Source organism: Hyla sarda, chromosome 10 (genome assembly GCF_029499605.1).
Source record: "Hyla sarda isolate aHylSar1 chromosome 10, aHylSar1.hap1, whole genome shotgun sequence".
Classification (NCBI taxonomy): Eukaryota; Metazoa; Chordata; class Amphibia; order Anura; family Hylidae; genus Hyla; species Hyla sarda.
The window spans coordinates 130,865,953-131,010,131 of record NC_079198.1 but is presented as its reverse complement, the minus strand read 5'-3'; the positions used below and the strand labels follow the sequence as shown (position 1 = coordinate 131,010,131).

Genomic DNA, 144,179 nt, shown 5'->3' with positions numbered 1-144,179 from the left:
ATTTTGGAGGGTTTCGTTTTCACACTGTACAATTTACGGTAAAAAGGACAATTGTTCTTTATTTTGTGGGTCAATACGATTAAAATGATACCCATGGCTGGATACTTTTATATTTCTGTACCGCTTAAAAAAAAATCTAAAACTATTTGTACAAAATCAGTAATCTTAAATCGCCCTATTTTGACCACCTATAACTTTTTAATTTTTCTGTATATAGAGCGGTATGAGGGCTCATTTTTTGCAACATCATCTGTACTTTTTATCAATACCCCATGTGCATAAATAAAACTTTTATATAATTTTTTTGCAAATAAAATGTGACAAAAAAGCATAATTTTTGGACTTTTTTTTTATTTTTATATTTACGCCGTTCACCGTTCAGGATCATTAACATTATATTTTGATAGTTCGGACATTTACGCACATGGCGATACCAAATATGTTTATTTTAAAAAAATTACGCTTTTTGGGGGTAATACGGTTAAAACTGACAATTTTCATTTTTATTGGGGGAGGGGATTTTCCCTTTTTTTTACTTTTAATTTTTTCGTTTTTCAACTTTTTTTTTAACACTTTTTATGTCCCCATAGGGGACTATCTATAGGAATCATTTGATTGCTGATACTGTTCAGTGCTATGCATAGAGCATAGCACTGATCAGTATTATCGGTGATTTTCTGCTCTGGTCTGCTCGATCTCAGACCAGAGCAGGAGATGCCGGGAGACAGACAGAAGCAGGTGAGGGGATGTCCGTCCGCCATTACAGATGATCGGATCGCCGTGGCAGCGCTGCGGGCAATCCGATCATCTATTTTAACATGCGCATTGCTGCAGATGTCGTGTCTCTGGCTGCTGATAGCAGCTGGAACCTGCCCTGTATGATGCGAGCACCGCACCGATGCTCGCGGTCATACACAGGACGTAAATGTACATCCTGGTCCGCGAAATACAGCCAAAATTTGTTAGAACAAGAAATAGAACAGGGGGATACAAAGATATATGTGTACCATAAATGTCTTAATGCTGATGAAATGCCCCCAACCCCCAATAATGTTTTAAGTCAGCCACCACCCTATAATGGCAAACCAGGGTGGATATGTTTTTATTGTGGTGCCAAGAATGCCCCCTGGCGAGATACGTGTTACAGTTGTGGTGCCCATAGGCCACACCAAGTTTCTGCCCCTAGTAATGACCTGAAAACACCTGCCTCTTCTGTATTCGGAACTGGCAGCCATCTTGGTATACCTGGAAGCATGGGTACTCCCACTTCCACCCCTGGAAGCCATCTTGGTTCACCCAATACTCCTAATTCCCCTACTTCCAGCCCCACCCCTGGCAGTCATCTTGCTATACCCAGAAGGCCTACTCCCATGTATCCTGTGCTTAATGCTGATGGTTCCTATCATCTTTCTGTACATCCATCCTCCCTCATTCTGTTAATGGGGGGAGGAGAAGGAGCAATTCTCAGAGGACAAGTGTAGCTACCAGAGGGATAGAACCAGCCCAAATGCAGCCACCCCTAGTGGGCGGCTACGCTTCCACTCCGGGGGTTGCCCTCATAGCAGGTGCTCAAGCACCCGTGACCCGTCCCAAGCAGCAGGTAGACCTGTTACATGCGGTCGTTTCTGCATGTCACCCTTTAATCCAGCCTTTCCGAGTCCCCTATCAGAAATACCTTTTGTACCCAAAGGCGGCTTGATGGACATGCATGGGGCAAGGCCCCTCCTGATTCCCTTACTATGTATGTTACTTTTTAACCCATCCCAAACAGCTTCCCTTGTATCTCAACTCCCTGACCCAGACAAACAACCAATACCCATTTACCATAGGATCAGGGAAATTCAACAATCTTACTCTGCTTCATTTAAGGATCTACAGAGCCTATGTCAGATTAAGGCTGGTGATGCTTACTGGCCAATTATGGAACCGCATATCCAGGAAGGACACTACCCTGAGGAAACTACCTACCAGTTAGGCACCTTCTTCTGTGAGCACCTATTAAAATGGGCCCAAGACAGATTAGCAGATCAAGCAACTAGTGTCCACGATATTAGCCAGGACATAGGTGAATCTGTTGAAAAATACTATGCCCGACTCAAGCAACTCTTTCATGATCTTGGATTTGACTCATCCAACAAATCACATTCACAGATGTTATCCTCTGCTTTTGTTAATGGCCTAAAGGACCTGGTAAAGAAGGGCCTTGTTCTATCATGCCCAGAATATGGAGCTCTGACCAGTGGCGGATCCAGGGGGGGGGGCAACGGGGCAATTGCCCCCCCGAGATTGCTATCCCCCGCCCCCTAGAATGGTGGAGCCGAAGCTGTAAGCTTCCGCTCCACCATTCACTAACCTAGGCAGTCACGCTTTGAGTACACAGCGTGTGAGCTGCGGGGACGCGATCCTCTGCAGGCCGGCGCGATGACGTCACATCATCGCGCCCGGAAATCCCGTCCCCGCGGCCAGCATACAGTAAGTAAGAAGAGTATGCTCAGGGCCCAGGGGATTTGGGATTTGGAATATGTGCCACTGTTAAGGGCACTGTATCAGAGGGGGATTTAAAAACTAAGGGGGGGGAGAGAAAGGGAAATTTTTAATGTGAGGTGCTGCAGGGCAAAGCACTTGGGGCACTATATGTTAAGAGCACATGACAGGGGGGGGGGGGGCCCTGTGCTGTGCCCCTCACATATAATGCCCCCTGTGCTGTGCCCCACACATATAATGCCCCCTGTGCTGTGCCCCCCACACATATAATTTATATGTGTGGGCACAGCACAGGGGGCATTATATGTGAGGGGCACAGCACAGGGGGCATTATATGTGTGGGGCACAGCACAGGGGGCATTATGTGTGGGGCACAGCACAGGGGGCATTATATCACATAATGCCCCCTGTGCTGTGCCCCACACATAATGCCCCCTGTGCTGTGCCCCACACATATAATGCCCCCTGTGCTGTGCCCCACACATATAATACCCCCTGTGCTGTGCCCCACACATAATGTCCCCTGTGCTGTTCCCCTCACATATAATGCCCGTGCTGTGCCCCACACATATAATGCCCCTTGTTCTGTGCCCATCACATATAATGTCCCCTGTGCTGTGCCCCACACATATAATGCCCCCTGTGCTGTGCCCCTCACAAATAATGCCCCCATCATGCGCCCCTCATATATAATGCCCCCATCCTGTGCCCCTCATATATAATGCGCCATCATGCGCCCCTCACATATAATGCCCCCTGTCCTGTGCCCCTCACATATAATGCTTCTGTCATGTGCCCCAAACATAGAATGCCCCCTGTGCTGTGCCCCTCACATATAATGCCCCCTGACTGGACAGCACAGGGGGCATTATATGTGAGGGGCGCATGATGAGGGCATTATATGTGAGGGGCAAAGAACGGGGGCATTATATGTGAAGGGCACAGCACGGGGCATTATATGGGAGGGGTGCATGATGGAGGCATTATATGTGAGGGGCAAAGAACGGGGGCATTATATGTGAAGGGCACAGCACAGGGGGCATTATATGTGTGGGGCATATGACAGGAGCATTATATGTGAGGGGCACAGCATGGGGGGCATTATATGTGAGGGGCACAGCACAGGGGGCATTATATGTGAGGGGAACAGCACAGGGGACATTATATGTGAGGGGCACAGCACGGGGGGCATTATATGTGAGGGGCACAGCACAGGGGGCATTATATGTGAGGGACGCATGATGGGGGCATTATATGTGAGGGGCAAAGAACAGGGAATTATATGTGAAGGGCACAGCACAGGGGGCAATATATGTTAGGTGCACAGGACATTATTATGTGGGGGGAACAGGACGGGTCATAATTATTACATGTAGGGGCACAAGATGGGGCATTATTACTATATGTCAAGGCACAGAGTGTTCTGCATTTCAGAAGTATATTGTAGATTATGAGGAATTTCTGGGGTGGTACGTTTTTTATGGGCCACAATACATTTGGGTATTTTATTCAGAGGGTGCACTGCACAGCAAGTTATATTCAGAGAGTGCAGTGTGTGGTATTATTAAATTTAGAGGATACAGTGTGTGGTAGTATTATATTCAGAGAGTGCAGTGTGTGGTAGTATTATATACAGAGGGTACAGTGTGTGGTAGTATTCTATTCAGAGAGTGCAGTGTGTGGTAGTATTAAATTTAGAGGGCACAGTGTGTGGTAGTATATTCAGAGAGTGCAGTGTGTGGTAGTATTATATTCAGAGAGTGCAGTGTTTGTTAGTATTAAATTTAGAGGGCACAGTGTGTGGTAGTGTTATATTCAGAGGGCACAGTGTGTGGTAGTATTATATTTAGATGGTGCAGTGTGTGGTAGTATTATATTCAGAGGGTACGGTGTGTGATAGTATTATATTCAGAGGGTACGGTGTGTGGCGGTATTATATTCAGAGGGTGCAGTGTGTTGTATATTCAGGAGGTACAGTGTGTCAGAATTATATTCAGAAGGTATTTGCCAGTATTATATTCGAAGAATACAGTGTTTGGCAGTATTATAATATTTATTGTTTTTATATAGAGGATCAGAATCCGCTGACATAGTGAGGAGACGTCTGGGCATCAAGTTCTGCAGAGAGAGCATTTAGTTGAAACAAGTCCCGGTGGTATGTACATCTGAATTAGATAAGGAAAGACTATAGAGAAGACGTCACCTGTAGTCACTGATGTCATTCTGTATCCTCCTGTGTGTGTCCCATCAGAGCTGTAGTCACTGAAGAAGTTCTGCAGTAATGATGGGTGAAACAACAACTCCCAGCATCCCCTTACCACTACTTAGGTCATACTGGAAGCTGTAGTTTTAAATGGTAAAAACTTCTTTAGCACTTTCCCATTCTGTGGCAATTGGTATATTTGATAATTATTCTGACATGTGAACATGGCCTAAGAGTCTTAAACAAGGTTAGGACTGTATGATACATTTAATAATATTGTAAGTTCCGTAAGCAACACCTTGTTTTCTGTCCGCCAACACAAAATACTCTATTAGTGCCCCTCCCGAGACATGACTCTGGATCCGCCCCTGGTTCTGACACTTGATACCCTACTCTTAGTGGCAAAAGGCTTAGAATCTAGCCAAGCTCTCACCAAGAAACCTACCCATCTTATGATGACTGGGGATCTCCCACCAACAGGGACCGGTATGCGGCTAACACTAACCATTCAGAATCCAGTCCCCAGTGTGCAAGGACTTATGTTCTTGGTTGGTGGTTTGAAGGGACTAACCAAAGTCACCAGAAAAGGTTTGAAATTAAGGATATATATATATATAGCTCAGGGGAATGGAGAGACCCTAATGTACCCCTAATCTATTCTATAGAACAACATGTCCAATCCTACAAGAAAATGGTAGCTATAGCAACTCCCACCTTCTTAGACACCATGGCCATGGAAACAGGATATTCAGATGTTAACCTCTGGCTTGAGTGGATGAGGTATACAGCAGGGAAGAGTAATAGAACTAACTGTTATGTTTGTGGAAGAGCTAGGCCTCATCTAGGTACAATCCCATTATATATCCCAGAGCAAGCAGAGGAATGCTTCCTGTAATATAGAAGAAATATCCTATAACCACCAAAACCCCTAAACCAGGAGAAGGTATTGTCATTTACCTTGGGAACTATACTTGCTATTCCATCCCAGGTAACCAAGGCAGATTCATGGGAAACTTTACTGATGGTTAGGCCTCTTTCACACTATGAAATAGTTCCGTTTAGGAACTTCCGTCACAAGTTCCGTCACTATATCGGGGAAAACCTTCCGTTACAAAACCCCTGTGGCCGTGACTAAATCGCATTGCAGCCTATGGGGTTGTGTAACTGCCCGTTTGGACCCGTATATGCCCGTAATTCATTACGGATGTGATACAGTCAGTGGCGTTGTGACCAGGGTGCGGGGGGGGGGGAGGTTGAACGCATCGGGTGACACCAGGCTGATGATGGGGTGACACCACTCTGCCAGCCCCCCCCATCCTCAGTTAGCGCTGACAGCACCCCCCCCCGGTCCTCAGTTAGTGCTGACAACACCCCCCTGCTCCTCAGTTAGCGCTGACAGCACCCACCACCCCGACCCCCCCCTGGTCCTCAATTAGCGCTGACAGCACCCCCCCCCTCGTAGCTCCGGCACACGGGACATCAGCGGGCGGAGCTAGATGGACGGCGCTAACATGACGCGCCGTCCGCACTGATCAGGCCCACACTAGTGAGCCCGGGGACAGTTGGAGCAGCCAAGCCAGCCAGCAACCAGTCTGCACCAGTCAGCCAGGTACAGAGAAAAAGGGGTGCTGTGGGAATTCTGGGGAGGGGGGGGTTGTTGCTAGTGGATTATGAGGCTGCACCCCATCATCCACCAGCACCCACCAGCAGTAGCATCACCATCATCCAGCAGGGGGGGTGCTGGTAAATTATGGGGGTGCTATTTCTGGGGGGGGGGGGGGTGTTGCTGGTCACGGTGGATGATGGGGGTGCTATTTCTGGGGGGAGGTGTTGCTGGTGGATGATGAGGCTGCACCCCATCATCCACCAGCACCCCCCCCCAGCAGTAGCATCCCCATCATGCACCAGCAGCCGCCCCCCCAGAAGTAGCACTCCTATCATCAACCAGCACCCCCCCCAGCAGTAGCACCCCCCAGCAGTAACACCCCCATCATCCACTAGCACCCTCCCCCAGCAGTAGCACCCCCATAATCCAGCAGCTAATTCTATTACAATAGGGGGAATGGGGGGGTGTTGGTGGATGATCGGGTGCTACTGCTGGGGGTGTTGCCAGGGCCCCCCCGCCCCCCCATTCCCCCTACCCCCCTGTTCTGTGGTAATAGCATCAGCTGGTGGATGATGGGGGTGCTACTGCTGGGGGCACGGTGTGTGAGGTTTATATTCATAGAGTGTAGTGTATACTAGGGCTGCACGATATGGGAAAAATGTGCGATTGCGATTATGGGCCTAAATATTGTGATTTCAATATGTGATGCAATGTAATAAATAAATAGTGAAATCCCCTTATTTCATGTCCAATCTCCTCAATTTTACAACTATTCACCCATTTTACGTCCACCGCCCATTTCACATCTCACCATTTAATTTCTATCTCCCCCCCCCTCACATTCCCCCCTCTTGTCACATTCTGCCCCTCCCCCTCTTGTCATATTCCCCCCACTTGTCACATTCTGCCCCTCCCCCTCTTGTCATATTCCCCATATTCTGCTCCCCCTTGTTACATATTCCCCCTCCCCCCTTGTTACATATTCCCCCTCCCCCTTGTCACATATTCCTCCTCCCCCTTGTAACATTCTGCCCCCCCCCTTGTTACATATTCCCCCCCTTGTTACATATCCCCCCCCCTTGTTACATATTCCCCCCCCTTGTTACATATCCCCCCCTTGTTACATATCCCCCCTTGTCACATTCTGCTCCCCCTGTCACATATTCCCCCCTCTTGTCACATTCTGCCCCCCCTTGTCACATTCTGCCCCCCCGTCACAATCTGCCCCCTGTCACATTCCCCCTTTCCCCCCCTTTAACATACAGCCCCCTCCCCCCTTTAATATTCTGCCCCCTCCACCCCTTGTCCCATATTCCTGTCACATTCCTCCTCCCCGGCAGCACACACGCTAGGTTTGTGTATGTTAGCAGACCTTTGAGGACTTTTACCTTTCAGCCAATCACTGGCTTGACATGTGACACCGCTGCGGCCAGTGATTGGCTGAAGGTAAAGGTCCTACAGCTTGTATAGAGACACCAGGACCTGTACAGACGCAGGGATCGGGAAGAGGTGAGCATAATGTTTTTATTATTTTTTTATCCCTGCGCCCTTTACTTAGATCAGTGTTTTTCTACCAGGGTGCCTCCAGCTGTTGTGAAACTACAACTCCCAGCATGCCCGGAATGCTTTTGGCTGTCGGGGCATGCTGGGAGTTGTAGTTTCATAACAGCTGGAGGCACCCTGGTTGGGAAACACCGTCTTTTAATATTTAAATTTGTTTTTATCTGCCCAGGCCGGCCCGTGCTGCAGCCACACACGGGATCCACCCGGGCAGATAATTGCAAATTTTCCCGGGGGCCATATCGATATATGGCAAAAAAGCAAAAATCGCGATTTGATTGTTTTTACGATATATCGTGCAGCCCTAGTGTATACTAGTTTATTATATTTAGAGGATACAGTGTCTGGCAGGTTTATAATAATAATAATTATTTTCATATAGAGGATCAGAATGCGCTGACATAGTGAGGAGCCGTCTGGGCGTCACGTTCTGCAGAGAGAACACTTAGCTGGACCCGGTGGTATGTTCCATCTGAATTAGATAAGAAAACACTATAGAGAAGACGTCACCTGTAGTTACTAATATCATTGTGTATTCTCCTTACTATAGAGAAGACGTTACCTGTAGTCACTGATATCGTTGTGTATTCTCCTCACTATAGAGAAGACGTCACCTGTAGTTACTGATATCATTGTGTATTCTCCTTACTATAGAGAATACGTCACCCGTAATCACTGATATCATTGTGTATTCTCCTCACTATAGAGAAGACGTCACCTGTAGTCACTGATATTGTTGTGTATTCTCCTCATTATAGAGAAGACGTCACCTGTAATCACTGATATCATTGTGTATTCTCCTCACTATAGAGAAGACGTCACCTGTAATCACTGATATCATTGTGTATTCTCCTGATTATAGAGAAGACGTCACCTGTAATGAGTGATATCATTGTGTATTCTCCTCACTATAGAGAAGACGTCACCTGTAGTCACTGATATCATTCTGTATTCTCCTCACTATAGAGAAGACGTCACCTGTAGTCACTGATATCATTCTGTATTCTCCTCACTATAGAGAAGACATCACCTGTAGTCACTGATATCATTCTGTATTCTCCTCACTATAGAGAAGACCTCACCTGTAGTCACTGATCTCATTCTGTATTCTCCTCACTATAGAAAAGATGTCACCTGTAATCACTGATATCATCGTGTATTCTACTCACTATAGAGAAGACTTCACCTGTAATCACTGATATCATTGTGTATTCTCCTCACTATAGAGAAGACTTCACCTGTAGTCACTGATATCATTGTGTATTCTCCTCACTATAGAGAAGACGTCACCTGTAATCACTGATATCACTATGTATTCTCCTCACTATAGAGAAGACGTCACCTGTATTCACTGATATCATTGTGTATTCTCCTCACTATAGAGAAGACCTCACCTATAGTCACTGATCTCATTCTGTATTCTCCTCACTATAGAGAAGACGTCCCCTGTAATCACTGATATCATCGTGTATTCTCCTCACTATAGAGAAGACTTCACCTGTAGTCACTGATATCATTGTGTATTCTCCTCACTATAGAGAAGACGTCACCTGTAATCACTGATATCATTATGTATTCTCCTCACTATAGAGAAGACGTCACCTGTAGTTACTGATATCATTGTGTATTCTCCTCACTATAGAGAAGACGTCTCCTGTAATCACTGATATCATTATGTATTCTCCTCACTATAGAGAAGTCGTCACCTGTAGTCACTGATATCATTCTCTATTCTCCTCACTATAGAGAAAACGTCACCTGTAGTTACTGATATCATTGTGTATTCTCCTCACTATAGAGAAGACGTCACCTGTAATCACTGATATCATTATGTATTCTCCTCACTATAGAGAAGACGTCACCTGTAGTTACTGATATCATTGTGTATTCTCCTCACTATAGAGAAGACGTCACCTGTAATCACTGATATAATTATGTATTCTCCTCACTATAGAGAAGTCGTCACCTGTAGTCACTGATATCATTCTGTATTCTCCTCACTATAGAGAAAACGTCACCTGTAGTCACTGATATCATTGTGTATTCTCCTCACTATAGAGAAGACCTCACCTGTAGTCACTGATCTCATTCTGTATTCTCCTCACTATAGAAAAGATGTCACCTGTAGTCACTGATATCATTGTGTATTCTCCTCACTATAGAGAAGATGTCACCTGTAATCACTGATATAATTGTGTATTCTCCTCACTATAGAGAAGACTTAACCTGTAATCACTGATATCATTATGTATTCTCTTCATTATAGAGAAGACTTCCCCTGTAATCACTGATATCATTGTATATTCTCCTCACTATAGAGAAGACGTCACCTGTAATCACTGATATCATCGTGTATTCTCCTCACTATAGAGAAGACTTCATCTGTAGTCACCACTGCTTAAAGGGGTACTCAGCTGCAAAACATTTTCTTTTGAATCAACTGGTGCCAGAAAGTTAAACAGGTTTGTAAATTGCTTACTTGAAGGATTCAGATTTTAACTTCCTGGCACCAGTTGATTCAAAAGAAAATAATTTCCAGTGGAGTACCTATTTAAGTAATTCTGGGAGTTGTAATTTTAAATGGTGAAAACCTCTTTACCGCTTTTCCATTCTGTGGCAATTGGTATATTTAATTATTATACTGAAATTTTTCACAATGCACTACACCAGCGGCATCCGTGTCACGATTCGGCTGGCTGGAGGTGGATCCTCTGTGCCAGAGAGGGATTGGCGTGGACCGTGTTGGTGGACCGGTTCTAAGTTGCTACAGAGCCCGCCGCAAAGCGGGATGGTCTTGCAGCGGCGGTAGCAACCAGGTCGTATCCACCAGCAACGGCTCAACCTCTCTGACTGCTGAAGATAGGCGCGGTACAAGGGAGAAGACAAGAGCAAGGTCGGACGTAGCAGAAAGTCAGGGCAGGCAGCAAGGATCGTAGTCAGGGGCAACGGCAGGAGGTCTGGAACACAGGCTAGGAACACACAAGGAAACGCTTTCACTGGCACAATGGCAACAAGATCCGGCGAGGGAGTGCAGGGGAAGTGAGGTATAAGTAGGGAGTGCACAGGTGAACACACTGATTAAGCCTGCTGCGCCAATCAGTGGCGCAGTGGCCCTTTAAATTGCAGAGACCCGGCGCGCGCGCGCCCTAAGGAGCGGGGCCGCGTGCGCCGGGACAAGACAGACGGGGAACGAGTTAGGTACTGGAGCCGGGATGCGCATCGCGAGCGGGCGCCTCCCGCATCGCGAATCGCATCCCGGCTGAGAGGGATATTGCAGCGCACCCGGTCAGCAGGTCTGACCGGGGCGCTGCAAATGCGAGGATGCTGCGAGCGCTCCGGGGAGGAGCGGGGACCCGGAGCACTCGGCGTAACAGTACCCCCCCCCCCTTGGGCCTCCCCCCTTCTTGGAGCCTGAGAACCTGAGGATAAAACTTTTGTCTAGAATGTTGTCCTCAGGTTCCCAGGATCTCTCTTCTGGGCCACAGCCTTCCCAATCCACCCCAAAAAAATTTTTCTTTCTCACATTCTTGGAGGCCAGAATCTCCTTCACGGAGAAGACGTCAGAAGAACCGGAAACAGGAGTGGGGGAAACAAGTTTGGGAGAGAAGCGGTTAATGACGAGTGGTTTAAGGAGAGAGACATGGAAGGCATTGGGAATACGAAGAGAAGGAGGAAGAAGGAGTTTGTAAGAGACAGGGTTAATCTGGCACAAGACTTTGAAAGGGCCAAGATAGCATGGTCCCAGTTTGTAACTGGGGACACGAAAGCGGACATATTTAGCGGAGAGCCATACCTTGTTCTCCGGGAGCAAAAATGGGGGGAGTTCTTCTTTTCTTATCGGCAAATCTTTTCATCCGGGATGAAGCCTGTAAAAGAGAATTTTGGGTCTCTTTCCATATGGTGGAAAGATCACGAGTCACTTCATCCACAGCGGGCAAACCAGAGGACAAGGGAGTAGGGAGGGGGGGAAGAGGGTGACGGCCGTACACCACGAAAAATGGGGATTTAGCAGAAGATTCGGAGACTCTGAAGTTGTATGAGAATTCGGCCCATGGTAGAAGATCTGCCCAGTCATCCTGGCGGAGGAAACAAAATGCCGTAAATAGTCACCCAGGACCTGATTAATTCTTTCTACTTGGCCATTGGATTGGGGATGATAAGAAGAAGAGAAGTTTAATTTGATCTTGAGCTGTTTACAGAGGGCCCTCCAGAATTTAGACACGAATTGGACGCCTCTATCCGAGACGATATGCGTGGGCAAACCGTGAAGGCGAAAAATGTGTACAAAAAATTGCTTTGCCAACTGAGGCGCTGAAGGAAGACCAGGAAGAGGAATAATATGTGCCATCTTGGAAAATCGATCAACGACAACCCAAACAACTGTGTTGCCACGGGATGAGGGTAAGTCCGTTATAAAGTCCATACCAATCTGTGACCAAGGCTGTTCGGGGACAGGCAGAGGATGAAGGAGGCCAGCAGGCTTCTGGCGAGGAGTCTTATCCCGGGCACAGACAGTACAGGCCCGCACAAAATCAACAACATCAGTCTCCAGAGTCGGCCACCAATAAAAACGAGAGATGAGTTGCAAGGATTTTTTGATGCCCGCATGGCCTGCGAGGTGGGAGGAGTGTCCCCATTTGAGAATCCCGAGACGCTGGCGTGGAGAAACGAAGGTCTTCCCTGGAGTAGTTTGCCTGATGGAGGCTGGAGAAGTGGAGATCAGACAGTCAGGAGGAATGATGTGTTGCGGAGAGACCTCTACTTCAGAGGCATCAGAAGAACGAGAGAGGGCATCGGCCCTAATGTTCTTGTCAGCAGGGCGAAAATGAATTTCAAAGTCAAAACGGGCAAAGAATAACGACCACCTGGCCTGGCGAGGGTTCAGTCGTTGGGCAGACTGGAGATAGGAGAGATTCTTGTGATCAGTGTATATGATAACTGGAAATTTTGATCCCTCCTGCAGGTGCCTCCATTCCTCAAGCGCCAATTTAATGGCCAGTACTTCTCGATCCCCGATGGAGTAATTTCTCTCCGCCGGAGAGAAGGTCCTAGAAAAAAAACCACAAGTCACAGCATGCCCGGAAGAATTTTTTTGTAGAAGGACAGCTCCAGCTCCCACTGAGGAGGCATCTACCTCCAATAGGAAGGGTTTAGCTGGGTCAGGTCTGGAGAGCACGGGAGCAGAAGAAAAGGCAGACTTGAGATGTTTAAATGCATCTTCCGCTTGGGGAGACCAGGACTTAGGATTGGCATTTTTCTTGGTTAAAGCCACGATAGGAGCCACAATAGTGGAAAAGTGTGGAATAAACTGTCTGTAATAATTGGCGAACCCCAAAAAACGTTGGATAGCACGGAGTCCGGAGGGGCGTGGCCAATCTAAGACGGCAGAGAGTTTATCTGGGTCCATTTGTAGTCCCTGGCCAGAGACCAAGTATCCTAGGAAAGGAAGAGATTGACATTTAAAGAGACATTTCTCCATTTTGGCATAAAGTTGATTGTCCCGAAGTCTCTGAAGAACCATGCGGACATGCTGGCGGTGTTCTTCTAAGTTGGCAGAAAAAATCAGAATATTGTCCAGATAAACCACAACACAGGAATATAGGAGATCACGAAAAATGTCATTAACAAAGTCTTGGAAGACGGCAGGGGCGTTGCATAGGCCAAAGGGCATGACCAGATACTCAAAGTGTCCATCTCTGGTGTTAAATGCAGTCTTCCATTCGTCCCCCTCCCTGATGCGGATGAGATTATAAGCACCTCTTTAGTCCAGTTTGGTAAAGATGTGGGCACCTTGTAAGCGATCAAAGAGTTCTGAGATAAGAGGTAGGGGGTAGCGTTTTTTTACCGTGATTTTATTAAGTCCGCGGTAATCAATGCAAGGACGTAGGGAGCCATCTTTTTTGGACACAAAAAAAAATCCAGCTCCGGCAGGGGAGGAGGACTTGCGGATAAACCCCTTTTTTAAATTCTCCTGGATTTACTCCGACATGGCAAGAGTCTCGGGAGCAGACAGAGGATAGATTCTGCCCCGGGGTGGAGTAGTACCCGGGAGGAGGTCAATAGGACAGTCATAAGGCCTGTGAGGAGGTAAAGTCTCAGCTTGCTTTTTGCAAAAAACGTCAGCATAGTCTATATAAGCCTTAGGAAGACCGGATACAGGGGGAACCACAGGGTCACGGCAAGGAGTACTGGGAACCGGTTTAAGACAGTCCTTGTGACAAGAAGTACCCCAGTTCTTGATTTCTCCTGTGGACCAATCAAGGGTTGGGGAATGGCGTTGAAGCCACGGTAATCCAAGAAGAATTTCAGAATTGCAGTTGGAGAGGACCAAAAATTAAATTTTTTCGTGATGAGGTCCGATGCACATTAGGAGAGGTTCCGTGCGGTAATGCACGGTACAGTCCAATCTTTCGTTGTTAACAGAATTGATGTAGAGGGGTCTTTCGAGACTGGTCACTGGGATGTTGAACCTGTTGATGAGAGAGGCCAAAATTAAATTTCCTGCAGATCCGGAATCCAAGAAGGCCATAGCAGAGAAGGAGAAGGTAGAGGAAGATATCCGCACAGGCACAGTAAGGCGTGGAGAAGCAGAGTTGACATCAAGAACTGTCTCACCTTTGTGCGGAGTCAGCATACGTCTTTCTAGGCGGGGAGGACGGATAGGACAATCTTTCAAGAAGTGTTCGGTACCGGCACAGTACAGGCATAGATTCTCCATGCGGCGTCGTGTCCTCTCTTGAGGTGTCAAGCGAGACCGGTCAACTTGCATAGCCTCCACGGCGGGAGGCACAGGAACGGATTGCAGAGGACCAGAGGAGAGAGGAGCCGAGGAGAGAAACCGCCTCGTGCGAACAAAGTCCATATCCTGGCGGAGCTCCTGACGCCTTTCGGAAAAATGCATGTCAATGCGGGTGGCAAGATGAATAAGTTCATGCAGGTTAGCAGGAATTTCTCGTGCGGCCAGCACATCTTTAATGTTGCTGGATAGGCCTTTTTTAAAGGTCGCGCAGAGGGCCTCATTATTCCAGGATAATTCTGAGGCAAGAGTACGGAATTGGATGGCGTACTCGCCAACAGAAGAATTACCCTGGACCAGGTTCAGCAGGGCAGTCTCAGCAGAAGAGGCTCGGGCAGGTTCCTCAAAGACACTTCGGATCTCCGTGAAGAAGGAGTGTACAGAGGCAGTGACAGGGTCATTGCGGTCCCAGAGCGGTGTGGCCCATGACAGAGCTTTCCCAGACCGAAGGCTGACTACGAAAGCCACCTTAGACCTTTCAGTTGGAAACTGGTCCGACATCATCTCCAAGTGCAGGGAACATTGCGAAAGAAAACCACGGCAAAACTTAGAGTCCCCATCAAATTTATTCGGCAAGGATAATCGTAGGCCGGAAGCGGCCACTCGCTGCAGAGGAGGTGCAGGAGCTGGCGGAGGAGATGGTTGCTGGAGCTGAGGCAATAGCTGCTGTAGCATCACGGTCAGTTGAGACAGCTGGTGGCCTTGTTGCGACTGCTGGGCGACCACCGTGGTGAGGTCGGCGACAACTGGCAGTGGGACTTCAGCGGGATCCATGGCCGGATCTACTGTCACGATTCGGCTGGCTGGAGGTGGATCCTCTGTGCCAGAGAGGGATTGGCGTGGACCGTGTTGGTGGACCGGTTCTAAGTTGCTACTGGTATTCACCAGAGCCCGCAGCAAAGCGGGATGGTCTTGCAGCGGCGGTAGCAACCAGGTCGTATCCACCAGCAACGGCTCAACCTCTCTGACTGCTGAAGATAGGCGCGGTACAAGGGAGAAGACAAGAGCAAGGTCGGACGTAGCAGAAGTTCAGGGCAGGCAGCAAGGATCGTAGTCAGGGGCAACGGCAGGAGGTCTGGAACACAGGCTAGGAACACACAAGGAAACGCTTTCACTGGCACAATGGCAACAAGATCCGGCGAGGGAGTGCAGGGGAAGTGAGGTATAAGTAGGGAGTGCACAGGTGAACACACTGATTAAGCCTGCTGCGCCAATCAGTGGCGCAGTGGCCCTTTAAATTGCAGAGACCCGGCGCGCGCGCGCGCGGCCTAAGGAGCGGGGCCCCGCGCGCCGGGACAAGACAGACGGGGAACGAGTCAGGTACGGGAGCCGGGATGCGCATCGTGAGCGGGCGCCTCCCGCATCGCGAATCGCATCCCGGCTGAGAGGGATATTGCAGCGCACCCGGTCAGCAGGTCTGACCGGGGCGCTGCAAATGCGAGGATGCTGCGAGCGCTCCGGGGAGGAGCGGGGACCCGGAGCGCTCGGCGTAACAATCCGTCACAACAGGCTAAAAACTTTATTATGTGGAGAGGGGAGGTAGGTATGGGGTGACACCATTTTATTCCGCACCGGGTGACACCAACCCTAGCAATGCCACTGAATACAGTGACGGGACATCGTGGCGGAAAAATTACTGCATGCAGTAATTTTTCCGCCACAATATCCCATCACTGTATCTTGTCCGTATTGAATTATGGGCATATACGGGTGCAAACGGGCAGTTACAAAACCCCATAGGCTGCAATGCAATTTAGTCACGGCCGTCAGGGGTTTTGTAACTGCAGGTTTTCCCCGATATAGTGACTGAACTTGTGACGGAAGTTCCTAAACGGAACTATTTCATAGTGTGAAAGAGGCCTTACTGTTCCTCATATCGAGTTATGGATAAAGAAAAACTACAATGTCAAGTCCAGTCTCTATGTGATATTTACTGGTTGTGTGGAGATATGAAGCTTAGAACCCGGTTAGAAGGAAACTGGACTGGAGAATGCACATTGGCTAAAGTCATTATGCCTGTGCATATCTTTAACCATGAACCAATAGCAGAACAAGAAACTCACCATTGGAACAGGCGAGCCTGACCCCCTAAAGGGAGCCTTGACCCCCATGTGTATATTGATGCCATTGGAGTCCTAAGGGATGTCCCAGATGAGTTTAAGGCTAGAGACCAAGTAAAAGCAGGATTTGAATCTTTCCTACTACCCATAGTCACCATAAATAAGAATGTAGACTGGATTAATTATATCTATAACAATCAACAAAGATGTGTAAACTTTTTAATAGAAGCCTTCAAAGGACATGCTGAAGAGCTTAGCGCTACATCTACTATGACGTTTCAAAATAGGATGGCCTTAGATATGATCTTAGTCGAGAAAGGAGGGGTATGTAAAATGTTTGGGGATACCGGTTGTACATACATGCCAGATAACGGTAAGGTAACCATAGCCATAAAAAAGTTAGAAAGCCTTTCATTGGAACTTAAAAGGAATTCTGGAGTGTCAGACTCCTGGGACCAATATTTTAATGGAATGGGGGGTTGGCAAAAGATGTTGATTTAATTAGGAATAAAAATTCTAACAATTCTTATCATCCTTGTATTTATCATCTGTTGTGTGCTGCCATGCCTGAAGAAGATGTGTAAAAAAGCCATGGACAATGCTACTCCTATGATGAAAAACCTTGACTATGAAGAATACCATGATGGACCATATACCCCATTACAGAAATTCCCCAAAACAGAATCATTGTATATGTAAAGAACACCATCTGTATATCTATGTACAAAGTCTGTGGCAAGGGGGGTCATGGAATAGTCATGACTCATCTAACATACAGCAAGAAGAAAAAGAGTTGGAGAAGTACATAGGACAGATAAGATAGGACTACATGTTAGGGAAGGAATGTATTGCCATTTTAAGGAGAGAAATTGTAATGGATTTAATATATATCATATATATATATATATATATATATATATATATATATATATATATATATATTAATTGGTATGAAATATCATATTTTACATCTGCTTAGTTCTTTTTCTCAAAATTAGCTGACCTGACAGAAATCATCTTCACCCACACTATCAAGAGTAAACTGTTTGCAAAGAGATAAGGGTCATGTCAAACTGACATTTTGGATATTTGAGAAGAGGAACAGAGTTAAAGGGGTACTCCGGTGCTTAGACATCTTATCCCCTATCCAAAGGATAGGGGATAAGATGCCTGACCGCGGGAGTCCCGCTGCTGGGGACCCCTGTGATCTTGCACATGGCACCCCGTTTGTAATCAGTCCCCGGAGCGTGTTCGCTCCGGGTCTGATTATGGGCGATCACAGGGCGGGCGGCATGTGACGTCACGCCGGCGCCCCCATGTGATGTCACGCTCTGCACCTCAATGCAAGCCTATGGGAGGAGGCGTGACAGCTATCTCGCCCCCTCCCATAGGCTTGCATTGAGGGGCGGAGCGTGACATCACACGCCGCCCGCCCTGTGATCGCCCATAATCAGACCCGGAGCGAACACGCTCCGGGGACTGAATACAAACGGGGTGCCGCGTGCAAGATCACGGGGGTCCCCAGCGGCGGGACTCCCGCGGTCAGGCATCTTATCCCCTATCCTTTGGATAAGGGATAAGATGTCTAAGCACCGGAGTACCCCTTTAATAATTGCTTAGCGCTCAGAAGTAAAACAAGTCAAACGTGTGCATGACAAAACTATGTACACGCAGACTAACACACATATCACTAATCATTAATCGATAGCATGGCTGGTAATTTTTGTTAATTCTGAAGTCTTTGTAAACCCCTGTGAAAAGTTGTAATAAAGGAAGGAAGAATTTCTGTACTGAACTACGTGTCAGTGTGATATTCACTTTGATGCATGCATCAAATAATAATTGTTTTGGAAGGGAACAGATATTCACTAGGTTCTGAAAGAGAGATCTACTTCATCCTTTCCTTGTGGTAACAGAATGGTGGGTATTTAGAGTTAGTCTATAACTATAAACATTGTAATAAAACTGTAAAAAGGAATTAAATAAATAAATAAAAGTATAGAAGCATACATACCTGGCCTGAAAGCTTTCGCCAAATTCGCAATGGGAAATATTAAGAAATCCTCTTCAAAGACCATATCAGGTTTATCTGAAAAATAATGTTCCAGAAATTGTCTGGAATCAAATCCATGTACATGATAGAGCTTATGTGTAGATGAAGCCATCGTGTAATCTTCTATCACGGACAGGTGACTGTCTATACAGAGCTACAGGTCTTTATATAATAACCAGGTATCAATATTGCAGATTACATTAGTAAGAATCATTTATCACATCATTTGTTATTGTCATCACGAGTCATGGAAACTTGTGATAGAGATTCTCATGGAGCATTAATGATCTTTAGAAAAACAAATCTTAACACATGATTTTAGGACAGACATACAGTGTGTTAGTGTTTAACTCCTTCCTTTTATTACATTTTTACCCCTCTCACTTTCTAACACTCATAACATTTTTTATCCATCTCTAAACAATGATTTGAGGGTTTATATTGAAAAAATTGAAACAAAATTGTGCAATATTGTGGTGTGATCATTTTTTTAAATTTCACTGTACAGGAAAAATCACGTTATTCTTTGGAATTTGTATACTTATTGTTTTGTTTTAGTACTATCTAAGTATCCAGCATTGTCTGAGGAAATATATGTATATATATATATATATATATATATATATATATATATATATATATAATCCCTGCTTCATCAGACAGATAATCTCTTCAGGAGACTGGGAGAGCTTGGAGAGTATTTTAAGTCATGCACTGTGTACTGCCTGCTACCCAGATTAACCAGGCTGCTATAGAGAATATTTGTCTTCAGGAAACTGGGAAAGCTTGGTGGCATGCAGTGCAGAATGCAGGGCTCACTATACTTCCTCACCTTTACCAGGCATCTGAAGAAAATATCTGCCATATTCAGAAGACTGGGAAAGCTGGGCACACTTTGTGGTACTCAGTATGCGTGCCAACGAGCTTTCCGAGTCTTCTGTTCTCTACCTCTCTCTTTTTGTGAGGGTTTATAAAAATTGTAAAATAATAAAATTGCAAGAAACTATAAAATTCATCACACGCCACTTGCTAAAAAATGGGGAAAGAATCGCATACCTAGGAGGTTGGATACTTCACTGGTACCGAAACCGCTGTATAATCGGTGTCAAAAGGAATTTTCAGCAGCGCTGGAGGTACTTGTTTTCAAGACCATGCCGCAAAAAACAACCCGGGGAGGCGATCCAAAACGAGGCCATGACCGGTCGTGACCGTATCATCACAATGAATGGACTCAAATCGAGGCTATGACTGGCCGTGAACTTGTTGGCCTAGTTACTGTGGCAACATACTGACGTCATTTCTAGAGGAGATCCCAATGCGATCGAGATAACTCCTCATAGGGAGTATGGTAAGTGATTTTTCGTGTTTTTACAAGGATACGTCCACGGTCCTAGGAATTTTTATTTAATTTAATGGGTAGATGAAAATTCTTAAATTACTTAATAATAAAAAATGAAAAATTGAGCATTCTCTATGCTAATAGAGAAATGGACCGATAGTATGTATTTTTTCTGTATTTTTACATATTTTTAAATAGTATTGGCTTCAAGTAATGTTGCTACAGTAGTTGATATTGATACAGTGTAAAAGGAGAGTAATATTAATAATGACCACCAAGGAATTTATATGATGTTACCTTGATGCTGTTGGGGATAATGTTATAAAATTGTTTCAACCACCTCATTGAGGCCTCTAGGCGAGATGGTACAAAGCTTGTACATCCAATACACTTCTTTTTTCTTTAGTAAATCAAAGCGGTTGGTAACTTCCTCAGGAATATGGTCTATAGGAGTGACCCTATAGATATTGCTCTGATCCGGATGCATCCGTGTGCAGTGTTTGGAGACTCCATGTAGAAGGAATTTATTTCTAATATTTTGTCCATGTTTATTCAATCTGTTCCTTAGTGGTTGGATGGTCCTGCCAACATACTGCAGCCCACAACCACATTCCAACAGGTAAATCACATATGAGGACTGGCAGGATAATCTATGTTTGAGTAAAAACTTTTCTCCTGTACTGTTGGACAAAAAAATCAAGTTTTCTATTATGTATTTCCTTACAGCATAGGCAGTGCTTCATATTACAGCTGTAGAAACCAGGCGGTAGTTTATTTTTCTTCTGTGTGTATTTGTTTTGTTTTATTACGCTAGATGCTAAAATATTTTTCAAAGAGGGAGCTCTGCGATAAGTGACAGGTGGTTTGATAGGCAAGATCGATTTCAAGGCAGAGTCACTCTGCAGGATATGCCAATGCTTGTTAAGTATGATTTTGATGTCATTTGCAGATCTAGAGAAAGTTGTAATAGAATTTAATTTCAGTTTTTTATCTTTCTCTTTGATTGGTGCAGTTTTCAGGCAATCACTTTGTTTTAGATTATTTGTCCTGATGTACGCATCCTTGATGATGGCCTCAGGATACTTCTTCTCTTTCAAACGATCAGAGAGAATTTTTGCTTGACTATAAAAGGTACTGCCCGAGGTTCAATTCTTCCTTACGCGTTTGTATTGCCCATAAGGCACATTTTAAGCCATGGTTTGTGATGGGCACTGTTATACTCTAAATAACTGTTAACATCCATTGATTTGAAATAAGTGGATGTAACAAAATTTGTTCCATTGTGTCCAATGCATAAATCCAGGAAGGTGATTTCTTTTTCACTGTGTTCAAGCGTAAACTGAACTCCCCACTGGTTAGAATTCAATTATTTTAGAAAGTTATTAATAAATACATCAGACCCTCTCCACATATGTATAGCAGTGTGTGTATTACTGAATCATGATGACTATGCAAAAATGTGCCTTTACATGCTTGATGATGCTACTACATACCACATCTTGAGTTCTAATACTATGGCCAGGTACCATAAAGAATTAAAAACTATTCTTACATAAGCTAAAGAGTTTTTTTTTTACCTTCGCACTCCCGTATTGCAACCTTTTATGGACTACCTAAGGTTCACAAGGGGATGTTCCCCCTTAAAGTGTTGACCTATTGTGTCCAGGGTAGATAACCTCACACAGAATGTCAGCATTTATCTGGATTTAATCCTCCGTCAATTTGTCCTTGGGTTACCATCTTATAGCCGGGACACAACAGACTTGCTGTTAAAATTAGAGGATATCACATTGGATGATGAACATTGGCTGTGCGCCATTGACGTTGAAGCCCTATACAGTTCAAACCACACCCAGCGGGTTTGGCAACCATTAATTTCTATCTAAAAAGTAGGAGTGTCCATTTGGTCCCCCATAATACATTAATTATGTCAGTACTTAAATTCATCTTAATGCACAATTTTTTTTGTCTTTAACAACAGGATCTACCACCAGTTCAGGGGCATGGCAATGGGGTCCCCAGTGGACCCCACCTATGCCAATTTACTTCTGGGCTGGTGGAAGGAGACTATTGCCTTCAGCGACCACCACCTCCAATACTATGATCACATAGTGTTTTGGGGGTAGATACATAGACAAAGTCATTATTATCTGGTCTGGTACATCCCAACTCTTTCAAGAATTTGTAATAACGTAACAATAACAATATAGGCCTCAAATTTACTCATGAGATTAATAAAAACACTTTGAACTTCTTGGATGTTGTTCTAGAAAGAAATAATCACTAATGTATTAATACGAAAGTATTTAGAAAACTAACTGCAGGTAATAATCTGTTAAGATGGGAGAGTCACCACCCGACACCTCTAAAAAGAGGCATTCCCAAGGGACAGTATTACCGCATTCAAATAAATTGCTCCTCCGATCGAGCATTTGAAGCAGAAGCCCAAAAAATGACAACTATGTTCAAATAGAGGGGCTATCCGGACAAAATTCTAAGACAAGCTTATCAAAGTGCAAAACAAAAGGACATAGTTCAACTCCTACACCCCAGGGATCATGATCCAGTCAATACAACACCTTCATGGATCATCACCACCTTCGATGCGGCCACTAATGACAAATGATTCATTATTAACCAATACTGGCCCATTTTTAAATCTGACCCACTAGTGGGCCAATTTGTTGAAGACAGGACAGTCATCACCTATAGAAGAGCAAAAAATCTAAATGATCTTCTAGTTCACAGTCATTTCACACCTCCAAAAAAATATCTACCTGGCTGGATCATAACATTAAAGGGACATTTAGGTGTGGTGGTTGTATGTGATTTCATAAAAGTGTCAAAAACCTTCAAAAGATATACAGACAATCACAAATTTAGGAATTTCAATTATGTGAATTGTAAGACTGCAGGAGTAATCTACTTGCCCACATGCCCTTGCCCTAAAGGATATGTGGGGAAATACTCATAGAGAACTAAGATGTTGTGTCTTAGAACATGTAGGAGACATTAAGAACAGTGGGGATAAAACCCTATCCAATCACATGCACCTCCACCACTCGGACTTCCCCCTGAACATCTCCTTCCAGGCCATAGATACTTTCAAAATGAACATTAGAGAGGGCAATACTGATCAACAGCTCCTCCAATTGGAGGCGAGGTGGATATATATTGACTAAAAACTGTCACCCCCTTTGGTCTTAATGATTCTTTATAATTTACATCAGTTATTTAAATTTCAATCACGATCTTTTTCCTCCCCCACTGCTCTTTATGTCAAGTTGCTTATTTATCAATCTTTCATGCCATTATCTATATGTTCAATATCAGGAGGGGCTTGTCCCAACCCCATTTCTATCTTTTAATTTTTCATCTTCGTTGGCCTGGGTTTCTAGTTGTCTAACTTATACTTGACCCCGTAACTTCTTCATCCATCCATTCATATCTAATTCATTCAGTATCAGATATATTTATTTTGTATTTTATCTGTAAATATATTCTCTTTTCAATAGTTATCTCTGTTTTGTGTTTTTTTTCTTCTTTTTCATCACATTTATCTTATCATTAATGGCAGATCTGTGCTGTAGACCAATTTGTCTGTTCATGCGGCCCTTTTTCATAGTATTTTGTGATTGCATCCTAGTTCCGACATAGGTCTGCGTCACCGGTTCAGTCATTAACTCCAGCGCAGCATATAGCAATCTACTATAGGTGGAACACAGCTTGTGTTCCACTGTTACTCTAGCAACTCCAGCGCTGCGCAACCTCAGCGCAGCATAGCGTATCCCCGAGGTGGAATGCAGCTTGCGTTCCACCGTACTGGAAGTGACGCAGAAATGTGCTCCACTGGACCGGAAGTGATGCTGATGTACGTTCCACTGGACAGGAAGCACGGCACATTGACGTGCCGCATCAGGCTATCTAAGCGCTTGACACATGGCATCAACTCAGCATCGTCTCTGGGCTTAACTGCGACCACCATCCTACCTTCCTCTGATACACCTGGCACCAGGTCAGTATATGTATTGCCATGCGGTTATAACTTATGATGGCTTTACTAAGTACTCGGACGGCTATACATTAATGGATATCTCTATCTCAATGCTTCTCACAAGCTCTATCTTGCTTTCCTGCTGGTGCCATATATATCTTCAGCACTTCTCAGTACCAGGTCAGTTAGCCCCAGTTCACTTTCTCCTCAGTGGCTCTTTATTTTGCAATTGTTTTTATTGACATCGATTTATAGAAGGGTCTTATATTATTTTATTGTATTACAGTCCACAACACTACTTTTGCTATCAGTAGGATACATTATTGGCCTAGGTTGTATCTTTTGCTAGCCCTTCCATTTTTGGTAAGTGGCATTTGGAATTATATGTGCTGATACATCTTTTCAGTTTCAGGTTTTGGGGTCAGTTATGAATATCAATTTATATTTTATCCTCCTTGCCTATTCATCTATAACTATGGTCTATATCAGAGGCCTTCAACTCTCTGTCTTATAGGAACAGAGGAATACATTGGGTTACCACGTGCATAACAACTTGCTGAGATTGGTAAGCTGTTTCTTCCTGTCATGCTCCATCATGTGCAATATTATATTGCTATTTTCTTAGTGACATTAGTATTTATTTGTTTCTTTTACAGTCAGCATCAACCCCCTACAGAAGTTCAACTAGGGTCAATTTTACATAAGGCCATGCTCATTGCGTTATGTAATCAGCATTTTATATGTGAACCCATATGTGTAACCCATGCTATGTCATCCATCTTGTGACCTACCTATGTGACTCAGTGATCTATTCTGACATGACATTTACTTTGACTGTAGCCTATATCTAACTCTATACATTAGACTGGTTGACACCTACTAACCCAGTGTACTAACACTTTACAGTAACCAAGTGTACTAACGCTGCATCAATATCATAGCATTTTTGTTTATTCATGCTTTTATCCCATTGTGGTTTCCTATTACTCCCTGATGAGCCCTTGCAGCCTATGGGCAAAGCACATTGGCAAGAGAGGTTCACCACTTCACTGTATGTATATATATATATATATATATATATATATATATATATATATATAGATAGATAAATATATATGTGTATTGTATATAATTCCCCATCCCTATTCCACACTTAGGTCTTAGGAGTCCCCCTATGTGAGCCAGGGTGTTTAGCATAGGTACTCACCTGTATCCTTCTCCCAATCCCAACACTTTCTTGAGGTACACTATAAATTTTGTGTAATTTTATCATTTTTTTTATCAAGTAAAAGTTATGTTTTACTACATCAAGAGCCTAATTGGTGATTTTCTACTTAGATTTACATTTATATTTATTCACCAAGGGACACTCCATAAAGCTGGTCTTGGGATCCAGACATCATTTACCTAAGTGTTGTGTCACTTGTACCGTGCTCTGTATGTAGTATTTCTGTTTGGTATTCTGACCTGTGTTAATCCATGTTTTGGAGTTTGGCTTTTGAAGTTTTCTCTGGAGTCTGTTCAGACTCATCCATTTCTCAGACCAGTGTTCCGTGTATTATAGTTCTGTTTCCTTCTAGGCCAGTATCCTGATGACACGGTGGAGTGTGCCTGCTGGCTAGAAGTATATTTGGAGTTAGTATTGTTTTCCCTCTATGTTTGGAGTGGGGAGTCTAGTTTGTTCTCTGTTCAGTGTCCAGTGTGAACAGTGTTTTATGTTTCCTGATCTGTTTAGTGTTTTAGATTCAGTTCATCTGTTCATCCCCTTCATCTCCTTTTTTCTGCTGTATGCTTATTCCATATCTAGCTTTGTTCATTTATTCATATATGCCATTTATTTTGATTCCTTTTTTTGAACTGTATGTTTGTATGTTATATCCTGCCCTATTTGTAAAGTTATATCCTGTCTGGTTTATCTGGTTAGGATGGCCTCAACCGTGGTGGTGTTCCCTAACGTACAATACAGTTATCTCTGTAAGTTTATTTGTAATTTCTTACTGTATTGTTGATTAGGGAATAACCCCTTGATTGAAGCCCCCCTATAAGGCAGGATCAGAGGGTTGGACAGCATTACTTTCAGAGATTTAGGTTGGTGATTTGTTGTCATTTCAATATTTCATTTTAACGTGCTGCTGGAGTTCGCCGGGATCCCCATCAGCGGGACCCCCGCAATCAGACATCTTATCCCCTATTCTTTGGATAGGGGATAAGATATCTAGCAGTGGAGTACTCCTTTAATGGTGTCAACTTTGTATTTCATTCTGGTGGTTTTGATGGCAAGAACAACATAGCCTGCAGGGGGAGCAATTCTTGCAATCAAAAACACCAGAAACCCAAAACCAAAAACACCAGAGATCCAATTGTGAGTCAATGTGATCCATCAGGATCAGTTAGGTTCTATTGGGCTATGAATTAGTCATACTGATCATAGCTGCGTTGTAGGGTCATGATGATGATTCCGTGAACAGAGGCTAACATACAGGGCTGTTATGCAAGTTTAATGGGGATACAATTAGTCACAATATTCTGCTACCATCTGACTCCTTGTGACTTTTGTCAATATAAAGGTATAATCACAAGATGCAGGAACTGTGTGTTTGCCTACGATCAGATGAGAAAAATCAACAAAACAATATAATTTATCAGCCGCCTGCAGTAGTATGTATATTTTCTTGAACCTGTGTTTGTATGTTGATGTTAGTGTTTTTTCTAAGATGTGTAACAGGGACTCATCCAGGACTATCATGCCGCCTTATAATGTGTGGCCTCTCTATTTGACTATATGTATAGCCAAATATTTATATAGCTGTGACCTCCCCCAGTAATGTTCACATCAGTTACTTAAAAGTATGCAAAATTAAATGAAATAGAAAAATTATAAACCTTAGTTGAGCTAAGATTTTCAATGGGAAATAACAATAAATCCTCTCCAAGGTCATTTCAGCTTTATTTGACCAATATGGTTCCAGATGTTGTATAGCATTAAAGGGGGTATTCAACTGCTAAACATCATATTCCCTATCCAAAGGATAGGGAATAAGTTGTTAGATCACGGGGGGCTCGCCGGTGGGACCCCCGCAACATCTGGGCTGGCAGCGGCGGCATTCAGAACACAGAAGCTGCAAGTCACACCATGCCCCCTCGATTCATGTCTATGAGAAGGGGCTTTACGGCTAGGACATAACCGTCAAGCCTCCTCCATAGACATGAATGGAGGTGGCGTAGTGGCTGTGATCACCAGTCATCCGGCACAGAGCGGAGTTCGCTCCATGCACCAGATGACTGGTGTACCATAGTGGAGATCGCAGGGGTGTCCCAGCGGCGAGCCCCCCACAATCTAACATATTAATTCCTATCCTTTGGATAGAGGATAAGATGTTTGGCAGCAGAGTACCCCTTTAAAGCCCTGCACATGACAGATCTTATAGGTGATGGAAGCCATAATCCAATATGGTTATCTGTAACTCATGACTGGTGACTTGTTTTTTGGTGACTGGGGTCTTTTTATACATATTTACCAGGATGTAATGCACAAAGAATGTCAATACTATGACATGTCTGGGAACACATCTTATTATATGTAGACATGGAGAAAAAATTATTAAAAAATTAACAAATATGTTTTATAAAGAAAAATAAACTGAGAAACCGCTTAGACCAGAAAGAAAGTAAGAAGGGGAAGATAAGATGAAGGACTCCAAGAGGATGTAGAAACTTAGTATAATTTGCTTATATTTAAATCTAACACTGTAACTGTCACATACGTGCCTGTCTCGGGTTCCCACAGTTCTGTTTTCTTCTGTGTACAAAGCAGGCATAGTTCATTACCCTGACAATGCCCCCGCAGCTGTGACAAACCCATCAGAGGGTGGGGAGCCTGGTACAATAGAATTGGTCCCGATGTCCATGACTCTCTAAGAGTATGGATATCTATCTCTGAGGATAAGTCCATGCACATTTCTTTTTGGAGCACAGTTTTTCAGCGCAATCGCACCAGATCACCCTCTGGAGGGTTAGTGTCAGCAAATCTGCCTAATGCACAGCCGGTCAAATGACATGCCTGATGTCTTCATGTGCAAAGTCCTATCTTGGAATGACTCATAGTTTGAGTGGATTGAAAGTTTGAGATGTTCCTTTTTTTTTGTTGTAACAAGTGTCAGTATCATGGTCTCTGCCTTCCTCATTGGAGGTGGGTTCTCTGCCCATCTCTTATGCATGGTTGATTGTTTATTTGTAGATATGAGGTCACTCTTGGGAGGTTAAATAAACCCCCTCTTCGCCTTTTTTTAACCATAGCCCACATGCCTCTTAACAAAGCCACAGTAGTGGTGAAACATTGAGGGAGATTGTGTCTTCTTGGTTTTAAATTGCTGTGTAGTTGGTCTCAAAAACTATGATATGGGACAGGAAAACTTTTTGCCCTACATGAAACTTGCATTGGTCTCCAGCAAATTACGCTACTATATACATATACTGATGTGAACATTTTTAGTCTTGTGTGTCTATTCCTATTTTCAATAAAGATTCAAATTCTTGTATTAGTTGTTAGTGGCTGGGAAATAAAGTGACTACTTCGATGATTTCAAAGTTTTTTTCAAATATAAAGGCATAATCACAAGAAGCAGGGACTGTGTGTTTTCTTATAAATAAATAAGAGAATAATAATAATAATAATAAAACAATTTTACTTCAGCCACAAGCAGTAATGAATTATAGTGTGAATAGTCACTTGTACCTGTCATCTGTATGTTAATGCTAGTATTTTTTCTTTGATTTGTAACATGGACTCATTAGTGTTGAGCGGCATAGGCCATATTCGAATTTGCGAATATTCGCGAATATATGGACGAATATTCGTCATATATTCGTGAATATTCGCATATTCGTAATATATGTATGCGTATGCGAAAATTTACATATGCGGAAATTAGCATATAAAAAATTTGCATAAACCAAAATTTGCATATGCGCAAATTAGCGTATGCTAATCTTCGCATATGCGAAAATTCGCACACCAGTCTCACACAGTAGTATTAGAGCCTTCTTTACACCACATAAGCTGGAAGCAGAGAGGGATGATCACTGTGATGTGTACTGTGAAGAAAAAAAAAAAAAAAAAACAATATTCGTAAATACGAATATATAGCGCTATATTCGCAAATATTCGCGAATTCGCGAATATGCGATATTTGTGAATAAAATTCGCACTGCGAATATTCGCGAGCAACACTAGGACTCATTCAGTACTGCCATGTTCTATTATAATATTGGTGTGTTAATATGTTTCCGACAGACCTTTGGTTCCCAATAGCCATGTATGACCTCCTTTTGTGAATGTCTTATAGCCCTATACGACCACCTGTCATTAGTTACCTCCATTATGCCTATTGGACATGCTTGGTCTCCTTTCTTGACAACTCATGGTAAAGCACAGTTTCCTCTCATGACGTCTTATGAATATTAGCTAAAAGCTTGAAGCTTGTCATAGTGCATTGGGGCCCCAATCTGGAGATCACAGGGAATCTCCCCTTCTCTTACACGAGATCTAACACTTACCACCATAAAACAGTATGGTAATAATATTAAGTCACTGTGTGGTGAGGTACAATTCTTGAAATGGGATGCCAAGGGGTACTCTTGGGAACCACTAAGTTAATTTATTGTTGTGTTGATAGTGTAGTTTACACCAATTCAGGTAAAAATGTGTGCAGGTGGGTATTGTACACGGCAAATTTTTCACAGTATGGAATGGGGAGGGAAGGGGGGGGGGGGCAGAGTGCCTGGGCTGCTTTTTAGTCCCAGTCCGGTCCTCATTCATGGTTACTGGACATCAATCAAGGCTTGTATAATTGATAGGACATGAAAGTGATAAAGATCTCACCATGATAAAGAAAACAAACAGGTTTAGTATATGTCACTTTATTACAGTTTTACTATAAAGCAAACACGGAACAAAGCAACGCATCAGATCCAAAGTCTTCAGGCTCTTATGATGCCAAAATGATGAAGCGAGGTCTCTGTGCTATTATAACTCCACAGTAAGGTCTCCTAACCAAAGGGGCTCCCAATGAATTTATAACATATAACCTACAGCTTTTTTTTTTTTTTTTTTTTAAGAATAAAGATTCTTGGCAATATTTATTGAAAAAAAGAATGTCCCCTGGGATTGTGATACACAACATCTTTTAATATTAAAGGGTAGAGATGAGCGAACCAAACCTGTAGAACACAACAACTAAATAAATCGCCCCACGAGAAAGGGATTGTACAGTACAACCATACAGCAAGTGTGCCCATAAGGCACTTATTCCCTCATAACCCCTTCTCTCATAAAACATAACTTTTAATTGCACTTTTAAAACAGAGGAGAGATTAAAAACAACATCAATTCTCCACTGATATTGTAGTCCTCTATCCTCTCCAATATTTATATTGTGGACAACTGTTCTTACTGATAAGAACTAGTTATATTTATATTGGAGAGAGATATTCAGTGCTGAACCAGCACTGATTAGAGTCTCAGTTATGTCAGTGTGGAGGCAGTAGCACCTACAGTATGCACTGCTTCTCACTTAAATCCTCATGTAACAGTGGACAATAGTGCAAATTAAAATAAAGATGCTGCTAACACCCTACATGTTTCGCCACTATGCGTGGCTTTCTCAAGGATGACATGTAGAAAACGTTTAGCAGTCATCATTTTTGGATCTTAAAAAATCTGTGCAGTGTGTTTTTAAACAAAATGTTATTAACCACCAGAAAGCATCTATTTACCCATAGTTATACATTTTGGCTGCGTCCACACATGTCCTGTCTGCTGCTGCATTTCCTAAAATAAAGAAGAACTTTATGCATCATGTAATCCGGTGGTGAGTGCCTCCTGTATCTGCCTTACATAGTTATACATTTTGATCTAACTTGGAATTTAACTTTGCCTTATAAACAGCTATTAAGCGCTTAGATTAATTCCTTGGTGACCTAACAGTATTAGGCAGGACTTTTAGTTTACTCGCTTGGCCTGAACCAAGCTTCTTGCCAAAGTTAGGTAAACTGGCCAGGTCAAAATTTTGGAAAGTATACTCCTTTCTTTTAAAGAGGTATTTCCATCTGACAGTATCCCTGATCTGCAGCATAGGAAATAACAAACTGATCGGTGAAGGCCCAACTGCTCAGACCCAGTTATCCCAAGAATAGGGACAAAATTGTCCCTTGAATAAACTGTACACACCCCATGTGCATCTACAATCATTTGCTATACGATCACAAAAGCTTACAGAGTGCTAAACCAAGCAATGTGCGTCTGGCCCCCAATGGAAGAAATGGAACACTGGCCGAGCACATGTGATGCACACAATTAATTCTGGGGACAATCTTGTCACTGTTTTCAGGATCAGTAATCAGACCTTCACTGATCAGCTTGTTATCCCCATACTCTAAGTAGGGGATATTTTATTCATATAGGAATACCTCTGTAAAGACAGGACAATTATATTAACATATACATATATCAAGCGCTGGACACAAACGAATAAATTAACAAGATTTGCAAAAAATATTCTGGGTAAATAAAGTCATAGAGGAAGCTACGTTATAATTATTCTATCCTGATGTATAGCTTTACATATGAACTCTGGACATACAGACTTAACTTGTAAAATTTACTCAGACTTATTTCTCTTTGTGAGCTGCTACAAATATGACACCCTTATGGTCAATGAGGTCACTCACACCCGTGACCTTCTTACTCACAAGGGTATCAATAACAAATCCTTCTCCAACTAGAGCTCTCCTGACAAAATCCTCATCATATGAGAGTACATGAATCTTGTCTTTCCCCACTGTGAAATATGTTGTCTCTAAATCCCCAAATAATATAAGGTGTCCTCCAGGTTTCAGTAACCCAGAGAACTTCCTCAGATATCTTATGTAATCATCTTTATCTTTGCTGATAACATCTACAGGGAATCTCCCCTTCTCCTGCATAAGATCTAACACTTTACACCATAAAACTGTATGGTAATAATATTAAGTCACTATGTAGTGAGGTACAATTCTTGAAATTTGGATGTCAAGGGGTACTATTCGGAACAATGAGTTAAGTCATTGATGTGTTGATAGTGTAGTTTACATACTTAATTGTAACAGATGTGACCAAGTCAGGTAAAAATGTGTGCAGGTAGGTATTGCACGCTGATAAGTTTTTACAGTATGGAAGAGGGGGATGGGGGGTGCTAGAGTGCCTGGGCTGCTTTTTAGTCACAGTCTGGTCCTCAATCAAGGCTTGTAATATTTATGGGACATGAAAGTGATAAAGATCTCACCATGGTAAAGAAAACAAACAGTTAAGTGTAGTATATGTCACTTTATTACAGTATTACTATAAAGCAAACACGGAACAAAACAAAGCAACAGATCTAAAGTCTTCAGGCTCTTATGATGCCAAAATGATGAAACAAGGTCTCTGTGCTATTATAACTCCACAGTAAGGTCTCCCAACCAACTCTCGACATGTGAACTCTGGACATACAGACTTAACTTTAAAATGTACTCAGTCTTATTTCTCCTTGTCAATGAGGGGACTCACACCTGTTGTCTTCTTACTCACAAAGATATCAATAACAAAACCTTCTGCAACTAGAGCTTTCCTGACAAAATCCTCATTATATGAGAGTACATGAAGCTTGTCTTTCCCGACTGTGAAATATGTTGTATCTAAATCCCCAATTAACATGAGGTGCCCTCCAGGTTTCAGCAACCCTGAGAACTTTCTCAGATATCTGATGTAGTCATCTTTAATTTGGCAGCTAACATCTAGGAGCCAAGCACTGATGATACAATCGGCTGGTGGTAAGACTATTGGATCCCTTATATTTTCTTTCTCAAGGTCACATTTGGTCACATGTTGAGCGGCTTCTCTCACTGTTTCTTCTTTGTCCTGTAACTGGGCACTGAAATACATGGAAAAAATTTAAGAAAGTGATTGTTCAACATTTCACCTGAAGAGGGAAGAAGGAAAACTGAGACCTGGATTACTGGTAATGTGATGTGATGTCTGGTTATTATGAGTAGTAGGGGATAAACTTTATCCAAAGTAGATAAAATTGCACACAGATTGAGCTAAAATGGTCAGAGATAGTTAAAACATTGTTTTATCATACAGTTTGACTGGACAAGCCTCTGTCAATAGGAAACAGATACACAAATAGTAGAAATAACTATTTCAAAGCAAAAATGTGAAAACGTGAAAGACACTAGGAAATATTTTGACTAGGAAAGATAGCAAGTGAATGGATGAGCTGGTGCAAGCTGAGGTCAGGCTCTGGTCCAGAGCCCTACTTCATATACCAAACAGATATGCAGCAGCACTCCAGATATAGCGATCAAATGGTGGCTTTTATTCATTCACGTAAGACATAAGATTAATGTCGCGGTTCTCAATATACACAAACTTATGGAGACCAACATTGAGGAGAGGTCACGAGAGGTGAACGAAACATCGCTACCCTTTGGTGATTGAATAAAAGCCACCATTTGATTATTATATCTGGAGTGCTGCTGCATATCTGTTTAGTATATGAAGTGAGGCTCTGGACCGGAGCCTGACCTCAGCTTGCTCATCCATTCACTTGTTTTGTGCTACTCCACCTCCTTGGAATTTATTGTTGATCAGAAGAGCTTGCCCCATTTCTTTAGGATCATCATGGAACTTAAGAAATGAGGACCTACAGGCTTTAACTCCAAGTGTTTTTTCCTACACCAACCAGGATGCGGATCTTATTCAACAAAACATGGGATGCGATCAATCTTTTCTACATGTTCCTTCCACTATTGATTTACTATTGAGGACTGCGCATACAACCTCATGATAATGCCTATTACCATCAGAGTAACGTACCCATTATCATGAAATGTTAAATAAATACTCTCTAGATATGATTTTTCTCAATTTGTAATTCCTGCACAAAGACATTACTTCTACTGCAGCTAGAGTGACTGAACTAGAGGACTCTTTACGTAAAGCCTTACCTAAGGTAGATTGCCAACAACTACTAGATTAACAAAAGTCCTTTTAGAAGAAACTTCAGAGTGACCAAGAAGATGCAAAATGGCTAAAGTGGGCCAAAGATCAAAATTATTACTCATCTGGAAATGTATATAATTGGGACTTAAAGTTGGCTAACTCAAGGCCAGTAGGACCAGAAAAGCAGGGGATAATGCCACCATTTGGAACAAGAAACGTGAAAACACAGTGACTACTTCAACTGCAGCGGATCCTTCTTTAGGACTTATAAAGAATCATTAAGACCAAAGGGGGTGACAGTTTTTAGTCAATATATATCCACCTCACCTCCAATTGGAGGAGTTGTTGAGCAGTATTGCCCTCTCTAATGTTAATTTTGAAAGTATCTATGGCCTGGAAGGAGATGTTCAGGGGGAAGTCCGAGTGGTGGAGGTGCATGTGATTGGATAGGGTTTTATCCCTTCTGTTCTTAATGTCTCCTACATGTTCTAAGACACAGCATCTTAGTTCTCTATGAGTATTTCCCCACATATCCTTTAGGGCAAGGGCATGTGGGCAAGTAGATTACTCCTGCAGTTTTACAATTCACATAATTGAAATTCCTAAATTTGTGATTGTCTGTATATCTTTTGAATGTTTTTGACACTTTTATTAAATCACATGCCTTACAACCACCACACCTAAATGTCCCTTTAATGTCATTTTTACATACCGTAGGGTGGCGGCAGAAGCTGAATGTGGAGGGTCACTGACTGACCGTCCAGGGACGGAATGGCGGCACGTGCCCACCCGTGCCCGCCCGCTGCAGCCTCCTGACCGCCCGCACCAGCAGGTTTTGGGTGGGGTCCCACGGGATCCCAATCCCAATACAGGGCTCTACTGTGTATCATACCTTTGCCATTGCTTACATTGTGTGAGCTCCCGACAGGAGAAAGTGGGTGTTCCCCAGCAGGCAAGACGTTACTGAAGCCTGTGAGAGCTATGCCTCCCCATGCCTCGCACACACTTCCTAAGTTTGGTCTCCTGCCAGGCTGAGAGAAGACTAAACTAACTGTTTGACTTGTGGCAGAGAACAGAACACAGCTACCTAGAGGCCATTTTTTCAATCACATTAAAAAAATATAAAGTTTGAGAATTTTAACAACAAGTAAATACCAATGTGTCTTATAATTACATATAGAATAATATATTAAAAGTTTAGTTTTGTGACAGGTATTCTTTAAAGGTCCTTACTCTAGCCTGCCATGTTTTCACGGTGTGGCTATAATAAGGTAGAGTGGCTCTCCCGTTCCTGGGTTCCTGCTGTAACTACCCGAAGGGGAGAAACCTCCTCTCTAGGTAGTTAAACCCTTCACATGATGGTCAAATCATGATCACAGCATTTGGAGAGTACTGCTTACCTGCAGCAGTGGCCCTTCGATCCCCAGCTCCTGAGACTTGTTTCCATGGCAGCCGGGGGTCTTGTGAAGGCCCCAGGATTTCTATAGGTATCCAGCCATGCTGTGCAGCATGGCCAGGTACAATGCCTGTCAGCATAAAGCTGACGGGCTAAAGACACTGCACTAGAGAACTAGTGCTGGGTATCACACAAGCTGTCAGTCACCTTTTGAGTCTAGTGAAAAAAAAAATGTACATAAGTAATAACTAAATCCCCACCACAAAAAATTTTAAATATATTTCCCCTTTATATCCCTTTGTTATACATAAATCCTAAAAAAAAATATGTATGACATTGCTAAATCTGCAATGATCCAAACAATAAAATAATTTTATTACTTATCCATTAAATGAAACGCTTCTTAATCCGCCTCCCAACAAAAAAGAAAAAAAAAATTTAAAAGTCATGTTTTCCAACCAATAAATCTGCTAGGTTTTTTTTGTAAAAAATTAGCCCCAACATAGCATCGTCAAGTTATGGATCTTGTAAAGTGGCAACACTTTCTTTTACGGAATGTAGTAAAAAAAAACTATATAAATTTGGTATCACTGTTATCATACTGACCCACAGAATAAAGCTACAATGTTATTCTCACTGTACAGGGGATGGTGTCAATTTAAGATGCAAGAAAGAGCTTATATCTTTGTCGATGAAAAAAGAAAAAAAAGTTATGGCACTTGTGAGCCAACAATAGAAAAAAGGAAAAAAAAAATCCTTGGGCATTGAATGGGTACGCTGCCCCTAGACAACTTATCCCCTATTCAATGAATAGGGGATAAAATCTCTGATGACAGGGGTCCCGCTGCAGCGCCCCAGACATCCAGTGCACGGAGCAAAGTTCGTTCCGTGCTTGATGAGTCATGATATAGGGGCCGGAGTATTGTGACATCCCCCCCCCCCCCGTGATGTCATACCCCACCCCCTCAATGCAAGTCTATGGGAGGTGGTGTGGCAGCCATCACACCTCCTCCCATAGGCTTGCATTGAGGGGACGGAGTGTGACATCGTGAGGGAGCGGAGCCATGACATCACAATACTCCAGCCCCTGACATCAGGCACAGAGTGAACTTTGCTCCGTGCAGCTGATGACTGGGGGCAGAGTACCCCTTTAAGTCCAAAAGCATGCCAGGGGAAGAGGTTAATGCTTTAAATAAATATATAACAAATCTCGACTGACTCATAAATAATTCATGTTAATAACATCTTATTATGTCAATAACGCTTACATCTTATTATCATGTTTTGTAATATGATTCCTGGTTATTATATAAAGACCTGTAGCTCCGGTGTAGATACAGTCACCTGTCTGTGATAGAAGATTACACGATGGATTCCGGCTCCCGTAAGATCTATCATGTTCATGGATTTGATTCCAAACTATTCCTGGAACATTACTATTCAGATAAACCTAAAAAGGTCTTTAAGGAGGATTTCTTGAAATTTACTATTGAAAATCTCTCCAAAGCTTTCGTTACAAGTATGTATGTTTCCAATTTTTTAGAGTTTTATTATCTTACCTCTAACAATATTTCCACCACATACCCACACACCATTCTGCTGCCCCTAAAGAGAGGAGAAATTCAAATTAGTTGATATTAACCCTTTGACTACACAGCCAATTTTAGCCTTGAGGACACAGGACATTTTCATTTTTGCACTTTTGTTTTTTTTCCCATCCACAGAGCTATACAAGGCTTTTTTTTGCGCGCGACCAATTGTACTTTGTAGGGACGCTTTTCACTTTACCAGAAAAAAGTGACATGTTATCTTTATTCTGTGGCTCAATACAGTTGAAACAACACCCATCTTTGAATGCTTTTCTATTATTGTACTGTAGTTTTAATTGATATATATACCGTATTTTTTGCCCTATAGGACGCACCGGCATATAAGACACACCCAATTTTAAAGGTGCAAAATCTAGAAAAAAAAGATTCTGAACCCAACAGTGATCTTCAACCTGCGGACCTCCAGATGTTGCTAAACTACAACCCCCAGCATGCCCGGACAGCCGTTGGCTGTCCGGACATGCTGGGAGTTGTAGTTTTGCAACATCTGGAGGTCCGCAGGTTGAAAACCACTGGTATAGGAGGTAATACTCACATGTCCCCGCCGCTCCGGACCCGTCACCGCTGCCCTGGATGTCGCTCCATCGCTATCACCGCGTCCCCGTTGTGTCCCCGTCGCTCCGGACGTCTTCTTCGCCGGGATCCATGCTCTCCGTCGCCGTCATCACGGCGCCGTCATCATGCGTGCACGACAACGTGATGACGTCGAAGGAGAGCACCGGCCATGCAGGGGATTGCGGCACAGAGCAGACACCAAGGAGGCAGGTAAGGTCCCTCCCGATGCAGCCGGGTTAGTGTCACTTTCCTCAGTGTTCCACTCACAGAAATATTGTTTTATTTTTGATAATCTTTTTTGATACTCAGGACTGATCTTTTTTGATATTGTTTTCTTTTTCCCCCTCCTTTGAGTGAAGGATGTCAGTTAACCTCGTGTTCTTTAGTGTGAGCTCCACGTCTCTTTTTGTATTAGTGTCACTTTCCCTTCAGACGCGGCGGTCAGCTTTGATCTGAAGGGTTAATACAGGGCATCACCGCGATCGGTGATGTCCTGTATTAGCAGCGGGTCCCGGCCGTTGATGGCCGCAGGGACCGCCGCAATAGGTGTGTATTCGCAGCTTAAGACGCACCAACTTTCCCCCCCAGTTTTGGGGAAGAAAAAGTGCGTCTTATACGGTGAAAAAAATACGGTTTATATATATATATATATATATATATATATATATATATACACACTTTGCTTTTTATTATATCTTTTTTTTCTGGGATGTGATTTGACAGAAAATCAGCAATTTTGGAATTTAGTTTTTTTTTATGCTTACGCTATTCACTGTACAAGATCATTAACAAAATATTTTAATACATCAGACATTTCCGCATGCGACAATATCATATATGTTTATTTATTGATTTTATTTTTATTTTTTTTCTTGTAAAATAAGAAAAGCAGGGAATTACATTTTTTTTTATAGGGGAAAGCCTTTATTAAAAAAAAATGTAAAACTTTTTTTTTAAACCTTTTTAGTCCCTATAAGGGACTATTTATAGAAATCTTTAGATTACTAATACTCAGTAGGCAGTGTTATCTACAATCTACTTTTCTGGTCTGCTAGAAGGCAGACCAGAGAAGAGGATTGCCGCAGAAAGCTGGGAGCTTGTAAGTGGAGCCATATTTACTGATTACTCGAGTATATGCAAAAAAAGGAAACAGAAAAGAGAGCGCACTAATGTACCATGATTCTGTATGTATAGGAGATACACAGGGGAACAGAGACTGGTGCGCTCACCTGGGGGTGTTGTGTTACAGACACAACACCGTTGAGGGCTTGTTTCCCAGATCCCTGGGAGGTAGTGGTGGAAGAGCTGCTGGGCACCCGTTCATCTCGGGAACTGGTCCTGGACGTCTGGTATAAGGAAAAGGATAGTGGAATCCCGGTTCCACAAAGAAGCGGTGCTTGGTAGCGCTCGTTTCCAACGAGAGGTGAAAAATTGTAATCCACGAACTCGGATATGGCATAAAGAAAAGAGTCTTTATTCGCACATGCAATAACAAAAGGGATAACGCGTTTCGAGGGGCGGAGACCCCCTCTTCGTCAGATCCAATCATATGTTGGGATAGGTTCCCGTCCCATTTATACAGAATAAAGCCAGCGAAAAAATACACACTGGCGAATCAAATTGCGCTGCACAATATACATCCTATTTAAATGTACATATCAATAATCAATAATATATATACACATTAAAAAGATTAAAAGAATTCCCGCTGGAAAAAGAGGAAGGGGAGAAAAGTTCAGAGAAAAAAACTATAATGATAGTATGCTCACTCATAGATCCCAGGTTGAGGGTTCGGGTGGCTCCCTTGTTTGGGCCGCCAATGGTTGTAATAAAGTTCAGTGGTCCAGTGCCGTGATTCCTGGTGAGATGAAAAAACGCATAGCAGAGGAGGAACTGGCCACACAGGAGATGGGAGACCGTTCTCCCGGCCGAGAATTGCTCCAGGTAGATGTCAGATCACCGCATCGGCGGAGCTCCACGAGACACACTGCACCTGACCTTCTCCGGGTTAGAAGGCACGGAGGATGGGGGGAATCGCAGGCTTGAAAGCAGTGGCTCGGCTCCACGGAGTAGTGAGTGGGTTAACTGTGTCTTACTACCGCATCCATTGCGAAATGCAGTGCACATCCTTAAAAGGTATTTTTGAGTAATATAACCATACTGGTGAATTTATTTAGATATTAGTCTTCTACTAGCTCTTCTTGGGCCCTGAGGTATTCATTATTTGTGATGATTCACACACCTGGATATTAGGTTTTACTGGACATATTCAAATTGATTCAATGTATAAGTTCTACTGCCTCATTAAGACCATACGGTTGAAGTGATTCCAACCTATATATCCAGAACATTTCCCTCTTTGCCAGGGCTTCTGAACGATTGGTGATATGGTTGGGAATGTGATCAATTGGAATAATGGAGAATGAATTTGCAACACCTTTGTGTTTTAAAGTGATGTGCCGTGACAGGCTGTGTTTCATATAGCCCTTCTTGATGTTACTTCTATGTTGGTTGGTCCTTAAATGCAGTTTCTGTGACGTGCGACCAACATATTGTAACCCGCAGCAGCAGTTGATTAAGTAGATCACATATTGGGACTGACAGGTAAGATGGAATTGTATGTTGAATTTTTCTCCTGTATGGTGACTTGAAAAAGAGGTATTGGGGTTGGTTATTGTTTTACAGCACAGGCATCTTTTGGTGTTGCATCTGAATGCCCCTTTCTTTTGGCTCGTTTCCATAGATGTTGTTGCTTTTTTCTTTTGTTTCTTTAGACGGCTTGGAGCCAACATATTTTTTAGGGAGGGGGCCCTTCTAAAGGTCATTGAAGGTTGTACAGGTAAAATATCCTTGAGGTACGGATCGCATCTCAAAAGGCCCCAATGTTTTTTTAGGATGTTCCTAATTTTCGAATGGCCGGTTGAATAGGTGGTAATAAAGTTACCGGCGAATTTCTTAGTATTAGAGATCTTTACTAGACCAGTCTGTCTATTAATGGTTTCATTCTTTTGTTCATCCTTAGTTTCCACTTTCATTTTTTTTAGCCATCTGTGATGAAGCTAAACAGTCAACCTGGGTGAGTAGCAAAGTTTTGTGGTATGCATTCTCTACCAAGGATTTAGGATATCCTTTCACTTTGAAACGTTTTTTTTAGGGTTTTGGATTGTGTAATGAAAGTTCTTGTCTCCGTGCAATTTTTCCTGATTCGTCGGAATTGGCCATATGGAATATTCAGTTTCCATTTATTGTAATGGCCGCATAGGAATGGAACATAACTGTTTGAATCTACTGACTTGAAATGAGTAGAAGTGATGATTTGGTTGTTAGTATGTGAGATTTGGAGGTCTAGGAATTCAATGGTCATGCTTGAAATATTCGGGGTCAAAGTATGGCCCCAGTTGTTTTCATTAATTTCTTTAATTAATGTTTCCAGTTCTTGTGGGGAACCTCTCCATAGTAAGAACAAATCATCTATATATCTTTTATAGATGACTGTGTTGTTCTGGAATAAGGGGTTCCTTCTGAGGAAAATGTCTTCAAATTGGCCCATAAAGAGATTGGCATACGACGGGGCGACCCTAGTCCCCATGGCCGTTGCTTTTATTTGGTGGAAGGTCGCCCCGTCGTATGTGAAAAAATTATTCTTTAGAATGGTTTCTAGACACTTCATAAGAAATGAGGTCTGTTCCGGTGGCATAATGGGATCATTTTCTAAGTAGAAAGCCGTACATGCTAAGCCCAGATCAGGTTTTATATTGGAGTACAATGCTGATACGTCCATAGTAACCAGCAGCATGCCTTCCTCCCATGTGACATCTTTGAGGGTAGTAATTAATTCGTCCGAGTTTTTTAAATAGCTCGGTATTTTTTGAACATAGGGTTGGAGTATCAGATCAAGATACTGTGAGATGTTACTGGTTATGCTGTCTATGTCATATGATGGGTCTTCCGGGTGGGTGGGTGTATCTGATCTTTATGAATTTTAGGCAGATGGTAATAAAATGACATTTTTGGGTTGGGTATCCATAGAAAGAGTTTTTCTTTTTTCGTGAGTATTTTTTGTTGTAAGCCCTTCTCTAGGAGGGTGGATATTTGGATTTTTAGTTCTGGTAAAGGATCGTTCGCTACTCGTTGGTAGTAGGAGGTGTCTCCTAGTATTTTCCAGGCTTCAATGTTATAGTCATTGTAGTTCTGAATAACGACTCCGCCACCTTTGTCCGCAGGGCGGACCACAATGTCCGTATTGTCCTGTAGGGTTTTTAATGATGTTTGTTCATTTTTTGAGAGGTATCCCTCTTTAGAATAGGAGGGAAATTTATCAGGGAGAGATTTAAATTCCTCTGCTACGGAATCGTGGAATGCCCTTAGTAGATGTCCCTGGCTGTTTGTTGGGTAAAATTTTTACTTGCTTCTGACTGTGGGATGGATCCCCAAAATTCCGGTTGTATATGATTCAGCGATTTTTTTTGGTGTTATTGGGTAGTATGAAATGACGCTGTAAGGTAAGTTTCCTAGTAAACCTATGCAAGTCAAGAAACAAGTCGAATTTTTTGGGATGATATTTAGGGCAAAAAGAGAGACCTTTTTGTAACAAGGATAATTCACCCTCATTAAGGGTGTGATCAGATAAGTTGAAAATTTTAATAGTTTGATCCTTTGTGGCAGTGGAAGTTTTGGAATCCTTTAGGAATTCCGTTTTAGTTTTTCGTTGTTGTTTGTGTTTACCCCCTCTTGTGCCACGTCTAATTTTCTTTTTTTGGCTTTCCCTGGGGTGAAATAATCCATTATTGTTCTCGTTTTGTTGTTGCCTTCCTCTAAAAAATGGTTCTGAGGTCCCTTGATGTGACTAGGATTTCCTACCTCGGGATGAGGGGATGATTGATTCTGAACCTGATTCCTCCCCCTTGTAGTTTTAGCCGTATCATCTGAGAGATTAATTAAATCAGATAGCAAGGGGGTATCGATGTCATTAGAAGTGGGTTGATGAATCTATGCTGTTATTGTGAACGTATGTAGTGATTCTCTGATTGTTTTCAAAAACGGTACCAGGGCTTCTTGTCCAGCTTTAGAGTTATCCACCATTACTTGTTTTAATACTATTGGAGAGGATGCTGGGCTGGTCTCGTGGACTGTCATTATCGACAAATTCAGTGAGTTGTCTTTCAAAGGTGAAGGAGAAAGTTGGAGGATTGGTGTGATATCTTCTATGTTGAAGATGGGGTCCTCCTTAAGTTTTTCTTTTAGACATGAAATTGACTGTCTAATATTATTCATATGTTCCGCCGCTCGGTGGGGATCTTGTTTGGGTGTATCCGAGATAGGTACTATGTCATCCATATCGATTGGGAGTAATGGATTTTTTCCCAATACAACAACATTAGTAGGTTTTTGTATGATAGTACTTGATTCCTTCCGGAGTGGAGTGTTGGTAGTTTTTTTCCTCTGTGAGCGCCTGTGGTGGGTGTTTTGGGAAGGGTAACATTTTTCTTTTCACTGGTATTGCTCTTCTTCCTTTGAGGGATGGTCGAATAGGGTTGAAAGTAGTGAGAATTATCCTCTCTTCATTCTTTTTGTTTAGTCATATAGGTGGAATTCCGTCATACTGGTCCTCTGTTGGTATTGTAAGGTTGAGGATGTTTCTGAGGTCCCCAGGTCTTATTGGAATTATAGTTGTGGTATGGTTTATTCATTTTCCTGGGAGTTCTTAATCCGTTGTTCCTTGGTGTGATTCCAGATCCGTATTTTGAGGTTTGATTGGGAGATAGAGGTGTTGAATCCTCATTCTCCAAGGATTGTTTATTGATATTTTTGCTTCTTGTCCATGTTCTATAGATGTTCCTAGTTTTGTCCATACGATCTCTTTTTAGTTTACTGGCTTTTTTGATTATTAATTCTTGTTGAGTTTTTGATATGGGAGTGGATATTTTATTGTTCAAAATTTTGTATGCATTTTGCATGCATAATGAATACAAAATTTTGAACAATAAAATATCCACTCGCATATCAAAAACTCAACAAGAATTAATAATCAAAAAAGCCAGTAAACTAAAAAGAGATCATATGGACAAAACTAGGAACATCTATGGAACATGGACAAGAAACAAAAATATCAATAAACAATCCTTGGAGAATGAGGATTAAACACCTCTATCTCCCAATCAAACCTCAAAATACGGATCTGGAATCACACCAAGGAACAACGGATTAAGAACTCCCAGGAAAATGAATAAACCATACCACAACTATAATTCCAATAATCCTTAATGAGGGTGAATTATCCTTGTTACAAAAAGGTCTCTCTTTTTGCCCTAAATATCATCCAAAAAAATTCGACTTGTTTCTTGACTTGCATAGGTTTACTAGGAAACTTACCTTACAGCGTCATTTCATACTACCCAATAACACCAAAAAAATAGCTGAATCAGATACAACCGGAATTTTGGGGATCCATCCCACAGTCAGAAGCAAGTCAAAATTTTACCCAACAAACAGCCAGGGACATCTACTAAGGGCATTCCACGATTCCGTAGCAGAGGAATTTAAATCTCTCCCTGATAAATTTCCCTCCTATTCTAAAGAGGGATACCTCTCAAAAAATGAACAAACATCATTAAAAACCCTACAGGACAATACGGACATTGTGGTCCGCCCTGCGGACAAAGGTGGCGGAGTCGTTATTCAGAACTACAATGACTATAACATTGAAGCCTGGAAAATACTAGGAGACACCTCCTACTACCAACGAGTAGGGAACGATCCTTTACCAGAACTAAAAATCCAAATATCCACCCTCCTAGAGGAGGGCTTACAACAAAAAATACTCACGAAAAAAGAAAAACTCTTTCTATGGATACCCAACCCAAAAATGGCATTTTATTACCATCTGCCTAAAATTCATAAAGATCAGATACACCCACCCGGAAGACCCATCATATCGGGCATAGACAGCATAACCAGTAACATCTCACAGTATCTTGATCTGATACTCCAACCCTATGTTCAAAAATTACCGAGCTATTTAAAAAACTCGGACAAATTAATTACTACCCTCAAAGATGTCACATGGGAGGAAGGCATGCTGCTGGTTACTATCGTATCAGCATTATACTCCAATATAAAACATGATCTGGGCTTAGCATGTACGGCTTTCTACTTAGAAATTGATCCCATTATGCCACCGGAACAGACCTCATTTCTTATGAAGTGTCTAGAAACCATTCTAAAGAATATTTTTTTCACATACGACGGGGCGACCTTCCACCAAATAAAAGGAACGGCCATGGGGACTAGGGTCGCCCCGTCGTATGCCAATCTCTTTATGGGCCAATTTGAAGACATTTTCCTCAGAAGGAACCCCTTATTCCAGAACAACACAGTCATCTATAAAAGATATATAGATGATTTGTTCTTACTATGGAGAGGTTCCCCACAAGAACTGGAAACATTAATTAAAGAAATTAATGAAAACAACTGGGGCATTACTTTGACCCCGAATATTTCAAGCATGACCATTGAATTCCTAGACCTCCAAATCTCACATACTAACAACCAAATCATCACTTCTACTCATTTCAAGTCAGTAGATTCAAACAGTTATGTTCCATTCCTAAGCGGCCTTTACAATAAATGGAAACTTAATATTCCATATGGCCAATTCCGACGAATCAGGAAAAAGACAAGAACTTTCATTACACAATCCAAAACCCTAAAAAAAAGTTTCAAAGTGAAAGGATATCCTAAATCCTTGGTAGAGAATGCATACCACAAAACTCTGCTACTCACCCAGGATGACTGTTTAGCTTCATCACAGATGGCTAAAAAAATGAAAGTGGAAACTAAGGATGAACAAAAGAATGAAACCATTAATAGACAGACTGGTCTAGTAAAGATCTCTAATACTAAGAAATACGCCGGTAACTTTATTACCACCTATTCAACCGGCCATTCGAAAATTAGGAACATCCTAAAAAAACATTGGGGCCTTTTGAGATGCGATCCGTACCTCAAGGATATTTTACCTGTACAACCTTCAATGACCTTTAGAAGGGCCCCCTCCCTAAAAAATATGTTGGCTCCAAGCCGTCTAAAGAAACAAAAGAAAAAAGCAACAACAACTATGGAAACGAGCCAAAAGAAAGGGGCATTCAGATGCAACACCAAAAGATGCCTGTGCTGTAAAACAATAACCAACCCCAATACCTCTTTTTCAAGTCACCATACAGGAGAAAAATTCAACATACAATTCCATCTTACCTGTCAGTCCCAATATGTGATCTACTTAATCAACTGCTGCTGCGGGTTACAATATGTTGGTCGCACGTCACAGAAACTGCATTTAAGGACCAACCAACATAGAAGTAACATCAAGAAGGGCTATATGAAACACAGCCTGTCACGGCACATCACTTTAAAACACAAAGGTGTTGCAAATTCATTCTCCATTATTCCAATTGATCACATTCCCAACCATATCACCAATCGTTCAGAAGCCCTGGCAAAGAGGGAAATGTTCTGGATATATAGGTTGGAATCACTTCAACCGTATGGTCTTAATGAGGCAGTAGAACTTATACATTGAATCAATTTGAATATGTCCAGTAAAACCTAACATCCAGGTGTGTGAATCATCACAAATAATGAATACCTCAGGGCCCAAGAAGAGCTAGTAGAAGACTAATATCTAAATAAATTCACCAGTATGGTTATATTACTCAAAAATACCTTTTAAGGATGTGCACTGCATTTCGCAATGGATGCGGTAGTAAGACACAGTTAACCCACTCACTACTCCGTGGAGCCGAGCCACTGCTTTCGAGCCTGCGATTCCCCCCATCCTCCGTGCCTTCTAACCCGGAGAAGGTCAGGTGCAGTGTGTCTCGTGGAGCTCCGCCGATGCGGTGATCCGACATCTACCCGGAGCAATTCTCGGCCGGGAGAACGGGTCTCCCATCTCCTGTGTGGCCAGTTCCTCCTCTGCTATGTGTTTTTTCATCTCACCAGGAATCACGGCACTGGACCACTGAACTTTATTACAACCATTGGCGGCCCAAACAAGGGAGCCCCCCGAACCCTCAACCTGGGATCTATGAGTGAGCATACTATCATTATAGTTTTTTTCTCTGAACTTTTCTCCCCTTCCTCTTTTTCCAGCGGGAATTCTTTTAATCTTTTTAATGTGTATATATATTATTGATTATTGATATGTACATTTAAATAGGATGTATATTGTGCAGCGCAATTTGATTCGCCAGTGTGTATTTTTTCGCGGACTTCATTCTGTATAAATGGGACGGGAACGTATCCCAACATATGATTGGATCTGACGAAGAGGGGGTCTCTGCCCCTCGAAACGCGTTATCCCTTTTGTTATTGCATGTGCAAATAAAGACTCTTTTCTTTATGCCATACCCGAGTTCATGGATTACAATTTTTCACCTCTCGCTGGAAATGAGCGCTACCAAGCACCGCTTCTTTGTGGAACTGGGATTCCACTATCCTTTTCCATATTTACTGATTGGAAGACTGCGATTTCACCACAGGTGGTCCAATCAGTCTCTGTTTAGCCCCCTCATACTTTAGATGCCATGATCAGTGTTGTTCAGGCTTCCGAAGGGTTAATGTCTGATTGCTGATGTCTGCCATTACCGGCGGGGCTATGAAATGAGCGCAGCTGCTGAGCTCACTGCATAGATCATGAACACCGCAGGGCATAAATGTATGCCGAGGCAGCGAAATTGTACATTTATGTTCTGCATCCTCTAGGGATTAAAAAATTGTTAATAACTAAATTAAAAATCCCAAACTGATCACAAAATGCTTAGATTTAAACTCCTTGGGGATGCAGATCATTTTCTTCTTTGTATTTTCAATTTCTCCTTCTCATTTTTAAAAAAGCCAAAACCTTGTCATTTGTACATCTAAAATTGTGGGACCAATTATATGTTGTAGTGATTTCTTTCATTTTACCATAAAATCTATCGCCAAAACCCCAACTTTTTTTTTTTTTTTTTTACAAAAAGGCAATGTTATCATTTTTGGAAGTTTGCTTTTTCTGCAGAGCACTTTATGGTGAAACTGACATGTGCACTGTCTGTGGATCAGTCCAATTATAACAATGTAGTGTTTGCTTCAGTTTACGTATAAAAAAAAAAAAAAAATGTAAAAAAGAACATGTTTTTTTTGAAAAATTAAAAAATGGGAGTGAACTTTCATTAAAGGAGGGGGCTTTTCAATATATATTTTTGAAAAAATCCTTTTTTATTTTAACTTTTTGCTACTTTTTAAGTCCTTGTGGGGGACTTCTAAAACAAAGCAAAAAACCCTTTAACCTTTTAACTGTAGGTGTTTTGTGCCAGGTTTATTAAGAAAAAGGAGAAGTTCTGTGGCTCGTTAAGTAAAATTCAGTGTTCACCATGAGGTTATTATGGTTCGGACAAGTATAAGACTAGTATCACCAAATCTAACACCCAAAGAACATTTCTAAATTATCGATGCTTCCCTTCTTATTTTATATGTTTTGTCGGAAATTATGTATAGATATAGATGTTTATCAGATAAGATGTTTTAATTTATTTATTTTTTTCAGGTTGTTTAGACGAGATGTCATCATTGACCTCAGCCTTGTTTCCCTGGTTTCCAAAGGACTAGCTGCCATGAAAGGAAAGAGGTAAAATGTTTGTCCATGTTTAAGTGGCTATCCATTTTCATTGTCACTAGTACTACTATATAAAACACATGAAGCCGGTCTAATAAAAATACAGATAAAGCATCTACCTACCTTATTTTCTGTCTATTTAACTTATCTGGCAGGTAGGGGGAACAAACTCATTCTGCTGCTTTAACTGTGATTGGCTGAGCGGCAGTATGACACTGGGCCCGATGTCACGTCGGGGTCCAGAAACATGCTTTCTCTCAGAAAGAGGATTGGAGCAGGACACAGAGGCACCATAGGAGTGCTGGAGGTAAGGACAGGTTTATTTTTTAGATACTGTAGTATGGGAATTCTTCTGAAAAAAAAAATCCTTCCCGTCAGATTAGTAATGTAATGAATATTTGTGGAAGGACACACTATAAATATATATAACACATCCAGGAAGGTTCCAGACAATTACACTTTTTCACATTTTAGTATTTTGCGGCCCTCTACTAAAATAAAAAGAAAATTTCAACTTCCCCCATCATTCTGCCCTTGATACCCCAATGATGACAAAATAAAAACAGAATATTTTCTAATTTATTGAAAAGAAAAAACATATGTGACATAAGTATCATACCCTTTTTTATCTAAGTACTAAGATGAACACTAGAGATGAACGTGCCGAATCCGGTAAACCCAGATTTTTCTTGAACTTTTCAGCAAACACTAGAGATTTTATCAGTTAAGCTCGCATGAGCTGGTAAATAGTGTGAAAAACCTGAAAGCATGTTTTTTTGTCGGACGGAAGAAGCAGAGTGGGCAGGGGACGGTGTGATGACGCAGGGAAATCAGTTGATCACATAATAACCCAGGTCTTCCACATAAACATTTATTACTCATTGTGCTTTCTCCTCTGCCACCCAAAAAATGTGTTTAAGTTACACGTTATTCGTTCTGATACATTTGAAATTTGTTACCCAAATACCTTCAGTACTCATTGTGCTGTCTCCTCTGCCATGTAAAAAGGTTCAAAGCGTTAAAACTTAGATTTGACAAGTAGGTTAGGGAAAATATACCCAAAAAGGATAAAAGTAACAACAAAAAAACATGTCTGGAAAAGGAGTAGGTGGACAGGGTAGAGGGCAGAAGACCCCTGCCATGTTCTCTGCCAGCAAGATTGCTTGTGGCAGTGCTAGTACAGGTAGCGGCAACAGCAGCCAGGTGTCACGTGGCAGTAGTGGTATCTGTGTCAGCTATGCCAAGTTCTCACTGCCTATGACAGGTTATGTAATATGATAATGAGCCACCGGTCATTGGATTGCTTGGCGTCTACATTTACATAGGGAAGTAGAAAGGTACGACAAGGCCAGGAAATTGTAGTGACACTTTCACTGTGGCACTGATCAGGCTCAACTGCTGACACCCCCTATCTATCCTCCTCGACGGACATCTTGCACCCCACAATGAAGAGCATAGCTTATTCCCCTCCTCCTTCCCCACCCTCCTTTCATCGCTGCAAAATCAAGTGCTACCATGCTGTTACATCTGCTGCGCCTGGGCAAGAAAATGACACGTCAGTGACATGCCACTGCACAGGGGCCCGGATGGATCTGGATCAGGTTTTTGTTAAGAATATCTCTGTACTTTGTTTCATTAAGCTTTACATCAAGCATGACCAGTCCTCGTTTGCTAATCACTGAAAAACACACTCTGAGCATGATGCTGCCTCCACCATGCTTCACTGTAAGGATAGTGTAGGACAGATGATTAGCAATGTCTGGATTTCTGTAGACATGAAGCTTAGCATTGAGGCCAAAAAGTTCAGTCTCGTTTTCATCAAAACAGAGAAAGTCATTTTCATAGTCTGAGAGTTCTTTAGGTGCTTTTGGTAAACGCCAGGCAGCAGGTTCTAGATCTTTCGGCAATTAAATAACACTCAAAACATTTGTATAACTACCTAAGAGCTCTAAAGTCCTGCATAATACTGCAAGGGTCCCCTAGGAATGTATACAAGTACACTTAAAGTGGTTTCAAGGCTAAGTTTCAAGATTATGGCGACATGTAGTACCGCATGGTAGCCAACAGCTTGTTTAAAAACACATTGCACTAGAAGATTCTGTGTGCATTTAAACACTGAAATGGGTGGTGTATGTGTGGGCCTGGCAGATAGTAGTTGCAGCAATGGTGATTGTAGACTGATGGTAGTTGTAGCCAGCGGACAGCAGGCAGTGAAAGACTGGTGGTTGTTGTATCCAGCAGACAGCAGTCAGTAATGGACTTTGGCAACAGTAGTATCCAGCGATATGCAGGCAGTGCTAGACTGGTGGGAGTAGTAGTAGACAGCGGACAGCAGACAGTAGTGGACTGATGGGAGTTGTAGTTGCCTGCGGAAAGGACAGAAGGCAGTGGTGTACTGGTGGGAGATGTAGTATGTAGCGGTAGTGTTGAGTGCGAATATTCAAAATTTGAATTTTTACCGTGAATATCGCGATATTGCGAATATTTAGAATATAGCGCTAGCTTGTGGTCCAAAGAATGCTCCAATATTATTTACTGTGTGAGTTTGTGTGGAGAGCGAATATTTTGTACATGCGAATATGCATATATTCGCAAATATCAGCACTTTCAGAGGACACTGATCCCTCCCTTCTTTTAGCTTGTGGGTCAATAAGAAGGATGCAAATATAGTTGTCAGACATTAGCAACATACCTAGCAACCAATAGAAAAGTTACCCACCCTTTCACTATATAAGATTCTTGCCAACAGCATTTCTTTGCAGTTTCATGTGGTTGTTAGAGGAGATTGAACACTGTCTGTGCTGCGCTTTTTTTAAAAGCAAATAAAATTATATACTGAATTGATAGTTAGTGTAGGGTAGGTAAGTTTAGCCGATCGAGGTTCTATTGTAGGGTATAGTGTTAGTTAATGGAAAGATATTATCGCGCATGCACACTATACGAATTTCATTACAATTTTGCATGAGAAAAAAGTGAACGGACATAGCGAATATGCAAATTTCACGAAAATAGGACGAATATTCGTCCATATATTCACAAAATATTTTGAATTCGAATATGGCCCATGACACTCATCGCTATGCAGCGGACAGCAGGGGTTGAATAGTCCTGTCCAATTAGTAGCTTCTGGCACAGAAGATTTAACTCCTTCATGACCCAGCAAATTTTCATCTCTGGCTCACATTTTTTCCTCCTTATATTCTAAGACCCATAACTTTTTTATTTTTTGACTGAAAAAGTTGTGTAAGGGTTTATTTTCTGTGTGACAAGTTGGACTTTCCATTGATATACTTTTTTTTTTTTTTATCATACAATGTATTACAAAGCCAGAAAAAAATTATATGCATGGCAAAATTGAAAAAATATATGGAATTGCACACTTTTGTAGGGCAATAATTTTTTCGGAGTTCATACGGTAAATCTGACATTCTATCTGACATTCTATCTATGATTCCAATGATACAAGGGTTAAAAAAAAAAATTCTTGAAAAAGAAAAAAACTTTGTTCATTATTATGTTCTCACCCCTATAATAACTTTTTTAATTTCTCACTTAAAGATATATATATTATTTATTGTATTGACAGTATTGATGTTACTGTAGTATGATTTTATGCTATTTTAATGTATCTTTTAGCCTTGCTTGATTCTGTGTATGTGAGACAATCCCCACGCCCACTAGGGGGCGGAGCCTAGTGGCTTTTTGGCACCCTTGTTTCACATTTAAACCTGCTCTGTTTAACCATGGCCATACACTGCCTGTACATCTGATGAAGAGGGTCTAAACCTTTGCAACGCGTTATGTTTTGGCTAAATAAATTGAACCTTTTATCACAAGAAGTTGCCTGAGTGGTGGATTGCGCTACAGAACCTGGTACCTTTCTTGCCTAACACCTGCACTTGCATCTTATTTAAAAAATGGGAAAAGGGGGGTGATTATAATTTTTACTTGGGGAGAGATTTTTTATATTTAAAAAAATGTTTTACTTTTTTTACACACACTTTTTGGCCCCCCTTGGGGCCTATCATAAGCCATCAACAGATGGCTTACATAGCTCAGTGTAATGCTATTGCATTACATTGATCTATGATATCTGTGCTCGACTGCTAAGGGCTGCCAAAGGGAGCCCTAAGCAATAACAGAGCCAGGGAAGAAGCCGAGGACATGGTAAGACCTCGGGCTTCCCTAGCAACCCAGGGAATGTCTAGTGGTCCCATAGCGGGGGGGGGGGGGGGGGCGGGCTATGGGACCACTAGACACCAAGGAATAGCGGTATTTAAACAGTTAAATGACGGACATCGGTGCGATCTCCGATGTCCGTCATTACCGGCAGATGTCAGCTGCTGATAGCAGTGAACATCTTCCAGTCATGACGCGGACCTGACCTGCGGGTCCCCGTCATGTCCGCCCACCCGACCCATGACATACATGTATGTCATGGGTCGGGAAGGGGTTAAATTCCTCACTGATCCATGCCTGATTAATTTTAACAAATGTGAGTTTTTTCTTGTTGCTGGCAGACAATCTTGTTCGCTTAGGGGTGACGCTGCTGCCTACCGCGCTGATCACTTGAGGGGAAACAAGACAGAACATCCATGGCAAACTGATGGTCTAATCTGATGACTCAGAAGTCCATGGGGTCTGGTCTCATGGTGTCTGTCAGAGTAAGGGCACAGCTTAAGTATACATGGACCTGGTTGTTTAGGTGGTGGTGAAAATCCATGTGGTGACGCTATATGCCAGGATGATATACTGGATGTAAAAATGTCATCATCATATTCTCCAGTGTGAAGATACTGATGATACTGCCTCTTTATTTATTTTAACACAAGGCCTCACATTAATGCACAGTGAGAAGGTCTGACTACTTTATATTTCTTACTTAATTTCAATATTGCATGGGATATGGCACACTAATGGCTCATGCCATTTTTTTAAATAAAACTTTTATAATAAACCCCCTCCCCTACAGTGCAAGTAGTAAATCTGTGTCCTATCTGAATAAATAGCTAGTCCGGCCATAACTATTATATTTACATTCATGTTTCTCCACTTCTATTGGCAGCCAATAATCCATAGTTAGTCATGGTGACTGTAGGACAATCACTTTACTCACCTTTTCCTATTTTTTTTCAGTGACCATTCGCAGGACAAAGAAGAAAAAGTGAGACTAGATGTTCAAAATGTTGAGAAAGAAAATATGAAGGACTGAATCGACCACCAGCCGATTATGTCACCAGCGCTTGGCTCCTAGATGTTATCTGTAAAGAACAAGATGACTACAGGAGATATCTCAGGGAGCTCTCAAGGATGCTGAAACCTGGAGGACACATTATATTAATTGGGTGTTTAGATATGACATATTACATGATAGGGAAAGAAAAGCTCCATGGTTTCACATATGATGAGGATTTTGCCAGGAAAGCTCTAGTTGGAGAAGGATTTGTTATAGATAACTGTGTGGTTAAGAAGAGAACGGCTGTGAGTGACCTTACTGACTATAAGGCTGTGATAATCATTGCAGCTCACAAGGAGAAATAGTACAGCATAGAAGCTTATAAGTTAAGGGTAGGGTCACATGTGCCGCATTTTGTTGCGTATTTAGCTGCATATTTTCAGTGGGTAGCAAAATCAGCTGCAGAAAATATGCAGCAAAATACAGCACATGTGATGGAAATAGGTAATGAAGTATACGACTAGCACTACCTTAAGATAACGCAAAATTTCCATTAGGAAGGATACCGCCGTCCACAAAAAGTCCATGCACAAAGATTCAAATTTATGGGGTGCTCAGTTATAGGTACAGTCTTTGGTGTAATCTCATATGTAGAAAAAATAAAGAATGTCACTCACCAGTTGTGGATCTCCTTACGGTATATCCTCAATGTCCTCTGTGCATACATAAAACTGCAACAGGGAGCTGTGGAAAGACAAGCAGGAGGGTAACATCACAAGTCCCCTGCCTGTCTTTACGCAGCTCCCCGCTGCAGTTTTATGTATGCACAGAAGATATTAGGATATAAGAAGATCCACAACTGATGAGTGCCGTTTTTATTTCTTCTACATGTGAGATTACGGCACACGTGACCCTACCCTAAGGGTAGGGTGACACACAGCATATATGCAGCGTATTTCAACCTGCGCAAAATCTGCTGAAAAGTGGGAAATACACTGTGTATCCTGTGTATCCTGCTGTTACCAAACACATAGAGCTATCCGGCGGCAGCCCTGTGTGATCAGTGAGGTTTGAAGGCGGGCTGCGCGTCACAGTCACGTCAGCACAGTGGCCCCGCCTCCGAACCTCTCCGTGCACACATGGCTGCCGTCAGATAACCCTGTGTATTTGCTAACAGGAGAATATGCTACATATTTTCCACTGCACCATGGATTTTGTACAACGTGAAATACACTGCGGATATGCTGTGTGTGATCCTACCCTTATGCTTAAAAAATGCTCCAATGCTTAAAAGAAAGTATTTTACTTTATAATTCACTTTCAATAACTTTCCTGAAGCTTTCTTTTATTTTTCACAACTTTCAGCCTCTGCAGAGACCTCTCTATGGCACAGAGCTTCAACACTTGCTCTCTGCTGCCCCCTCTGGCCATGTCGGCTTTAAAGGGGTACTCCGCTGCCCTGTGTCGGAAGCTCCGCTCCCCAGCGTCGGGAAGTTTATTGTTCCAGACGGTGTGTGCGGTTTTTCGTGTTCAGGGCTGCCCCTCGTGACATCACGCCCGCCCCCTTTGTGAGGTTACGACCGCCCCCTCAGCGAAAGTCTATGGGAAGGGGGCGCGATGGCCGTCATGCCCCCTTCCCATAGACTTTCGTTGAAGGGGCGGGCGTGACGCCACAAGGGGCAGCCCTGAACACGGAAGCCCGCACACAGCTTCCGGAACAATAAACTTCCCGACGCTGGGGAGCGGAGCTTCCGACACAGGGCAGTGGAGTACCCCTTTAATACAGCAAGATGTCTGCCTGGCAAAGAGTGGCAAAGAGGCAGCAGAGCTTGCTGTTACACATATTTGTCTAGGTCATCTCTATTTATGTGCCACTTAACGTGACCCGCTGCGATCATGAGTTATAAGCTGGTGAAGTGAGTGGCAGTGCTCTTCGCCCTCCGGCTGGCTGCTCTGTACAACTCATTCACTTTATGCAGTAAATTAGTTGGGTTTGACAGTCGAGGAGTAAGACGAACTTTACTTCACCTGCCTGTAACTCGTGATCCCAGCGAGGGAGGACAAGAGCTAGATCTAAACTCTCAACATGTCTGGACAACATGCCAAAATTATTTTCAAATAACAATGATGCTTTAAGTTTTATGATTTATATGAGCCCCTTAGATTATGAAGCCATGTGTTAGTATGTGCTTTAAAGGGGTACTCCGGTAGAAAACTTTTTTTTTCTTTTTTTATCAACTGGTGCCATAAAGTTAAACAGATTTGTTAATTACTTCTATTAAAAAATCTTAATCCTTCCAGTACTTATTAGCTGCTGAATACTACAGAGAAAATTATTTTCCATAATTCACATCTAGTTTTGAGTGGATCCTCAGCGAGCTGTGGAATCAAAGCACATCCTGCAGGTGCTGGCACTGACATCACAAGCCACCCTCACGAGGCAGAGGTATCTACTACCGGACTGTTGCAGACCTGGTCTCCACTGCAGGACTTTTCCACCAGCGAGTGCCACCTCTCAAAGTGTCCATCCCCGACGCCTGCCAGCGCTGGGACTCGGAGGTAGCCCACCTGCAGTGACCATCCAAGTGCTAGATCCATCCAGCCTCACGGGTGTCCTCCGCTCTCAGGACCGGTAATGTACCACAAAGCTGCCTGTTATCTGTCCTGACACAGTGACACAGTGAAACTAGCAACTGTGAACTTTAATACTTTCTCAATTGAACACACCAAACATTGTTTCATTGCCATCCATTAACCCCTTAAGGACTCAGGGTTTTTCCGTTTTTGCACTTTAGTTTTTTCCTCCTTACCTTTTAAAAATCATAACCCTTTCAATTTTCCACCTAAAAATCCGCGATCGGCGATGTGTGGTATTAGCCGCGGGTCCCGGCCGTTGATTAGCGCCGGGGCCCACGCGATATGATGCGGGATCGCGGCGCGATCCCGCTTCATATCGCGGGAGTCGGCGCAGGACGTAAATATACGTCCTGCGTCGTTAAGGGGTTAAGAGGAACTTGTTACAATATTACATTATAATCTCTCCAGTGAAAAGGACTGTTTTCCAAGAGACTTTCTGGCAATTCAAGGGTCTTTAACTCTTTCAGTCCATATCAGTATATTTTGCCTTCACAATTTCAGTGCAATTTGTCTATAACTGTTCCAGTTTAATAGTGCATTCTGTGATATTAATTAGTTACCAGTGATATCTATTTTAGGTCATTATATACTCCTCTCACAAGGGGCCCCTTGTGAGGTGGAATATTTTATATCAATTTTTAATAAAATCTGTATATCCTATTATAATTGAAGCACGATCCTTGTTTCCTTCAATTGATTCATATAGTTTACCTTCCTTGAGGTCTGGGTATTTTTGTCTCTTTTTCTAATTTACAAATCTGTTTAACTTTCTGGCACCAGTTGATAAAAAAAAAAAAAAAAAAAAAAGTTTTCCACCGGAGTACCCCTTTCATTGCCCCTATATCTAGCTTTATTGTTTTTGTGCCTTAAGATCCCAAAGTCTTGGGATCAGTTTCTTTGTTCTGTTCTATTTTTGCTTCATCTTATTAGTGCAATAAAGTGAAACAGATCGCATTTAACCGTTTGAGTTCTTTTTGCCGATAGAATCTCTATCACTTCCTTTTACCAACTGTGATCTATTCATTATTCACACTACTCATAATTATTATTCACACTACTAAGAGTTGAGATTTAGTATTATTTGTGTGTTCCCCCCCCCGACAGGTATATTTCCATGGTATTTACTATTGTTTCTGGTATCTGGCGATTTCCCCTACATTTTGCTTTTTTTTATGCTCACTCTGAGCTGTCAGGTTTTTTCCAAAGCTCAAATCCACCACATTTTATGTGGGAACAGTGCTAAAATTGCAGTGTTTTTTCCCCCAAAAAAATGTAGTAACTATGGAGACACGCCCCTTTCCTTGTATGGCCATGCCCATTTTCTTCTTAGGTTTACTGTGTAGGTTTTTTTTTTTTTTGGTCTTTTGTGTTGGAAATTATGGCGCACGACACATGTAACACAAAAACAAAAACTATAAAATCTACTCGGAAAAGCATTAGTTAATGAGGATAATTGAGGGGGATGTACTCTGCATTATTCAATACATAAAAATATAAGGTATTAGCAGTGTACATACCTCTTTGGGTATGTTCACACTAAGAAATAGCAGAGGAATAATTTTGGTCAGGAAAAGTCACAATATGGAATCCATTTAGCTTGCAAGATGCCAGCAGAGTTTTGAGAGTAGATCGTTGATGTAGAGTACGCTGTCAGAGGTGGAAAAGATCTGTAATCTTGCAACCAAAGAGGAAATATCCGAAAAAAGCTGTGCCTTGCTGTGCCTTTCTTAATATCTCTTTCTTCTAGGATAACAAGGATGTGGACTATTTTCTTGCAGCATTTTATAGTTCAGTGAACTCAAGCTGTGGACCTTCAGATTTTGGAAATCTTCAACTCCCAGCATGCTCGGACAGCCAACGGCTGTCCGGGCATGCTGGGAGTTGATGTTTTGTAGAAACAGGAGGGCCACAGTTTGAGACCACTTATATAGGCCCCGTCCACAGCAACTGTGGCACTTGAAGGGTTGCCAAGGATAGTATTAAACACAGCAGAAAGATCTCAAAGTAGATCTTAAAGGGGTACTCGGCCCCTAGACATCTTATCCCCTATCCAAAGGATAGGGGATAAGATGTCAGATCGCCGGGGTCCCGCTGCTGGGGACCCCGGGGATCGCTGCTGCAGCACCCTGCTATCATTACTGCGCAGAGCGAGATCGCTCTGCACGTAATGACGGGCAATACAGGGGCCAGAGCATCGTTACGTCACGGCTCCGCCCCTCGTGACGTCACAGCCCGCCCCGTCAATACAAGTCTATGGGAGGGGGTGTGGCGGTCGTCATGCCCCCTGCCATAGACTTGCATTAAGGGGATGGGCTGTGATGTCATGAGGGGCGGAGCCATGACATCACGCTGCTCCGGCCCCTGTTTCGCCCGTCATTACGCACAGAGCGAACTCGCTCTGCGCAGTAATGATGGCGGAGGGCCGCAGCGGCGATCCCCTGGGTCCCCAGCAGCGGGACCGCAGCGATCTAACATCTTATCCCCTATCCTTTGGATAGGGGATAAGATGCCATGGGCGGAGTACCCCTCTAAGGAAGTACATTTTTGGGAGGACCCCAAATACATATACAGTCCTAGTCGTAAAGGTTGGCACCCCTGAAATTTTTCTAGAAAATGAAGTATTTCTCACAGAAAAGGATTGCATTGCTATACACGTTTATTCCTTTTGTGTGTATTGGAACTAAACCAAAAAAGTGAGGAAATAAAGCAAATTGGACTTAATGTCACCAAACTCCAAAAATGGTCTGGGCAAAATATTGTCACCCTTTAAAAATTGTTGAAAAACAAGATTGTTTCAAGCATGTGATGCTCCTTTAAACTCACCTGGGACAAGTAACAGGTGGGGGGCAATATAAAAAGCTCATCTGAAAGCAGATAAAAAGGAGAGAAGTTCACTTAGTCTTTGCATTGTGTGTCTGTGTGTGCCACACTAAGCAAGATCAACAGAAAGAGGAGAAGAGAACTGTATGATTTGAGGACCAAAATTGTGGAAAAATATCAACAATATCAAGGTTACAAGTCCATCTCCAGAGATCTAGATTTCCTTTGTCCACAGTGTGCAACATTATCAAGATGTTTGCAACTCATTGCACTGTAGCTAATCTCCCTGGGCATGGACGGAAGAGAAAAAATGATGAAAGATGTAAATGCAGGATAGTCAGGATGGTGGATAAGCAGCCCCAAACAAGTTCCAAAGATATTTAAGCTGTCCTGCAGGCTCAGGGAGCATCAGTGTCAGCGCAAACTATCCGTCCACATTTAAATTACATGAAACGCTATGGCAGGAGATTTAGGTGGACTCCACTGCTGTCACAGAGACATAAAAAAGCAAGACTACATTTTGCCAAAATGAACTTGAGTAAGCCAAAATCCTTCTGGGAAAGCGTCTTGTGGACAGATGAGACCAAGATAGAGCTTTTTGGTAAAGCCCATCATTTTACTGTTTACCGAAAATGGAATGAGGCCTACAAAGAAAAGAACACTGTACCTACAGTGAAATATGGTGGAGGTTCAATGATGTTTTGGGGTTGTTTTGCTGCATCTGGCACTGGGGGCCTTGAATGTCTGCAAGGTAACATGAAATCTGAGAATTACCAATGGATTTTAGTTCGCACTGTACAGCCCAGTGTCAGAAAGCTGGGTTTACGTGCGAGATCTTGGGTCTTCCAGCAGGACAATGACCCCAAACAAATGTCAAAAAGTACCCAGAAATGGATGGCAACAAAGTGCTGGAGAGTTCTGAAGTGGCCAGCAATGAGTCCAGATCTAAATCCCATTGAACACCTGTGGAGAGATCTTAAAATTGCTGTTGGGAAAAGGCGCCGTTCAATAAGAGAGACCTGGAGCAGTTTGCAAAGGAAGAGTGGTCCAACATTCCGGCTGAGAGGTGTAAGAAGCTTATTGATGGTTATAGGAAGCGACTGACTTCAGTTATTTTTTACAAAGGGTGTGCAACCAAATATTAAGTTAATGGTGCCAATAATTTTGTCCAGCCCATTTTTGGAGTTTGGTGACATTATGTCCAATTAGCATTTTTTCTTCCCTTTTTTGGTTTAGTTCCAATACACACAAAGGGAATAAACATGTGTATAGCAAAACATGTATACTACAACAAAGTATGGCCACTGTCTAGTAGCCACAATTGGTTCACTTAACCTATACTCACAAACAAAAAGAACCAATTATGTAAAATCTTACAGCTTTATTAAACATATATCAAAAAAGACATACATATAAAAATAGAGAAAACATTAAAATATAGGCACATTAGGTGACAAAAACAGATGACTGGAAATGGTACAGGAGGTACAACAGTACATGGAATACGGAAACAGGATCGATGATGATACAATTGACTCTCTGAAAGATCAAACAAAGGAATACACATATGTCAAGAGGATAGGACCATGAGGAAAGCCAGAGAGAAGTAATCATAGCATGAAAAACATCCTGTATGTACCAATCTGCAATGCAAGAGAAACAACAACCAAAAAGAGACTATCCGCCATGCATGTTACCACCTACCAAGTGTCACGCCCCCTACCAAGTGATGCCCGGTATTAACCCTTCAGACGTGGCGATCAAAGTTGATCGCCACGTCTAAAGTAAAAAAAAGCATTCCCGACAGCTCAGTCGGTCTGATCAGGACCACCGCTGTGAAACTGCGGTGTCCTGATCAGCTGTACAGACACGAGGAAGGTCTTTACCTGCCTCCTCCTTATCCGATTGCCGAATGACTGCTCTGTGCCTGAGATTCAGGCAGGAGCAGTTGAGCACCGAAAACACTGATCAATTCTATGCTATGGCATAGCATTGATAAGTGTGGGCAATCAGTGTCATGCATATTATGGGGGCTATAACATTGCAAAAACAATAAGGGTAAAAATGAATGTTAATAAAGATGATTTAACCCCTTCCCTAATAAAAGTTTGAATCACCCCCCTTTTCCCATTTAAAAAAAAAACTGTGTAAATAAAAATAAAAATAAACATATGTGATATTGCCACATGCGTAAATGTCCAAACCATAAAAATATATAATTAATTTAACCGCACGGTCACTGGCATACACAAAATAGCATATTTTTTATCACTTTTTTTAGCACAAAAATGGTACCCAAAAATTGTGCAAAAAATGAGCCCTCATACATCCCTGTATGCAGAAAAATAAAAAAGTTCAGAAGATGACAAATTTAAACTTATTAATTTTCCTGCATTTAGTTATGATTTTTTCCAGAAGTAAGACAAAATCAAACCTATATAAGTAGGGTATCATTTTATTCGAATTGACCTACAGAAAAAATATAGGTGTCATTTTTACCGATAAATGCACAGCGTAGAAACCGAAGCCCCCAAAATTTGCAAAATGGAATTTTTTAAAAACATTTTGAAATTTTGCTGCACTATGATTTTTTTTGTTTCACCGTAAATCTTTGGGTAATATGGCTGATGTCATGACAAAGTAGAATTGTTGACGCAAAAAAAAACCCATCATATGGGTCTGTAGGTGCAAAATTGAAAGGGTCATGATTTTTAAAAGGTAAGGCGGAAAAAACGTGCACAAACGGAAAAGCTCTGAGTCCTTTAGGGGTTAAAGGGGTACTCCAGTGAAAACATTTTTTCTTTTAAATCAACTGGTGCCAGAAAGTTAAACATATTTGTAAATTACTTCTATTAAAAAATCTTAATCCTTCCAGTACTTATTAGCTGCTGAATGCTACAGAGGAAATTCCTTTCTTTTTGGAACACTGATGACATTACAAGCACAGTGCTCTCTGCTGACATATCTGTCCATTTTAGCAACCGTGCATAGCAGATGTATACTAAGGGCAGCATGGTGGCTCAGTGGTTAGCACTGCTGCCTTGCAGTGCTGGGGCCTTGGGTTCAAATCCCACTAAGGACAACAATAAATAAAGAGTTATTATCATTATAATGATGTCAGCAAAGAGCACTGTGCTCGTGATGTCATCAGAGAGCATTCCAAAAAGAAAAGAATTTCCTCTGTAGTATTCAGCAGCTAATAAGTACAGGAAGGATTAAGATTTTTTAATAGAAGTAATTTAAAAATCTGTTTAACTTTCTGGCACCAGTTGATTTAAAAGAAAAAAGGTTTTCACCGGAGTACCCCTTTAAGGAAAAACTACTAAAGGCGGTTGCTCCACATTATTAAGCAGAGCACTATTTTTCAAGCAAAATGGGGAGGAAAAAGGATCTTTCTGCTGCCGAAAAGAGTAAAAAGAGTTTAATACCTTGGACAAGGTATGAAAACATTAGATATTTCACAAAAACGTAAGCATGATCATCGCACTATTAAGAGATATGTAGCTGATTCAAAGCACAGACGGGTTTGTGCAGATAAAGGCCCATTGAGATAGATTTCTGCCAGATTCATGCATCAGATACAGAGAGCAGCTGCTAAAATACCATTACATAGCAGCAAACATATATTTGAAGCTGCTGGTGCCTCTGGAGTCCCACGGACATCAAGGCGTAGAGTCCTCCAGAATCTTGCAACTGTGCATAAACCTTCTATTTGGCCACCACTAACCAATGCTCAAAAGCAGAAACAGCTGTATTGGGCAGAAAAATACATGAAAACAGTCCTGTTCACTGATGAGCGCCATGCAACCCTGGATGGCCTAGATGGATGGAGTAGTGCATGATTGGTTGACAGCCACCCTGTTCTAACAAGGCTGCGACAGCAAGGCGATGGTGGAGTCATGTTTTGGGCCGGAATCATGGGAAGAGAGCTTGTCGACCCCTTTAGGTTCCCTGAAGGTGTAAAGATGACTTTGGCAAAGTATGTGGAATTTCTGACTGACCACTTTCTTCTCTGGTACAGAAGGAAGAACTATTCTTTCCGTAATAAAATCATCTTCATGCATGACAATGCACCATCTTATGCTGCAAGCTATACCTCTGCATCAATGGCTGCTATGGGGTTAAAAGGAGAGAAAGTCATGGTGTGGCCTTCATCCTCCCCCGACCTCAATCCTATTGAGAACCTTTGGAGCATCCTCAAGAAAAAAATCTATGAGGGTGGGAGGCAGTTTACATCCAAACAGCAGCTCTGGGAGGCCATTCTGAAATCTTGCAAACAAATGTAAGCAGAAACTGTCCAACAACTCACAAGTTCAATGGATGCAAGACTAGTGAAGCTGCTGTCAAATAAGAGACCCTATTTTAAAATGTAACGTGGCCTATTAAAATGTTTAAAAAGTTAAAATGTTGTTAAAAGTTTGATTGAAATAGCTTTTGATTTCAGTAAATATGCTGCAAACACAGCAAATGACAATTTTCAGTTCTTTACAACCTATAGAGTGTTTTGAAACTAACTGGCCCTGATTTACGATTGTAAACTCAACATGTTTTGACGGCTTGGGTGCCAGATTCTGATTTGTCTGTGCCAGAATGTGTGACAGAATTTGCATCAGAATTGAGAAAAAAAAAAAAACAACAACATTGCAGTAACACATGTTTTGCTATACTCACAAACAAAAAGAACAAATTATGTAAAATCTTGTAGCTTTATTAAACATATATAAAAAAAAGACATACATATAAAAATAGAGAAAACAAAATATAGGCACATTAGGGGACAAAAACAGATGACTGGAGATCGTACAGGAGGTACAACAGTACATGAGATACGGAAACAGGAACAAAGTATGATACTTGGTAGGTGGTAACATGTCACTTGATGATCTTGATGTACTGTCCTCATATGTCTGGCTATAGGCGTGTCACTATTCGTGTGAATAGTACTAAAATGTTTTGACGCACGCCTCTTAAATTCTTGACTAGTGTTTCCAATGTAAAACTTCGAGCAACTACACTGTGTCACATATGTAATATTTCTTGTAGAACTGTAAATAAACTGTCTTATTTGATATATGCACCCATCCATTGGGTTCCTGAATTCCTTTGTTGTTGGTATAAATTAAAAAAATTTGCAACGCCGACAGGGAAAGGAGCCCACAGTTTTATATTCGCCCAATGTGTTGCTCTTTTTATAGGAGGAAAAATGGCTATGGACCAGTAAGTCCCTAAGATTAGGTCCTAGTCTAAAAGTCAACATTGGTCTACTACCCACTACCTCTTGAAGGTCACTGTCAGCTTGGAGAATCAGCCAGAATCTCTGCATGATGTTGGTCACTCTCATAGCATAGCTATCGAATGTACCAATACATCTAATACACTTTTGCGAAGGAGGTTGTCTCTCGGAGGATAAAAAAAAGCCCTTCTATCACTCCTATTAGCTCTATTAAAGGTCTTTCTGACATGGATCTTGGAATAACCCCAAGCCGTGAATCTTCTATCCAGCTCACTACATTCATCCCTGAATGTTCTTTCTTCCGAGCAGTTTCTTTTCGCTCGAAAAAATTGCCTCACAGGAGGGCTCTTTTTCAGAGCATTGGGGTGCCAGCTCTGCCCATGCAATAATCCGTTGGTAGAAGTTGGTTTACAAAAAACCTGTGTCTAAATTTTATTACTTTAATTTTATTTATTTTACTCATCAGCAGCAGGTAGACCTGGAGCAGGACCTGAACCAGCAGGTGGTGGCATACCTTGGCATGACCTTGCCAACACATTTGGGCAGCCAAACTTGATTTGTGGCCACGACTAGCAGAGTTTGCCATGGAAAAGCTGTCCTGCCCGGCCAGTAATGTGCCATCAGAACGGGTGTTTAGTGCGACGGGGGCCATAGTAACCCCAAGGAGAACTCATCTGTCCACGAAAAATGTGGAGAGACTGACCTTTATAAGGATGAATCAGGCATGGATCAGCCAGGATTTCAACCCACCAATGCCTAATTCATCAGAGTAGATTGACCATGGTGCCACACCAACACTTCACAAATATGGATAGTGCAAAACATATTTAAGGTGCTGCTCCCCAGTTACAGACATTGCTCGGTATCAGACCACTAGTAAGTATTGAGGATATGCATTAGCTAAAACATAACTTTTCTTAGGATAAAATATATGTACCCAAATTTTTTTTTTAAATCAAACAAAAGGAAAGGTAAGAAAAAAACACCATGTGCCACCTACACCACCAAGTATTGATGTGATTCAAAGACCTCTAAAAGGTGGAAGGGAACAATGTATTGTCCATTGATGTAAAAACATCTGTAGCCCTGTAAGGCCCTACTCTCACATTATTAATTCCCTTTTTGGCAATTGTTAGGGTGGCCCCACACAGGAAGCTCTCCCTATTTCCCCCTACAAACTCTGCCACTTTCCAAGGTTTTTTGAGTGGAAATACATAGATTTTCCTGGGTGGGGCCGCTCGTTTTAGGGTGAGTATCTGGGTCAAGAGTAGGGCCTTACAGGGGAAGTTTTTACCCCCACCTGCTACAATGGACAATACGTTGTTCCTTTCCACCTTTTCGAGGAAAGTGTTACTCATCTTAAAAAAGGGTGGCCCCAAACAGGAACCTCTCCCTATTTCCACCTAAAAACCCTGTTAAATAACAGTGTATGTAGGTGGAAATAGAGTGAGGTTCCTGTGTGGGGCCGGCATTTTTAGGGCGAGTAACACTTGCCAAGAAGGGAAATAAAAATGTCAGTGTAGGGCCTTACAGGGGAAGTTTTTACCCCCACTGATTACAATGGACCATACATTGTTCCCTTCCACCTTTTAGAGATATTTGCATCACATCAATACTTGGTGGTGTAGGTGGCACATGATTTTTTTTTACACCTTTCCTTTTGTTTCATAAAAAAAAAAAAATTGGGTACATATATTTTATCCTAAGCATATTATTAAAAGTTACGTTTTAGCGAATGCATATCCTCATTACTTACTTGTGCACACTAACCGTTTTCTTTTGCCTACCTGCCTCAGCACTATTCTGATCCTGCCACTCGCCTGAAGCCATACATCTGATTCCAAGTTCTCCTTTTTTCACCCACCTTCATTCCCGGGTACTAATATTGCCACCCACTGCACTACTCTGTCACCGTGTCACTTTCAATACTACTGATGCTGCTGCTGTCACTTCCAGGCTGTATCATTCTGCCACCTTATGTTCTCCTCATGCTGATACCAGCTACAAGCTGTCTCATACTGCCACCATATGTTCTCATGCTGCGGCCACCTCCAGGCTGTGTCATTCAGCTACTATATGTTCTCCTCATGCTGCCGCAAACTCCAAGCTGTGTCATTAAGCCACTATATTGTCTCCTCATGCTGCCTCAAACTCCAGGCTGTGTCATTAAGCCACTATATGTTCTCCTCATGTTGTTACCAACTCCAGGCTGTGTCATTCAACCACTATATGGTCTCCTCATGCTGCTACCCCCTCCACGCTGTGTCATTCAGCCACTGAATGGTCTCCTCATGCTGTGGCAAACTCCAGGCTGTGTCATTCAGCCACTATATTCTGCCGCCACCTCCATGCTGTGTATTTCAGCCACTATATGTTCTCCTCATGCTGCCACCACCTCCACGCTGTGCCATTCAGCCACTATATGGTCTCCTCATGCTGCCGCCACCTCCATGCTGTGTCATTAAGCCACAATATGTTCTCCTCATACTGACGCCACCTTCACGCTGTGTCATTCAGCCACTATATGGTCTCCTCATGCTGCCGCCACCTCCACGCTGTGTCATTCAGCCACTATATGGTCTCCTCATACTGATGCCACCTCCAGGCTCTTTCATTGTGCCGCTCTGTGACAGCGATTCTAATACTGATGCCTCTGAACTCCAGGCTGTGTCATTCAGCCACTATATTCTGCCGCCACCTCCATGCTGTGTATTTCAGCCACTATATGTTCTCCTCATGCTGCCACCACCTCCACGCTGTGCCATTCAGCCACTATATGGTCTCCTCATGCTGCCGCCACCTCCATGCTGTGTCATTAAGCCACAATATGTTCTCCTCATACTGACGCCACCTTCACGCTGTGTCATTCAGCCACTATATGGTCTCCTCATGCTGCCGCCACCTCCACGCTGTGTCATTCAGCCACTATATGTTCTCCTCATGCTGCCGCCACCTCCACGCTGTGTCATTCAGCCACTATATGGTCTCCTCATACTGATGCCACCTCCAGGCTCTTTCATTGTGCCGCTCTGTGACAGCGATTCTAATACTGATGCCTCTGATCTGCATGCCATACTAAATAACAGTATTATTTCACTAACCCAGCACACACCCTATGCGTGTTACATTAAGGCAAAGTGTTCTACACCCCTATTGAGGCTCTCTGTAGGCCAGAAATAGCCGTTTTTAATAGCGATTAAATGCAAATAAATTTGGAACAAAACAATTTTGGGGGGAAAATTTGGCAAATCGGCCAAATCAAATTATTCAAAAATTTGCTCATCTCTTGCATTGATCAGTGTTATCGGTCCTCTGCTGCTCCAGCAATAGACCACCAATCGGACAGGGAGAAGGGAGGTAAGCACCATCCTGCCGTCCTCTCAACTGATCGTGACATCGCAATTTTGTTGTGATAGTCGCGATCAGCTCCGCTGAAATGCCGGGTTCCTTTAATTTAGTTTTTAGAAACTTTGATTGTGGCATCTCAAGGGTTAATACCGGGCATTGGCCCGATAGATGTTGCCCGGCATTAACCCTGGGTCCTGGCTGCTTATAACAGTCAAGACCCACAGGGTTAGAAGAGTTCTCCGCTCGCAAGAATGCTTTAAACCCCGGTAACGGGATCAGGACATACAGGTACTCCCTGAGTCCTTAAGTCGTTAAGTTAAGTTAATACGTTTGTTTAGATTTTTTCTCAACTGTTTACTTTACCCTTAAACCTGTTTGCTGATTTGAAGATTATGTGTTCACTATGTGACTCTATTTAATCACTTCTTCCTATGACTTTTGAAAACAAAAAATCATGTGATCGGTAATTCTGACTAATCTGCTTTGTAAATATATTATTGGTTACTATAAAAAGAGATCTTGATGTAGAGGGACTCAATACATCTGTTATACACGGTCAGATGATGGATCCCAGCACCCATAGGCTCTATCATGTACATGGTTGGGATTCTAGACAATATCTGGAAGATTATTTTTCAGATAAACCTGATATGGCCTTTGAAGAGGATGGTTGGATATTTCCCATTGAAAATCTTATAAAAAATTTCACAGAGGGTATGTATCTTTCATGTAATTGGTTTATTTGATTTTAAACAACTGTAAACTGCTGAATACAAAATAGGCAAAAAAAAAATTTTGAGCATAAGAGATCCAAGAGTAAACTAGTTAGAAGAAGAAGAAGAATTGAAAGGGTTACACAAGAATAAAACTTTTTTTTTCAACTTGTCCAGAATGCCAGCATTTAAAAAACAAACTGAAAATACCTCCTGCTGCTCCCTTGGTACCTTCAGTATCCTTGTAAGTCCCTATGAGACCTATAACACTGCAAAAAAAAGTTACAAAAAAGTGTTAATGAAGGTCATTTAACCCCTTCCCTAATAAAAGTTTGAATCACCCCCCTTTTCCAATAAAAAATAAATAAAACAGTGTAAATAAAAATAAAAATATGTGGTATCGCCGCGTGTGTAAATGTCCGAACTATAAAAATATATCGTTAATTAAACCGCACGGTCAATGGCATACACGTAAAAAATTCCAAAGTCCAAAAAAGCATATTTTGATCACTTTTTATACAATTAAAAAATGGATAAAAAGTGATCAAAAAGTCCGATCAAAACAAAAATGTTACCGATAAAAATTTCAGATCCCGGCGCAAAAAATGAGCCCTCATACCACCCTGTATGTGGAAAAATAAAAAAAAGTAATAGGGGTCAGGAGAGGACATTTTTAAACGTATAAATTTTCCTGCATGTAGTTATGATTTTTTCCAGAAGTACGACAAAATCAAACCTATATAAGTAGGGTATCATTTTAACCGTATGGACCTACAGAATAATGATAAGATCGAAATATGCACTGCGTAGAAACAGAAGCCCCCAAAAGTTACAAAATTGTGTTTTTTCTTCGATTTTGATTTTTTTCCCATTTCACCGTGAATTTTTAGGTAAAATGACTAATGTCACTGCAAAGTAGAATTGGTGATGCAAAAAATAAGCCATAATATGGATTTTTAGGTGGAAAATTGAAAGGGTTATGATTTTTAAAAGGTAAGGAGGAAAAAACGAAAGTGCAAAAACTGAAAAACCCTGCCTCCTTAAGGGGTTAAGGTGAAAATTGGCTTGGTCCTTAAAGGAGTACTCCCACCCTAGACATCTTATCCCCTATCCAAAGGATAGGGGATAAGATGTCTGATCTCGGGGGTCCCGTCGCTGGGGACCCCCACATTATTGCATGCGGCACCCACCTGTTTTTTGTGCGGAAGCGCTGGAGGGTCTGAGTCGTGACTACGGGAACGGAGAGCGGAGTCCTGAAGTCACGTAGTCACGTCTCAGACCCTCCAGCACTTCCGCACAAAAAACAGGTGGGTGCCGCATGCAATACTGCGGGGGTCCCCAGTGACGGGACCCCCCCAGATCACACATCTTATCCCCAATCCTTTGGATAGGGGATAAGATGTCTAGGGTGGGAGTAACCCTTTAAGGGGATAAAACAGACCTTTGAATATTTACCAGGTGAACAATAGATGAGCCAGAGAGCCATCTATACTCCATCAATGCCATAAATATCATGTTGATCAATCTCTAATGGATGGTTGTTTAAAAATGCTATCATTACACAAGAATAACAGTTACTATTGCTACTTATATATTTTCATATATTTTATATATTTTATATATTTTTATAGTCAGAATATCCGTGATCTTATACTTGATTTATCATTTTATTCATCATTATTTTTCCAAGTTAGTCTAGAGGACTGTACGCCACTTTTTGTCTTTTTAGCCTTCAACAATAAACTAAGTTTATTCAATGATTATTGATGTTCTGTGTACCTTTCTTTTCTTTATAGCACATGTTCCCATGACTGTCTTGTGGAGTCAGTAAGTCAATCTTATTAACATACATTGTAATGTGATTCCTACTAGTTATATGAGAATATGAGCTCCTGTTTAGCGATAGTCACCTGTCTGTGATAGAAGATTATACGATGGATTCCAGCTCCCATAAACACTATCATGTACATGGATTTGATTCCAGAAAGCACCTGGACGATTTCTTTTCAGATAAATCTGATATGGTCTTTGGAGAGGATGCCTTAATTTTTCCCATTGAAAATCTTACAAACATTTTCACAAGGGGTATGTAGCCTGATTTTTATCTATTTATTCATTTATTTGGTTTGTTTGTTTAACCAATTACCCCCACCCCACCACCCTGTTGCCAAAGTAACAATGAGTAAAAAAAAACTATGACAGACATTTATCAAGTGATTTAGTTAATTTTTAGTTACTAAAAAGCATTTTGACTGGAAAGCGAGAAAAGCAAGTTTTCCAAAACTTAACTACGTAATAATTTTAAAATGGACTATGGGTAGTCTGGTATTAATTAACTGCGACAGTCGCAACTGTGCAAAAAAAAAAAGTCGCAACAAGGTTAAAAATTGACTACATTTACTACAGCTCAAACATGGAGAAGAAAAAGCTACTACCAAAGTAAAAAAGAAAAAAATGCTTATGTTAAAGAAAGAAATCAACAGGCTGAAACCAGTTGATAAATAAGTCACACATAAGCAAAAAAAAAGTAAAGAAAAAAGCACTAAAAAAAAGGAATACATAAGCAAACATTGATAAATGTCCCTCTATGTTCTTAACTTATTAGCAGCAATTAAATTAAAGGGGTTGTACAGTGGAACATTTTTATTTTCTGTCACCAGGCTGCATACAAAAATAATAAATACCGTATATACTCGAGTATAAGCCGAGTTTTTCAGCACGATTTTTCGTGCTGAAAACACCCCCCTCAGCTTATACTCGAGTGAACTCCCCCACCCGCAGTGGTCTTCAACCTGCGGACTTCCAGAGGTTTCAAAACTACAACTCCCAGCAAGCCCGGGCAGCCATCGGCTGTCCGGGCTTGCTGGGAGTTGTAGTTTTGAAACCTCCGGAGGTCCGCAGGTTGAAGACCACTGCGGCCTTCAACATCATCCAGCCCCCTCTCACCCCCTTTAGTTCTGTACAGTACTCACCTCCGCTCGGCGCTGGTCCGGTCCTGCAGGGCTGTCCGGTGAGGAGGTGGTCCGGTGGGATAGTGGTTCCGGGCTGCTATCTTCACCGGGGAGGCCTCTTCTAAGCGCTTCGGGCCCAGCCTCAGAATAGTCACGTTGCCTTGACAACGACGCAGAGGTGCGTTCATTGCCAACGTACTTCTGCGTCGTTGTCAAGGCAATGCCTCTATTCCGGGCCGGAAGCGCGGAGAAGAGGCGCCCCCGGTGAAGATAGCAGCCCGGAACCACTATCCCACCGGACCACCTCCTCTCCGGACAGCCCTGCAGGACCGGACCAGCGCCGAGCGGAGGTGAGTACTCAGAACTAAAGGGGGTGAGAGGGGGCTGGATGATGTTGAAGGCCGCAGTGGTCTTCAACCTGCGGACCTCCGGAGGTTTCAAAACTACAACTCCCAGCAAGCCCGGACAGCCGATGGCTGCCCGGGCTTGCTGGGAGTTGTAGTTTTGAAACCTCTGGAGGTCCGCAGGTTGAAGACCACTGAGGGCGAATGATGAGAAGAGGATGATGAAGGGGGGGTGTGGGGATGATGAAGGGGGGTGGGGATGATGACAACGGGATGATGAAGGGGGGTGTGGGATGATTACAAGGGGATGATGAAGGGGGGATGTGTGGGATGATAAGGGGATTGAAGGGGGGATGTGCGGGATGATAAGGGGATGATGAAGGGGGGATGTGTGGGATGATAAGGGGATGATGAAGGGGGGATGTGTGGGATGATGACAAGGGGATGATGATGAGGATGTTAATGACGGGTCTGGATGATGACAGGGGGGGATGAGGTATTTCCCACCCTAGGCTTATACTCGAGTCAATAACTTTTCCTGGGATTTTGGGTTGAAATTAGGGGTCTCGGCTTATACTCGGGTCGGCTTATACTCGAGTATATACGGTAGTTTAGAATACAGAAATTGGGGCTCAGAGTTGTGAATATTAGGATAACTTATGTTTATTTCAGTATATAATGTATAAAGTTAGTATATTTGGGAACTGTGTGTGTGAATAGCTCATACCACAGCGTTACACTGCAACTGCTAGTCACATCAGCATTAGGGAAAGGCAGGAGTGCAGAGTGCTGTGCTGTTACACTGAGAAGGATCATTGAAAGTGTTGCTCGCGAATATTCGCAATACAAATTTTATTCGCGAATATCGCATATTCGCGAATTCGCGGATATTCGCGAATATAGCACTATATATTCGTTATTACGAATATTTTTTTTTTTTTTCACAGTACACATCACAGTGATCATCCCTCTCTGCTTCCAGCTTGTGTAGTGTAAAGAAGGTTCTAATACTACTGTGTGAGACTGGTGTGCGAATTTTCACATATGCGAAAATTTACATATGCTAATTTTCGCATATGCGAATTTTTGCTTGTACGGGTTTTTTATGTATGCAAATTTTTGCATATGTTAATTTGCGCACACGTGAATATTTGCATATGCGAAAATAAAACGTGAATATTCGCGAATATATGACGAATATTCGTCCATATATTCGCGAATATTCGCAAATTCGAATATGGCCTATGCCGCTCAACACTAATCATTGATTGCTAAACCTCCTATTCACATTATTGAGCATTGCAGCAGAGAGGGGCAGATAGCTGTCAGCTGCCTCATACAGATCTCCAAGCTGCCTGAACTTTCTAAAGCATCTTATCTCCTCATTTTTCAGCCCAATTGAGTTTAATTTTATTTGCTCCACAAATCTTCTGCTGCTCAGAATTGTGTGACAGAGTGCAATTTAGGGTTTAGTCCCTGGATTTTTTTTTTGTGGTGCTGCACTGTTGGGTCCTGCTGCTGTTCAGAAATAAGTCATATTAGTGTGGACTTTAGTGCCTTTTTACCATTTTTCCCCTGTTACTCTGTCTCTGTGCTAAATTCAGTGTTATACCACATGTTATACACCTGCCAGTGTATTAAAGAAAAAAAAAAAAGGTTTTCCTGCGTACAAATACGCTGAACAGTGGCCTTATGATTGATTGCAAATGGCCTAAATACAAGCAAATAGCGTACTATATACCACCTTTTTTTCTGTCTCTGTGCTAAATTAAGTGTTATACCACACGTTATACACCTGCCGGTGTATGAAAGAAAAAAATTGTTTTTCCTGCATACAAATAGGCTTAACAGTGCCCTCATAATTGCAAAGGGCCTACATACAAGCAAATAGCGTGTCATATAGTACCTTTTTTTTGTCTCTGTGCTAAATTCAGTGTTATACCACACGTTATACACCTGCCATGTATTAAAGGAAAAAAAAGTTTTTCCTGCGTACAAATACGTTTAACCCCTTAAGGACCGGAGGTTTTTCCGTTTTTGCATTTTAGTTTTTTGCTCCTTGCCTTTAAAAAATCATAACTCTTTCAAATTTACACCTAAAAATCCATATGATGGCTTATTTTTTGCGCCACCAATTCTACTTTGTAATGACGTCAGTCATTTTGCCCAAAAATCTATGGTGAATCGGGAAAAAAAATCATTGTGCGTCAAAATTGAAAAAAAAACGCTGTTTTGTAATTTTGGGGGCTTCCGTTTCTACGTAGTACATTTTTCGGTAAAAATGACACCTGATATGTATTCTGTAGGTCCATACGATTAAAATGATACCCTACTTATATACGTTTGATTTTGTTGGACTTCTGGAAAAAATCATAACTACATGCAGGAAAATTAATACATTTAAAATTGTCATCTTCTGACCCCTATAACTTTTTTTATTTTTCCGTGTATGGGGCGGTATGAGTGCTCATTTTTTGCGCTGTGATCTGAAGTTTTTAACGGTACCATTTTTGCATTGATAGGACTTATTGATCACTTTTTATTCATTTTTAAATGATATAAAAAGTGACCAAAAATGCACTATTTTGGACTTTGGAATTTTTTTGCGCGCACGCCATTGACCGAGCGGTTTAATTAATGATATATTTTTATAATTCGGACATTTCCGCACGCGGTGATACCACATATGTTTATTTTTATTTTTATTTACACTGTGTTTTTTTTTTTATTGGAAAAGGGGGGTGATTCAAACTTTTAATAGGGGAGGAGTTAAATGATCTTTATTCACTTTTTTTTTCACTTTTTTTTGCAGTGTTATAGGTCCCATAGGGACCTATAACACTGCACACACTGATCTTCTATGTTGATCACTGGTTTCTCATAAGAAACCAGTGATCAACGATTCTGCCGCATGACTGCTCATGCCTGGATCTCAGGCACTGAGCAGTCATTCGGCGATCGGACAGCGAGGAGGCAGGAAGGGGCCCTCCCGCTGTCCTGTCAGCTGTTCGGGATGCCGCGATTAGCCGCGGCTATCCCGAACAGCCCGACTGAGCTAGCCGGGAACTTTCACTTTCACTTTTAGCCGCGCGGCTCAGCTTTGAGCGCGCGGCTAAAGGGTTAATAGCGCGCGGCGCCGCGATCGGCGCTGCGCGCTATTAGAGGCGGGTCCCGGCTTCACTATGACGCCGGGCCCGCCATGATATGACGCGGGGTTACTGTGTAACCCCGCGTTATATCAGAAGAGCAGGACCAAGGACGTACCGGTACGTCCTTGGTCCTTAAGGGGTTAAGGGCATACATACAACCAAGTAGTGTACTATTTAGTACCTGTATTTCTGTCTCAGTGCTAAATTCAGTGCTATTCCACACTAGTATACACCGGCTGGTGTATACAACAAAAAAAAGTTTTTTTCTGCGTATAAATACGCTTAACAGTGCGCTCATCATTGCAAAGGGCATACACAGAACCAAGTAGTGTACTATTTACTACCTGTTATTCTGTCTCTGTGCTAAATTCAGTGCTATTCCACACATTAGTATACACCTGCTGGTGTATTTAAAAAAAAAAAAAAAGTGTTTTTTTCTGCGTAGAAATACACATACCAGTGCGCTCATCATTGCAATGGGCATACATACAACAAAGGAGTGTACTATTTAGTAACTGTTATTCTGTCTAGGGCCTATATACTTTGAAAGGACAACCATAAGTAATCGCCTGCTGCTGTTCTATACCCTCATAAACGCACTAAGTATGTCAGGCAGGGAAGTGCCAGGACGTGCACAGAGAAGGGGCAGAGGCCTACATATGTCAGGCAGAGTTGGCAGCAGACTTGGGGTGAGTGGCAGCAGGAGTCGCAGCAATAGGCCTGAGCTCCCGTTAACACCCAGCGGTCATGTCGTCGACCCATCTCTCCTCGTCAATTGGTTTGCACACTCATCCCCATCATCAAAAGCGACATGTGACAACTCCATTCAAGAGTCGATGGGTTCCTCAGACACAACCCTCAGTTGGCATGGCCCGGGAGCAGTCCCCATAATCCCATTGCCTTTGTCCTATGCTGTTCCCTCTCCCAAAGAAGTATCTCATGTAGAGATGAGCGAATCGAACTTGACGAACCCGAATTCGTTACGAATTTCTTGAAAAATTTTATTCGCAACGAATACGAATATCGCCGCGATTCTATCGTACGAATCACTTAATTAAACTCCATTTTACAGCGTTCCAGGCTATTGTAGCGCTAAGATGGTGGATCCACATGTGAGTACATGGGGCAGGTGATTATGGGAGGGCGGGAAACAGCGGCGGGAATGAAGATAGGCGGGCTGACCCTGAATCACATGTGAGATGCAGCTTATCAGTGTTCACTGACCCCTGTGATGTCACAGCCCCTATATAATCGGTGGCCATCTTGCCTCTCTTCATTTCATCTATGCACTCAGATGGAGAGGACGGGACTGTGTGTGTGTGACTAGCTCATACCACAGCGTTACACTGCAACTGCTAGTCACATCAGCATTAGGGAAAGACAGGAGTGCGGAGTACTTTGCTGTAACACTGAGAAGGATCATTAATTGCTAAACCTCCTATTCTTGTTATTGAGCATTGCAGCAGAGAGGGGCTGATAGCTGTCAGCTGCCTCATACAGATCTCCAAACTGCCTGAACTTTCTGAAGCATCTCATCTCCTCATTTTTCAGCTCTATTGAGTTTTTTTTTTTTTTTGCTCCACAAATTTTCTGCTGCTCAGAATTGTGTGACAGAGTGCAATTTAGGGTTCAATCCCTGGATTTATTTTTTTTTTGGTGGTGCTGCACTGTTGGGTCCTGCTGCTGTTCAGAAATAAGTCATATTAGTGTGGACTTTAGTGCCTTTTTACCATTTTTCACCTGTTACTCTGTCTCTGTGCTAAATTCAGTGTTATACCACACGTTATACACCTGCCGGTGTATGAAAGAAAAAAAAAAGGTTTTCCTGAGTACAAATACGCTTTTTCAGTGGCCTTATCATTGCAAAGGGCCTACATACAAGCAAATAGCGTACCATATACCATCTTTTTTTCGGTCTCTGTGCTAAATTCAGTGTTATACCACACATTATACACCTGCCAGTGTATTAAAGAAACATATTTTTTTCCTGAGTAAAAATACGCTTAACAGTGGCCTTATCATTGCAAAGGGCCTAAATACAAGCAAATAGCGTACCATATACTACCTTTTTTTCTGTCTCTGTGCTAAATTAAGTGTTATAACACACGTTATACACCTGCTGGTGTATTAAAGAAAAAAAAAGGTTTTCCTGCGTACAAATATGCTTTTCAGTGGCCTTGGGTCTACAAGAACATGCGAGTGTAAAAAATGAAGATTTTGAATTTTCTCCTTCAATTTGCTGCTATTCCTGTGAAACACCTAAAGGGTTAAAACGCTGACTGAATGTCATTTTGAATACTTTGAGGGGTGCAGTTTTTATAATGGGGTAATTTGTGGGGAATTTCTAATAAGAAGGCCCTTCAAATCCACTTCAAAACAGAACTGGTCTCTGAAAAATTTTGATTTTGAAAATTTTGTGAAAAATTTGAAAATTGCTGCTATACTTTGAAGCCCTCTCATGTCTTCCAAAAGAAAAAACATGTCAATTTTATGATGGAAACATAAAGTAGACATATTGTTTATGTGAATCAATATATAATTTATTTGGAATATTCATTTTCCTTATAAGCAGAGAGCTTCAATGTATTAAAAAAAATGCTAAATTTTCAATTTTTACATCAAATTTTGGAATTTTTCACCAAGAAATGATGCAAGTATCGACAAAATTTTACCACTATAATAAAGTAGAATATGTCACGAAAAAACAGTCTCGGAATCAGAATGAAAGGTAAAAGCATCCCAGAGTTATTAATGTTTAAAGTGACAGTGGTCAGATGTGCAAAAAATGGCCGTGTCCTACAGTGAAAATTGTCTGGGACCTTAAGGGTTTAAAGGTTAAGGTTAAAGAGCCATAACTCTTATTTTTCCATCCACTGACCCATCTGAGGGCCTTTTTTTTTTGCAGTGTACTTAGCGGTACAAACTGACATGTTCTTTTATTATTGGGGTCAATACTAGAGATGAGCACATTTTTTTTAAATTTGGCCGATTCGCCGAAATTCTCAAAAAAAAATTTCAGACCAAATTTATTTGGCGAATAAGTATTAAATAGAGCTATTTCTGGCCTACAGAGAGCCTCAATAGGGGTGTAGAACAATTTGCCTTGCTGTTGCATAGGGTGAGTGCTAGATTAGTGTAATAATAGTGTTATTCAGTATGACATGCAGATTAGAGGCGTCATTATTAGAATAGAGCCTGCAGGTGGCATCAGTATGAGGAGACCATATAATGCCTGAAGGACACAGCTTGAAGGTGGCAGCAACAGTATGAGGAGACCATATAGTGGCTGAATGACACAGCGTGGAGTTGGCAACAGCCTGACAAAACTATAGGGCCTCACAATTGAAAATATATATTTTTTAACATTTAAATTGAAGATTTCAAATAGATGAACCTAAAAAGTGTTATATAATGTGTCAGCAGCCTGAAGAGACCACATGGCGGTGCAGTGATACAGCCTTGAGGTGGCAGAAACATGAGGAGACCATATAGTGGCTGAATGACACAGCCTGTAGTTGGCGGCAGCATGAGGAGACCATATAGTGGCTGAATGACACAGCCTGGAGTTGGCGGCAACATGAGGTGACCATATAGTGAATGAATGACACAGCCTGGAGTTGGCAACAGCATGAGGAGACCATATAGTGGCTGAATGACACAGCCTGGAGTCTGCGGCATCATGAGGAGACCATATAGTGGCTGAATGATACAGCCTGGAGTTGGCGGCAGCATGAGGAGACCATATAGTGGCTGAATGACAGCCTGGAGTCTGCGGCAGCATGAGGAGACCATATAGTGGCTGAATGATACAGCCTGGAGCTGGCGGAAGCATGAGGAGACCATATAGTTGCAGAATGAGACAGCCTGGAGGAGGCATCAGCATGATGAGTCCTGAAAGGGACCCTGTGGTGCGGTGGTTGGCAATACCAGTACCCGGTGACAAAGGTGGGTGAAAAAAGGAGAACTTGGCATCAGATGTGTGGCATCAGGCGCGTGGCAGGATCAGAATAGTAGTTGAGGCAGGTAGGCAGAAGAAAAAGTCCCTTTTGTAAAAGCGTTAGTGTGAACAAGTAAGTATTGAGGACATGCATAATGTAAAACTTAACTTTTAATAATATTCTTAGGTTAAAATATAGGTACCCCAAATTTTTGGGGAATCGAACAAAAGGAAAGGTGTGCAAAAAAACACCATGTGCCACCTACGCCACCAAGTATTGATGTGATGCAAAGACCTCTAAAAGGTGGAAGGGAACAACATATGGCCCATTGTAACCGGTGGGGATAAAAACTTCCCCTGTAAGGCCCTAATCTCGCATTATTAATTCCCTTCTTCTTATTTGCTAAATTATGGGCAAGGCGCCTGCAAACTGTTATCACTAAATTAATTGGTGGGGAACAGAGAGGGTTTATTCCGGGAAGGAATATCTATGAAAACATTCGTCGGATGTTCCTGAATATGCAGTCACCTGATGATGGGGACCCCCGCTCCATCCTGTCTTTGGACATAAAGAGATTGACAGGGCGGAGTGGGACTTCCTTTTTGGGGTAATAGAGCGTATAAACTTGGGTAGGAAATTTTTTGGAAGGGGTGAAAACAGTGTATCATAGACCTAGGGCTAGGATCAACATCAACAATGTAATATCGCAGGAAGATGTAAAAATGCACAGAGGTACTAGACAGGGGTGCCCCCTGTCTCCCCTCCTGTTTTCTATCTTTATTGAACCTCTGGCACAAATTGTAAGGGATACAGTGGATTTCAAGGGATTTGGAATTAATGGGATAGATGAAAAAATACTGTTATATGCAGATGATATTTTACTGTTTATTGTGGATCCTAGTAAGAATATAGAGAAGGTGATGTATATTATTATGGAGTTTGGATCTTTCTCGGGCTTCAAAATGAATTGGAATAAATCAGGATTACTATTGTTGGAGGGGGAGAGAAGTGCGATCCCGGACTATATACATGTGTTACAGGAACATGAACAGATGACTTACCTGAGGGTGAGAGTGTCAAGTAGATTAGAGGAGTTTAGGAAACCTAATATGAAACCATTAATAGAGAAAATAAAGAATGCAATTCAAATATAGAAGAGACTCCCGATGAATATGGCAGAAATGATTATGTTAATAAAAGTAATATTATTTCCAATGATATTACATATAATAAGGGAAGCACCGATAAGGTTGGGGGCACAAAACTTTAAAAAAAAATTCAGACTGAGAAAAATAAGATGAATTGGGGATAAAGGCTACGGATGAAGTAGGAGTTCCTGGCCCCCTCAATGTTAAATGGGGGTTTGGGAATTCCAAACGTCAAATTATATTTTATAGCGGCACAAATTGAATTTATGATTAAAAAGGATGAGTCATTTTAAATATTTCTGCATAAGTGGGGAAGTAAGGGTAATACTACCTTGGAAATAATTGAGAGTGGTAGATGTTTGCACAAAGACGTGAGAAAGATTCCGGTGTGTATAATATTGAATAAAGTTTGAAAATACACAAGACGTATTATGGGGATTAAAGAGAGTTTAAATTACACTTTGTTATGGAAAAATGGGTATTTGACAGAACTGGATAAATTAAGTGAATATATTAACTGGGATACAAAGGGGATTCAGAGAGTGAATCATTTGATAGTAGAGAATAAGTTAATAGATTGGAACTCGTTATGTAGGAAATGTTATCGAAATCCAAAGCAGTGCTTTATGTATATATCAATTAAAAGGGCTTTTGAAAAGGATAAGATGAACCCTAGGTGGAGAATTTGTAAACTTGAGTTCATGGACTATGTATTTAGTAAACCTTCAATAACAAAAAAAATAATGGATAAGCTCTATATAGGGCTGGTGAAGGCTTCAATAGAAAGGAAGGGAACCAGAAGTAAGAAAAAAATGGTCCGAGAAATTTGGCAATATAGACGAGAGAGAGTGGAGGGAAATTTTTAGTAACATTAACTGCTCCTCTCTAAATAGAATCCACAAAATACCACAGATTACGTTAGCACATAGATTTCCATACACACCTAAGCTTCTGCATTATATTGGCAAGAGGGAAGAGTCTATTTGCCCAAGGTGTCAGGTGATGGAGGTGGACTTGATACTTATGATATGGATCCGCCCTAAGATTAATGTGTTCTGGACAGAAATCTACAATGTAGTGGAAATGAGATTTAAAGTTAAACTACCCTGGAGGAGGGATATTAACTTTGTGTGCACTGTTTTTGTATTGAAGACTCAATATGGAAAGCAGAGCTTGGCTTGTAAATTTCAAAATACCATTAAATTTTTTTTTTTTTTTAAATCCCTTCTTGGCAAGTGTTACTCACTGGGAAATGGCAGTGTTTGTAGATGGAAATAGGGAGAGGTTCCTTTGTGGCGCTGCCCTTTTTAGGGCGAGTAACACTTGACAAGAAGGGAATTAATAATGCGAGAGTAGGGCCTTACAGTAGAAGTTTTTACCCCCACTGGTTACAATGGACCATACCTTGTTCCCTTCCACCTTTTAGAGGTCTTTGCATCACATCAATACGTGGTGGTGTAGGTGGCACATGATGTTTTTCGTACACCTTTCCTTTTGTTTGATTTTAAATCCTAATGCATATCCTTAATACTTACTTGTGGTCTGATGCGGAGGAATTTCTGTAACTGGGGAGCAGCACTTTAAATATGTTTAGCACTATCCATATTTGTGAAGTGTTGGTGTGGCACCATGGTCAATCTACTCTGATGCATCAGGCATTGGTGGATGGAAATCCTGGCTGATACATGCCTGATTCAACTTCACAAAGGTCAGTCTCTCCACATTTTTTGTGGACTGACAAGCTCTCCTTGGGGTTTCTATGGCCCCAGCCGCACTAAACACCCGCTGTGATGGCACACTACTGGCCAGGCAGGACAGCTTTTCCAGGCAAACTCTGCTAGTTGTGGCCACAAATTAGGTTTGGCTGTCCAGAAGTCCAGCGGATCTTCAAGGTGTGTTGGCATGGTCATGTCAAAGTATGCCACCACCTGCTGGTTCAGGTCCTGCTCCAGGTCTACCTGCTGCTGATGAGTTGCTTCACTATGCGGGTGAAGAAAGCTACTCATTAGAGATGAGCGAATTGAAGCAGACGAACCCAAATTCTTTACGAATTTCAGGATTTATTCTATCGCACAAATCTTTTCATTAAACTCCATTTTACAGCGTTCCAGGCTCCAGGACACCTATAATGGCAGAGCCACATGTCATTACATGGGGCAGGGGATGCTGGGAAGGCGGGAATGTGAGGCAGGAAGTGAGGTAGGCGGGATGACCCTGAATCACATGCGGGATGCAGCCTATCAGCATGCATTGACCCCTGTGATGTCACAGCCCTATATAATCGGAAGCCATCTTGCGGCTGCTCATTTCATGCCATATACACTGCAGAGATAGGATGGACTGCGTGTCTGTGTGTGACACGCGTTCCACTGCCAACTGCTAGTTACATCTGAGTTGTGGAAAGAGAGCAGTGCAGTGCTTGTTGTCACTGAGAAGGATTTTGATGCCAGCCATTAAGCTCCCAGTCACTTCATTTAGCATTTTATCAGAGAGGGGCAGATAGCTTTTCGTTGCTTGCGTAGTGACCACCGAATTGTCACCATTCGGCAGCAGGATGACTTCTGGGTCTCCACCTTATTGGACCCTCGCTACCAGCACAAAATGAGTGCCTTTTTTTTTTACACCCACTGAGAGGGAGGATAAACTGACCTATCACAGAGAGATCCTACGTAGTCAGTTGGCTTATGCCTATCGGCGCCATCGTCCATCCACTAGGAGGTCTTACTCGGTGGGTCCTCTGCACTCACCTTCCACTGCCATGGCTGCTGGGGAGGGGTGGCAGGAGCAGTACCAGCTCCATTAGCAGCAACCTGAGTCTACAGTTGCTGATGAGTAGCTTTCTTCCCCCGCATAGTGAAGCAACTCATCAGCAGCAGGTAGACATGGAGCATGTACCAGCAGGTGGTGGCATACCTTGACATGGCCATGCCAACACACCCTGAAGATCCACTGGACTTCTGGGCAGCCAAACTTGATTTGTGACCGCAACTTGCAGAGTTTGCCCTGGAAAAGCAACAATGGGAAGCGCCTGAAAGTATATGTGTCCTCACCCACAGCCCTCCTTGGAAACGATGGATAGGCAGTTAGACCGTAATGGTAGGAGATGTCGGCGCTGGATAAAGGAACCAGAAGGAGTACAGCATAAAATCAAGGCAGGTTTATTGGATGCAACGCGTTTCGCTGCGCATTCGCAGCTTCATCAGGCAAGATGCAGCTGCCTAATGAATCTGCGCATGCACAGCGAAATGCGTTGCATCCAATAAACCTGCCTTAATTTTATGCCATACTCCCCACCTCCATATGCTTTCCCCACCTCCATAATGTATAATTCAGCCAATATATTGTTTTCTGATGCTACTGGGACTGGGATATTAACTCCAAATATGTTCTGGTAGCACTAGCTAACATAAATGCTTAGTTGAGATTTCAAGATTGATCTTTCAATGGAAGGGGTTATGAAACCCTCTGGTGTACTGCTGATGCCTGCTCCTGACTGCTCCTGTGTCTTTCAGGAATTACTTGGCTTACTGATGCTTCTGGGCTTGGGCCTTAAAGGGGCACTCTGGCGCTTAAACATCTTATCCCCTATCCAAAGGATAGGGGATAAGATGCCTGATCGCGGGGGTCCCGCCGCTGGGGACCCAAGTGATCTTGCATGCCGCACCCCGTTAAAATCAGTCCCTGGAGCGTGTTCGCTCCGGGTCTGATTACTGTTGATCACGGGGCGGAGCAGTCCTCTCCCATAGGCTTGCATTGTGGGGGGCATGATTGACAGTATCGTGCAGTGTCGGGCGTGATTGACAGATTGCTCCGGCCGTGATTGACAGTAATCAGACCCGGAGCGAACACGCTCCGGGGACTGATTTTAACGGGGTGCGGCATGCAAGATCACGGGGGTCCCCAGCGGCGGGACCCCCACGATCAGGCATCTTATCCCCTATCCTTTGGATAGGGGATAAGATGTCTAACCGCCGGAGTAACCCTTTAAATTTTTGGATGTTTAGCATGAGCTAAATAGATGCTTAATAGAAATTTTAACTTTGATCTTTCAATGTAAGGGGTTATGAAACCCTCTTGTGTACTGCTGATGCGTGCTCCTGACTGTTACTACAAAAATGCTTTATCAAGTTCAAAAAGGCATACCATAGGTTTCCCCACCTTAATAGAATCTAATAATATCAAAACTGGGGTATAGATTATCAAGAATAAAACATAACTTTTAATATAAATAGTAATAAAAATTACCCAAAAAGATTAAGAACACCTTATTACTGACACAGAAAAATAGTCACAGTTCCTGGTATTAGCAGCACATATAGTTAAATTGCACTTTGCACATAAATTCAAACTCCCTTATTGCTGTCCCTAACAGATAAATGCAGCATATATATAGGAAACTCGCAAGATATACATAGAGAGTAGAATTATGACAGTAAATAACCATAAATACATATTGCACATCAAAGAGAATAACACACATACCGTATATACTCGAGTATAAGCCGAGTTTTTCAGCACAATTTTTCGTGCTGAAAACACCCCCCTCGGCTTATACTCGAGTGAACTCTCCACCCGCAGTGGTCTTCAACCAGCGGACCTCCAGAGGTTTCAAAACTACAACTCCCAGCAAGCCCGGGCAGGCATCGGCTGTCCGGGCTTGCTGGGAGTTGTAGTTTTGAAACCTCTGGAGGTCCGCAGGTTGAAGATCACTGCGGCCTTCGACATCATCCAGCCCCCTCTCACCCCCCTTTAGTTCTGTACAGTACTCACCTCCGCTCGGCACTGGTCCGATGCTGCAGGACTGTCCGGAGAGGAGGTGGTCCGGTGGGATAGTGGTTCCGGGCTGCCATCTTCACCGGGGAGGCCTCTTCTAAGCGCTTCGGGGCCGGCCCCAGAATAGTCCCGTTGCCTTGACAACGACGCAGAGGTACGTTACTTCTGCGTCATTGTCAAGGCAACGCCTCTATTTCGGGCCGGAAGCGCGGAGAAGAGGCGCCCCCGGTGAAGATAGCAGCCCGGAACCACTATCCCACCGGACCACCTCCTCTCGGGATAGTCCTGCAGCACCGGACCAGCGCCGAGCGGAGGTGAGTACTGTACAGAACTAAAGGGGGGTGAGAGGGGGCTGGATGATGTCGAAGGCCTCAGTGGTCTTCAACCTGCGGACCTCCGGAGGTTTCAAAAATACAACTCCCAGCAAGCCCGGACAGCCGATGGCTGCCCGGGCTTGCTGGGAGTTGTAGTTTTGAAACCTCTGGAGGTCCGCAGGTTGAAGACCACTGAGGGCGGATGATGAGAAGAGGATGATGAAGGGGGGGGTGTGGGATGATGACAAGAGGATGATGAAGGGGGTGTGTGGGATGATGAAGGGGGGTGGGGATGATGACAAGGGGATGATGAAGGGGGGTGTGTGGGATGATTACAAGGGGATGATGAAGGGGGGTGGGGATGATGACAAGGGGATGATGAAGGGGGGTGGGGATGATGACAAGGGGATGATGAAGGGGGGTGGGGATGATGACAAGGGGATGATGAAGGGGGGATGTGTGGGATGATGACAAGGGGATGATGACAGGTGATGATGATGAGGGTCTGGATGATGACAGGTGGTGATGATGATGAGGATGTTAATGACGGGTCTGGCTGATGACAGGGGCGGATGATGTATTTCCCACCCTAGGCTTATACTCGAGTCAATAATTTTTATTTTTTTTTTCCTGAGATTTTGGGTTGAAATTAGGGGTCTCGGCTTATACTCGGGTCGACTTATACTCGAGTATATATGGTATGTCATTATAGAGCAGTGGCTCTAGGGGGTATTATGTCCAGGGAAGCTGGACTACACAGAAGCTCTCCCTATACTCCCTAATGATCCCTATGGTGTAGTGCAATTACCCCTACAATAATCTTACCCTCACTGTTTGGCATGTAGCTAGGGCACTCGCCCTAGTAAGGGTGACCCACGTGCCTCAAGAACCTGAAAGCTATCCTGCGTTGTCCCTGTAAATAATGTGCAGTAGGGTAATAGCAAAAAACAAAGTGCAATGTGCTGTGCAATAGATATCACATTGCACAGCACATCGCCCCGGTAGAAGCCTCATTGGTGAAACGGTGACTTCCTTAGTTGCTTTACATACACCTACCTAAAATGTTCATTTTATCACTGTGTCTATTGGGGGTTAGTTATTTCTATCTCCCTACACTATTTTCTTACTGTAATTTTCTTTTGGGCACTTGTTGAATATTATTATTATTATTATTATTATTATTATTATTATTACTATTATTATATTATTATTATTATTATATTATTAATATTATTATATAATTATATTATTATAGAATATATTATTATATTGAATATTATTATTATACTATATTATTATAGTCACATTTATGGTAGCAATTGAGTCCCACTGGACCACCCTTTATTTTCTGTGACTCTCTGGCCGCAGATGTGCAGCTGTGTCTGCAACCTATATATGTATCTTACTTGATTTTAAATGTATGTATTTACATTTGTATTTATATGTCAATAAAATGTTGCTATTTTTCATTATGGATCTATATACGCTTCTTTTTCTATGTACTTAATATGTTTTTGGCAAAGGATCTACGCACATTTTTCAGGGACCATAGGGTTTATCCAATGTAAAGGGGTTATGAAACCCTCTGGTGTACTGCTGATGCCTGCTCCGGACTGCTCCTGTGTCTTTCAGGAATTACTTGGCTTACTGATGCTTCTGGGCTTGGGCCTTAAATGTTTGGATGTTTAGCATGAGCTAAATACATGCTTAATAGAAATTTCCACATTGATCTTTCAATGTAAGGAGTTATGAAACCCTCTTGAGTACTGCTGATGCCTGCTCCTGACTGTGTGTTTCAGGAACTACTTGGCTTATTGATGCTTCTGGGCTTGGGCCTTACATTTTTGGATGTTTAGCACAAGCTAAATACATGCTTAAAAGAAATTTCAACATTGATCTTTCAATGTAAGGGGTTATGAAACCCTTGGGTGTACTGCTGATGCCTGCTCCTGACTGTGTGTTTCCTTTGCTTATTGATCCTTCTGGGCTTGGGCCTTACATTTTTGGATGTTTAGCACGAGCTAAATACATGCTTGATAGAAATTTCAACTTTGATCTTTTAATGTAAGCAGTTATGAAACCCTCGGGTGTACTGTTGATGCCTGCTCCTGACTGTGTGTTTCAGGAACAACTTGGCTTATTGATGCTTCTTGGCTTGGGCCTTACATTTTTGGATGTTTAGCAGTAACTAAATACATGCTTAATAGAAATTTCAGCATTGATCTTTCAATGTAAGCAGTTATGAAACCCTCGGGTGTACTGCTGATGCCTGCCACTGACTGTGTGTTTCCTTGGCTTATTGATGCTTCTGGGCTTGGGCCTTACATTTTTGTATGTTTAGCACTAGCTAAATACATACTTGATAGAAATTTCAACTTTGTTCTTTCAATGTAAGGGGTTATGAAACCCTCGGGTGTACTGCAGATGCCTGCTCCTGACTGTGTGTTTCAGGAACAGCTTGGCTTATTGATGCTTCTGGGCTTGGGCCTTAGATTTTTGGATGTTTTGCACTAGCTTACATACATGCTTAATTGAGATTTCAGCATGGATCTTTCAATCTAAGGGGTTATGAAATCCTCTTGTGTTTTGCTGATGCATTTTCCTGACTGTGTCTTTCAGGAACTACTTGGCTTACTGATGCTTCTGGACTTGGGCCTTAAATTTTTGGACGGTAGCACTACCTAACATGCATCTTTCATAGAGATTTCAACATTCATCTTTTAATTTTAGGGGTTGTGAACCCCTCTTGTGTACTCATGCTGCTTCCTGATCCACTCTGTCAGCCCGTTGGTCCTGTGACAGTGTGCAACTCTGCCTCCACACCCTCCATTGTGTCCTCAGCCTCCACTGCCCGGACAAGTCTCAGTGGCCTTTAAGCATACCATGTGTGCTGGGCACGGTGGTGTCACACTGTTCTTCACATGGTTTGCCTTGGCAAAAAGTGTTGGAAAAAACGGCTGGTCAGGGCAATGGAGATGTTGTGCCTACATCTCATGGCCACACGAGCCCTGTGGGGGCTTGTTAGATCAGGTCCTTTGTACCCACATGCCAGGGTCCGGAACACTAAAACATGGGAGTTAAAAGTTCAATTTCAAAATCATTTATTTAAATTTCTAAATCTTAAATTTAAATAAAAAACTCATGCATTTCAATGGTCTCCTCATGCTTCAGCCAACTCCAGGCTGTGTCATTCATGCAATATATGGTTTACTGATACTGCTGCTGGGCCTGGGTCTGAGACTGAAACTTTTGTTATGGTAGGTAACAACAGCTATCCAAAATCTTCATTTTAAATTAAAAAAAATCTTGTGTTTTTTCTTGGGGATTGTGAAGCCCTAGTGTGTACTCATGCTTGAGCCAACTCCAGGCTGTGTCATTCAGGCAATATATATTTCACTGATGCTGCTGCTGGGCCTGGGTCTGGGAATAAAAATTTTGTTATGGTAGGTAGCACCAGCTATCCAAAATCTTTGGTTTAAATTTCTGAATTCATGTTTTAATCTTAGGGATTTTGAATGCCTAGTGTCTACTCATGCTGCTGGCAACTCCTGGATGTGCCATTCAGCCACTATATGGTCTCCTCATGATGCCAACACCTCCAAGCTGTGTCATTCAGCCACTATATATGGTCTCCTCAATGTGCTAACTCCTCCATGCTGTGTCATTCAGCCACTATATGGTCTCCTCATGCTGTCAACACCTCCACGCTGTGTCATTCAGCCACTATATGGTCTCCTCATGCTGCCAACACCTCCACGCTGTGTCATTCAGCCACTATATGGTCTCTCCAAGCGGCCACCACCTCCAGGCTGTGTCATTCAGCCACTATATGGTCTCCTCATGCTGCCAACACCTCCACGCTGTGTCATTCAGCCACCATATGATGTCCTCATGCTTCAGCCTCATCCAAGCTGTTTCATTCAGCCACTATATGGTCTCCTCAATGTGCTAACTCCTCCACGCTGTGTCATTCAGCCACTATATGGTCTCCTCGTGCTACCAACACCTCCACGCTGTGTCATTCAGCCACTATATGGTCTCCTCATGCTTCAGCCCCAACCAAGCTGTATCATTCAGCCACTATATGGTCTCCTCATGCTGCCAACACCTCCATGCTGTGTCATTCAGCCACTATATGGTCTCCTCATGCTGCCAAATCCTCCACGCTGTGTCATTCAGCCACTATCTGGTCTCCTCATACTCATGCGACCTCCAGGCTCTGTCATTGTGCCAATCTGCGGCAGTGATTCTAAAAGCGATGCCAGTAATCTGCATGCTATTCTGAATAACAGTGTTATTTCACTACCCCAGCACACTCCATATGCGTGTTAGAACATAGCAACATGTTCTATTCCCCTATTGAGGCTCTCTGTAGGCCAGAAATAGCCATTTTTAATATAGTTTTGCAGTGAATAAATTCGGATCAAAACTAATTTTTTTTTTTTTTTTAAATGGCAAATCGTCTGAATCGAATTTTTGAAAAGTTTGCTCATCTCTACTACTCATCAGTAGAATCAGGCTGCTGCTAATGGAGCTGGTACCGCTCCTGCCACCCAACCCTTCCCGAGCAGCCATGGCAGTGGAAGGTGAGAGCAGAGGGCCCCCCAAGTCAGACCTGCGAGAGAATGGATGATGGGGCAGTAGGCATTGGCCCCATTTTGTGGCAGTAGCGAGGGTCCAATAAGGTGGAGTGCCAGAAGTCATTGCACTGCTGAATGGTGACAATTCAGAGGTCACTGCACAAGCAAGTGAGCATGAATCGGCCATTTGTGCAAGTGACTCCACTGCATACTGCCAAGGTGTGTCTGGGTCCTCTGTCTCGCCTTCCTCATAACCCTCTAGCTCCTCTGGCGGCTCCTGCTCCTCCTCTCCTGTCAGATGACTAGAAAAACCGCCTATCTCACGAAACCTAAACTGTGCTCCGCTGTGCTCCTCCCCCTTCTCCTCCAGTTAAGCCCCCACAGGGCTCATTTGGCCGTGAAATGTAGGTGCCATGTTTCCAGTGCCCTTACCAGCCATCGTTCTCAAAATGTGTTGTAGTAAATGAAGCAGTGGAATGATGTTGTTCATTCCGTAATCCTGGCGACTGACTAATAAGGTGGCTTTCTTATTAGTCAGTCGCCAGGATTACGGGATGAACAACATCATTGCTTTGCGGTGTACGAGTGGCTGAAGTGCATGCAAAGTTTCCTTCCCATTGTTAGGATGTCTTGCAGATGGGGGGAACACTTCAGGAACCGCTTGTCAACCAGTTTGAACACATGTGCCATGCAGGGAGTAACAGCACAGACAAGATGTTTTTCCCGTTGTCAGTCACCATGGTTCCCATTGCCAGTTTTTGTGGAGTAAGCTATGCTCCGATTTCTTGATGAGTGACTTTTAGCAGTTCCTCCCCTGTGTGACTCTGTTTGCCAAGGCAAACCATGTGAAGAACAGCTTGACACCGCCGTGCCCTGCACACATCGTATGCTGGAGGGGCACTGAGTCCGTGCAGTGGAGGCTGATGACACGGTGGAGGATGAGGAAATGAAGTCACCCACTGTCACAGGACCAACAGCCTGAAAGCGTGGAGACAAAAGCTGTGACCTGTCCAAGTTGCTGTTGTGGCTGTGCAGGAACCACATTCACTCAGTGGGCTGTAAAGGACATGTATTGTCCCTGACCATAGCTGCCGTGCACTTTGGTACACACCGACAGGCTCAAGGAGTGGCCCACGTTCTGTTCCACAAAATTGTGCAGGGCTGGTAATGCCTTCTTCGCAAAGAAATGATGGCTTGGGACTCTCCACCTCGGCTCGGCACAAGCCATCAGTTCTCTGAAAGTTGCAGAGTCCACTTGAAAAGGGAGGGACTGCAGAAGCAGCAACTTGGAAAGGAGCACATTAAGCTTCTGCGCCGTTTGATGAGTGGGCGCATACTGTTGTCTCTTGGACATGGCTTCTCCATGGATTGGCTGACTCAAAGTAGGAGGAGCAGGAGCATCTGAAGCGACAGAAGATGGGTATGACACACAGCTCCCTTTGGCTGAGGTAATGGGGCCTTGGTTGGCTGAAACAGGGAGCGGTGTGCCATTGGGTGATGCAGCATGCTTGACCACTACATCGGAGCTATGGTTCTTCCAGGCCGCTTTATGGTGACGCTGCATATGTTGATGCAGGGCCATGGTGCCAATTATTGGGACCCTGTCCACGCTTCACCTTTTGCCGACACATCTTGCATGTGGCCAGGTTAACATCCTCCGGATGCTTGATGAAAAACTGCCACACCGCCGAGTATCTGATTTTCCCACCCACAGTCCACACTGATTGACTGCTACTACCGCCGATTTCAAGAAACACTTTTCCACTACCTCTTAGGAAGGTAGGCTGCCGCGATGCAGGTGGTGTACCCAGGGCATGTTTGGGTCCAGACTTTCCCCTCCTGCCACTATGCTGACTGCCAACCATGCTACCACTTTGCTGGCTCAGCTGCTTTCCCACGAGCAACCTGCAACTCTCTTCTCCTGATGATGATGAAGCCCCTTCTGCAAGTGCGATCGGCTTCATCATCATCGAATTGTGTCTGCACGTCACTGATGTCCTCTTCAGGTTCCTCAACAGTGTCTGCTTCAGGAGCCTGAACGCTTGCATCACCATCTCCCACGCCACTCTCTTCTTCACTACTTGCCGGCCTAGCGGAGGAAGCTGCGGATGTCTTCTCCACTTCTTGGCTATGCAGTAGCTGCTGACTGTCCTCTAGTAGATCGTCTTTACTAAATAGTGCAGCTGAACCCACAGCAGAAAATACTTCTTTAGGGGAGGGAACAGCATAGTACAGAGTCAATGGGAGGACAGGGACTGCTCCCGGGCCATGTCAACTGAGGGTAGTGTCTGAGGAACCCACCGACTGTTGACTGGGGGTGTTAGGTGTCACTTGTGATGATGTGGATGAGCGTGTTAACCAATCGACGAAGGCAGATGGGTTGCTGGTCGAGACACGACCACTAGCTGATACCGGGAGCTCAGGCCTCTCACTGCGACTCCTAGTCTGCATATATATGAGGGGAGTACAATACGCTTCACGGCGCTTAAAACAGTATTTGTCTATAACACTAGCAGGTGTGTACTTTTGCCTGGCCTTTCACAGTATCTAGGCCTTTAAGACTTTAACAGGAACAAAATGGTACACCGCTTAGATGTACGCATAGGTTACACTTAATAGAGGAAAATATGCTTTTAGTGCTCTGCTCATCCTAACTAGCTGGCTACTATTGGCTTTTCAGTTATTGTACACACCAGTGCTGCAGCACACAGTTGCTGTGTTCTACACCCAAAATTCCTTCTTTCTCTCTCAATCTCTCTCCCTTCCCTATCAGTGGTTTTAGGCTGGAATTGGGCTTGAGGTGAATCGCTGCTGTAAAAATGTTTTTCTGTGCAACACACACTGCTGTTTGTCCCTCTCGCTCCGTAATAGATCGCTGATGTGACTGGCCACAAGATGGCTGCCGATTATATAGGGCTGTTACATCACCTGGGTGGCTGACTGCTGATAGGCTGCATCCTGCATGTGATTCAGGGTCATCCCGCCGACCCTTATTCCCGCCTTCACAGGATTCCTTGCCCCATGTCCTCACATGTGGATCCGCCAATTTAGATGCCTGGACCATACTAAATGGGGTTTAATGAAGCGATTTGCGCAATCGAGTTGTGTCGATATTTGCTAGTGGTAAATATCTCTAATTATGTACCTACCTCTGATGAGATTAATGTTCTAGAAAAAGGGTTGTCTTTTTGCCCTAAGGTAGACCCTGATTGGCTACAGCTTAAAGTTGATCTTAGCCGTTTCTACAGGAATATTAAACTTAAGATTTGGTTTAATAACATGTCTATGTCCAGAACAACCAATGAAAGTACGGGGGGAAAAAATGGGGATGGTGCTAATTATGAATTATGTCTTAAAAATTGGGGACTTTTTAATAAAAGTGACTTTACCCCACCTATTGTTTCACATGAGGTGGACACGTACATTTCAATGGTTGAGAAGGACATTAATAAATTACAGTCTGTAGCAGAACAAAGTGTGAAACAACATAACCTGTCAGTTGCGGACAAGAAAGCTTTATGGAGCCTTGAACATAATGACCAGATTATGATTCGACCCGCAGACAAAGGGGGCGCTCTGGTCATCATGGACAAGGAGGCATATGTTAATGAGATCCTCAGTCAGGTTAATGACACAGATGTATACACCTTGTGCTCAGGTGATCCACTTTGTATGGTAAAAAAGCGACTTAAGACATTAGTAGACAATGCCTATGCGACTGACCTGATCGATGACGAGTTACATGACTTTTTATTACCCAGCCATCCTAAAACACCACTTCTTTACATACTGCCCAAAATCCACAAAAGACTTGACAAACCACCTGGACGCCCTATAGTGTCGGGCAGGGACTCAATATTGAGTCCCTCTGCCATCTTTGTGGACAGAGTGTTCAGGAAATACGCGGTGGGAACTGATTCATACATCAGGGACACTGCGGATTTCCTGAACAAAATCAAAGAGGTACAGATACCGCCAGATGCCCTACTAGTCTCTTTTGATGTTGTATCATTGTATACATGCATCAATCACAGTAGAGGACTGGAGACCATGAGGAAGGCACTCAATGACTCTATCTATAGTCCAGAGGCCAGGGATTTCCTACTAGGGTTGGTTGAAATTATCTTGACTTGCAATTATTTCCTTTTTGACAACACTTTTTACATCCAAAAGAGAGGGACCGCCATGGGATCAAACAAGGCGCCAACTTACGCCAACATGGTTATGGCGGATTTGGAGGTCAGTGTCATCTATGTGTCCCACCATTTTGAGAAGGTTCTCAGATGGTGGAGATACATAGATGACATTTTTGTCATCTGGGGAGGCACACCCACGGAACTAAATATGTTCTTTGATTTTCTTAATGACATTGATCGTGACATAAAATTCACGATGGTGTCATCCAACAAAGGGATCCAGTTCCTAGACACTTGGACTTACATTGAGGACTCAAGGCTTAAAACTGATCTATTTATTAAACCGACTGACAGGAACAACCTATTAAGATTTGAAAGTTCACATCCAAAAAACATGATTAAATCCTTACCCCTTAGCCAACTAATGAGGGTTAGGAGGATTGTTGATGACCCATCCAGCCTCGAGAGTAGATTGGGCGAAATGGGTCAAAAATTTACTGACAGGGGCTATCCCAAACCATTGGTGAATAGACACATTCACACAGTTAAATTTATGGATCGTGACACTTTACTGTCTCCGTCAACAGACATTACCTCACTAAAAAAGAAGTCGGATCGGATCCCCTTTGTATCGACTTACACTGATTACAGTATGAAGATTGGTAGGATCGTAGCCTCACACTGGAACATTTTAAAAAACTCTTTTGAGACTGTACCTGAATTCGCCAGCCCCCCTCTGTTATCCTATAGGAGAGCACCAAATATTAAAGACAAGTTGGTAAAAACTGATGTCAGCAACTTTAAACATGATTTAGCATCCGAGCTAAAACCAGGATGTTTTCCATGTATGGAATGTGATAATTGTACCATGATGGTAAAAGGTAATGTCTTTATTCACCCCACTACTGGACAGACATTTAAGATAAGATATCATCTCACCTGTAGGAGTGAATATGTAATATATGTACTTGTCTGTCCCTGTGCAAAATTATATGTAGGGGAAACGACAACCCAATGCAGGATCAGGTTAAATAACCACAAATCCACCATCAGGACATGGAAGATAGATCTCCCTGTACCACGCCATTTCTTAGAATGTAATCATAGGGTCGACCAATTGAAATTTACTATTATCGATCATGTACCAGTCTTGAAGAGAGGGGGTGATAGGGCAAAAATACTGAAACAGAAAGAGTTAAGATGGATATTTAAATTGAATACATTGAGACCAAGTGGTATGAATATTGACTTCTCACTAAAACCATTTTTTTGAGCCCCCGAAGTAAAATTGTGTGTGTTGGTGGCTATACTCCACATGTATAGTGATAATATGTCTGTTGTGTACTATTTGTACTATTTATATGATTTTAATCTGTTTTATGACACCTTCTTTTGTTCTCTCCCCTTAGATATCCTCTGAAAGTTCCTTCCAACTGCCCCTATCCGACGTCATAAGGAATGTTGTTTTCAAGCTTTCAAGTCTACATGATCAATGTCATTTTTTCCTGCTACGGACCCTATATTGTTGTTTTCTCATTACTAATAAAGAGCTTTTTTTGCTTTAACTATATAGTTACCAATTAATTTTTTTAGAGATGGCGTGATATGAGTCAGGGGGTACACATAATCTCAGCAATTGGAGTTGTGAGGATGTGAATCACGTAAGGGTGACACCTCCGTGAACACATCCAACACACCCCTATGTTAGGGATAATGATGTGGGATGATGGTGTGGGACATGGAGGATTATGTATCCCCCATGTACACATGAACTTCTCCATTTAATTGGGTGACATATATCTATGGTTAACACCTTTGATAGAGGTCCCCTTATATATATTGAGTCTATGGTTCCCTCCTGAACTCTATTTACCTGTTTATATTTCCCTATGGGTTGAGCAGAAGTCTCTTTATTGGTAATTTCCTGAGTATCCTTCCCTTTTGGGATATATAATCACCTTATACACTGGGTCCTGTAATCAGGTTTATATTTTCAATTTATATTTTTTCCATTTTGACATATCATGTGACCGCTGGAGTCATTTTGTGTCTATGTTGACATATCATGTGACTGCTGAAGCAAGTGGTCATGTGGTTGCGATCATGTGACTTACCTGTTGTGCGATCATGTGATTGCGATCATGTGACTTGTCTGCGTTTCTTTGCGGGCGCATAGCGGTGGCCCGTCGCGAACGCGAGCGGCCATCCGCTTCTGCGCAGAGTGTTTGTGTACAAACACAGGCCGCATGCTTCCGGCAATGACGTTCCGGATATGGTGGTAAGTGAAGGTGACCGGACAGTTGGATATCGGAGGTCAGAACTCTTATTATATACACTTATATGGGTGGATCTTCGCTACATTCATTAGGTACATGATTGTATTAACACTAGATCTGATGGTTCATGGATTATGTCATGTTGATTATGCACTATATCATGAATTAGTTTGTGTTTACATGGGTGGCCACACCCCTTGAAGGATATGATGTCATTTGGATACCATATAAATATTGTGTTGTTGCACTTGATTACTATGCTTGATAAAGATCCGGATTGTGGATCGAAACGTTGCATCTCACTGATGGGTGAATAAAACTATTTTCTTTGGATTACAATCCCTGGAGTGCCGCTTCTTCCGTATTTTCTTCAATATCTGGGATCTTGAGTCGGACCCCTGGAGCTTGTGCACCCACTCTGGACTATAAGTCCTCCACTGTGCCTTACCTTACTTTCTTTTGCTTTTGCAAATATAATTTTTCCTGAAATTCGTAAAAAATTTGGATTTGTCAGATTCGATTCACTCATCCCTAGTCAATACAATTAAAATGATACATAGTTTTTCTATTATTGTACAGCTTTTAAAAAAAGACAAACTTTTTATTTTATTTTTTATTTACAAAATAATGATGCTTAAATTCGCCTTATTCTGACCTCTATAACTTGTTTTTATTTCTCAGTATATTTTGGCTTTATTAGGGTTCATTTTTTGCACCATGATCTTTTCAATCGCTTTTTATTTAAAAAAAAAAAACTGACATCAGAGATTCTGGCATTTGGTAATTTTTTTACATTTACGCTGTTCACCGCAAAGAATCATGAACATTATATTTTTATAGTGCACACATTTCTAAATGCAGCCATAACAATTATTTTTGTTTTCCTTGTTTTATGGAAAAAGCAGGGGGATTAAAATTTTTGTTAGGAGAGGGTTTTTTTATTTTTTATTTTACACTTTTTAATTCCTCAAAGAATATTAGAAGCAATCATTAGAGTGCTGTGTATTGTGAATGTTTGCTGTGTTATACTAAATTAACTCTATGTTGGTGCTGAATAAAGGCTGGAAAGGAGTAGTCCAGCATCAAAAAATGTATCCCTTATCTACAAGAAGTTTCTGCCAACATGTTCTCTCCATGTACAGTGGGGCAAAAAAGTATTTAGTCAGCCACCAATTGTACAAGTTCTCCCACTTTAAAAGATGAGAGAGACCTATCATTTTCATTATAGGTATACTTCAACTATGAGAGACAGAATGAGAAAAAAAATCCATAATATCACATTGTCAGATTTTTTAAGAATTTATTTGCAAATTATGGTGGAAAATAAGTATTTGGTCAATAACAAAAGTTAATCATAATACTTTGTTATATAATCTTTTTTGGAAATGAAAGAGATCCAACATTTTCTGCAAGTCTTCACACGGTATTCATCTTCAATGCCACGTTTCTTCTTCAATTCCCTTGCTGATGGAAGGAGTTATTTACTCAAGATACATGGCCCCATTTATTCTTTCCTTTATACGGATCAGTCGTCCTGGTCTTTTTGCAGAAAAATAGCTCCAAAGCATGATGTTTCCACCCCCCATGCTTCACAGTTATGGTGTTCTTTGGATGCAACTCAGCATTCTTTCTCTTCCAAATACGACGAGTTGAGATTTTACAAAAAAGTTCTACTTTGGTTTCATCTGACCATATAACATTCTCCCAATCCTCTTCTGGATCATCCAACTGCTCTCTTGCCAACTTCAGACAGGACCAGACATGTACTGGCTTAATTTTTGCTCACGGTTCTTATGATAATTTTGACACCACAGGTTGGAGCCCCAGATCGAGGGAGATTATCAGTGGTCTGGTATATCTTCCATTTTCTAATAATTGCTCCCAAAGTTGATTTCTTCTCACCAAGCTGCTTGCCTATGGCAGATTTAGTCTTCCCAGCCTGGTGCAGGTCTACAATTTTGTTTTTAGTGTCCTTCAACAGCTCTTTGGTCTTGGCAATAGTGGAGTTTGGAGTGTCACTGTTTGAGGTTGTGGACATCGGTGAGCCACTAATCTAGCTTGTTTGTAGTTGACCAAATACTTATTTTACCGAGGAATTTACCAATTAATTCATTAGAAATCCTACAATGTGATTTCCTGTATTCTTATCCCCCGTTCTGCCTCTCATAGTTGAAGTGTACCTATTGTGAAAATGACAGGCCTCTCTCATCTTTTAAAGTGGCTGGCTGACTAAATACTTTTTTCCCCCACTGTATCCTTATAGGAGAGCCTGAGATACAGGAAAGCTGTTTCTCCTGCCATTCTCTGTGCAATATCAGAAATATCATAATTTAATAATTTGGAAAAATATGCATGCAAGAATACCGAATATTATTTAATTATTTAGAAGTTTATCATTATTTTTTTTTCAGTGCTTTATTTAAAAATGAGAGGGTGATTTGAATTATTATTTAGGGGGGTTATATTTTTAACTTTTTTTTACATTTTGTTACACATTTTTCATCAAAAGCCATCAGTAGATGGCTTACATAGATTAATGTAATGCTGTTCCATTACATTGATCGATACTTGGCACCCAAGGCAGCCTTAAGTAACTACAAATCCACTGAGAACCATGAAGGACGGGTAAGTTCCTGTTTTTCCACAGCAACCCATTACACCGCAGATCTGCAGATGATTCCCCTAGACACCAGGGATTACCGGCATTTGATGTTTAATTGCCATGTTCACAATTGATCACAGCATTTAACCATATAAATGATGGATATCAGAGCCATTTTATTTTTCTGCAATTGTATTTTTCTGGAAGTCATATAGACATAAATCATTATTTATCTGCTACATTTTTAAGGATTTAACATAAGCACTTTTTCAAAATGTTGTGGAATCTTTTTTCCAGGTCATATTAAAGGAGATGTCCTGATCGACCTCAGCCCTGGTTCCTTTATTCATCACCTCTATGCTGCCAATGAGTTTTTCCAACACATCATAGTCCTGAAGGTCAGTGACAGATGCATTTTGGAGCTGAAGAGATGGCTGGACACACGGACAGGAGCATTCGATTGGGGACATGCCACAAAACTTCATGTAGGCATAAAAGGAAACAGGTGAATCCTCCTTCCTCCTCCTTTTTCTCCTCTCCTCCCCTCTGTTGTGTCACGTATGAGCAAAGAAGGAGTGCATCCCTGGTCTTACCCACTCCCTCTGACCCTGCCTACTTGCCTATCCGCCTATCCCTAAACAGCGGATCGACAACCACGGTGACGGTCCCTTCCTAAGTAAGCGATGGAAGTCACAGTCAACAAAATAAACTACAAAAACAGACACAGGTCAGGATACAGTCAGGAAGCACTCAAACTAACAGAAATGATACTAAACAATCACACAATTTGTTAAAATCAACTAGCCGAGTATGTACCAGGAAATGTCAAAGGTTCCAAGTCGCAAAAACAGGAGAAAGGTTAGAATGCCAAGCCAAGAAGTCAAAAATACCAGATGATTAGGATTACAAATACAAACGCTATCTACTATGTTATGAGACCCCACTGCTGGCTTATATAGGCAGCCTGACAGGTGACCTCATCAAGGTCAGCGGACCAGCCCAGATAGCTAGACATAGCCCAGCAACCAAAAGAAACATCAAAACTGATTAACTCTATGGGTTCAGACACATTGTTGGCTCATCTCTAGTTCTGTAGTTACATAGCAGGGTTAAAATGGCACATTTTAATCCACTTCTACCAAGGGCACACAGTAGGGGTATAGGTAACTTTATAGTTTTATTTCCCCTCTATTGATACAAAGTAAAAAACCTATAAGGCATAAACTTGTCTGTCCTGAATAGAAAGAGACTGGATCAACGTACAAAATAAGACTTCTACAAGTTAACATTAAGTTGGTATTTCAGTCTAAGAAATATTTTAGGCCTTTAAGTTCTCAACTGTTTCTGCTATGACCAGCTCCTAGGGTGAATATTCCACTGATTTACAGCTCTTTTAGTGAAAAAAGTTTGATGCCTCTGGACAAGGCCAAGGAAAATGTATTTTGGAGCCCTAGACAAATAAAGCCATCTCCTCTCAAAAATACACACACTCAAACACACACACACACACACACACACACACAATACAGTATATCTCATATGCTTCTAAGTAATAGCCTTACAGCTACTAAATAATATCAAGCAGTGTATTAAAGAGACAGCACCAGACTTCACAGCTTGTGCAGGTGATCATCCAGGAATGCTGGCCCGGAAAAGCATACACAACATAAAGTAGATACAGCACCAAAAATGCCGGAGACTCAGATCTTGATGGTGTGTGACTTTATTTGCTCCCCAAAGTGCAGTTATGCTTGAAAAAGGCAGTTTGTTGCCAAAATGTTGCACTTTGGGGAGTGAATAAAGTCACACTCCATCAAGATCTGAGTCTCCGGCTTTTTTGGTGCTGTATCTACTTTACATTGTGTACGAAATAATATCAGTATACAAGCAACAGATATTATAACTGTACATATGACCATTATACTGCTAAATTCAGTATACAAAGCCCAACATTGACAATAATAAAGGTATACCAGGGATAAATAATACTACCACACCATGAACACTATCAGTACTATACTGTTACTAAGGAAAACACAATATATTGTCAGAGGCTCACACAATTTGAGCAAGGGGAAAAGTATGATATAGAGCTTTTTAAAGCTCTGAAACAACATTTTTTAAGGGCAGGAGGTGTGTTAGGAGTAGTTAGGGAATATAATCTGAGTTAGTTTACAAAATATGGTTTGATGACAGGTACTCTTTAAATCATTATCAATAGTTGATAATAAAGTCTCAAAATACTTTTAATTCCTTTTATATTTCCTCTCAACTAAAATTATCCCAGCCCCTGATTAGTTTAGTTGAGCATTTTTGCACATTTTCAATCTCCAGGAATTCCTTTCTATGACATGGTGCTCAGAGCTAAACAGCATATTCCAGATGAGGCCAATATTCCTGCTTTATAAAGTGGTAATATTATGTCCCTGCCCCCCAATTCCATATCTTTTTAATGTCATGTCAATATCAAATATCATGCTGGCCTTAAAAGCAGCTGAGTGGCATTCAATGCTACTGTGTAGTCCATTATCTACAAGTACAGATCCTTCTTCCCCAATTTTTGTACCCTAAGACATACAATGCTGCAGGTTATTAGTGCCCAGATGCATAACTTTACATTGAACCTCAATTGCCATGTGGATGCAGTCACTTAGTCTGTCCAGGTTGTCCATAAATTGCACTGCAAAGCTCGCTGTCTAGTGTCTAGTAAGTTTCTTCCACCCCTGCTGGATGCCAATAATCCAAAATGAACAAAAAAGGTTACATAAGATTGTATTTACGATGATTGTTAATCCCTTTCCTAATTTTTCCTATTTCTTTCAGTGACCAGTTACAGGAAAAAGAAGAAAAATTGAGGTCAACAATTCCACATGTTGTAAAATGTGACCTTGATAAAGAAAATTTGACCGATCCAATGGTTTTACCCCCAGCAGATTGTATCATCAGTGTTTGGCTCCTGGATGTTATCTGCAAAGATGAAGACGACTATAGGAGATATCTCAGGAAGTTCTCAAGGATGCTGAAACCTGGAGGACACCTTATATTAATTGGGTGTTTAGGTTATTCACAGTACATAATCGGGAAAGAAAAGTTCCATGCTTTTACATATGATGAGGGTTTTGTCAGGAAAGCTCTAGTTGGAGAAGGATTTGTTATAGATTACTGTAAGGTTAAGAAGAGAACGGCTGTGAGTGACCTTGTTGACTATAAGGATTTGATATGTTTAGCAGCTCACAAGGAGAAGTAGGTCTGAGTGGAAACTTACATAAATTAAAGGGGTATTCCAGGATCAAAAATGTTTTTAATGATTTTGGGAGACATGGCAAAAATAAAAAATACATGATACTTACCTACCTTGGTCACCTACAGCTCTAAGTCCTATGTCTTCAGGTCCCCTGCTGATTAGCAATCGATATATCTCAGCAAGACCTGCCCAGTCAATCAATCAGTGACAGAGATCATGCATCACTGTGCTGGACCAAAAGTTGCAGGGGACCAAGCTTAATGATACATGATAATCATGTATTTTATTTTTTTTTGCCAGCCACCCAGCAATATATAAAAACATTGAATCCTGGAATCTCCTGTTAAGTCTACATATCAATACTTTATGTGTAATGTTTTAAACAGCTTTCAGTCAGAACAATAAGAGTTAAAAGTGCTAGGTTATATGTTATAGATATACTGAGAGAAGGGTTGAGCGAGCCAAGCCCCCCAGACCCAGATTTGACCGAAGTCTGGTAGGGGTTTGCATTTGGCTAAATATTTAAACATTGCCAGGTTAGGCTCACACAAACCTGGCAATGTCGAGGCTGAGCTGTGCTCACAGCTGACAGCCACATGGACAGCTCAGGCCAGCAAGGAACAAGTTAAAAAGCGCTTGCTAAGGTATGAGGTATCCACTTACCAACCTCCTTCCTGGGGTCGAGGCCTCTTATGATGACGTCACTAAAGGGGGAGCTACAGAAGAAGACCAGAAACCAGGAAAAAGGTTGGTAAGTGTGGGTCTGTTTGCATTGTGTGTTTTTAAAAACCACAGCCGCACGTACACAGCTACCTTTATAACGGGGGGGGGGGGGGGGAGAAAGAGCACAAACATGTCTCTAGTGTATGCCCCATATAATCATGTGAATGTATGTATTACAATTGTGTATGTGTATATTACACCTGTATAGTTATTTTTAATGATGGACACCTCCCAAAACAGGAACAAATATGGTCAATATAAACTCCTATTACATATATATATATATATATATATATATATATATATATATATATATATATATATAAATATATATGTATATATATATATATATATATATATATATATATATATATGTATATATATATATACCAAGAAAAATTTGAGCTACTCAAAAATAGTATAACAATCACAATATTAGCTTAGCTATGAGGAGCGATTAAAGGAGTTACAATTGTTTAGTCTTGAGAAGAGACGTTTAAGGGGGGATATGATAAACGTATATAAGTATATTAATGGCCCATACAAAAAATATGGAGAAAAACTGTTCCAGGTTAAACCCCCCCCAAAGGACGAGGGGGCACTCCCTCCGTCTGGAGAAGAAAAAGTTTAGTCTCAAGGGGCGACACGCCTTCTTTACCGTGAGGACTGTGAATTTATGGAACGGTCTACCTCAGGAACTGGTCACAGCAGGAACAATTAACAGCTTTAAAACAGGATTAGATACATTCCTGGAACAAAATAAGATTAATGCTTATGAAGAAATATAAAATCTCATCCCTTCCCCGATATCGCGCCACACCCCTACCCCTTAATTCCCTGGTTGAACTTGATGGACATATGTCTTTTTTCGACCGTACTAACTATGTAACTATGTAACTATGTAATATCTGTATTAGAATTACAACATACACATAAAATTACATTAAAAAGGAGGAAATGGACAACAGAAAAGGGCAGCACACCTGGGACTTAATGTAATGTACAACATGATAATAGCAGCAAAATATATGGAGTGCTGTGTAGATCTGATAGCAGTATGCACAAAGAAGCAGTAAAAACAGAGTCAATAATAAGCTGACATAGAAGTCAAGCCAGTGTGAGATTAATAAAGTGCAAATGCAACAAACAGTAGCTCCAATTTTTCTTGGTGTATGCATATATATATATATATATATATATATATATATATATATATATATATATTGTGTGTTTTTAGCATGTCTTTTTGTTTTAAAAAGGCATACTTAAATGATCATGTGAACAGACCCTTTCTGGAAGTTTTTTTCTAAACAGGGAGCCTCCAGATGTTGCTATACTACAACTTCCATCATTCCCAGACAGCCCAAGGCTTTATGAGAATGATGGAAGTTGCTCCAGCCTCCAGCTGTTGTGAAACTGCAAACCCTATAATTATCAGACACCCAAAATCTGTCTGAGAATGATGGGGGGTTGTAGTTTAGAACAGCGAGCCTCCATCTGTTACTAAACTACAACCCCTATCATTCCCAGACAGTCCAAGGCTGTCTTCAAATAATGTAAGTTGTAGTTTAGCAACAGCGATCCTTCAGCTATTATGAAACTATAAACCCCATCATTACCAGACAGCCAAAATCTCTCTGGGAATGATGGGGGTTGTAATTTAGCAACAGCAGTCCTCCAGCTCTTGCTAAACTACAAGCCTTTTATTCCCAGACAGTTCAAGGCTTTATGAGAATAATGAGTGTTGTAGTTTAGCAACAGCGAGCCTCCAGGTAAACAACAACTCGCTGCAGGCTTTTTGATACTCAACTAGGATTTCTATAATTCCCAGACAACCTTGTAAAAGCTGGAGTCGCTGGCAGGCACGCACTGGCAGAAAATGTCTGTTCACATTATACATTTCTGACATGCTTTTTAAAAACAAAGAGGCATGCTAAAAATACACAATGTGAACAGACCTATACTTACCAACCTTGTTTCTTATGGTCTTCTTCTGTAGCTTTACCTTTAAAGACTTTACATTATTAGAGGCGGAGCTACAGAAAAGGCCTCGACCCCCAAGAAGGAGGTAGGTAAGTAGATATGAGAACCCCCCCCCCACCCCCTTCCCCACTTAACAGCGCTAAGTAATTCCTTCCTTGTTGGGTCGGCGCATAGGACTCAGCCCAGCAAGATGTTATAGTAAACCAGCAGAATCGCTTGTTTACTGTGACAAAAGAGTTAAGTGGCACTGCTCAGCTTGTTCACCGCGAACCAAACACTTTCAGAAAACCCTTTTAATTATGAGGCCTTACTGAGCACTAGTAATTGTGCTAAGATATGGCTTCCTCATCTAGATAATGGGAGCCTGACATTCTAGGATCAATTTTTAAGTGCTGCTCAGTAAAGTATTTAAAGCATATATGAAATGGATATAAAACAATAAAATGAAGAATATTTTATATAACTGTTTGTGTCCTTTACTAGGGTTGGATCTGTATCTCTCACCTTATCCATAGGTATTACAAAACTTGATTGACGCACAATAAATGCATGAAAAGGGATGTAAATGCATTACCAGAAATGTTCCTGTGGGTCATGTATAAGATGTCATTTTAGAGGGGTATTCCAGAATTTTTTTTTATTTGACAATGCTACAGGGGCTGTAAAATTAGTGTAGTTCATAATATAGTGTATGCACCTGTGTTTCATGGTGGTCTCGCAATACTTCTGTGTTTTTTGGCCCAATGTTAATTTTTGACAGCATACAAAATTAGTGTAGCCTCAAGTTTTCCCAGGTCGTACTGTGGCCCGAGACATTACATCATTAGTCAGGTGTTCAAAGGGAGCCTGTCCCTGCTTCAATGGGTGGAGTGACCACTAGGTGGTAGGTATTTAATTCTATATTGAAGGGAGCACACATGTGTTTCAGGGGGGGGGGGTTGATGTGTGGGAGGGAGAAAAATGACCTCACACTTACAAAAAAAGAATTATGAGATATGTAGTTTGATGGAGGGAACTCCAACAGGAAACTGGTCAGTTCACAATAAGATTCAGCATTATCAGAACACAACCATTTAGCTCCAAGAAAAGCACGGATCATTCCTAAGCATGTCCATTACTCTCTGGCAGGTAAGTACTAAAATCACCTTATGGCAGATAACCCTTTTAATGTTGTTAGGATAAAGGTTACTAGAGATAAACAAACCAAGCCCTGCAAACCTGGATTTTATCCAAATTTCAGGTTGGCAGCAGTTAGCCAAACTTTTGAATCTTGCCATGTTTGGCTTGCGCAAACCTGACAGTGTCTATAATAATAGCAAAAGAGATGAGAAACACATTTGGGGAGATTTATAAAAACCTGTGTAGTGGGAAAATTGACCAGTTGCATGTAGAATCTAATTAGAGTGCTTATTTTATTTTCCAAAGGTCTTTCTTTTTAAATTAAAGAAGCAATCTGATTGGTTGCTATGGACAACTGGTTAACTTTTCCTCTGCACAGGTTTCTATAAATCTCCCCTGTTGTATTTTGGTGCCCAAATAAATGGAGGAAGTAATGTGTACAGTAAGATGACGTCAGGGTATCCCAGCATACATATCACATTACAAATTCCTAGCAAAATGAGCAGGTTCCCTCTGCCTGTTCGTTCTCAACTCCACATAGCACAGAACGAGCAGACAGAGGGAGACTATAATTATTGATGAGCCAAGCAGAGATCTGGCCGAGCAGAGGTGACAACACCGGGCCTGGATAAGCTAGCACAGGGCCGCCCATGCCCCAAGCTGCTCATTAGCATACCAGAAAAAAGAAGATTAACGGACAACAGAGCGACAGATCCTGATGGGGTAAGTATCATTTGGATCAGTGTCATCTGCACTACAGGCCTGTATAACAGATCAGTGCTAGTGACACTGGTGACAGATTTCCTTTAATATAGTATTTCTACCTGGGTTGTGCATAATGATCTGGTTAAAATGGTTGATAGTGAAAGTTGACTAGTAAATGAGTGACAAATCACCCCAAAAACATAAAAATAACCTCAAAATCTTTTACAAAAAAATGTCTAGTTAAGGAATTGTTGGATTGGGTAAAGGATAGAACACCCCTGCTATGTTCTCTGCCAGTAAGAATGATGGTGGCAGTACCAGCACCAGTACAGGTAGCAGCAGAAGCTAGGTGCCTGGTGGTAGTAGCTGCAGCAGGCAAAAGTTCTTAGAGCCACCTACAGCTCGAAACGCATCAGTGTTTCTTGTGTGTTTTTTATTCACCATGGATATCCTCTGGTTTAAAATAATTTGTTTTAAAAGTGAAGTTTTAATATACTACATCATCATCTTTTTTGGAGTAGCTGGAGGCCCCTGCTTTTCTGCCCTCTTTGAAAAAGTTCTTAGTGTCTTCCAGGGGTTGTGCGATTATGGAGTCTAGTTCGGCACTGGTTCGAGGTCTTATCAGGAGGAAGAAGAAGAGTCTGACTATATGATCCTGAGACAGCTGTTAATGGAATCCTCATCATCTATAGTTACATGGCTCAGTGGAAATATTGCTCCATCATCTCTGTCTTTGTTTCCCTCATCTAGTGCTAAGCAAAAGGATAGCATCTGGGATGTGCTCACACAATTTGGAGGGTGGGGGCTCAAGTAAAAAAAAAAAAGGGCACTTCACTGTGTGTATTATCCCTGTACTGTGACATCACTGTGTGTATTACCCCAGTTCTGTGATATCACTGAGTGTATTATAGTAATCTGTAGTAAGTAATCTGCTATGTCCTGTTTGGTGGGATATGTCTATGTCATAATGTTATGCTCTAATGTTATGATATTACTGCTTTTTGGACTCTCTGAATATTTTTGTCCTAGCTTTATAAAAACCAGAGTGTATCAGCAACCTATTTCTTAATACTTCTACCACTAATGTATACTGTATAAGATGTATGCTTTGCTGTATTGGCAATTTCTTGTGTACTGTCTCTGTATACTACTCTGCTTACTCCTGTGAATACATTTTATTTACAAAAAAATAGGCATAGTGACATCACAGTTCAGAGTTGATATGCACAGTTATGTCATGCTACAGAGATAATTAACACAGTGATGTTACAGTATAGTGATTTTACACACAGTGATGTCACAGTACAGGGATAATACACAGTAATTTCCCATTACAGAGATAATACAAAAAGTAATGTCATGGTACAGGGATGTCAAAGAACCGGAATAATGTGCACAGTGATATCACAGACCAGGGATTATACACAGTGATGTCACAGTACAGGGATAATTCACACAGTGAAGTGCCCTTTTTTTTAACTTGAGCCCTCACCCTACAAATTGTGTAAGTACATCCCTGATGCTATCCTTTTGCTTAGCACTAGGTGGGGGGGGGAAACAAAGACAGAGATGAAGGAGCAGACTGTCTAGGGCGAATATTTCCACTGAGCCATGTAACTCTAGATGATGAGGATTCCATTAAAAGCTGGCTCAGCATCATATAGTCAGACTCTTGTCCCTCCTCCTGATAAGACCTTGAACCAGTGCCGAACTAGCCTCCATAATTGCACAACCCCTGGAAGACGCTAAGAACTTTTGCCTGCTAATGCTGCTGCTGCTGCTACTATCACCAGGCACCTGGCTTCTGATGCTACCTGTACTGGTGCTGGTACTGCCACCAACATTCTTACAGGGATAATACACACAGTTATGTCACAGTACAGGGATAATACACACAGTAATGTCAATGTAAGAACAAAGTCCAGCTCACCTCTCTCTGCGCGGTGCACGGACCGGTGCCCGGCTAGGCACCCAGCAACACCAAGAAATGGAAGATGGCCCAGCACTTCCTTAAATGCAGCTTTATTGTGGATCACAGCACACATTAAAATGACTATACCACAGACGCGTTTCGAGCGCATGTGCTCTTCCTCAGTGACATTAGTTCAATCTCAGGTGAGGCTTAAATACCTGTTTGAAGGGTTGAATAAGAATACTCCAAATACCTCCCACCTCACCAACCAGCTTGGTAATAGTTGAACAATATGTTAAAATACATAAAATCAACAAAGTTCAGACATAGATTGATTAGAGTACATACGAAAAAAGAAAAGGAAGCAGAATCAATCAGTAATGAAATAATAATTCACAACGGACATTTAGACCTGATGGGGCTCGTGTCCCCAACGGGATATCCCAAAATGACTATCTGTCAGCCAACTTTTTTCGTAAGCATCCCTTTCTTATTCCAGCATTCACATGTTCAATAGCATAGATCTTAAATGCATTTAGATTGCCCTCATGTACAGAATGGAAATGTGCTCATGCAGCCGACCTGTGTTGAACAGCAGCAGTACTACTATCATTGAGATGTTTTAGTGCTCATGTTTTTAATTTGTAACGACCATGTTGTTATAATGACAATTAATATAGTTTTTTTATTTGGAAGCTTTTAGTGCCATCCACATTTTCAAAATATTTGGTGGGCTTTGCATAATGACAGGTGCGACAGATTTGGCGGCCACAATTGAAAAAGCCCTTTGGGGCTAGCCAGCTGCTACTGGGGTTTGTTTGGGTGTGGACAACACTGGGATATAACTGATCTCCCAAGGTGGGTGCCCTTTTGGAAATCACATGGCATCCTTCACATAATATATTGGACAACACCTCGTCTTGTTTGAAAAAGTGTAGATGTTTGAGTACTATATTCTTCACACTATTAAAGTGGGGGGGGGGAGTAAGTGCAAGAACGTTTTTTTGGAATTTGGTTCTTGTTGGATGTGAGGGATAAATTAAATTTTTTCTACCCTTTCCAGCCACAATATGATGGGCTCTTTTTAATGTAAAGTAGTGGTGAGGAATAATCACTACTTTTGAGCCTTTGTTCCAGCTCACTGGCTTGTTTTTTGAAAACCTCAGGTTCAGTACAGTTTCTTTTCAGCCTAGTGAGTTCTCCTATATGAATGGCCTGAGTGGTGTGGAAAGGATGGTTACTGTCTGCCCTGAGTACAGTAGTGTTGCCTGAGATAGGTTTGCGACGAGTAGCAACTGAAATGGTTTCATTATGTGTACCTGCAAGTACTAAATCCAAAAATACAATGGATGTAGAGTTAACGTGGTGAGTGAATTTTAGGTTGTACGTGTTATCATTAAGGTATTCAGCAAACAGTGGTACGGCCGCAACGTTTCCCCTCCAAACAAGGAGGAGGTCATCCATAAAGCGGCCATACCACTTTATGCTGTCACCAAATGGATTGTCAGATGTAAAAATGTATTTGGACTCCCAGAACGACATGGTGAGGTTGGCCAGAGATTAAGCGTGTCTAGCCCCCATGGAAACACCACTGAGCTGAACAAAAAAAGTCCTATTAAAAATAAAATAATTTTGAGACATAAAAAACTATACCACCATCTTAATAAACTCACATGGATCTGGGGAGTACTTGCTGTGTACTGAAAGGTGGTAATCCAGGGCCTGCATTGCAATGTGCCACGGGATACATGTGTATTGAGAAACTGTAACACAAGAAAGCCGTGTAGACCCTGGATTCCACCGCATTTTATCAAATGCTCTAAGCACGTCCCTCGAATCTTTAAGGTAACCTGGTACACATTGTACAAGTGGTTGGAGCATCTGGTCGACCCACATAGATAATCGTTCCAGAAGGGACTATTACTGGAAACAATAGGCCTCATGGGTGGAGGCATGACACCTTTCTGTGTCGATGGAAGGGTGTACATTACCGGAATGACAGGCTCCTCTACATAGCAGTAATCCCTGTCTCTCTCTGCGATGATGCCCAATGCAAGAGCTTCCATAAGAAGTTTTGACAATTTTTGCTGGAATTTGGACATGGGGTCACTATGTAATTCTTTGTATGTAGTGATGTCAGACAACAGATCATGAATTTGTGATACATACATACTCTTGTCCATGACTGTCACCATCCCCCCCTTTATCAGACATCATAATGACAATATCTTCATAAGAGGAATGTTCTTTTAGGGCGGTATGCTCCTTTTTAGTTAGAGGGTCTGACACAGTGATGTCACAGTACAGGATGATAAGAACAGAACAAGAAAAGGGTGCTCCTAGTGCAATATGTTTAGATGTTAATGGAATCCCCACTTTAATTTACCCAGTTTACCAGAAAGTGTAGACTCGCTCTGTGTTGGGATGCGTCTTTCCGATATAGAGGTGACAGCTTCCACATGGACCTGGTCCTCAGCAGGGGCGCTGATAAAGGTACTTGTAAACGGTGGTTGGAACACACAGTGTTGTATCCCGAAGAAAACCTTAGCGCCGTCCTCTTGAAAATTCTTAAGGTTTATTGATGCAACATAAGTTAATACAGGTTATTGTTAAAACAGCAGAATTTAAAACACAATTTAAATTCACTTCTGGTTCAGCATATTGCGTTATTCGCAAAATTATCTTAATAACATTTTAAAAAATTAAAAAAGGGGGGAGGGGGTGGGGAGAACGGGGGAATTTGGGAGGATGGAGACAAAGAAACAGAGAGAGCTGGAACTAATTAAATGCAAGGTACCGGCAGCATCAGGACCTCTGGGGCATCAAAATCCTCAGGACCAAGTCTACGCATGCGTGCAATCCAAATAGTATACATACTATCCAGTGTGCATGATCAAGAAACATCTAAGGTTTAAACCCATCAGAAACATCCACACGCATGCGCCATACACGGTCTGATCAATAAATAAATGTAATCTTTTATAACATGTAAAATAATATTAAATCATCTTTTTATTCTTTTTCTCTCCCAGTCCTCTCTGTTTCTTTGTCCCCATCCTCCCAAATTCCCACATTACCCCCCCCCCTTTTTTTTTTATATTTTATTAAGATAATTTAGTAAACTACGCAATATGCTGAACCGGAAGTGAATTTAAATTGTGTTTTAAATTCTGCTGTTTTAACAATGACCTGTATTTACTGCCTGACGAAGAACGCGGGTCGGGTTCAAAACTTATGTTGCAACAATAAACCTTACTTCTGAACTAACTTGCTTAAGAATTTTATGATGTTGTCGCTAATTGTCCACGGTTTTCTTTTGGATACAACACTCTCTGTTCCAACCACCGTTTACACAGTACAGAATGATACACACAGTGATGTTACAGTACAGAGAATATGTGCAGTGATGTCACAGTACAGGCATAATGCGCACAGTGATGTCACAGAACATGGATAATGTGCACAGTGATTATACACAATGATGTTACATTACAGGGATAATACACAAAGTTATGTCACAGAACAAGGATAATAAACAGTGATGTCACAGTACAAGGATGATACACACAGTGATGTCACAGTACAAGGATAATATATATTGTGATGTCACAGAACAGGGATAATACAGTGATGTCACCAGGACTGGTGCAAGGATTTTTGCCACCCTAGGCAAAAGCTAATTTTGCCTCCCCCTTAACTTGTCCCATTGACAAGCCCCACCATACTACTGGGGTAACACACTGTAACAAAACGCCTCCTCATGTAATCTCCTTACTTCTGGGGTGACACACTATAACAAACCCCCTCCTCATGTTATGTCCTTACTACTGGGGTGACACACTGTTACAAACCCCTCCTCATGTAATTTCCTTACTAATGGGGAGAGACACTGTAACAAACCCCCTCCTCATGTTATGTCCTTACTACTGGGATGACACACTGTAACAAACTCCTTCCTCATGTAATCACCTTACTACTGGGGTAACAGCTTAGCAGCTGTCAGGCCTGGAGAAATATATTTCTTGCGGTAGGCAGAACGGCGCCCCCATCATAAGGGCGCTCTAGGTGATTGCCTATTTTACTTATAGGTAGAGCTGGCCCTGCTTAGCTCTGCCCCCTCTTTTTTCTTTCCTATAACATTTACAATTGACGGACTGTCCCCATGTCTGGCGAGGAGTTAAGCTTCATAAGGTTTCAGCACCAGCACAGTGACTGAAAATAATGGAATATTACAACAACCTGCTACTACAAAGGAATGAACTTATAGACGGACTTACAGCACGAGCATCTGCACCAAAGAAAGATACTGTTTCTGACAATAATGTGAACATTCTTCTGAATGAGGAAGATTTGGAGACTATGATCTTTTTTCCAAACTGGAAACCAAGCTCAGAGATGAGCTACATCAAGTGGATATCCAATTTTTGAATATATATTTAAGTGAAAAAGTCACGCCTAGGGGTTTAAGAATTATGTTTGGGTCCATTTCTAACAATAATGAGACTTATACTAAGGAGTGGTATGAATTGATTGATGCATGTACATTTAAAATGTTATCCTTTTTGTGGCAGAAAAGAAATGCACTGTGTATTGATTTAGATACTGATACAAAAGGTCTGTTCGATGAATTAGAGAAATACAAGACACACATTATATCATTAACTTTACAATAACATAAATAATATAATAAAAAGAATAGAAAAAGAACTAATTGAGAAATAAGCGGGTAAACTGATCAGGGATAGGATGGATTACATGCAAGGGGATCCTTGGTCATGGAACAACCAGAAATAGAAAATTGGTCCCAGAGAAACATCCAACAAAGATCAGTAATCCTCGGATCACCGCTGTAAAAGCGTCCGAAGAACCTGCTTATACGCACGGCATATCCTTTACCAACACCAGGTTTAAATCAAATGAAAAACCACAAAAAAAGAATCCCAGCATGGTCATGAATACTAAGAAACCGGTTAGTATAGGATCCAATCCAGAAACACTGGAAAAAAGACCAGCAAAGGGGATGAATAGGACACCAAATTCCCTCTTCATACAAGCCAGTCAAAGTCATACTAAGAAATATAAAAAACTCCAGGTGGCAAGGTTTGGGAGCCAACCATGAAGCTTCAAAATGGCCTCGTCACCTACAACGGGGACACTGACTCAGCTAATTAATTTGGATCTTTCTATACATGCAGTTATGACACCTAATCATCATTAGAAAATACTAAGAATGAGAGTTCCTTAGCACCATATCTAAAACATCAAGGAGTCCCACCCCAACCATGTAAGGGGATTGAAAGATCCCACAAGATCCGTTTGAAGACCATATTAATCGGTGTACTGGAGAAGTTTCTAATTCACATAAAGAACAACAGGGGTCTCCGGCAATGACACCACAAAGATTATCCATCCCACCCAAGATGTCGCAAAAGAATAGGACCTCCAACTTGTCGATGGGATTCAAAGCACAGGACACACAAGTAAAGGGATCTGAGGTTTATTCACCCATGATGCAACGCATTTCACAGATAGACTGCTTCATCAGGCATGCCTGATGAAGCAGTCTATCTGCGAAACGTGTTGCATCATGGGTGAATAAACCTCAGATCCCTTTATTTGTGTGTCCTCTGCTTTGAATCCCGTCGACAAGTTGGAGGTCCTATTCTTTTGTTACATTGATTTGGACGTGGAGCGGCTGCAGACGCCTTGCTAGTATTGCCTTTTCCCATTGTTGCACTTGGTTGAGTGTAACTGGTTGCGGTAAGCGCTATCTCTGCTCAAGCTAACTGTGTGCAATAACGGTATCACACTACGGAGTGCTGTCTGTCTTTTGTTTCACCCATGAAGTCGGGAAGTTAATCAAGCCCTTCACAGGATTTTCCAAGTTTCCGATGATGTTCCTTCCCCCGCAATCAAACACTTATCCCCTATCCTGCAGATAGTGGATGAGTTGTTTTCGGGCTGCCGATGGCCTTTAACCCCTTAAGGACCAATGCAAATAAACCTGGACGCCCCTGAAAGACCAGGCCTGTTTTTTCAAATAGGGGATGTCTGTCTTTATTAGAGAATAACTCTGGTAACGTTTTGCCAATCACGATAATTCTGACATTGGTTTTTTGTCACAAGTTGTCCTTCATGTACATAGTAAAAGTAAGCCGATATCAATTTTAATTTTTTTTTTACAATGCAAAAAATCATGAAATTTTTACAAAAAATTACAAATTTTTGTTATTTTAACACTAATAGGTTGCATATATTTATACTTACTGACCAAATAGTTTATGAAACTTATACTTTCAGATGTCTACTTTATTTTGACATCATTTTTTTGTTTTTAATTAACATTTTAAATTAGTTAGAAGCCTAACAATTTAACTTGAAATTTTTAAAATTTTTAAAATTTGAAAAGTAGGGGTAAAAAATGTTTTTGGGGATAAAAAATGTGAAAAAAGCAGTAATTTTGGACTTTTTTTTTACGTTTAGGTTTCACCAAATTGGATAATTAACATCATATTTAGATGGTTTGAACATTAACGCACATGGCGATACCAAATTTGTGTATTAATTTGTTTTTTTTACACTTTTTTGATAAAATAGGAAAAAGGGGCCATTTAAATTTTTATTGGGGGAGAGGCTTTTTAAAAATGTTTTTATTTTTACACTTTCATATTCCCCATAGGGGATTATTTATAGCAATCATTGTATTGCATATGCAGAGCACTGATCAGTGTTATTGGCAATCTTCTGTTCTGGTCTGCTCGATCTGGAGACGGCCGGTGGCAGGTGAGGGGACCTCCAGCTGCCATGTTGGATGATCGGATCCCCACGACAGCGCCACAGGTGATCCGGTCATCCATTTAAACCTCCTCATTGCTGCAGATGCCGTGATCTGCATTGATCACGGCATCTGAGGGGTTGATGGCGGACATCAGCGCGATTGCTGATGTTCACCATTACTGGTGGGTCCCAACTGCTGACAGAAGCTGGGACCTGTAGTGCATGATGCGAGCCCTATTCCTGTGCTCGCGTCATGTACTTGTCGTAAATGTACATCATGGTGTGTTAAGTTCCACCGCATCATGGCATACATTTACGTCCATTGTTGTTAAGGAGTTAAAGAACATAGTTGGGCTCTGGACCAGAATGGCTAATGGATGTGTGGCAGGAAAGAGTTAATGTTGTGAGGCAGTGGTTGATGAGATGGGATCTTCTTTAATGTTATATAAGGATGAGTAATATTACTTAACCCTTTCACGCTATAGGACGCATGCATACGTCCCAGCACCCGACACGTTCTCGCACTTAGACGTATGCATACAGTACATGCTAGCGATCTCCTGCACTGCCAAGGGCAGCTCAGGAGATCCGCAGCGGGACCCGGCTGTCAATCGCAGCTGGGGCCGCAACCTCACCAGTGCCTGCAGCATTATCCCCATAGATGCCGTGATCAATCCTGATAATGGCATCTATGGTTTTGACAGGGGGAGTGTGCGCCCCCTGTTCATCAACGGCGGCACCGCGATACAATCGTGTGGCGCCATTGGTTGCTATGGCAGCAGAAGGTCAGATCATGACCTCCTGTCTGCCTGCTACGGAAGCCTGTGAGATCCAGCCACAGGCTGGATCGCACAGGCTGCACTGTGTGCAGCTGATCGGATCATACCGTGCTGCTGTACAAATGTATTGTGGCATAGTATAACCTGTAAAAAGAGCAAAGAATAAAATAAAAAGTCCTTCAGTAGAAGTATGAAGTTCCGCTCAGAAAAAGCGTTCTAAAGTTATTACCATTTAAAGAGACCTAGTAATTTTTTTTTTTTAAAAGAGCCTGGTCATTAAGGGTCTGCCCTTAAGGGGTTAAAGGAATATTCCAGTGGGGAAAAAAAATCAGATTAAATGGTGAAAGAAAGGTAAACAGATTTATAAATTACTATCTATATATAAAATCTTAATCCGTCCAGTACTTATCAGCTGCTGTATGCTCCACAGGAAGTTTTGCAGTTCAGTTTGATCACAGTGCTCTCTGCTGCCAGCTCTAGAAGTCAGAAGCTGTCTACCACAGCAGTTACGCAGTTCCCCCATTATCTAGGTATGTCTTACTAGTATCCAGGTAGTCCCCACAGTAGGCAAGTAGTGTAAAGAAAAAAAAATAAAAAAAAATGTATAAAAACTAATCATACTTACTTCTTCTTCTGCACAGAGAAACAGCTGGGCCACCTGTTATAAGGAATGGGCCACCTGTTATCTCTATGTATATAGCGGATTGATTGTTTTATATACATTTTAACTGATTTATCTGAACTAAGCGGTACACAAGGGCCGGTCACTAACACTGTTATTTTTAACATTTACTGGATATTTTAATAATAAACCAAATATTATTCACAGTTACCTATAAGTCCTAACATCCGTGACATTGAGCGCCAGTCCCATTTTTATTTGTTCCATTACTTTTGTGGCCACCTTGGGTATAGGTGACAGTTTGCCCAGCTTGGTCTTGATTGGTCTTTGGCCAGATAAGAGCCTCTTCTATATTTTTCTCTTAAGATTATAAAGTATGTGGTTTGGATGGGTGTATTGAGAGTGGGCTGTTTGGTACCTGACTGGGTTCCCCTGTTTTCTTTTTCCCATAGCAGTGGCATACCCTCCCTCCTTGGTGGTTACTCCACTAGTAGTGAGAAGTGTCCGCTCTTGCAGGCCGCATAGCTAGGCACCACCAGTCATGTTTTTGGCAGCTACATCTGTACGTAGAGAGTAAATTAAAATATGTATCGATTAATCCAGTTAAATGTAATTTTTATTTAATTTTATTGGGTGCTGTCAAGTAAGTGGAAAATTAAAATAAATTCTACAACCTCTACTTCATGATTCAGAATATACTCTTTTCTCAGAAGCCATTGCAGACTGTCACATGGACACCTGCTTAGGATTTTTTCTTCCCATCATCACTTGAATAATAAAACAGAATTTATTCAAAGATCATTTGTGTTCCTTGTGACCTTTTTAGAACACATGACTGACTGGTGGAGGTAAAGAATCATGATGTTCTAACATTCTTATTACCATAGTTTGTCATTTGATTCTCATGAATAGTGTTGCTCGCGAATATTTGCATTGCGAATTTTATTCGCGAATATCGCATATTCGCTAATTTGCGAATATTCGCAAACATAGCACTATATATTCGTAATTATGAATATTCATTTTTTTTTTGTTTTTTTTTCACAGTACACATCACAGTGATCATCCCTCTCTGCTTCCAGCTTGTGTGGTGTAAAGAAGGCTCTAATATTACTGTGTGATACTGGCGTGCGAATTTTCGCATATGCGAACATTTGTATATGCTTATTTGCGCATTTGTGAATTTTCGCTTATGCTAATTTTGTATATGCTAATTTTCGTATATATGCTAGTTTTCGCATATGCAAATTGTTTGCATATGCGAAAATAAAACGCGAATATTACGAATATGCGAATTTAGTGAATATATGACGAATATTCGTCCATATATTCGCAAAATATCGCAAATTCAAATATGGCCTATGCCGCTCAACACTACTCATGAATTTTACAATATAAATAAGACCTTTAGCTCCAGTGTAGAAGGATTCACCTGCCTCTGATAGAAGATTAGATGATCGATTCCAGTGATTTTAAAGGGGTACTCCGGTGCTTAGACATCTTATCCCCTATCCAAAGGATAGGGGATAAGATGCCTGATCGCGGGAGTCCCACCGCTGAGGACCCCTGTGTGGCTGTTCCCCCTTGCTTCCTTAAAGGGGTACTCCACCCCTGGACATCTTATCCCCTATCCAAAGGATAGGGGATAAGATGTCAGATCTCCGCGGTCCCGCGAGTTCGCTCTGCATGTAATGATGGGCTATACAGCGGCCGGAGCATCGTTGCGTCACGGCTCCGTCCCTACTGACGTCACGGCCCGCCCTTTCAATACAAGTCTATGGGAGGGGGCGTGGCGGTCATCACGCCCCCTGCCATAGACTTGCATTAAGGGGACGGGCAGTGATGTCATGAGGGGCGGAGCCATGATGTCACGCTGCTCCGTCCCCCTGTATCGTCTGTCATTACGCACAGAGCGAACTCGCTCTGTGCTGTAATGATAGCAGGGTGCCGCAGAGGGGATCCCGGGGGTCCCCAGCAGCGGGACCGCGGCGATCTGACATCTTATCCCCTATCCTTTGGATAGGGGATAAGATGTCTAGGGGCGGAGTACCCCTTTAATCCTGTACTCTTCAGCTAATCAAACTATGTGCATTTCCATTTTATTGCACCTTTTTGAAAGCAGGTGTTTGCTGTCTTGTCTCATGGAGCCCTCTGTAACCCCATCACCTGATGACTCTCCTCCACTGGCTCCCCTTTATGGCCAAGGAGAATCTGTTATTGGCAGCAGAAAGCGTAAACTCAAGTCCAAAAATTTCTCCCAGCGCAAAACTGAAATTTTAGCTGAAGAGGTTTGTTTTTTCTCTTTTTTTTTTTTATTTAGTTTTCTTATCCTTTTTTTTTTTTGCCATTCGTACGTTCTTACCTATGGTGCTGTGGACAGTTCCTAATTCGGGCAACAGATGTCAGCAGAGAACAATGTGGTAAAAATGTGAACAACGCAAACTTGAAAAGCAAAAGGAAAGGTTTTACTCTGTATTATCCATCTGCTCTAAATTCCAAGAAGGGTTAATTTATTAACGAAAACTAGATTTACCAATATGTTTGACTTACTGGGAACATTTGATTTTCAATTTTATAAAAGTTCACACCAGAGTAACCCTTTAACATTCCATTGACAATTAAGGTTAACAAAAAAAAATATATTTGTCCAATTTTTTATTTTACATTTATAGTTTTTAGGGTAAGAGATAAAACACTGTTTAATGAAGATGATGTTAGTTATCATTTCTGCTATAAATATAGCACAGTGCAAAAAGACATGTTAATTTATGTTTTTACATCCATACTGTTGGAGTTACCTTTGTAATGCAGAAAAATTAAAAAGTAAATGGACAATGTTAAAAAAAAAATAAATGTGGTTGCAGAGACGACACAGAATATATGCATGCATTTTTCGCTTATCTAAACAGTCTAAACAGCTTAGTAAATCTCCCCCTTTATCTTTATTCTTTAGGTCCATACGGTTGCAAGGATAACTAATTTATATAGGCATTATTTCATTTTACAATGTAAAAAAAATATTTCTACATGCACCAAAATTAGTATGTTTAAAATTGTCATCTTCTGATGCCAGTGATGTATGAGGCTAATTTTTTGTGCCGTGATCTGAAGTTTTTATCTGGGCCATTTTTGTTTTGATGCGATTTTTGATCGCTTTTTATAAAAAAAATTTAGGGTATACAAAGTGACCAAAAATATAACATTTTGGACTTTGGTATTTTTGTTACGAAAATGCCATTGACCGTGTGGTTTAATTATCATTATATTTTTATAGTTGGGACATTTGCTTACTTCGCAATACCACATATGTTTATTTTTATTATGTTTACATATGTTTTTATATGGAATTTGGGAAAAGGGTGTGATTCAGACTTTTAACATGGAAGGGGTTAATGGGTGTCTTTTTTTTTTTTTTTTTTACTTTTATTCAACTTTTTTTTACACTTTATTAGTTACAGGAATCAGCTGGGTGCCAGCAGCAATGGTGCAGGCTCGAGTCAGAAGCCTATACCATACACTACTTGCCCTCTTAGGACAAGCTGGTTTGTCTGGGCCCTTTTGGCTGCTGCAAAATAGTTTATTTGTATATGTTATTTTAATAATAACTGTTCTTTATTAATTACTGTCTATTACTTCTATCATTCTTTATGAACCCCTTAACAACCACGGATGTAAATGTACATCCTGGTGCGGTAAAACAAGTGTCATTACAAGATACAATTGGTCACGCAAAAATCAAGCCCTCATTTAGGTCTGTGGATGGAAATATAAAAGAGTTATGGATTTTAGAAGGCGAGGAGGAAAAAACAAAAACACAAAAATTAAATTGGCCTGGTCCTTAAAGGAAAGAAAATGTTTTCAGATCAACTGGTGCCATAAAATTAAACAGATTTGTAAATGACTTCTATTAAAAAATCTTAACCCCTCTAGTAGTTATCAGCTGCTGTATACTATAGATATACTTCAGAGAAATTTGTGAAGTTCATTCTAGTCTGACAACAGTGCTCTCTGCTGACACATCTGTCCGTGTCAGGAACTGTCCAGAGCAGGAGAGGTTTTCTATGGGGATCTGCTTCCAATCTGGACAGTTCCTGACATGTACAGAGGTGTCAGCAGAGAGCACTGTTGTAAGACTAGCATGAACTTCACAACTTTCTCTGTAGTATAAAGTAAATGATAAGTACTGGAAGGCTTAAGATTTTTAAATAGAAGTTATTTACAAATCTGTTTAACTTTCTGGCACCAGTTAATTTGAAAACATTTGTTTTCCACTTGTTTCCACCGGAGTTCCCCTTTAAGGTCAAAATAGGCTTGGTTCTTAAGGGGATAAAGGCATAATTTGATGGAAAAAAAAAGTGTTTTCAAATCATCCATTACCAAAAGTTATACAGATTTGTAAATGACTTCTCCTTCCAATAGTAATCAGCTGCTGTATGCTCCAGAGGAAGTTGTGTAGTTCTTTCCAGTCTGACCACAGAGTTCCCTACTGTTACCTCTGTCTGTGTCAGGAACTGTCTCCCACATAAGTTAGGTAGTTCTCCCACAAGCTAGGTATGTCTCACTAGAATCCAGGTACCTCCACTAGTAGGCAGGTAATCCCTGCCTACCTGCTAAAATAATAATAATTAAAAAAAACATATTTAGCTTTCCTACACAGAGTCAGGGTGCCTCCTTCCTCCTCCACTCTGGTTCATGCGGTAATGATAAGTGATGTCACTGCATGTGCCAGGGCTGATGTCAGGCTCCATACCAATCGAGGGCTCCCGCCTGAAGATGTCTGCTGCCTGCACCAACAGCTTGGTTGTTCTCAATGGCTGGGGTATCTAGGTCAAGTGTCCTGGGCTGTTTGGTTCCTAACTGGGCTTTGCTTTTTGCTGGGCCCCATAGCAGTGGCATACCCTGCCTCTATGGTGGTTACTCCACTGGTAGTGAGGAGTGTCCGCTCTTGCATGCCACATAGTAAAGCAGCACCAATAATGTTTTTGGCAGCTACATCTGTACGGAGAGAGTAAATTGAAAAATGTATAGTATTTGTTTTATTTTATTGGGTACTGGTCAAGTCAGTGAAACGTTAAAATAAATTCTTCAATCTCTACTCCATGGTCCAGCATACACACTTTTTTTTAACCCCTTAAGGATGGAGGGTGTACCTGTATGCCCTGAGTCCGTTCCCTTTCTATAACGCGGGGTCACGACGTGGCCCTGTGTCATAGCGAGTTGGCCCGGCCTCGAACAACGGGCAGGACCCATGACTTATAGCGCACGATCTTGGTGCCGAGCGCTATTAACCCTTTGGACGCGGCGTTCAAAGCTGAACGCCATGTCTAAAGTGAAAGTAAACTGCTCCTGGCTAGCTCAGTGGGCCGTTTGGGACCACCCTAGTTAAATTGCAGCGTCCCGAACAGCTGGCAGACACAAGGAGGGTCTTTACTTTCCTCCTGTGTCGCCAATCGCCGAATGACTGCGCAGTGCCTGAGATCCAGGCATGAGCAGTCAAGCGGCAGAATCATCGATCAATATTATCGTATGAGATAACAAAGATCGATGTAAAAGATCAGTTAGGGCAGTATTATAGCCACTAGAGGGGGCTATAATACTGCAAAAAAAAGTGGGAAAAAAAGTTAATAAAGATCATTTAACCCCTTCCCCAATAAAAGTATGAATCACCCCCCTTTTCCCATTTAAAAAAAATACTGCATGCGGAAATGTCCGGATTATAAAAATATATTGTTGATTACACCTCATGGTCAATGGCAAATGTGCAAAAAAATTCTAAGTCCGATCAATACAAAAAAAAAATTTGCCCTCATATTGCCCCGTAAGTGGAAAAATGAAAAAGTTATAGGGGTCAGAAGATGACAATTTTAAACGTATACATTTTCGTGCATGTAGTTATGATTTTTTTCCAGAAGTACGGCAAAATCAGACCAATATAAGTAGGGGATTATTTTAATCGTATGGACCTACAGAATAAAGATAAAGTGTCATTTTTACCGAAAAATATACTGGGTAGAAACGTAAGCCCCCAAAATTTACAAAATTGCATTTTTTCTTAAATTTTGTCGCACAATGATTTTTTTCCCATTTCGCCGTAGATTTTTTAGTAAAATAACTGATGTCATTACAAAGTAGAATTGGTGGCGCAAAAATTAAGCCATTATGTGGATTTTTAGGTGCAAAATTGAAAGAATTATGTTTTTTGTAAAGGTAAGAAGGAAAAAACGAAAGTGCAAAAACGGAAAAACCCTCAGTCCTTAAGGGGTTAAGAAGCCATTTCAGACTGTCACATAGACATCTACCTGGGATTTTTTACTTCTCATTGTCACTTGAACAATAAAACAACATTTACTCAGATGATTCATGTTCCTCATGATTGTCTTAGAACACATGACTGACTGGTGGAGGTAAAGGATCACGATGTTTATTAATTCTTATTACTATAGTTTGTCATTTGATTCCCACAAATTATACAATATAAAGACCTTGAGCCCCAGTGTAGTAGGAGTCTCCTGCCTGTGATAGAAGATTAGACGATGGATTCCTGTGACTTTAAGTTCTACCATGAAGATGGATTTGATTCCAGACAATTTCTGGAGGATTACTTTTCAGATAAAAATGACATGGCCTTTAGAGACGACACTTTGGTATTTCCAATTGAAAACCTGAAAAAGATTTTTAAAGGAGGTATGTATCCAGCTTTTTTCAATTTTTTTATTTTTTTTTGTAATTACCTTTTATAATCGAATTTTCATCAATTTATAACATTAACCGTATTCCAGCATCTGTATCACCTAGTACTTTATTAATATTATGTCACCAAACTGATTAATATAAATGTAATTAGTCTAACTATTGTAAATGACAAAAAAGATGAACAAATGTATTTTAGGAGGTGTAAAAGATCTGAGGGGCCACCATGCTGCCCCAGTTATATTACATAAAGGGAACTGAGTAAAGTCTTTTCACCGAACCAGAATCTTTAGAAAAGACATAGAAGGAGATTTACTAAAACCTGTGCAAGGAAAAGTAGAATAGTTGCCCAGAGCAACCAATCAGATCGCTTCTTTACTTCAGAGTCCTATTAAAAAAATAAAATAAGCGATCTGGTTGCTATGGGCAACTGCTCCACTTCCTTCTGGACAGCTTTTAATAAATATCCTTCTTCTGACAATCCTTGCAAAATATACAGAGAATTATTAAGGGTCACTATTTTATTTTATTATAGATGCAATAACATTTAAAGCAACTACAGTATTGTTCAGAATTTTGTGATTTATCAATTTGCAACCCTGTAATTTCCTGACTTTTTTCTTCTCTTTTTGATAATTAGAACTTAATTTCTTGGATATATAGTAATGTGTATTTCACGTTAACTTATAGGCAGTCCACTAAGTGTAACTAGCAGTGACAAAAAGGTGGAATGAAATAGTAGAATATATACGGTATATGGTATTCTCTGTCTATAGAATATAAAGAAATAAGATGCGATTGTGCCTTAAAAACACAAAAAAATAGGACAAAATTAGCTACCATTAATTGTGGTAAGTGATAAGATTAATGAAAGACAGCAATTTATAATATATATATATATATATATATATATATATATATATTATAAATTACTGTATTTTATTAATCTTTCATTAGTCTTCATATATATATATCCCCAGTAAAAATATTATATATATATATATATATATATATATATATATATATATATATATATAATCATCATCATCATTATTATTACTATTATTATTATCATCATCACCAACAATAATATTGTTGCTGGGACATATATATATATATATATATATATATATATATATATATATGTACATATATATATATATATATATATATATATATATATATATATATGTAGTCCCAGTAACAATATTATTGATGATGATGATAATAATAATGATGATGATAATAATATTAATAGTAACGTTATTATTATTATTATTTTGCAGCAACTACAAGGGCCCTGTAGCTTGCTTTAGTTTATCAGTGTATTTATATGGTATTATTTTAACAAATTACTGTCCTTCATTAATCTTAACACTTACCTACCACAGTTACTAACAGCCAAGCTTATCACATTCATTTAAGATGTTTTTTAAGGCATTATCACATTGTATTTTATTATATTCCATAGACAGAATACAATATATCTATTTTCTTAAATCTTATTCCACCCGTTATTGTCCCTGCTAGTTACACTTAGAGATCTGCCTCTGTAATTGATTCCATTTGGGTATATGTATAATATTCAGTAACCTTAGTGTAGTGGTTTATAGGTATTGTGATCTGTGCTCTTTCCCCTTTTATTTCTACTGTACCATACCGTACTGTACCCTGTCTCATCATCCGCCCAGCCTGTCTCATCATCCCCCCATCATTTCCCCCTCCCTCATCATTTCCCCTGTCTCATTATCCCCCCACCCTATCTCATCATCCCCCCAAAATGAAAGGATAGCATACCACGCCACATGCCAAACCCAACATTTTGCTATTGCTTCATCCGGGGCGTCACGCCCGGATGAATCAATAGCGAAATGTTGGATTTTGAGTGTGGCGTGGTATGCTATCCTCTCATTTCGGTTTACTTGCACACTGTTGTCTTATGTTTATATATTGTATTTGATGGGATTTACCATTGTTGATAAACCTTGTACTTTGACCTCCATATCCATTTTACTTGCTTTTAATCATTTTTGTGTATTTCATGACAATTTTTGTAACAATAAAGTACCTTTTGACCTGTAAACGTATGTGCTTTTCTTTGTATAATGCTAATTTAACGTGTGGTCATCTTTTGATCCTTGGGGATTTTTCTGTGTATGACATTTTTGAGGGTTTAAAATATTAGTTACTTCAATAGTTTGGGATTTTTTTCTGCAGGTCAAATTAAAGGAGATGTCCTGATTGACCTCAGCATTGGTCCTATAGCCCATAATCTCTTTGCAGCCTGTGAGTTTTTCAAATATGTCATAGCGCTGAAGGACAGATATACCTGCATCATGGAGCTGAAGAGATGGCTGGACACACGGACAGGAGCATTTTACTGGGGCCATGCCATGAAACTTCATGTAGGCATGGAAGAAAACAGGTAAATATATGGGGGAATTTATCAACAACTTAAGAACCTTTTTGGTGTAAAAAAAAGTTGCAGAAATGTCTGAAAAATTATCTGTGTGCAACTTTGATACTAAGCAGCTACCCCCCCCCCCCCCCCTCATGAATAGAAGGTCGTGGTTGTTCATCAGTATTTTGCACCTGTGCGACCTCCCCTATATGGCATTGTGGCTTATTTACATCATAATGGGAATAGGTTTTTTAACCTGCATTTGTACCAGTAACCAGTAAGTGAGGCCATTTTCTGTGATTTATTTTTTAGTGATTTTTGTCCCATTTTTCTGGACTTATGCTTATGCACAAATTTTGGATTGTCTGCAGCATACAGGTTTGTGCTGCAGGCAATCCAAATACAGTTTCCAAGTAAAAGTATAATACATGTGTTGGGTGCAGCACAAATACAATACAGCAATGCTTACTGCAGATGTGTATAGTGTACTGAGGAATGGACTCCGAGTTGTCGCAGAGTCCCTGCTCTAATCAGATATCAGGCCAACCCAGAGCAGTGACTTTGGAACTCGTCTAGACAGGAAGTATACATTGTATACCTCCTGCTCCGTCAGGAAAGAGTTAAGGGGCAATGCTGTCCATCGCTCCTTAAAGGGTACCTTTCATCGAAAAAAACTTTTTATATATTATAGATTAATGTATGCAGAATAACTTTCCAATAGCATGTTATTAAAAAATATGCTTCTCTCTATTTAATTTTCCACTTTGAAAAAATGACCTGGCCGCAAGCCTTTCTTTAAATAGATTTCAGACTTATGCTGGAGTCCTAAATCTCAGACTGCAGCCGGGACACAGACAAGCTCAGCACTGCTCCCTACTAGGGAGCAGTGCTGAGCTTGTCTGTGTTCTGGCTGTGGGTTATTAACAAATTCTCTCAGTCAGATGGCTTCCACCAATATGCCTGTTAAGTCAATTACAAAAGAAAAAAAATACCTTATTACAAAAATACCTCCACACAACACTTGCTAGCCTTTTAATTAAAAAAAATAAAAAATCTAATTTTTTTTAGTAAAGTCAGTTACAAAAGAAAAACTTTTTTTTTTTTACTTTATTCCCAAAAATTCCTGCACGCAACACTGGCTAGCCTTTTTATTTAAAATAATAAAAAAAAAATAATTTGTTAGTATATTCAGGACGCTCTCCCCAAAAGGGAAAGTAAACATATTGCCCACAGCTTTTTTAATATGCCCCTTTAAATAAAAAAATAAAAAAGAAATAAAAATGTTAAAAAAAGCCTGTTAAAAAAAAGCTATGTGAGAACAGAAGAATAAGCTGTACAGGAACCTGGAGGAGTAAGTGTACAGGTCCTTACACTATGTAGTATACAGGCATCTACATACATGGCTAAAGGTATATCCTAGAAGTGGTTAAATAGGGATGCTCAGCATAGTAAGTTAACCCGTTCAGACCTGAGTCGGTAGAGACATGGCCGGATTGTGCCCCAAAGAGTTGAGTAGCAATGCACAGTTTTACTCCTTAACCCTTTCCTTGCTGGGCAGGAGGTACCTCCTGCACAGTCAAGCTGAAACTATGGCTGTATAGTCTCGGGAAAAGCTAGTAAAGAGCAAGGACTTTTGTCATTAGAGTGACAGTCCTGCTCCTATATACCGGCGACTCTAACTTCATACATGCAGCGCAAAAGGTTTAAGCTCCAGAACAGAAGGTGCTTAATACAAGACTCTCTTTATCTCAAATTTTTAGATTACTTTTGTGTCGCTGCATTAAAAATCCTAAACCTGATTATTATTGAAACTCACCACCTATTCTGGCATGCAGTAGGGCTCCATTTATGTATTACAGCCGGGCTCCTGCTGCTTGATTGAACTGGCACAGTACTAGATGACAAAAATCTAATTATTAAGCTTACATGGTTCTGTATTGGTTTTAAATTTTGGACAATCACTTTCTTATTCTCCCCATTTCTTTCAGTGACCAATTACAGGAAAAAGAAGAAGAAGTCAAATCAGACGTTGCACATGTTGTGAAATGTGACCTTGAGCAAGAAAATATAATGGATCCAATGGTCTTACCACTGGCAGATTGTATCATCAGCGCTTGGCTCCTAGATGCTGTTTGTAAAGACCAAGATGACTATAGGAGATATCTCAGGAAGTTTTCAAGGATGCTGAAGCCTGGAGGACACCTCATATTGATTGGGGATTTAGAGAAAACATATTACACAGTTGGGGATGACAAGATGAAAACTTTTACATACGATGAGAATTTTGCCAGGAAAGCTCTGGTTGGAGAAGGTTTTGCCATTGATAACTGTGTAACTAAGAAGGCATCAGGTGTGAGTGACCTCACTGACTACAAAGGTGTCATATTTATCGCAGCTCACAAAGAGTAGTAGGTCTGTGTAGAAGCTTTACCGGTAATGTGTGCCTGTCATTGAAAATAAATAAATAAAATAAATTTACATTTGAAGGTTGAGAAGGTTGAGATCCCCACTGATCAGGAGAACAAGTAGAAGAAGAGTGCAGTAGCACTTCACTCCCTGGCTTGCAGCAATTACCATCCAGCTTGTCTGGGAGGCCCAACAGACTTATAAAAGGCTACCAATCAATAGATGAGGGCACTGAAGTGGTCAAAGACTTTCAAGCAAAATGGTACGGTCACTAAGTATGAGCTGCGGTCAGTAGCGGTCTGTCACTAGGGGAGACCGGAGTCCTCGTGCCTGTGAGTCCGGAGGTGCTGGGGACCAAGAAATCCAAAGTCGCACCTCAAATACTTGCAAAGAAAAAACAGGGTACCCGCACTCACCGCAGGGCTGCTTTAGCTCGACTCTTCTGGTAGAGACGGACGACCCGGTATAAGACCCGTTTCTTCTGAGCGCTCTGCTACGGGTCTTATACCAGGTTGTCTGTTTCTGCCAGAAGAGTCGAGCTACAGCAGCCCTGCAGTGAGTGCGGGTACCCTGTTTGTTCTTTTCAAGTATTTGTAGACTAATAAAAGGGCCATAGGACGGAGTTTGATGCGATCTCCCGCATGCTTCTTCTGTTCTTTTTTCCTAATTGGTGGGGGTTTCAGCACTAAGACTCCAACCAATCAACTCTTTTGGCATGACTCTGTGACATGTCATCATTTTTTAATTTTTTTTTTAAATGACAGGTACACAGTTTTATTTACATTAAACAGCTTCAACACAAAATATTATAACTGTACAGGGTTTCCTCTATCATCCTATTTCCCTTAATTTATAGAGAATCCTATTAAACTACTTAGTATATGTCCAGTGTATGATCTGAATGTATAACAATATAACTGTCCAGGTTTAATATAAAAGATCTTGTGTTTTATGTATCCCAGAGTATAGTCTTCTAAACACTTTTAAAGCGGATCTGACAGCAGCTAAACAGGGGTAAGAATAAGCCCATGGCTATATAAGGCTTCTCGTCAGTATACCGGGGATAATTTTTTTTTTTTTTTAATATCTCTATAGTCCTTTTCAGCACTGAGATGTAAGCCTTTTTTTGTTAATATGTATATGAGGCTCAAGTGTTTAGTGGGTGGTCCCAGGGTTATCCAGCCCACTTACCCTAAATCACTGCCTCTGTGCCTGTTTGCATACGCCTACCTCTTTTGATTGGCAGTGGGTCGTTTTTTTCAGCACGTGGTAATAAAAGATCAGCTGGTTATCCCCGGGCCTTGCCAAAGTGAGGAACGCCCACTGGACACTTGAGCCTTATTATTTTTTAGCAAAAAAATGATATCTCGGCATTAGAAAGGTTTATGGAGAAAAAAAGGTATGCCTCAGTTTCTGACGAGAATCCTTATCTAACCATGGGCTTATTTTTGCCCCTGTGCCGCTGCTGTCAGGACTAGTGTTGAGCGTGAATATTCGAAATGCTAATTTTTACCGCGAATATCGACACTTCGAGATTTTTCGAATATTTTGAATATAGTTATATATATATTAGTAATGACGAATATTATTATAATTTTTTTTAAATATGCGAAAATATGTGAATATATGCGAATATGCAAATATTCAGTCAGAGGACACTGATCCCTCTTTTTTTAGGTTAAAGATATAATCGCGCATGCGCATTATAAATTTTTGCATGGAAAAAAAGAGAACGAACATAGTGAATATGCAAATATCCCGAAAATAGGACAAATATTCGTCCAAATATTCGCAAAATATTGCAAATTTGTATATGGCCCCTGCCGCTCACTAGTCAGGACCCCTTTAAGAACTTTTATTCTTTTAAGAAGATTCAAACTTTAGGTTATATGATATAAATTTATTGAGAACCCCTTTGATTATGAAATCTTACTGTGGCTTATAGATATGGCCTGATCCTCTAGAACATCAAAGGGGTCTGACTTTTGGAATAAGTTGCTTTTTCATTGTTCTGTTTAATATTTACCTTATATGAAGGGGAGCCTGAGACGAATCTACAATGTGCCCCAGACCAAGAAAAAAAAACACTTCTCAACACGCTAAAACATCTTTTATTTAATGCACCACTTAAAAATAAATGTTATATTCATATATCTGCAAATTGCCAAAAGCATTTGTTACGCCGAGCGCTCCGGGTCCCCGCTCCTCCCCGGAGCGCTCGCTACACTCCTCTCACTGCAGCGCTCCGGTCGGTTCCACGGACCCGGGGCGCTGCGATACCGCCTCTGGCCGGGATGCGATTCGCGATGCGGGTAGCGCCCGCTCGCGATGCGCACCCCGGCTCCCGTACCTGACTCGCTCTCCGTCAGTTCTGTCCCGGCGCGCGCGGCCCCGCTCCCTAGGGCGCGCGCGCGCCGGGTCTCTGCGATTTAAAGGGCCACTGCGCCGCTGATTGGCGCAGTGGTTCCAATTAGTGTTTACACCTGTGCACTTCCCTATATCACCTCACTTCCCCTTCACTCCCTCGCCGGATCTTGTTGCCTTAGTGCCAGTGAAAGCGTTTCCTTGTGTGTTCCTAGCCTGTGTTCCAGACCTCCTGCCGTTGCCCCTGACTACGATCCTTGCCGCCTGCCCCGACCTTCTGCTACGTCCGACCTTGCTTCTGTCTACTCCCTTGTACCGCGCCTATCTTCAGCAGCCAGAGAGGTTGAGCCGTTGCTAGGGGATACGACCTGGTCACTACCGCCGCAGCAAGACCATCCCGCTTTGCGGCGGGCTCTGGTGAATACCAGTAGTGACTTAGAACCGATCCTCTAGCACGGTCCACGCCAATCCCTCTCTGGCACAGAGGATCCACTACCTGCCAGCCGGCATCGTGACAGTAGATCCGGCCATGGATCCCGCTGAAGTTCCTCTGCCAGTTGTCGCTGACCTCACCACGGTGGTCGCCCAGCAGTCACAACAGATTGCGCAACAAGGCCAACAGCTGTCTCAACTGACTGTTATGCTACAACAGTTACTACCACAGCTCCAGCAACCATCTCCTCCGCCAGCTCCTGTACCTCCCCCGCAGCGAGTGGCCACTTCTGGACTACGACTATCCTTGCCGGATAAATTTGATGGGGACTCTAAGTTTTGCCGTGGCTTCCTTTCCCAATGTTCATTACACTTGGAGATGATGTCGGACCAGTTCCCCACTGAAAGGTCTAAGGTGGCTTTCGTAGTCAGCCTGCTGTCTGGAAAAGCCCTGGCTTGGGCCACACCGCTCTGGGACCGCAATGACCCCGTCACTGCCTCTGTACACTCCTTCTTCTCGGAAATTCGAAGTGTCTTTGAGGAACCTGCCCGAGCCTCTTCTGCTGAGACTGCCCTGTTGAACCTGGTCCAGGGTAATTCTTCCGTTGGCGAGTATGCCGTACAATTCCGTACTCTTGCTTCTGAATTATCCTGGAACAATGAGGCCCTCTGCGCGACCTTTAAAAAAGGCCTATCCAGCAACATTAAAGATGTTCTGGCCGCACGAGAAATGCCTGCTAATCTTCATGAACTTATTCACCTAGCCACTCGCATTGACATGCGTTTTTCCGAAAGGCGTCAGGAGCTCCGCCAAGATATGGACTCTGTTCGCACGAGGCGTTTCTTCTCCTCGGCTCCTCTCTCCTCTGGTTCCCTGCAATCTGTTCCTGTGTCTCCCGCCGTGGAGGCTATGCAGGTCGACCGGTCTCGCCTGACATCTCAAGAGAGGACACGACGCCGCATGGAGAACCTCTGCCTGTACTGTGCTAGTACCGAACACTTCCTGAGGGATTGTCCTATCCGCCCTCCCCGCCTGGAAAGACGTACCCTGACTCCGCACAAAGGTGAGACAATCCTTGATGTCCACTCTGCTTCTCCACGTCTTACTGTGCCTGTGCGGATGTCTGCCTCTGCCTTCTCCTTTTCTTCTGTGGCCTTCTTGGACTCTGGATCTGCAGGAAATTTTATTTTGGCCTCTCTCGTCAACAGGTTCAACATCCCAGTGATCAGTCTCACCAGACCCCTTTACATCAATTGTATAAACAATGAAAGATTGGACTGTTCCATACGTTTCCGCACGGAGCCCCTTCTAATGAGCATCGGATCTCATCACGAGAGGATTGAACTTTTGGTCCTCCCCAATTGCACCTCGGAAATTCTCCTTGGACTTCCCTGGCTTCAACTTCATTCCCCAACCCTGGATTGGTCCACTGGGGAGATCAAGAGTTGGGGGCCCTCTTGTTCCAAGGACTGTCTAAAACCGGTTCCCAGTAACCCTTGCCGTAACTCTCTGCTTCCTCCAGTAACCGGTCTCCCTAAGGCCTATACGGACTTCGCGGATGTTTTCTGCAAAAAACAAGCGGAGACTCTACCTCCTCACAGGCCTTATGATTGTCCTATCGACCTCCTCCCGGGCACTACTCCACCCCGGGGCAGAATTTATCCTCTCTCTGCCCCAGAGACTCTTGCCATGTCTGAATACGTCCAGGAGAATCTAAAAAAGGGCTTTATCCGTAAATCCTCCTCTCCTGCCGGAGCCGGATTTTTCTTTGTGTCCAAAAAAGATGGCTCTCTACGTCCTTGCATTGACTACCGCGGACTTAATAAAATCACGGTTAAGAACCGCTACCCCTTACCCCTCATCTCTGAACTCTTTGATCGCCTCCAAGGTGCCCACATCTTTACTAAATTGGACTTAAGAGGCGCCTATAACCTCATCCGCATCAGAGAGGGGGATGAGTGGAAAACAGCATTTAACACCAGAGATGGACACTTTGAGTATCTGGTCATGCCCTTTGGCCTGTGCAACGCCCCTGCTGTCTTCCAAGACTTTGTTAATGAAATTTTTCGTGATCTGTTGTACTCCTGTGTTGTTGTATATCTTGATGATATCCTAATTTTTTCGGCCAATCTAGAAGAACACCGCCAGCATGTCCGTATGGTTCTTCAGAGACTTCGTGACAATCAACTCTATGCTAAAATTGAGAAATGTCTGTTTGAATGCCAATCTCTTCCTTTTCTAGGATACTTGGTCTCTGGCCAGGGACTACAAATGGATCCAGATAAACTCTCTGCCGTCTTAGATTGGCCACGCCCCTCCGGACTCCGTGCCATCCAACGTTTTTTGGGCTTCGCCAATTATTACAGGCAATTTATTCCACATTTTTCTACCATTGTGGCTCCTATTGTGGCTTTAACCAAAAAAAATGCCGATCCCAAGTCTTGGCCTCCTCAAGCGGAAGACGCCTTTAAACGACTCAAGTCTGCCTTCTCTTCGGCTCCCGTGCTCTCCAGACCTGACCCATCTAAACCCTTCCTATTGGAGGTTGATGCCTCCTCAGTGGGAGCTGGAGCTGTCCTTCTACAAAAAAACTCTTCCGGGCATGCTGTTACTTGTGGGTTTTTTTCTAGGACCTTCTCTCCGGCGGAGAGGAACTACTCCATCGGGGATCGAGAGCTTCTAGCCATTAAATTAGCACTTGAGGAATGGAGGCATCTGCTAGAGGGATCAAGATTTCCAGTTATTATTTACACCGATCACAAGAACCTCTCATACCTCGAGTCTGCCCAACGGCTGAATCCTCGTCAGGCCAGGTGGTCTCTGTTCTTTGCCCGATTTAATTTTGAAATTCACTTTCGGCCTGCTGATAAGAACATTAGGGCCGATGCTCTCTCTCGTTCCTCAGATGCTTCTGAAATTGAACTCTCCCCTCAACACATCATTCCTCCTGACTGCCTGATTTCCACTTCTCCAGCCTCCATCAGGCAAACTCCTCCAGGAAAGACCTTTGTTTCTCCACGCCAACGCCTCGGAATCCTCAAATGGGGTCACTCCTCCCATCTCGCAGGTCATGCGGGCATCAAGAAATCTGTGCAACTCATCTCTCGCTTCTATTGGTGGCCGACTCTAGAGACTGATGTGGTGGACTTTGTGCGAGCCTGCACTATCTGTGCCCGGGATAAGACTCCTCGCCAGAAGCCCGCTGGTCTTCTTCTTCCTCTGCCTGTTCCCGAACAACCTTGGTCTCTGATTGGTATGGATTTTATTACTGACTTACCCCCATCCCATGGCAACACTGTTATTTGGGTGGTCGTTGATCGATTCTCCAAAATGGCACATTTCATCCCTCTTCCTGGTCTTCCTTCAGCGCCTCAGTTGGCTAAACAATTTTTTGTACACATTTTTCGTCTTCACGGGTTGCCTACGCAGATCGTCTCGGATAGAGGCGTCCAATTTGTGTCTAAATTCTGGAGGGCTCTCTGTAAACAACTCAAGATTAAATTAAATTTTTCTTCTGCATACCATCCTCAATCCAATGGACAAGTAGAAAGAATTAACCAGATCTTGGGTGACTATTTACGACATTTTGTTTCCTCCCGCCAGGATGACTGGGCAGATCTTCTACCTTGGGCCGAATTCTCGTATAATTTCAGAATCTCTGAATCTTCCTCCAAATCCCCGTTTTTCGTGGTGTACGGCCGTCACCCTCTTCCCCCCCTCCCCACCCCCTTGCCCTCTGGTCTGCCCGCTGTGGATGAAATTTCTCGTGATCTTTCCATCATATGGAGAGAGACCCAAAATTCTCTCTTACAGGCTTCTTCACGCATGAAGAGATTCGCGGATAAGAAAAGAAGAGCTCCTCCCATTTTTTCCCCTGGAGACAAGGTATGGCTCTCCGCCAAATATGTCCGCTTCCGTGTCCCTAGCTATAAGTTGGGACCACGCTATCTTGGTCCTTTCAAGATTTTGCGCCAGATTAATCCTGTCTCTTACAAACTTCTTCTTCCTCCTTCTCTTCGTATTCCTAATGCCTTTCATGTTTCTCTTCTTAAACCACTTATCATTAACCGTTTCTCTCCCAAATCTGTTCCCCCCACTCCTGTCTCCGGCTCCTCGGACATCTTCTCCGTCAAGGAAATTTTGGCATCTAAAAAGGTCAGAGGGAAAACCTTCTTTTTAGTGGATTGGGAGGGTTGTGGTCCTGAAGAGAGGTCCTGGGAACCTGAGGACAATATCCTGGACAAAAGTCTGGTCCTCAGGTTCTCAGGCTCCAAGAAGAGGGGGAGACCCAAGGGGGGGGGTACTGTTACGCCGAGCGCTCCGGGTCCCCGCTCCTCCCCGGAGCGCTCGCTACACTCCTCTCACTGCAGCGCTCCGGTCGGTTCCACGGACCCGGGGCGCTGCGATACCGCCTCTGGCCGGGATGCGATTCGCGATGCGGGTAGCGCCCGCTCGCGATGCGCACCCCGGCTCCCGTACCTGACTCGCTCTCCGTCAGTTCTGTCCCGGCGCGCGCGGCCCCGCTCCCTAGGGCGCGCGCGCGCCGGGTCTCTGCGATTTAAAGGGCCACTGCGCCGCTGATTGGCGCAGTGGTTCCAATTAGTGTTTACACCTGTGCACTTCCCTATATCACCTCACTTCCCCTTCACTCCCTCGCCGGATCTTGTTGCCTTAGTGCCAGTGAAAGCGTTTCCTTGTGTGTTCCTAGCCTGTGTTCCAGACCTCCTGCCGTTGCCCCTGACTACGATCCTTGCCGCCTGCCCCGACCTTCTGCTACGTCCGACCTTGCTTCTGTCTACTCCCTTGTACCGCGCCTATCTTCAGCAGCCAGAGAGGTTGAGCCGTTGCTAGGGGATACGACCTGGTCACTACCGCCGCAGCAAGACCATCCCGCTTTGCGGCGGGCTCTGGTGAATACCAGTAGTGACTTAGAACCGATCCTCTAGCACGGTCCACGCCAATCCCTCTCTGGCACAGAGGATCCACTACCTGCCAGCCGGCATCGTGACAGCATTATTAAAATTTCTGTAAACGACCATAGTCTCCTGATATAATTTCACCACTGTTTAGTAGCAAAAACTGCTATGCGGGGTAATACAACCGAGTTTAACAAGTCGAGCCCTCCGAACCCAGATTTGATTGGGTTTGAGGATCGTCAAACTTTCGAACATCGCAGGTTCGACTTAAAGCGTACCTGTCAGATCACCGTAAAAAAAAAAAAATATGTTATTTGGTGCACAGTATCTCATCCTGATCATGTACATATAATTTTCATGTGCCTATGCTCAATATTTCTCTTTGAATTCACTTTATTTACTTTTAGTGATTGCAAAGTGAAAGTACTTTCATTTACAGGCAGGGGGTGGGTCCCTTTATTTTATAACCACTCCCCCTCCCTCTCTCTGCTCTGGGAGCAGTAACCCTTTCCTTTCTGGTTTTATGCTATTCACATATACACATATTCACATATACACATATACACATATATACATACACACATACACACATACACACATACACACATACACACACACACACACACACACACACACACACACACACACACACACACAGCTTTTGCTAAACTACAGCTCCCAGCATGCCCACACATCCTTTTGAGTTACAGTTTTGCAACAGGTGGAGGCATATGATTGTAGCCCCTCTATATCACACACACTCACTTCATATATTTATTGATATACACACATACATATATATCCACACACACACACACACACACACACACATGTTCATACATGCAGGGACACTTACTTTTTAAACAAATAAATCCTCTCTTCACCGGCTGCAGTGTGTTTCTGCCCCACTCCCCCTTCTCTTCACACAAGCAGTCAGTGAGAGCCCAGCTGCAGTGTGCCCCCCCCCCCCTTTCTCCTCACATGGCAGAAATGTAAACACAGTGATGGAGCTGATAGCAGAGTGCTTGCTGTCAATCATGAAGTGGATCCATGACATAGTGACACAGCAGTGTACACAGCAGGAGTGGAATGCTTCACAAGAGGTGTGGGGGGGGGGGCAGTTCTTTGATTGGCTTTTTCAGTATAAAATACTGAAAAAATTCTAATGAAAGCAATTGCAAAACCTATTTGTTTTGCATGCTTTACAACACATCAAAAGTTTTTATATCTGACAGTGCTCATTTAACCCCTTAAGGACGGCGGGCGTATGGATACACCCGTGGAAATTCCTGTCTCCGCCACTCGCCGAGCGGGGACCGGACCGGGGTGACTGCTTATATCTATCAACAGGCACCCCGTGCAAACCCCTGGGGGGGTCCCGAGACCCCCCCATGTCGACGCAAATCGTCAGTCAATTCAGACCAACGATTTGCGGCTTTTCCGGGTCAATCGGGTCTGTGGTGACCCGGTGACCCAGAAAAAAAGGGTGAATGGGGCTGTCCGAGACAGCCCCATTCTCCCTTACCCAGCAGGAGTGAGGTGGCACGGGTGCCGCCTCACGATCATGTGATTGATCGGTTGGAACGACCGATCAATCACGGACTTGCTGGGCGGTGATCGGGACAGCGAGCGGAGCGGAGATCAGTGCCGGCGGGGGTCTCTTACCTTGCCCTGGTCCAGTGGGGGTCCCCTAGGGATTGGTGGCAGCGACAGGAGCAGCGGAATCGGCAGCAGCAGCGGTGGCGGTCCCAGCGGAAGGATCCAGCAGGAGGTGAGGCCTGTTCACTTCCTGCTGTTGCTTAGCAACAACTGGCAGCATGCACAGCCAAAGGGCATGCTGGGAGTTGTAGTTTTGCAACAGCTGGAGTTCCAAATACAACTCCCAGCATGCCCTTTGGTAGTCTGTGCATGCTGGGGGTTGTAGTTTTGCAACAGCTGGAGGCAATTTTTTTTCTATGAAAAAGTGTGCAGCCAGCTGTTGCATAACTACAACTCCCAGCATGCACAGACTACCAAAGGGCATGCTGGGAGTTGTAGCAGTGTGCCTCCAGCTGTTGCAAAACTACAACTCCCAGCATGCCCTTCGACTGTCAATGCTTGCTGATTGTTGCAGTTTTGCAACAGCTGGAGACAGATTAGTTGTGAAACTGAGTTTGTTACCTAACTCAGTGTTTTGCAACTAGTGTGCCTCCAGCTGTTGCAAAAATACAACTCCAAGCATGCACTGAGAAACTGTACATGCTGGGAGTTCTATTTTTGCAACAGCTGGAGGCTTACTGGTTGCGAAACACTGAGTTCAGTAACAAACTCTGTGTTTTGCAACCAATGTGCCTCCAGCTGTTGCATAACTACAACTCCCAGCATGTATGGTCTGTCAGTGCATGCTGGGAGTTGCAGTTTTGCAACAGCTGGAGGTTTGCCCCCCCCCCCCCTTTGTGAATGTACAGGGTACATTCACACGGGCGGGTTTACAGCGAGTTCTGCTGCAAGTTTGAGATGCGGTAAATTTTACGCCACAGCTCAAACTCCCAGCGAGAAACTCATTGTAAACCTCCGCTCATGTGAATGTAGCCTAAAAACACTACACTAACACATAATAAAGGCTAAAACACTACATATACACATACCCCTACACAGTCCCCTCCCCACTCCTATAAAAAAAAAAAAAAAAAAAAGTATTGTATGGCAGAGTTTCCAAAACGGAGCCTCCAGCTATTGAAAAACAACAACTCCCAGTATTGCCGGACAGCCACTGAATGTCAAGGCCGGGAGTTTTGCAACAGCTGGAGACACCCTGTTTGGGAAACACTGCCGTAGGGTATTTTTGAGGCAGATTCAAATCCCCAATTTAGTCCTCAGAATGCGCATGGCACTCTCTCACTTCGGAGCCCTGTCGTATTTCAAGGAAACAGTTTAGGGCCACATATACTCGTACTCGGCAGGAATTGCGTTACAAATGTTGAGGGGCCTTTTCTCCTTTTACCCCTTATGGAAAGGTAAAGTTGGGGTCTACACCAGCATGTTAGTGTAAAAAAAAAAAGTTTACACTAACATGCTGGTGTTGCCCCATACTTTAAATTTTCAAAAGCGGTAAAAGGAAAAAAAGACCCCCAAAATTTGTAACACAATTTCTCCTGAGTACAGAACTACCCCATATGTGGCATTAAGTGCTCTGCGAGCGCACAACATGGCTCAGAAGTGAGAGCGTGCCATGTACATTTGAGGTCTAAATTGATGATTTGCACAGGGGTGGCTGATTTTACAGGGGTTCTGACATAAACGCAAAACAATAAATACCAAGATGTGGCCCCATTTTGGAATGTAACAAGGGGTATAGTGAGCCCTAACACCCCACAGGTGTTTGACAAATTTCCGTTAAAGTTGGATGTGAAAATGAAAAAAAATTATAATAATTTCACTAAAATGCTGGTGTTACCCTACATTTTTCATTTTCACAAGAGAGAATAGGAAAAAAGCCCCCAAAATGTGTAGCCACATTTCTTCTGAGTAAGAACATACCCCATATGTGGATGTAAAGTGCTCTGCGGGCGCACTACAATGCTCAGAAGAGAAGGAGGACCATTGGGCTTCTGGAGAGAGAATGTGTCCGAAATTGAAGGCCATGTGTGTTTACAAAGCCCCCATAGTGCCAGAACAGTGTGACCCCATTTTGGAAACTACAACCCTCATGTATTGTAATAAGGGGTGCAGTGAGCATTTACACCTCACAGGTGTCTGACAGATGTTTGGAACAGTGGTCCGTGAAAATGAAAAATTAAATTTTTCATTTGCACAGCCCACTGTTCCAAAGATCTGTCAAACACCAGTGGGGTGTAAATGTTCACTGCACCCCTTATTAAATTCTGTGAGGGATGTAGTTTCCAAAATGGGGTCACATGTGAGGAGGTCCACTCTTCTGGCACCACGGGGGGCTTTGTAAATGCACATGACCCCAACTTCTATTCCAACCAAATTCTCTCGCCATAAGCTCAATGGCGCTCCTTCTCTTCTGAGCATTGTAGTTCACCCGCAGAACACTTTACATCCATATATGGGGTATTTCCATACTCAGAAGAAATGGGGTTACAAATTTTGGGAGGCTTTTTCTCCAATTACCCCTTGTGAAAATGAAAAATTTGAGGTAAATTTTGTGAAAAAAATCTAATTTTTCATTTTCACATCCAGCTTTGGGGGAAATTTGACAAGCACCTGTGGGGTGTTAAGGCTCACTGTACCCCTTGTTACGTTCCTTGAGGGGAGTAGTTTCCAAAATAGTATGCTGTGTGTTTTTTCTTTGCTGTTCTGGCACCATAGGGGCTTCCTAAATGCGACATGCCCCCCAAAAACCATTTCAGCAAAATTTTCTTTCCAAAACCAAATGTGACTTCTTCTCTTCTGAACATTATAGTGCGCCCGCAGTGCACTTGACGCCCACACATGGTCCAGGAGCACCACTTATGAAAAGGTAAAGTTGGGGGTCTAAACCAGCCTGTTAGTGAAAACAAAAAAAAATAAAAATTTACACTAATATGCTGGTGTTGACAAAAAGACCCCCAAAATCTGTAACGCAATTTCTCCTGAGTACAGCAATACCCCATATGTGGACATAAAATGCTCTGCAGGTGCACAACAGGGCTCAGGAGTGAGGGTGTGCCATGTACAATTGAAGCCTAAATTGGTGATTTGCACAAAGGTGGCTGATTTTACAGTGGTTCTGACAAACGCAAAAATATAATTACCCATGTGTGACCCCATTTTGGAAACTACACCCCTCTCAGAAGTTAACAAGGGGTATAGTGAGCCTTAACACCCCACAGGTGTTTGAAGAATTTTTGTTTGATGTGAAAATGAAAAAAAAAAATCACAAAAATGCTGGTGTTACCCTAAATTGTTCATTTTAACAAGGGAAAATAGGAAGATGTAAATGCTAATTGCACCCCTTATTAAATTCTGTGAGGGGTGTAGTTTCCAAAATGGGGTCACATGTTGGGGGATCCACTGTTCTGGCCCTATGGGGGCACATGGCCCCCGACTTCCATTCCAAACAAATTCTCTCTCCAAAAGCTCAATGACGCTCCATCTCTTCTGAGCATTGTAGCTCACCTGCAGTGCACTTTACATCCACATATGGGGTATTTCCATACTGAGAAGAAATGGTGTTACAAATTTTGGGTGGCATTTTCTTCTATTACCCCTTGTGAAAATGTAGAATTTGGGGAAAAAACTGCATTTTAGTGAAAAAATTTACACATTTACACATCCGACTTTAACGATAAGTCGTCAAACACCTGTGGAGTGTAAAGGCTCACTGTACCCCTTGTTACATTCCTTGAGGGGTGTAGTTTCCATAATAGTATGCCATGTTGTTGTTTTTTTTACTTTTCTGGCACCATAGGGGCTTCCTGAATGCGACATGCCCCCTAAAAACCATTTCAGCAAAATTTGCTTTCCAAAAGCCAAATGTGACTCCTTCTCTTCTGAGCATTGTAGTATGCCCACAGTGCACTTGACATCTACACAAGGGGTAATTTCATACTCAGAAGAAATTGGGTTACAAATTTTGGGGGGCATTTTCTCCTATTACCCCTTGTAAAAATGTACAATTTGGGGAAAAACCAGCATTTTAGTGAAAACAAAATTTCATTTACACATTCGACTTTAACGAAAATTCATCAAACACCTGTGTTACTGTACCCCTTGTTGCATTCCTTGAGGGGTGAAGTTTCCAAAATAGTATGCCATGTTGTTTTATTTTGCTGTTCTGGCACCATAGGGCTTCCTAAAAGCGACATGCCCCCCAAAAACCATTTCAGCTAAATTTGCTCTCCAAAATCCCATTGTCACTCCTTCCCTTCTGAGCCCTCTACTGCGCCCACAGAACACTTAAAATCCACATTTGGGTTACAAATTTTGGGGAGATTTCTCTCCTTTTATCCCTTGTAAAATTCCAAAAACGGCTCTACAAGGACATGCGAGTGTAAAAAATTAAGATTTTGAAATTTCTCCTTCACTTTGTTGCAATTCCTGTAAAACACTTAAAGGGTTAAGAAACTTTCTGAATGCCATTTTGAATACTTTGAGGGGTGCAGTTTCTATAATGGGGTCATATATGGGGTATTTCTCACAGAAGGTCTCCTCAAATCCACTTCAAACTAAACTGATCCTTGAAAAATTCAGATTTAAAATTTTTCATGAAATTTTTGAAAACTGCTGCTATACTATGAAGCCCTCTACAGTCTTTAAAAAGTTAAAACATGTCAACATAAAGTAGACACATTGTATTTATGAATCAATATATAATTTATTTAGAATGTCCATTTTCCTTACAAGCAGAAAGTTTCAAAGTTAGTAAAATGCTGAATTTTAAAAATGTTGGCATTTTTCACCAAGAAAGGATAAAAGTAACGATGAACATTTACCACTATGTAAAGTAGAATATGTCACTAAAAAACTATCTCGGAATCAGAATAAAAGGTAAAAGCATCTCAGAGTTATTACTGCATAAAATGAGAGTGGTCAGAATTGCAAAAAAGGGCTCAGTCCTTAAGGTGAAAATGGGCTGAATCCCTAAGGGTTTAAGGACCAAGTCCATTTTGACCTTAAGGACCAGGCCAATTTTATTTTTGCATTTTTTTTTCCTTGCCTTCTAAAAATTGTAACTCTTTTATATTTTCATTCGCGGACTAGTACGAGGGCTTGTTTTTTGCCTGACCAGTTGTCCTTTGTAATGACCTTGCTCATTTTACCATAAAATGTATGGTGCAACAAAAAAAAAGACTAGTTGTGTGGGGAAATGAAAAAGAAAACCGCAATTTTGCAAATGTTAAAAGGTTTTGTTTTCATGCTGTACAATTTACAGTAAAAATGACATGTGTTCTTTATTTTGTGGGTCAATATGATTAAAATGATACCCATGATAACATACTTTTCTATTATTGTTGCGCTTTAAAAACATCACAACTTTTTAACCAAATTAATTAGTTTAAAATCCCTCTATTTTGACAACCTATAACTTTATCATTTTTCTGTATAAGTGACGGTATGAGGGCTTATCCTTTGCGCTGTGATCTGTACTTTTTATTGATACCGCATTTGTGTATATAAATCTTTTAATATTTTTTAAACATTTTTTTTTTATGAAATGTGACAAAAAAGCAGCAATTTTTGACTTTTTTTTTAGGTTACATTCACGACGTTCACCGTACAGGATCATTAACATAATATTTTAATATTTTGGACATTTATGCACTTTTTTTTCTTTTACAGTTTTTGGGAGTAAAATGGGAAAAAGGGGACATTTTACATTTTTATTGGGGAAGGGGATTTTTCAAAAATGTTTAACTTTTTTTGTTAACATTTTTTTCTTCTTTTTTTTACACTTTTTTTGTCCCCTTAGGGGACTATTGATAGCAATCATGTGATTGCTAATACTGTTCAGTGCTATGCATAGGGCATAGCACTGATCAGTGTTATCGGCTATCTTCTTGTTACGCCGAGCGCTCCGGGTCCCCGCTCCTCCCCGGAGCGCTCGCAGCGTTCTCTCATTCGCAGCGCCCCGGTCAGACCTGCTGACCGGGTGCGCTGTGATATTACTCCCAGCCGGGATGCGATTCGCGATGCGGGACGCGCCCGCTCGCGATGCGCATCTCGGCTCCCGTACCTGACCCGTTCCCCGTCTGTGTTGTCCCGGCGCGCACGGCCCCGCTCCTTAGGGCGCGCGCGCGCCGGGACTCTGCCATTTAAAGGGCCGCTGCGCCACTGATTGGCGCAGCAGGCCTAATCAGTATTCTCACCTGTGCACTCCCTACTTATACCTCACTTCCCCTGCACTCCCTCGCCGGATCTTGTTGCCATTGTGCCAGTGAAAGCGTTTCCTTGTGTGTTCCTAGCCTGTGTTCCAGACCTCCTGCCGTTGCCCCTGACTACGATCCTTGCTGCCTGCCCTGACCTTCTGCTACGTCCGACCTTGCTCTTGTCTACTCCCTTGTACCGCGCCTATCTTCAGCAGTCAGAGAGGTTGAGCCGTTGCTGGTGGATACGACCTGGTTGCTACCGCCGCTGCAAGACCATCCCGCTTTGCGGCGGGCTCTGGTGAATACCAGTAGCAACTTAGAACCGGTCCACCAGCATGGTCCACGCCAATCCCTCTCTGGCACAGAGGATCCACCTCCAGCCAGCCGAATCGTGACAGTAGATCCGGCCATGGATCCCGCTGAAGTCCCACTGCCAGTTGTCGCCGACCTCACCACGGTGGTCGCCCAGCAGTCGCAACAGATAGCGCAACAAGGTCACCAGCTGTCTCAACTGACCGTGATGCTACAGCAGCTATTACCACAGCTCCAGCAACAATCTCCTCCGCCAGCTCCTGCACCTCCTCCGCAGCGAGTGGCCGCTTCCGGCTTACGATTATCCTTGCCGGATAAATTTGATGGGGACTCTAAGTTTTGCCGTGGCTTTCTTTCGCAATGTTCCCTGCACTTGGAGATGATGTCGGACCAGTTTCCAACTGAAAGGTCTAAGGTGGCTTTCGTAGTCAGCCTTCTGTCTGGGAAAGCTCTGTCATGGGCCACACCGCTCTGGGACCGCAATGACCCTGTCACTGCCTCTGTACACTCCTTCTTCACGGAGATCCGAAG

At 42.1% G+C, this 144,179-nt stretch overlaps 2 protein-coding genes across 5 annotated transcripts; both read left to right on the top strand.

Moving 5' to 3' along the window:
• Nucleotides 1–23,992: 23,992 nt before the first annotated feature.
• On the top strand, nt 23,993–102,505 carry LOC130294677 (indolethylamine N-methyltransferase-like). Of its 4 annotated transcripts, XR_008848577.1 has the most exons (7): nt 24,052–24,116; nt 24,610–24,660; nt 48,263–48,343; nt 53,468–53,676; nt 55,865–56,139; nt 70,055–70,085; nt 98,767–98,898. XR_008848577.1 is itself a non-coding variant. In XM_056544871.1 (3 exons), the coding sequence occupies exons 1-3, from the start codon at nt 70,193–70,195 to the stop codon at nt 101,714–101,716; spliced, it is 783 nt and encodes a 260-aa protein (XP_056400846.1). In that variant the 5' UTR covers nt 70,134–70,192; the 3' UTR covers nt 101,717–102,505. The 4 variants fall into 4 exon arrangements, 1 of the variants encoding a protein (XP_056400846.1); XR_008848575.1 differs by lacking the exon at nt 24,610–24,660 and having other exon boundaries at nt 23,993–24,116; XR_008848576.1 differs by lacking the exons at nt 24,610–24,660; nt 70,055–70,085 and having other exon boundaries at nt 23,993–24,116; nt 98,767–98,904.
• Nucleotides 102,506–122,866: 20,361 nt separating this feature from the next.
• LOC130293265 (indolethylamine N-methyltransferase-like) lies at nt 122,867–127,833 on the top strand. Its single transcript, XM_056541767.1, has 3 exons — nt 122,867–123,017; nt 125,241–125,448; nt 127,413–127,833. The coding sequence occupies exons 1-3, from the start codon at nt 122,867–122,869 to the stop codon at nt 127,831–127,833; spliced, it is 780 nt and encodes a 259-aa protein (XP_056397742.1).
• Nucleotides 127,834–144,179: the final 16,346 nt, after the last annotated feature.

Bases quoted from the DNA above. Each gene is read 5' to 3' on its own strand.
- LOC130294677 (XM_056544871.1), top strand. From the start codon at position 70,193: ATGGATTCCAGCTCCCATAAACACTATCATGTACATGGATTTGATTCC. The intron at 70,344-98,766 runs GTATGTAGCCTG...TCTTTTTTCCAG, and splicing joins TACAAACATTTTCACAAGGG to GTCATATTAAAGGAGATGTC. The intron at 98,975-101,292 runs GTGAATCCTCCT...TATTTCTTTCAG, and splicing joins GTAGGCATAAAAGGAAACAG to TGACCAGTTACAGGAAAAAG.
- LOC130293265 (XM_056541767.1), top strand. From the start codon at position 122,867: ATGGATTCCTGTGACTTTAAGTTCTACCATGAAGATGGATTTGATTCC. The intron at 123,018-125,240 runs GTATGTATCCAG...TTTTTTCTGCAG, and splicing joins GAAAAAGATTTTTAAAGGAG to GTCAAATTAAAGGAGATGTC. The intron at 125,449-127,412 runs GTAAATATATGG...CATTTCTTTCAG, and splicing joins GTAGGCATGGAAGAAAACAG to TGACCAATTACAGGAAAAAG.